We start from the raw sequence: 144,179 nt of genomic DNA, 5'->3' as shown, positions 1-144,179 counted from the left end.
AGAAAATAAAAATAAATAAATAAAATGAAAATGCGTGCATTCACTGCAAGGTTAAGTCTTATTTTTATACTTGATTCGTGTGGAAATCCCAGCCTACCCCACAAACATCATAGAAGTATCTGATGGGACTTCCCTGGTGGTGCAGTGGATAAGAATCCGCCTGCCAATGCAGGGGACATGGGTTCAATCCCTGGTCCGGGAAGATCCCACATGCCACAGAGCAACTAAGCCCGTGTGCCACAACTACTGAGCCTGTGCTCTAGAGCCCGCGAACTGCAAATACTGAGCCCGCGGGCCTAGAACCCATGCTCCGCAACAAGAGAAGCCACCACAGGGAGAAGGCCGCGCACCGCAACAAAGTAGCCCCCGCTCGCCACAGCTAGAGAAAGCCCACATGCAGCAACAAAGACCCGCCGCACCCAAAAATAAATGAATGAATAAATTTTTTTTAAAAAGTCTCTGATAACAGCATATAAGATCACCCATGTGCTTTCCTTATCTAACACAGATGGAGGAAGAGTAGGCAAAGATTGACATATCTTTACAATATTATAATAGTACTGCTATTTTTCAAGTCTTTATATGTTACATCCAGAAATTCTATGGCTTCCTGGTTTCAGTACCATTACTGATATTAAACATGCTGCTGTGGCTCCAGAAAAAATAAAACAGGTATGTTTTTGTGCAAAACAGCTTAGAGGGAAGCAACACTATCTCAGAGCCGCTCAGAGCCCTTAGTTTAAGAAACAGTGAATCCTCCCAATTGTACAGCTTTCAAGCATGTTTTTTTGCTACATGGAAACAAGTCAAAGGCATCAAATGCTGACTCTGACAGCTGTTGTCTCTCATTTTCAACCTGACACAATGAGTTTCAAGACTTCAAGGCTGCTGCCCAGAAGTGGTGGTGAGGCCTGAGTAATTGGTTTGGAAGAGTGAAGAAACTGAACAAAAGGAAGGAAGGAACAAACATGGTCTCATTCTTATTCTTGAGCTATCAGTCTGGAATTTATTTACTCCTGGTGGAATTCTACAAGTCAAACCATGATTCTTCATAGTGCAAAATATGCAAGGATATATTCATCCTGTATTATACATGCCCAGCCTATCGACACAAAGAGATGAGGTGGACACACGAGGGTGGCTGATCAGAAGAATCTTGCTCACCACCTGTTGAGGGTGTGATACTATTTCTTGCTTCCTCATAAAATTAAGAACATTCTCATTATACTGAATGATATTTATTTAAAGCTACATTATCTACTTACAGAATGCAAACTAAAATTCATTGCTTTTGAATCCTGTGCTGTCATTCCAGTAAGAGGAACTGGTAATTTGCGCATTAAAATTCCGCTTGCCAATACTGAGATCCACCATATTCGATTAGAAACTAGATTCCAGGGATGAGCGAGGGAGTGATAACTGTAACCTAGTATGATAGAAAATATGCCATTGGTACTAAGTGAAACAAAGGGTTGGCAAACAACGGCCCACAGGTCAAATCGAGCTAGCCACCATGAGCTAAGAGACATTTTATCATCTTTAAATGGTTGAAAAAAAAATCTAAAAATAACATTTCATAACTCATGAAAGTTATGTGAAATTCAAATTTCAGTGCCCATAAATAAAGTTTTATTGGACTGTATACATATTGTCTATGGCTGTTTTGATGTGACAACAGCAGAGACAGTATAGCCTATGAAGCCTAAAATACTTACCACCTGCTCTTGATAGAAAAAAATTTGCCCATGCTTGAGTTAAACAAAGAGCAAAAGTGGAGATGGGTCTACTGGTTCTATCTTTCACTGTTATACTTTCTTGCCAATTGCAAAGAAACATGCACTCTTGAGAAAGTGTAATAATTACAAGAACAGGAACAGCCACATTGACTCAATGCTTCCAGTGTTCTGGGGAAATGAAACACGCATTATCTCACTGAATCCTCACATCAGTCTTGTGATGTCATTATTATTATTCCCACTTTACAGAGGAGGAAACTGGAGCTTAAAAAGCTTAAACTTGCCTGGTTAATGATTAAGGCTTATTTTTTACCCCCTGCAAACATCATTTAACCTTCAAAATATCACTAACTCCATTTCTTATAATTTTGAGTATCTACCTTTCTTTTTGGACAATAAAAAATTGGGAAGGACAATATGATGGAGACTGAAATATAAAGTCAGTTTGACCAATGAAGGAGAAAAGCATACATGCTACGGTTGGCACTATTAGTTGTCTATCTATTACCTAGCTCCCTCTTTTCTGTTAAAAGACCCTGACCCCATTCAAGGTGAATCTGTACTTATTCCTTTCCAAATCTCCCTGACAGCCAGAGTGACCCTAGGACATGGTTTGGGCCAAGGAGATGCAGATGGAAGTCTGTTGGGGGCTCTTGGAAAATATTTTGTTCTAATAAAAGGAAAATTTACGATTGGAACCACTCCTGTTTTCTTCTTCTCTATGCTTTAAAAGTGGATGTGGTGTCTTGAATTACAGCAGTCATCTTGTGATCATGAGGCAACATGCACAGAAGTAAAACCAAGAACTGTAGTGATGCTGCTTCTGAACCAATGACAGCAGTTGCCATCTCCAGATTTCTTTAGGTCATTTAGGTCATTACCTGCAGCCATTCCTAACTGACAGAGCTACACAACAAAGCATACAAATCTAACTCATCTCTATATTCAGTCCTTCCTGTTTGCTGGATGAACTGTCCCCAACACAATATATTTCGAACTCTTATGATATTTCTAAATAAACAAACAAACACTCTATACTTAACCCAGCTAGGCCTTTATTAAAACACAACATTCATTCATTTGATCTTTCATTCTCTCACTCAAAAAATACCTTTTAAGCATCTATTACTACATTTTTTTCCTCTGAGAGTTTTAGAGTATCTGTCCTTACATTTAGGTCTTTAATCCATTTTGAGTTTGTGTATGGTGTTAGGGAGTGTCAGAACACTCTCTGACATAAACTGCAACAATGCCTTTTTTGATCCACCTCCTAGAGTAATGAAAATAAAAACAAATGGCACCTAATTAAACTTAAAAGCTTCTGCACAAATGGCTCATGCAGCTCAATACCAAAAAAACTAACAACCCAATCAAAAAAATGGGTGGAAGATCTAAATAGACGTTTCTGCAAAGAAGGCATAGGGATGGCCAAAAAGCACATGAAAAGATGCTTAACATCACTAATTATTAATGAGAAATGCAAATCAAAACTACAGTGAGGTATCACCTCACACCGCTCAGAGTGGCCATCATCAAAAAATCTACAAACAATAAATGCTGGAGAAGGTGTGGAAAAAAGGGAACCCTCCTACACTGTTGGTGGGAATGCAAATTGGTACAACCATTATGGAGAACAGTGTGGAAGTTCCATAAAAACTAAAAACAGAACTACCATATAATCTAGCAATCCCACTCCTGGGCATATATTCAAAGAAAACCATGATTCGAAAAGATACATGCACCCCAATGTTCACAGCAGCACTATTTACAATAGCCAAGACACGGAAGCAACCTAAATGTCCATCGACAGGGGAATGGATAAAGAAGATGTGGTACATATATACAATGGAATATTACTCAGCCATAAAAAGGAATGAAATTGGGTCATTTGTAGAGACGTGGATGGACCTGGAGATTATCATACTAAGTGAAGTAAGTCAGAAAGAGAAAGACAAATATCATATGATATCACATATATGTGGAATCTAATAAAAAATGATACAAATGAACTTATTTACAAAACAGAAACTGACACACAGATTTCTAAATCAAACTTAGGGCTACCAAAGGGGAAATGTTGGGGGGATGGCATAAATTGGGAGAATGGGATTAACATATACACACTATTATATACCAAATAGATAATTAATAAGGACCTACTGTACAGCACAGGGAACTCTACTCAATATTCTGCAATAATCTACATGGGAAGAGAGTCTGAAAAAGAACGGAGATTATCTATTTATCTATCTATCTGATTCACTTTGCTGTATACCTGAAACTAACGCAACATATTACTACAGATCAGGCACAGTTATTTATAGACACTAAGGAAAAGAAGGCCTCAGAACTCATAGAAAAGGAGAAAGCCTTTGGTACCAAAAAGTCTAATTGCCAGGGATCATTTCTGTTACTGTACTCTGGATAGCCATGTGAAGCAACCATAAACAATCCAGTCTCTTGAGTCAAAAAGATCCAGGTTTGAACTCATATGCTGCCACTTACAAGCTGGGGAACTTATAAGAGTCACTTAACTTGCTCCTGAGCCTGTCTCTTCACCTCTAATGTGGGAATCATAATCTCCACTCATAAGGTCGGTGGGCGATTAAGTGAGACTGTGCAGTTGTGGTACCCAGCACAGCCTGACACAGAGTCAGTTAATGGAAGTTGCCATTATTACTGTTAGCAGCATACCAGGATCTGAACAACATATATTTAAGTGTTGATGAGGAAAAGGGCTGGGATGGGAGAAGGCAGATATGAACCAGAGAAGGCAGTCTGGAGAGAGGGACATTTCAGCTGGAAATGGAAAGATGAATAGGAGTTGGCTGGAGAGAAGTAAGAGGGAGAGTGGAATATTTTGAGCACGGATAACCGCCTTAGGGGGACAGTGTTTGGCAGAGAGGGCAGATGGAGGAAAGTCTGGCACGAGCCCTGAGAACTGGCAGGCAATGACACTGAAAGGCCAGGTTGCAGCCAGATGGTGAGAGGCCTTATAAATACCAGGCTGAGTCTGGTGCTTTATCCCATAAGCAAGGAGCAACCTCTGAAGGGCTGTAAGCAAAAAAGTGACATAATCGGATCTCTGTTCTAGATGGATAATTGGCAGCAGAATGGGAGGTGGGCTGGAGTGGGCAGAAACCTGAGTAGCAAGAACCATTAGAAGGTTATTTGTACAAACCAGCCAAAGGGTGATGAGGGACCAAACTAGGACAGTGATACTGGAGCAGGTGGAAGAGGATGGGTTTTAGAAATATTTGGGGGGTAGAAAGATAAAATTTAGAGACCAGTGCGTTTTAGAAGGTTAAGAAAGTTAAAGACTCAAAACTGACTCTGCGTTGTCTTGATTGTGGGGTTGAGGGGCTCTTAAATGCTATTAGCTAAGACAGGAATGTTCAGGAAGGATATTAATAAATGAAAGGTCAAATTATAAGAATATGGTCTTTTTTGGAAGTTAGCTATTTCTGTCAAGTCCTCACTCAAGAGTCAACCCAATTCTTCTTGAATGCCACTCAAGCCTGCTTTGTCTTGTGACATCAGTGCATGGGAATAAGGACTGGCCACATTCTGTTCTTCACAAACCGTTATGAACACTTGTGAAGGCGCCTTAATGAGAAAGATGATTTCCAGCTCCTCTACTGATAATTTTAAAAGGATTTCGCAGTCAAGAAACATAACTCATATACCCTATTATCCGCCGTGCTGCTGCCATGCCTAGTGCGGGGACTTGCAAATGGTAAGTGCTCAAAAAAGGGTTGTTGCTTTGATTTGATGGAAAATCACACTTCTTAAGTGTCAACTTTAAAGTCTTCAGTGATCACAGTGCAAACTCTGAAGAGACAACTGTGGAAGCAGGTCTCAGAAGGAAAGAACATGGAGCTATTTGCATGCATCTAGGCTCTCAGTGATCTGTCTACTCCTCCAGAGACAAAATACGGCATTCTGTGGCCTGAGGTCCAAACTTTTCCCTGTGCTTCTATGCATGATCAGTTCTCAACCTTTGACCCAGCTTTGCATGCTCTTCTCAATTTGCATCCCTCCCACCGTTCAAAATGGTGCCTTAGAGTCACAAGCTGTTCCAGTGCACATGTTCCCTGCATTAATCCTGGCAAGCTTGATGCCATGCTCATCACAGGCCATGGGAGTCTTCTTGTACTTTTTTGCATCCCTAACTTCTCTTGTTCTGTGTTCTCACTCACCATTTCCCGTGAGCTCTCTAGAACCCTGGTTCCACGCACATTAATCACATAGGCTGGGGGAATATGGGCACAGTGAAATAAGTTTGGTATATAATGGATCCTTTTAATATGCTAATATGCACTGGAAATGTTCAGAAACAGAAAACCCTTCATAATATTTCCCACACTGACCTGATAATGGATGTTTTAAGTGAGTGTACATCTCCAGGATGGATAAACGAAAAGGTAAACTGACCTAAGCACAATTACCAAAGAGTATTTTTAAATCTTTGCTCATGGACTTCCCTGGTGGTGCAGTGGTTAAGAATCCGCCTGCCAAGGCAGGGGACATGGGCTCGATCCCTGGTCCGGGAAGATCCCACATGCTGCAGAGCAACTAAGACCGGGCGCCACAACTACTGAGCCTGTGCTCTAGAGCCCACAAGCCATAAGGCTGAGCCCACGTGCCACAACTACTGAAGCCCGCGCACCTAGAGCCCATGCTCTGTAACAAGAGAAGCCACCACAATGAGAAGCCCGCACACCACAACGAAGAGTAGCCCCTGCTCGCCGCATCTAGAGGAAGCCTGAGCGCAGCAACGAAGTCCCTCAATGCAGGCAAAAATAAATAAATAAATAATAATTTTTAAAAAAATCTTTGGTCATAAGATACAGGGAATGAGTGAATGAATGAGAAAGAAAGAGACAGAGGGAAGGAAGGAAGGAGGGAAGGGAGGAAGGGAGGGAGGGAAAAAAGGAAGAAAGGTAAGTCAATGGAATGATTGAAAAACTCACCTATATATTTTTTTCTCTGAAATAATTATCTCCCCTCCATTCCTGACTGCATCAAGAGAAGAGGAAGAACATCAGGGGTCTGAAAACACAGGAGGAAATTCTGAAGTGTCCAAATTTAGGAAACTCCCCTTTAGAGAAAGACTATTACCTTGGGCAAACACCCAAGAGGAGGCATTGCTGTGAAAGAGGAAAAGCATTCACAAGTCAGTGAGGGCTAACTCCAAAGGGACAGCCATCTATTGAAGCTGGCAGCTGTCTGCCACGAAACACACTTCTCTGCTTTGTCCGTTTGGTGAACCTGATTCAGTCAGCACTCCTGCTCCGTAAAGAACCGGTGCACTAATGTGAACTGCTACCACTCGAAAGTAATGGACTGAGAATGCCATTATTTTAGATTGTTTGAGGCCATGCAGCCCCAACTTCATTAGCTCCATTTCTAGGAAACCTATCTACCAAATTCTGTGGCATCTGCAGAAGTGGAAGAAATCCACGCAAATGCCATTCTATCACAAATGCCATTCTCTTCATTAAGATAAGTCACACACAAACGTGTAGGTATTTGTCTTACGGTAGGCAGGAAAATGGTCCCCCAAATATGCCCATGTCCTAATCCCTAGGATACATCAATATGATGAGATTATGCTAGAGTGTCCTGATAGGCTACTGAAGAGCCTGAAAAGCAGAAGAAATAGGAAAACCAGGAATCAGAGAGATGAGGCAGAAGGGGGAGGCAAAAGATTATAAGCACAAAGAGAATTCATGACCATGGGCTGAGAGATGTTGGTTCCAGGAGCTAAGAGTAGCCCCTGGCCCACAGCCAGGAACCACACAGAATTCTACCAACAACCTGAATAAGCTTAAAAGCAGATTGTCCCCCAGATAACAGCCCAGGCCTATCAACACCTTCACTTTGACCTTGTGAGACCCTAATGCAGAGAATCTAACTGAGCCACCCCATGCCTAGGCTTCTGACCCATGGAAAGCGCAAGACAGTAAATAGGTACTGTTGTAAGTCATCAAATTTTGGGTAATTTGTCACCGCAGCAATAGAAAACTAATACAGGACTTGCGTGCGAGTAACCCAGGAACATTAACGATCCAACACTGGATCCGTACAACTTGGGATCCACCCAACAGTGGATCCATCCAACTATCTATTTTTGGAGTGTCTCACCTACTCTGGTCAGGCACCTGGTGGTAACCTGTACGTGAATGAAGCTCACAGTGATGCACAAAAGCAGGCATCTCCTCCACTGCTTTCGGTCCATTTGGGGACAGAAATATTAAATAAACAACATTTACATAAATACATATGCAATGGTAGACTGTGATCAGTCAAATGGAGGGGAGGTGCTTGGCGCTAAGAGTCTCTATCAGAGGCTCTGGTAGGCGCGTGTCAGCTAAGACTTCCCTGACAAACTGACAAGCTGAGACGGGCAGTATATGTAGGAAGGATGTGAAGGTGCAGAGATCTGGGGGGAGAAAGACCAGGGAAGACTTTGAAGCAAGAGGGAACAGAAGGAGTGCGAGAAAGTGAAAATGCTGGGGTCGCAGGATTAGGCTGAAGAGGGATGCAGTGGCTAGATCAGGAGGGTGTTATAAGCCATTCTAAGGATCTTCCATAAAGAAAATATAAACATGCACCATGCTTCAAAAGGAAAGGGACTGTTTACTGATTAATGCAAAGGGATTCTTTGTTGATTAACAATTCTAGAAAGTGTTGTATTCATGAAATGATACTCAGGCTGTCCCCTGTGAGCTGCAGGCTTACAAAATTTTAATCCACAGCTTAGGAAATGAAAAATGAAGTACAGAGCCTGCCCTTCAAACATCAGCCCACCCAGAGGTTTAGAGAAAGCCCCAAATTTGGCATTCTAAGACTGAGAGATGCATAGAAGGTGATTTAATCTCTCTGAGATTCAGTTTACTCATCTGCAAAATGGGAATGATACTTTCATGCAAATAGAAGACACACCACAAACTTGCTGAGGAAATAAGTGAATGAATTCCTGCCCTGCCTGACTCAGGATCAAATGAAAACCAAGTATGTGAACGTGCTTTGTAAAGCAGAATATATTTTACAAATATGAACAATAATTATCATTAAGCGACAAGGTCTTCATAAAAGAGACTGCTTAATGTTTCTAAAGAGAGAAATAAGAGTTGTGTTAATGACACTGACAAATGCGCTGGAACAGGTCAGTGGAAGAGGTCATGGAATTTTCACCCACTTATGCCCGGAACAGCAGTCATCTGCCATGGACAGATTAGGAGGGTGTCAGCAGAGGGACAAAGAGTTATTCTAGATAAGGCCCTAGGTTTCTATGTAAACTTGCTCTAACTAGAACAATACAAATGCCCCAGTAACCCTGGGGGTTATTAATGTAACACACGGTTATCATTAAAGTAAAAATCTGCCAAAAATTGCCATCAGTACAAGTCTGACATTCTTTTAAAACATAATGTTTGTAGGTTCGCCTAAACCCTTCCTTGGAAACGTGAGAAAATGTTGTTTCTATGGGGGCTCTCTTTCTGAAATCTTCATTCCGGCCAAGACTTTCAGCCTAAGTAGTTTCACATCACAGAGAGGAAATAGTACTGCTAAAAGCACGAGCTGTGGAGTCCAAGACAACTGTGTTTGAGTCACAGCTCTGCCAGCTAGTAGGAAAGTTACTTAATTGCTAAGACAGTTTCCTCATCAGTAAAACAGGAGGAGTAAGAGGACCTAACACACATGGCTGTGCTTTGTGCAGTGGCTAGCACAGAAAAATACTTGGCAAATACTATATATTATCATCATTGCTATTACTGATCCACATCACCTGTGAGAACCTTAAAGCGTGAATTCTTTTAAGACAGAAAAAAAATGTTGAAAAAACAAGCTGTATCTCGCTAATTATTCAGCAGCCTATTTCTTTTGTCCCTACTACTAATAAAGAAAAAGAAAATACTGGAACCTGCCTACAAAAGATTTCCTAGCTGAGCTATTTGTCTTCACTGGGGGTTGTCTGTTCAAGGCAGAAATGAAAACTGCAAAAAATCAAGGTTGTGTCAAGTACAGAAACCAGCACATCCTTATTTCAGAGCCCAATCTCAATTGCTGGCATTTGAAATACTTTGGAGATAGGAGTCGTCATAATTTCAAAAAAGCCTTCCCCCCAGAAAGCAGCCAGACCAAGTCATTCATCTGCAGTATCACAGCTGAGGGCTCAAAGCAAGCCCTGAGTTCAGGCATGTGGTAATTAGGTCTCTAAATTTACTCCACTGGCTGGGAAACCTGTCAAAGGAACTCTTATCACGGGCAGAGTTAATTACACATAAAATGACAGAGCAGACACGCTGGGAGACAAATGGTAACCTGGAGAGAGAGATGGCCAGAGGAAGGGCAGCAAGAGGCCATGTTCATATGGCCTCTATGAATATGAAACCCTACCAGCCCCACAAGTACAAACGAGTCTACTGGGATTGGAAAACAGTGTTTTCAGGGTCCAAACAGATTTATGTTGGGTTCATTCCCAGAAAGCTGAAATATACTACAAAACCAATAACTTGGAACTTTCTAGTGTTTGATTTACTTCCTCACCAGTGCAAAAAGTTCTTTACATTCTTCTTTCATTTCATTCATTTGTTCAAACAATATTTACTAAGAATGGGCATGCATCAGACACAAAGCTTGATGTGGAAAGACAGACAAAGCCCTCCCCTCGTGCCACTGACAGTCTGAGGGGAAATGGGAATCAAACAGCAAAACACAATAAACAGATGGATAGGTGCCTCAGAGGAAAAGAACAGGGTACTATGAAAGGTAGGTTTGGGGCAGAGTGCATAATCTGAATTGGGAAAGAAAGTGGAAGGGGGTGATATTTACATTTCAGATTGGAAGCAAAATAGGCATTCAGTACACTAAGAACGAGCAGAGCAGTGTTCCAGGAGAACAGAGGGTTTCAGGGTCCTCTATTTCCTTTAGGTCTCTTCTTTCTATTCTTCCTTCCTTCCTTCCTTCTTTCCAGCCAGACCTCAGAGTGTTGGTTTAGAATAGCCCATGTACTCTTAGAAATAAAAGGAGGATATAAAAGAAGGGAAATGTTGTCCTCGCCTTTTAAGAGTTTTTATCTCGTTGGGGGCAGCAAAGCTTCTGTGTATGTGAAACAAATGGTAAACAGTGCCAAGGAGTGCATGGGAGAGACCCAAACCAAGCAGCCTGGGGCTCGGTCTCCAGGCCACACAGCCCCTCCTTGGCTGTTGTCAATCTCCTTACTGACACCCCACCCTCTCGCCACTGGGCTGGAGGGCTTTTCCCAGCTGGGTTCCCTCTCCTCCATCCCCTGGACCACGGAGACCACGTCCGCCTGCTGTCACACACCTCTTACGAGCCAGATGGAATCCTTCAAAAGGGAACAAGGATCCAGACTGAGCCTGAGTTTGCTGTGTCCCTTTGGATTTTGTGAATTGGACCACTGGATTTTCACATGGTGCCATCCGTAACTGCTGGGTCCCTGCCACTGACCATTCTTTCTCAGTTTAGAAGCCGTCTGTATCCCAGTATGCACAGCACATGGTACTGATATCTTCTGAAGCAATGATTTTGTTTGCTTGTGTATTTTGGGGGGTGAATTATCTTTGTATCCTCCTACCACATATGAATGCTTTCTTTTCAAATATGAATAAGTTCAATATTTTTTTATTATACACAAAAAAGGAGTTATGGAACTAGTGATCACATCTGCAGTCCATGCACTAAGTGACCTTTGACAGGTGTCTGTGCAGCTGATAAGAAATCTTCAGTAGTCCAAATCAGTCATCATCACCAGGAGTCCACGTCATGGTCATATAACTCTCATCTGAGTCAGCCCCAATGGGCACCCCAAGCACCAGTGCATGGAATACCAGGATGGGCATTACCCAGAGCCCATTACAGCCCTCAACTGTAAACCCTCTCTGAGAATTGCCCTTGTGAGCCTTCCTACATCCAATGACTGGTCCAAGCAGGGGCATCAGGGCTCAGTTTCCTCACCTCACCTAGGGACAACGGCAGAGAGCCATCACAGCTTCAGAACTCCCCATGGGGTTGGCAGAGGCTTCTTTGAAACTGTATCGCATTCTAACTTCTCCATCTGCTCAATCTTTCTTTCCCTTTCCTTCCACAAGTATTGAACACAACAGCCCTCTTTAATTAAAGTAATACATATTAATCTCAGAGTCCAGTTCCTGGGGACCTAATCTACCCCAACCAGACAATGGAGAAACAGTCGTGTGGATTCTCCCAGTGAATTCATCTTACACCTCCAACATTTACTGAACACTGCCATGTGCCAGGTATTGTGTTCCCTTAAGAAGCTTATAGCTCTTGCAATCCCTATCAAATTACCAAGGGCATTTTTCACAGAACTGGAACAAAAAAAAATTTAATTTGTATGGAGACACAAAAGATCCCAAATAATCAAAGCAATCTTGAGAAAGAAAAATGGAGCTGGAGGAATCAGCTCCCTGACTTCGGACTATACTACAAAGCTATACTGTCATCAAAACAGTATGGTACTGGCACAAAAACAGAAATATAGATCAATGGAACAAGACAGAAAGCCCAGAAATTAACCCACGCACCTATGGTCAATTAATCTACAACAAAGGAGGCAAGGCTGTACAATGGAGAAAAGATGATCTCTTCAGTAATTGGCACTGGGAAAACTGGACAGCTACATGTAAAAGAATTAGAACATTCTTTAACATCATACATAAAAATAAACTCAAAATGGATTAAAGAATTAAATGTAAGACCTGATACAATAAAACTCTTAGAGAAAAACATAGGAAGAACACTCTCTGACATAAATTGCAGCAATATCTTTTTTGATCCATCTCCTAGAATAATGGAAATAAAAACAAAAATAAACAAATGGGACCTAATTAAACTCAAAAGCTTTTGCATAGCAAAGGAAACCATAAACAAAACAAAAAGACAACCCACAGAATGAGACAAAATATTTGCAAATGATGCAACCGACAAGGGTTCAATCTCCAAAATATACAAACAGCTCAAGCAGCTCAATATCAAAAAAAAAAAAAAAACCCAATCAAAAAATGGGCAGCACCCCAATATTCACTGCAGCACTGTTTACAGTAGCTGAGACATGGAAGCAACATAAATGTCCATCGACAGACGAACAGATAAAGACAATGTGGTACACGTATACAATAGAATACTACTCAACCATTAAAAAGAATGAAATAATGCTATTTGCATCAACATGGATGGACCTGGAGATTGTCATACTGAGTGAAGTAAGTCAGACAAAGAGAAATATTGTATGATATTGCTTATATTGTGGAATTGAAAAAGAAATGAACTTATTTACAAAACAGAAACAGACTCACAGACTTAGAGAACGAACTTATGGTTACCAGGGGGTAAGGGTGGGGGGTAGGGATAGTTAGGGAGTTTGGGACTGACATGTACACACTGCTATAAGAGGGAGGGGATATATGTATATATATAGCTGATTCACTTCACTGTACAGCAGAAACTAACACAACATTGTAAAGCAATTATACTCCAATAAAAAAATTAAATTAAATTAAAATAAAAAAATTAAATAAGACACAACATAAATAAAATGGATAACCAACAAAGACCTACTGTATAGCACAGTGAACTCTACTCAATATTATGTAATAACCTAAATGGGAAAAGAATTTGAAAAAGAACAGATACATGTATATGTATAAACGAATCACTTTGCTGTATGCCTGAAACTATCACAACATTCCTAATCAACTATACTCCAATATAAAATAAAAAGTTTAAAAAAAAAGGGCAAATATTTCCTCCCATTCTGAGGGTTGTCTTTTCATCTTGCTTATAGTTTTCTTTGCTGTGCAAAAGCTTTTAAGTTTCATTAGGTCCCATTTATTTATTTTTGTTTTTATTTCCATTTCTCTAGTATGTGGGTCAAAAAAGATCTTGTGATTTATGTCAAAGAGTGTTCTTCCTATATTTTTCTCTAAGAGTTTTATAGTGTCCAGTCTTACGTTTAGGTCTTTAATCGATTTTGACTTTATTTTTGTGTATGGTGTCAGGGAGTGTTCTAATTTCAGAAAATATTTGCAAACAAATCAACGGACCAAAGGATTACTCTCCAAAATATATAAACAGCTCATGCAGCTCAATATCAAAAAAACAAACAACCCAATCGAAAAATGAGCAGAAGACCTAAAAAGACATTTCTCCAAAGGAGACATATAGATGGCCAAGAGGCACATGAAAAGATGCTCAACGTTGCTAATTATTAGAGAAATGCAAATCAAAACTACAATGAGGTATCATCTCGCACCAGTCAGAATGGCCATCATCAAAAAGTCTACAAACAGTAAATGCTGGAGAGAGTGCAAAGAAAAGGGAAGAACCCTCCTACACTGTTGGTGGGAATGTAAATTGGTATAGCGACTATGGAGAACAGTATGGAGGTTCCTTAAAAAACTAAAAATAGAGCTACCATATGATCCAGCAATCCCACTTCTGGGCATATATCCAGAGAGAACCATGGTTCGAAAGGATACATGCACCCCAATGTTCACTGCAGTGCTGTTTAGAATAGCCAAGATATGGAAGGAACCTAAATGTCCACTGACAGATGAATGGATAAAGAAGATGTGGTTACATATATACAATGGAATATTACTCAGCCATTAAAAAGAATGAAATAATACCATTTGCAGTAACATGGATGGACCTGGAGATTATCATACTAAGTGAAGTAAGTCAGACAGAGAAAGACAAATATCATATGATATCACTTAAATGTGGAATCTAAAAAAAAGGATACAAATGAACTCATTTACAAAACAGAAACAGACTCACAGACTTAGAAAACAAACTTATGGTTACCAAAGGGGAAAGGTGGGGGGTAGGGATAAATTGGGAGTGGGACTGACATATACACACTACTATACATAAAACAGATAACCAACTAGGACCTACTCTATAGCACAGGGAACTCTGCTCAATATCCTGTAATAACCTAAATGGAAAAAGAATTTGAAAAGAATAGATACATGTAGATGTATGACCGAATCACTTTGCTGTACACCTGAAACTAACACACTGTCAATCAACTATACTCCAATATAAAACAAAAATTAAAAAAAAGAAGCTTATAGCTCTACTATAGAACTTGGAGCCTTTTTTTCCCCACAGCTGTACATCCATCCATTAGAAACTTGTCTACAGAACGTAATGCACTAGTTGTTATTCCAAAGAGTTTGACCCTTAATATCCAATGTAGCTGCAATGATCCAATGTGGACCATCTGTTGCTGTCAATCTGCTCAGGCAAGAGAGTTAAAATCCTAGGAGAGCATGGAATCACAAGTTTCCTGCATTCACAAATAATGTAGCAGCATTTTCAGCCCAGCTGTGAAGCGCTGCACGACTAAGAAAATACAAGTCCCCAAGAAGACACACTGTGCTACATGATAATGAAATCAGGACGAGGCCAGCTTTATGATCTAACTGATCATCCAAGAGGCCAATTTTTTAACCAGGTCTTTAAATAGAGATTTCCTTGCTGTAAATACTCTTTTAAACGCAGCTTTGTAGCTCCAACACTTTCCACCTTGACTCTTTTTTTTTTTTTTTTTAACTCCAACGCCCCCTGCCCCATTCTCTCCAAAGAAATAGTTCTGCTCCTGAAGATGAATTTTGTAAAAATAACATGAAATGCTTGTATTTATAGGGTTGAGGACTAACAATGTGTATTGCTTTAGAGCTTAATTAAGAAGGCGTAGGCATGAAACGGCTGGGTTGATATTTATACCTGGTGAAGGCTGAGTCTAGATAAGGGAAGCAAAATCAACACGAATCTTTGTCATGTATAAGTTAAAAGCAGAATCCACCATGTACTACAGATGATTTAGCACATTTCATCAGTGTAATAACTCTGCATCATCCTTCTTGCTTAAAGGGAATCCAGTGACACAGTTGCCATAATGTCATGAAGACATACACCATGACTTGTGTCTTCATTAAATCAAAATGTTGTAATTGGCCAGGGATTTTTAAAACTGTTTTTCCTTTCCTCCAATGTCCCACCTTACCCCCACTCTCTTATTTACTATTTTGATGCAGACACTACAAGATTTTGATGTAGGACACCAGTAGGTGAACCTACTGATTCAGAATTGTTTCCTAGAGATGCTCTGGAATCTGCATTTTTAGGAAGCCCGATGGCATTGTTATGCATAATAGTGTTTTGGAACTAATCTTTTGACAAGTGAAACCACAACTGGAACCCCCAAATACAAATGAACTATGCCATATTCTGGTCCTTTCATAGATGTATGTATTCCGACCACTTATATGGGGCTGCCCCCTCGCCCCATGAAAACATCCACCATGACCTTCAGTTCTTCACTCTTTACTTCCTTGGTTTCCTGGCCTTTTGGCCTCCACACCTTGACTCATAATAGTAACCTGACATTTCCCTTTCTTTCTGGTGGCCACTCTGGGTGAACTTCGCACCCTTCAGATCCATGCAACATGACATAGGGAAGAGACAAAATAAGGCCACAGTTGGTGGACTAGCTGAGTTCTCTTCCTGTTCAATCACCACATCAATAGAGAAAAATGCATTCATTTATCCACTCATTCATTTATTCCTTCATTTATTCAGTAAATATTTATTGAACACCCATTACCCACCAGACACTTTACTACACCCTGAGGATACAGCCATAGAGAAAACAGGCTTGGGAGTCATTATGGTGTTTATATTTCAGCAAGCTTTAAAATAATTAGTTAACTGTTTAATTAAACTTGTGAGCACTATAGAGAATATTATGCTTAGTGAAATAAGTCAGACAGAGCAAGACAAACACTAGATGATATCACTTATATGTGAAATCTAAAAAATAATACAAATGAGTGTATATGCAAAACAGAAACAGACTCACAGATATAGAAAACAAACTTGTGGTTACCAAAAGGGAGAGAGAAGTGGGACAGAGGGAGAGAGGGACAAATTAGGGGTATGGGATTAACAGATACAAACAACTAAGTATAAAAGATATAAGCAACATGGATATAGTGCATGACACAGGGAATTATACCCATTACCTTGTAATAACCTATAATGGAGTACAATCTGCAAAAACACTGAGTCACTATGCTGTATACCCAAAATTAACATAATATTGTAAATCAACTATACTTCAATTTAAAAAAAAAAGAGTGATTATGGAGTTCTATGAGGGGTATACAGCAGTGGATCTACCTAAGTATGGAAGAGACAGGAAAGTCTCTGAGGGAGTAATATTTGATGTAAACACTCCACAGTGGGCAGGAGTCAACAACTTGGCTAAGAGTGTGAGATGTGGGTGAACGTGGGGCTGGGGTGATGCTAAGGTGTTCCCTGCACAGGAAGTAGTGTGTGCCAACACCCCAGGTGCAAAGGTGCTTGGCCAAGTGGCTGGAAAGCTAAGGAGAGACTGGCAAGAAGGCTGATATCCTAGATCATGCCTGATCTTTACACTAAAGATTCTCTTCTTATTTTAAGAACCATGTGAAGCCCTAGGAAGGGGAACTATGGGATGCAATCTGCATGTCAATCTCTCCGCTCAGATGTAGAAGATGAAGGAGTAGGGGCAGCAGGGAGAGCTTTCAAGAGGCCATGGCACGTGGAAGACAAGAGTAACTGAGAGGACGGGGTGGGCAGTGGAGGTGGAGAGAAGCGGGCAGTTTGGGGATTTAGGAGAATTTGGTAATGGACGAAAATATGGGATGAGGAAGAAGGTGGTGTCAAGGGTGATGCCCAGGGAATGGATGCGTTGCTTTTCCCTTGTGAACCCTCACTCATGGTCTCTCCTCTGGGGAGGAGGAGGAGCAGCTGACAGACACTAAGAGAACAGATTCCGAATGACACGTGCTCCACATACCCCTCAATGCCTTCATCTACAACATGAAGAAAACGAGAGTAATTACTGCCTGGCATCACTGGGAAGAGCAAATGAGTTAATACACGTCAGCTGCTGAGGACAGGGTCTGGCACCCCATAAGCTCCCGTCACTATCACCTCTTCCTGCCTTGGCTCGTGCGGGAGAAGTAACAAGGTGTGTTAGTTAAGAGCCTGGGCTCTAGAAGCAGTTATACCTCACTCTGAATCCCAGATCTGGAATTTTAGCTACTATTTACTATTTAGCCATTATATCATTTTAGCTCTATTTTCTTTGTATTGATAATTAATAAAAGAAATTTAAAAATTTCTCTTTAGGCTTACGTTTGTTTTTTTATTTCTTTTTCCAAATCTAAACTTTTTCAAACGTCCAAAAATATGGAAAATAATGTATCAGGCACCCCGTACACACTCTCAAATTTAACAAATGTTTACATTATGCATCACACCTACCTTTAAAGAAATAAAGTGGTGCGAGACCCTGTTAAAGAACTCTCTCTATGGACTTCCATTTCTTCCCTTCACGGAAGTAACTGTTATTCTGAAATTGGTGTGTATCTCTCTCCTACAGATTCTTAAAATACTTTTACTACATATGTATATGTTCATCATAATATATAGTATTGTTTGGTATGCTTAAAATTTTCATATAAATGGTATCCTACTGGGACTAAGCAGATTTTTTTCCCAGGAAGAACGAATGGTTTTAACATTTGAAAATCTATTGCTAGAATTTATCGTAAAACAGATTAATAAGGAAATAACACAATTATCTGAATATAGTACAAGCATTTGACACATATTCAATACCCATTCATGATAAAATGCTCTTCAACTTGCTAATGTATCATGTCACACCAAAATTTCTTAACCTGGGCATTACTGACGTTTTGGTCCAGAAGATTGTTGTGGGGGCTACATGTACATTGTAGGATGTGTAGCCTCCTGTGCATGATGATCAAAAATGTCTCAGGGGCTTCCCCGGTGGCGCAGTGGTTAAGGATCCGCCTGCCAATGCAGGGGACACGGGTCCGAGCCCTGGTCTGGGAAGATCCCACATGCCGCAGAGCAATGAAGCCCGTGTGATACAACTACTGAGCCTGTGCTCTAGAGCCCGCAAGCCACAATTACTGAGCCCAGGTACCTAGAGCCCGTGCGCCACAACTACTGAGCCTGCGCTCTAGAGCCTGCGAGCCACAACTACTGAGCCTGAGCTCTAGAGCCCGCGAGCCACAACTACTGAGCCCACGTGCCACAACTACTGAGCCTGCGCTCTAGAGCCCACGAGCCACAACTACTGAGCCCACGTGCCACAACTACTGAGCCTGCGCTCTAGAGCCCATGAGCCACAACTACTGAGCCTGTGTGCTGCAACTACTGAAGCACGCGCACCTAGAGCCCGTGCTCCGCAACAAGAGAAGCCACTGCCATAAGAAGCCCACGCACCGCAAGGAAGAGTAGCCCCCGCTCGCCGCAACTAGAGAGAGCTTGTGCACAGCAACAAAGACCCAAGGCAGTCAATAAATAAATAATAAATAAGTTAAAAACAAACAAAAATGTCTCCAGACATTGCCAAATGTCCCCTAGGGACAAAATAGCACTTGGTTGAGAACCAAAGTGTTAGGCAATTATTTAATCCCTATGAGACTCAGTTTTCTCACTTACAAAATGGAGAAAATAATAGGACTAACACTATAAGGAATCTGTGCAATAAAATGATAGAATATATTTATGATGTGTGCTGGCAGTTTCCCAATAAGCCGTCAGTAAATGTGCTTGCTTGATGGTGGTCGTGGTGATGGTGATGGTGCTGATGATGATACCCATGTTGACAAGGGCATGATAATATTGTTGAAATATACACAGGCATGTTTTTGGTTTTGTTCTAAGGGTTTCCTTCTCTCTCAGCCTCTCTTCACTCATCACAGAGGCCCTCTGCAGTCATATCCTCCAGGACGGATGATGCAGAGGAGTTAATTACCGGCTTCAGGGAATAAACGTGGTCTCATTGGCAAACAGAATAGATTTTGGGGAAAGATGTGATGAATAAGGTGGAAAAGTTTTATACCTTGGTCTAGAACAAATGTCCTGGGCTGAGGGGAGAAGGAGGGATAAGAGTGCTGCAAAGAGGATTAGAGGTCAGAGGGGTCCCTGAGAGGAGGATCAGACCTGGAGGGCCTGTCAAAGGGAGACAAGGCCGCCTCAGAGAGGCCTCCCATCTTCTGTGGGGCATCCCATCAGGGGCCACTAGCCATCTTCCACGTCCCTGGGAATGAGGCAAGCTCCTACACCCCATCTACTGTGTTTACATGAACAGCGCTTATCATCCCACTGAGGCTGCCAACAGCTGACCCTGCAGGCTCTGTCCAGCAGGGAACTCCACACCTACCACCAGCACACTGTGCCCTTGAAACCAAGCACGACCCTGAGGGGCCCTCCCAAGTACAAAAGCCTTTCTGTGTTCCCCACTTCTTGTCTGTAGGAAAAAGGTTTCAGCCTCCCAGACCTTCCCTGACTTCCAAAGGGCAGATTCAAACAGTTACTAATTAGGGGGGTGAGGGAACACAGAAAGAAACAAGCGTGCAGTGATGTGGGTGGGCCTGGTCCTGGCTCCTCCTCGGGGGATGTGCATAGGTATCTCTGAGCTATTCTGCAGGAACTAACACCCCAGCCCAGGTGGGGGATGGTAACTCCAGGCTGAGCACAAGCAGTGGAGCCCAGACTGGTTGGAACCAGAAGGCTGATGACTGAGATTCCTGAGACACCACCTGGTTACCTTCCCACCAGCCAATCAGAGGAAGGTCTTATACCCTGCAGCCCCACCCCCCAAATGTTGCCTATGAAAACTCTTTCTGGAAGACCATGGAGGAGTTCAGGTCTTTTGAGCATGAACAGCCCCATTCTCCTTGCAATAAGCCTTTCTCTGCTCCAAACTATGACGTTTCAGTCTGTTTGGCACACAAACTGCGTTCGACAACACACTCAGTGCTGCTGTCTGTCCAGGGAGAGCCACACCTATCCATGCCCTGGACACTGATGGATGCCTCATGTCTCACAACCTGGGAAAACAGCCTTCCTGGACATCTAGATGGCCCTTGACGCCCTGGAGAAAGACGGTGTGAGGATGAGAAAGTCCCCTTGCACCCGTACCTCACCCTTACATGGGATACAACAGAACCAGCCCAAGACCCACATTGCTGCATTACAATTTTGTAGTGGTTGCTTTTTATCATGATGACTAATATTTGTTGCTGGGCAAGTAACAAAACTTGCCTAAGGCTCAATTTCCTCCACTATACGTGAGCCTGAAATCCCTCAGCTCTAAAATTTTATGATTTCTCTCTCTCGACTTTTCCACAGATTAACTGTTCTTCATAAATATGTAGTAACTGCTTGAGAAATATTCAGATGTCATCAGTTTTAAGTCATGAAAGACTGAGATGTAAAAAATAAAATGAAAATGAAAAGTTGGGCTACTTTAACAGACAGCATGAATTGACTGCCGGAGAGAACTTGCTTATAAAATGTCAAATTAATGGCAGTTTTACTCAGTTTTTATTCACCTCCCTCACTTTCATCTGCTACGATTTTTAAATGGTGCCCGCACCTGGGGCCAGAGTGTACTGACGTTAAAACAGATCACCCACACTTCAGAATCAACAGTGAAATGAACGTCAGAAATGAGAAAATAAGTGATCTTTAGGTAACGGCAGTTGCAGGCACTACCCCCCTCTTCTACAGGTAAGAAAACTAAGGCTTCGAAAAGTTAAACAACTGGTCTCACATAATTATTAAGTGGAGAAGTCAGAATTCAAGGCCAGGCCGGCAAGATTTCAAACTCCACACTCAAAATCAGAGAATACTCAGGTACAGATTCTGTACATTTTATTCCATGTGTCATTTATATTCATACTGTCTCACTAACTTGCAGATTTAGTCGAATGGCCAAATACCCTGGCTTTTCTTTCTTCTCTCACCTGATCATTTTTATTCAGATCACCTTCATTTGGAAAACCCATCACCATTTACAAGTTTGGGTTGAGCCTACAATTTCACACATTAGAGAGAATATTTGAGCAAAACAAAAGCATGAAACTTTCTAAGAATTTAAGTTACTCCTGTTCTTTTGTAACTGAGCCACTGACTCTCCCCTTCTCAGAGTAGAGCTAAATTCAAAGGGGACTGTATTAAAAAATGAGTCATTCATCTGTCAGAGCTAATTTTAAACGGTTAGAAAATGAGAAAGTCTGTGCAAATATGCTATGGGTTATTAAATTCTGGTTTGGACTATACTGCAAATGGGTGTGGGTAAATATCAGCCATAGAATGATAATTACTCCGGGACTTCCCTGCTGGCGCAGTGCTTAAGAATCCGCCTGCCAGAGCAGGGGACACGGATTTGAGCCCTGGTCTGGGAAGATCCCACATGCCACAGAGCAACTAAGCCCGTGCGCCACAACTACTGAGCCTGTGCTCTAGAGCCCGCAAGCCACAACTACTGAGCCCGCGAGCCACAACTACTGAAGCCCGTGTGCCTAGAGCCCGTGCTCCACAACAAGAGAAGCCCCCACTCGCCACAAGTAGAGAAAGCCCACGCGCAGCAACGAAGACGCAACGCAGCCCAAAATAAATAAATAAATAAATAAATAAATAAATAAATTTATATTAAAAAAAAAAAGAATGATAACTACTCAAGTCCGAGAACTCCCATATTGTCAAAGCTCCACCCTGAGTGGATTTCCAACTTGAACTACTGTATAATCAGTTTCTGACTTTTCTTTTCATTGCAATAAGGTCATAAACTAAGAAAGAAGATTGACTCATTTGAATATATAAAACAGTTTAAGTTGGTATGGCAAAAGATACCATAAACACAAGTTAAAAGTGAGGGAAAAAGGATTGACAACATAGGTAACATACATAGGGTAAATATTTATAAAATCTAAAGAATTTCATCAAAAAACAAAACAACCAAATTAAAAAATGGTCAAAGAGCACAAAGATGTAATGACAAAAGCATTAGTGACAAACAATCATGTGAAAAGATAATTGAGATCACCGTTAATCAAGGAAATGCAAAATAAATGAAAAGTAAAATAGACATGTAATTGTTTTAACTTTCAGATTAACAATGACTGAAAATGCACAATACCTAGGGCTGGTAAGAATGTAGGTAAATAGGCACCTTTTACACTGCTGTGGAGGGTAATTTTGTAATATCTATAAAATCTTAAACACACCTACCTTCTAACAAATCAACATCATTTCTGGGTAGTTTTGCTATGAAAATACTAGATATCTGCTTAAAGACACATATGTATTTTCAATAATGCTTAATAGGATAATAGGATATTAAAATTTGGGGGAAAAAACGAAATGGCTACTATTAGGGGATGCAATAATCATAATTCATCCTTAAATAAACTACTATGCAGCCATTAAAAATAATTAGGTAGATGTAGATACACTGGTATGGAAAGATCATAATATACTGTTCATAATATAGTTTAGGCAACAAAAGTAAAACACTATTATAGTCCATTAGTAGTGATAATAATAATAATTGTTACAAAATAATAACCACTGCAAATGGTTATTGAAAAATGTCTGAAAGGATATAAATTAATCTGCTAATGGTGTTTATTTTAAAGATAAACATAAAGTTGTGACTAAAGAAAAATTTCACTGTGTAGTGTAAACATTTCGTATTTTTGTCCCTTTGACAATTAGCATGTATTATTCTTTCCTTCAGTTAGAAAATGGCCAGGAAATATTTTTTAAAGATTTGACGATTTAATCATTTCACTTTGAAAGGCTTCTAGAATATACTAGAGCAAGTGAATAAACGTGTATTCTAGGAATGATCATTCTGTATCTAACTAATGACAGTTCAGAATTCAAGGCAGTCATCTGTTTGAAGGGGTTTAACTGAATCTACTTTAACAGAGTGGGGTTTTTTTGTAAGACTGAGGAACACATGATGAGAAAATATTATGTTTATTTTAATATTTTAAGTCATTTCGTTTCTTCAAGGTGTCAGTTTAGCCATATAAGAGGGCAATAATGATTCCTGCATCACTTCTTAGGATAGCGGTGTAAAGCCAATGAGTCCGTATAGGTAAAAACAGCTGTAAATTGAAGGACACTCAATGGGTATGATGAATTCTGTAACTTTGGACAACTCCCAAGTAATACTACATCAGTATTTCTTCAAAAGATACATAATTTACTTTAGTATTGTCCCTGTGACCCAGTATCTAAATTGCATCTGCAAACATGCTTGTGGTCTCCGGATTTGCAACATCATCCATCAATCATAGGCAAACTCTTATGAAACAACAGGTTGATCAGAGGAAAAGATGGGCCAGAAAAATTCCAATGTCTGGGAATTACACTTAAAAGAGCAGAGAGTGATATTATCCATATTAGTCATACCTCATTCAAAACTTTGTTGTAACCTCCCATGTTACGGTGCTATAATTTTAGTAGTTGTCACTAACATTAGTCACCTCCTCCAGATCCTGTAAGAGATGATGACTATCCAAAATGAATCCACTAAAGACAGACTAGAAGAGTAGAAGTTTGCTGCCAGATAGACCCAGCTTACATGGGCTGTTGGGTTCATAACTCATGGCAAAGCCAACAGCAAGCCAACACTCATGTCCACTTTCTCCCTTACTTTCTTCCTCTACAGAAAAGGCAAAAACTAAATACCTGCTTCCTCAGTGTTCCTCACAGAAAGGCGTGGCCAGGGGACACTGATCTTCCCAACAAGACTACAGAGGCAATCTGTCGAGGCTACTTTCTTCCCTGATAAGAGATAGATGGGATGGAACAGGTGCCTCTCCTCCTTCCTTGCTCCTACCTGGAATGCAGACATGCCTCCTGTAGAAGCCATGCTAAGTCTAAGAGGAGAAGGCTGAGAATATCATAGAGATGACTGCCTTAACCTCACCTAGTTGCTTAATCAGAGTCAGGAGCTGCCGACTTCCCCAGAGTTCTTTTCACTTTAGAAAAAAATCTTCTATTTGTTTAGGTCACTGTTAGACAGCTGTTCTGTTACTTGCTACTGAAAAGCATTTCTAATGCATACTAAGCCATTTTAATGCATACTTAGTGTCAGTTTACTCATCTGTAAAATGGGGAGAGTAATGATTACATTGCAGTGATATACACACACATACACAACATCTATGTAAACATATATGACAAAATCTGTGATATATTCACACATATTCAAATCATTGCTCAAGTGATAGATCTCAGAGAGGCCCTAGCTGAAAACTCTATGTAATTAGCATCTCTCATCATTATCTGCTTTATTTTTCTTCATACAAAACTGTATGAAGAAAAAAAATATCAGTTTTTGTTTCTCTACTTGTTGTCTGAGACTCTCCACTAAAATGAGTCTCCCATGAGACCAGAAACTGAGTTTACTGCTGTTACTCCAGCACTTAGAATAGTGTTTAGCACATAAATCATATTCAATAAATATTTATCAACTACTGAATGAACAAATTAACGTACGTAAAATGTTTAGCATATAAATGCCTTAATAAATGATAGTGGTTTAGCTGTTGTTAAAACAGCTAAATAGAGAGTAATGGTTATTGCACAAGCAACACCCACTGGGAGAGACAGAGCCTGAGGGCAAGAGGTCATTACATCTACCATGGAGATGTAGCACACACATGTATATAAAGACATATGCACAGATGTTCACAGCAACGCAACTTTTGTAAAAGCAAAACCATGCAATTTAAATATCCACAGGTATGCTAAATAAATTGCGGTACATCCATATCATGGAATGATGTGGTCATCCTGACAGAGGATAAGTCAGTGGGTGGACAGAAGGCAGTGAAGCCCAGGAGAGCAGAATGGGAAGAGGCTCCTTCTGTGGATCAACTCTTGTCTGAGGTAAAGGAGATCTTTCACACCTGGATTGCGCTAGATTGGGACTGACACTCCTTGACTGTTTTAAGGCTCTGCCTTGGAAGAGTCTGTGTCCTGCGGTGTTGTCCACCAAATCTATATACTGTATATATGTGTGTGTGCGTGTGTCCTGTTAACTAAAAGGCTTACAAAGACAATGAACAAAACTTTCATTTTTCAAAAGGAAGAACCACTTGTCGAAATGAAAATACTGCAAAGGATCTCTGAGATTATCATATTTGGCTTCCTCTTTTATGGAACAAATAGCGGGCTTAGTGAGATTATAGGTAAACTTGGTGGTCATAAAGATATTGAATGATACTGTTGAGAGTAATAATACTTTCTAAACAATACACTCTTGATGGCCCACTGGGTGGCAGGTGCTGATCTAGACATCTTACACACACTAGCTCCTTTCATCCTCATGACCACTCCAAGAGATATGTTATGGTCAACCCTGCTGTAAGGAAGCTTAGAAACAGCCCACTACCAGAGATCTCAAAGGCTCCTATGTCAGAAGCCCAGGGTTCCAACCCAGGCTGGTCTGACTCCCAATATCATCCCATACATCATGCGTGCTCTCCTCACCCCACATGTCTTCTGCATAGTACAGTGAAACAATCCAAACTCAATATCCCCTGGCCATTCTTGAACACATTCATTTTCACTTTTATGGGAGATGATCCAAAAGCTGATTACCATGAATTCTTTAATTTACTTTAAAAAAAAAAAATTTCACAGTTCTGTCCATCTGTTGGGAAAATTAATATAGTAGTCTTGTTCAGGCTTCAGAGACAGAAGCAGGCCTCTGACCGACCCGTGACTCTGCCTGGATTGCGTGCCTGCTTGCACACCTAACAACTGCTGCTCGCAAGTGAAGTGGCACTTACGATCAGAAAGGGAGTGGGTCTTGGAATTTCTTGAGCCCTGGGGACCCGGCCAGTCCCCCAAGGTCTGGAAAATCTTGTGATCCACATGGTGAAACCAACAGCATTGTTAAAGTAAATCCAGAGCTGCATTTCGGCACGCAGACTGATGATATCCTTTCGCGGCCTGGAATTATAAACGGAAGCCAGAACTCCAATCTGAAGTCTCACCCGTGGGATGGACTCACCGCCCGGGACCCTTCCCAGATGGGGCTCCAGATTGCTGTCACTTGGGACTTCCCAGCTGCTGTCTGGATCTGGAAGTAGGTGTCGGCCCAATTTGGTGATGTATATACCCTGTTATGTTTCTCTAATATTCTTATTCCTTTCCTTCTAATGACTACATATTAAGATTAAGTTAAATCACCTTTCATTAAAGAATTGATTAAAGCTGTTTATTTGTGTGAAACGAGTGGTTATTTTGACAGCGAATCCAACGAACCTTAAAACCGAAAGGAGGCTTTCAGCAAAACACCATCTTGAAGTATGCACGTTCAGCTCTGCGGGGTTTCTTACAGGCAAACAAACACAAATCACCATTAGGTTTTAATCCTGATTTAACAGTTTTGCCCAACACAACTCCATGGGCCAAAATTCACATGCTCTTGCAAATCTGTATCAGTTAGCAATCTCTACATAAACCACCTTTAGTCCATCATTAGGATGACCAGTCAAGAGGTTCCAATAATGTAATGTTGCAATAAAAACTAGATGTCTATCCTAGAGATCTAGCACATGTATGCATAAAAAGACATTAGAAACAGATGTTCACAGCTACAGCTTTTTCGTAAAAGCAAAATAGTGCAATTCGAATGTCCATCAGTATGTTAAATACGTTGTAGCACATCCATTATCATGGAATACCAATCAGCACTTATAAAGAATGACCTAGATCTACGTGTATTGATGTGGACAATCTACACAATAGAGTGTTAAGTGAAAAAAACAAAAACAAAAACCACAGAAATAATAATAAAATATGATCCCATTTACTTAAAATAATCACAAAGCAAAACATATATATTGTTCTCTGCACCAACTTATACATGTGCATTCATGCCAAAACATCTGCAAGACACACACACCTAACTAGTACTAATGGGGCAAGGAATAGGTTGAAGGGTGGGGATTGAAGTGTAAAATTCCTCTGTTCATTATAGGAATTTTACCAAAAACAATTATTAATTTATATTTGTATAGTAAAAAAATGATTAAAATCATAAGTATGAGGAGTGGAGCCTGAAACTACCAATGTGCCATGTGCAACATATAAGCAAATCTCCCACCTAATTCCAAGTTTCCTTTCATGAGAAATGTCTCAAATAATAGACAGTTATCATTTAGGAAACTAAGCAATTTATTTTTAAATTTAGAACATCCACAGAAAATACACATTTTGATCCTACGCTGCCTTGGCTTGGCTCTGACAAAATGATGATCACTTTAACCCGTTTCACATAAAAACAACGACCACCACCACCATCGCATCCCAACCACAGGCGGAAGCAGCTTATCTGTTTGTGAATAGTCCCAGGGAAAAAAAACCAAAAAACTTTATAATTATTTACACTCCTTCTTGAAAAGAAAACAAGAATGCTCCTTGGAAAGCTACAATACATTGAAGGAAGAAGGTGAGACACAGAAATCACTTCCAACAATGTTCATTTGTAAGGAAGAAACAAGGTGTCTGCGAGCTTTCCTCCTTAAAGCATCTCTGTGACTCCTATTTCCAGAAGCTCCACACCATCTCCACCAAATTAAGAGGAAATAGGTTGAGGAGATCAAGGCAATGAAAGCAAATTGTCCATTCACTCCTGACCACCTCAGAAGTCATTACTGAACATATTCCAGAGGATAATAAATAAAAGTGATTTGGTGTGTGGTTAAGAGCATTAAAGGAACATGGAGCGCCTTTAATAAGCATTGTGCTGAGAAAAGAGTATTAAAAAGTGAGGTATTTCCTCTCTTCACATTTAAATGTGGTGGCTGGGGAGAGAAACTGTACTTGAAATGGATAGGAGTAATTTTCCATCATTATGGAAACCTTAAACCACCTCTGACTGCTTACATCGTCATCTTTTAGCATCCTAGTAAATTGCAGTTATTTGTTCCAAACAAACAGAGAGGCCCATGGTAAAATGGAGCCATTTAAGGCTGCAAGAATACACCTGTAATTCAATTTCATGGCAGCTGGTTTCACACATGCTCCTCTACCTCCGCTTATGACACAGGAAACTTCCCTCCAAGTGTAACAACTCTTCTCTCGCTAAGCCGAGAGCTCAAGGCGATAAGCGGACCTTAAACGGACAGAGACACTCATCACAGCCAAGGGATAACTCAGCTTTGGTTCCCCGGGCAGCTTGACATCCACGAGGCGCTAAGGCTAGCAGGGAATTATTAAACTCTCAACTTCAAGGGTGAAACAAAGAAGGATTCTAGAAGAAGCGCTCCGGAAAAAAAACAAAAAAACAAAAAAAAAAAACCACCAATTATCACAACAAATCTCCACTATGCAAGACAATAAAGAAGGAGCTGCACAAAATATATGTGTGTGTGTTTGTATGTATACATATGTACATATTTAGAAAACCTAAACTATCCTTTGTAAAAGAACTATAAACAAAACACAAGACCGCTAATAGCAACAGCTGGTTAAAATTTGATGGGTGGAATGAAACCTTAAGAGGCTAATCGACATTTGGTGACTGTCTGCTACCCGATGCAAAGCAGTATTAATATTAATACTGAGTGAGCATTTACCCTTGTGCTAACCAACTTCAGTGAATTCTCTGAAACAACTCCAAGAATTTAGGACCACTACTGTCACTCCCATTTTAAAAATGAGAGAAATGAAGCCCAGAGAGGTTTCATACTCACCCAAAGTCACACAGCCTATAAGAGACTAAGCAGGCGATTCAAACCCTGGCAGAGTGATCCACACCTAGACGCATCCCACAGTGTTCTGCAACTTGCTGATGTGGCTGAAGGGAATGTTTTCAAAATGCTGTCATGAAAACTTTTGACTTCTGGCTAGTGTTTGTAAAGTGCTACCCCACACAGTGCCTTACTAATTTCTTGTATTAGTAAGAAAGGGTATGATTATCCTCATTTTACAGTTGAGGACACTGAGACTCAGATAAAGCCAAGGGACTTGCCCAAAGTTTCACAAGTGGTAAGGGAAGACACAGAACTTGATCCCAGAGCTTGATACCAAAATTTGCCTTCTCTGTAGGTCTGAGATTGGAATACATGTTGACGTTCAGGATGCTAAAGTCAAGTTGGTGTGAACTCACAATGTCTGGGTGGGCATTTATTAAAAAGGTGGTGGTTCGATTTGGATTTGATCAGAATATATACAATGCAGGACTTCCAGATACTTCTCTTTGCATCAAGAAGTTTCTCGAGGTTTGTGTTTTAAGGGAGCGTATGCTGTTTTAAAAGGTTTAGCAGATTTGCAAACACTGACCGATGATTAAAAAAGTGGCTTAACTCAAAGAAGCAAAACTATAATTTCAGGAAGAGAGCACTAGGCAGGGAAATTCCATTTTCTTCAAGTCCTCCTACCCATATTTATTAAAATTAGCTGAGAGATGTAGCAATAGAGAGAATCACAGTGAGACATAAGAAAGAACTTCTCTATTTTAATGGCTAGAAATTTATCAATTGTGCATCATTAACCGCAGGCAGGATCTGAGCTATGACAGACATGGAGGTGAAAACCATCCCTAGCAGGGGAGCTCCCTCTTCTGCTGGGAGGGGACCAAGGTCATGAAGCAGATGCTTCTGCTACTGATGAAGTAGACTGAGGGCTAGGATGCATCAGAGGAGAGAGCTCTGAAATGTTGGTACAGCATCATGTACCATGAAAGTCTACTTAAAACAAAGGAAAGGATTCTGCAGCAAGATGTAGCCTCAGGTTCACAGACACCAGGGAAAATATTTAGGATCACTACACTCAACTTCTTTTGTATAGGACAAGACTACATAGACTGTCTGAATATTGCTAAAGTAACCACTGGGGATTCTGACCCCATTCTCTGAAATTTGCCTTTAACAGCCTTCACCATCTTGCACTCAGGCAGCCATGAACAATTCCAGAATCTCCCTGTTTGGCCAGAGAGGGGTGCTACTATGCTCAAGGGTTGGTTGTCCCAGGGCTCAGAAGGAATGCTGAATCTACACTGACATTCATCTGTATGAGTAGCTGGGTTAAGTTAAGCATAGGCAGGAGTTGAATGACCTTTCCTTAGCAGAGCTGGGCAGATATACCAGCTGCTGGCCCATCAGTAGAGATGCAGGAGTTCTGGTCACATGATACAGGGGAATTACATGGCCTTTGGAGTCATAATTTTGGAATCCAATCCTAGCTCTGTCACAGACTGGCTGTGCATTCCTAGTCCCTTCTTAGAGGCCCAGCATCCTTATCTATGCAACAAGGAACCTTAATACAGTGTTTACAGATGAAATTAGCAAGTCTATATTCAGTGCTGAACACAAAAGATAGCCCATCATAGATACCCATGAAAAATGTGTTTCTCTTCTTTCCTTCCCCTCCCACCTTCATGGCAGAAAGGAAAATGATGAAGGATGTTTAAGCCAAAAGGAAATACCCAACTGCCTTAAGGGAAAACACCACCCTGGTCATAAAAACACAGAAAAGCAAAACAGATCTAGTATGTAGTAGAGGGGTTTACTCTGACTATAGCATTAAGTGACTGTAAAAGAAAGTAGTCATTCATATGTGCTGGTATCTTCACAAACAACTTCCATAGAAATCAGTTCAAGTGCAATGAGTGTCATGGGGCTATGAAATAGGAACAAAATCTTAATATCTGCAATGACATGCACCAAAGCATCAATTTTTTGGTGCTTCGATTTCAGGTGATTTTTATTTTTCTGACTTCTTGGGATCACTTTTATTTAATACGAAAAAGATGAATCAGTTGTGAAAAATACAATAAAACACTAAACTTTTATATTTTAACAGAGCACCTACTGGATACCTCATTGCAAGAGCGGAAAGGAGAATAAAGAAGGCTGGGGCTCTTCCTGAGTAACGAGTCACCTTTATCAATCACAGAATTTTGTGATTCCCTGAGTCTCAGTTTTCTTATCTCCAGGATGGAAAGATAAGAATACTGATGTTTTTTTCTTACGGGGAGGTTGTAAGGATTAAATAAGACAACACCCGAAATATAATTAGAACGTTTAAAATGGAGTTAGCTCTCAAGAAATGTCATCATCACCACTGTTATTGTTCTAGATCATTTTGTGAGCCAAGAGGGCAACTCCCAAGCAAAACAAACAAACTCAGGGAAACTGATACGTGGTATGGCAGATTTAATGACTTTTTGACTCATTTCAATCAGACACAGTTATAACTAGATAAGTGTTTCAGGGAGATATCAAATAATTGATTTAGTAAAATTATGAATATAAATTTCAAAGCTTGTTGATGAAGAGTATGGGCCTTAAGATGCTATATTATTCCAGCAATACTGCCAGTGTCTGGAACTTTTGTTTGTGTGTTTGTTTTCCTTTTCAATTAAAGTCAATAAACTTTTATTAAACATCTATGGTGAGCTGGCTGATAAGCTGGTCACTATGGAGGATAAAAAGACAAGCTTAGGAATTGCCTTAATGGTGCGTAACGCACTTCTTTCAATACCCAGGATGACAGAAAACCTTTGTCCTTGAATGTTAGCATTGATTATCGGAAACGGTTCAAATTAGTTCACGGCCAAGAGCAGGCAGGTGACTAAACTGAGTAATAAAACTCTGGCCTGCCCTGGAGTCAGGTTTTCCCATGTGCCTCAAAATAATTCTGAAAGTAATTTTTCAAAGGGCTTTTGCAAACGAGCATTGGCAGCGCTGCTGAAATTAGTGCAGGTACCACTAAGGTGACTACTTTAAAGAGACAGCGTTAAGATTTCAATATTTAAGGGCTGCTGGTTTCATCAGGAACCACTCTCTTAAAAGAGCTGCAGCAGGGCCCAGATTTTCTACTCCCTTTGTGTCTTCCCAGGCCACTTAGTCCTGTTCTGCGCACACAGGGCAAGCCCAATCAAGCACCTATTCTACCATTCTACCAACTGTGAAAGAGGCCCACAGGTGGTGACCCATGCCTTTGCCCCCCTAATTTCTCTAAATGGTTCAGGTCGCTTTCTTATTTCAGTCTTGCCACACTCAAATGCAGCATACATAACCCACTGCCTTCTGCTGCTACCGTATATACTCTTGCTCCTACTTCCACCTCGGAAAGCTTCCTAGCATGCAAGCTCACAGGGCTCCTAGAAGGCCCAGTAGCTGCAAAGAAACTGCTGGAACAGTGTCTAGAGGGTACTGGGAGTCCTTACTATGATCCAGTTGAGTGAAAGGACAGGAAGAGTCCTGTCTGTCAGTGCCATTTGCATGCCAAAGCCCCCATACACCTGAGACCAGTAATTAAGGTGAGGGTTCTGGAGGGAATGACTCAGAACCATTTCCAAAGGTAAATAGACACGTTAAAGGTTCTCACAGACACCTGATAGGACGATTTTCCTAAGTACAGTAAGGCATCATGGGTTTATAATCATTCAAATATAGTGATTAAGAAAATAAGCTCTTAGACAGAGTTGAGTTTAAATTCTGACTCTACCCCTGATTGCTATGTGACCCAGGTACACAGTATGTCACCTCTCAAAGCCTCAGTTTTCTCATCTGTAATATAGGGATTCTAATAGTTCCTACCTCATTAGATATTACAGTGATTAAATGCAATAAAGCATTTGACACATAGTAAGCACTTAACAATTATTTGTAGTTATAATTATTATTATTACTTAGAAAGTCTTCAGACCATAACTATTTGCTTAACCCCTTCTATCAACCTGTCAAAAACTCCATGAGTTTTTCTTCATAAGAAACATGTGCAGGGGCTTCCCTGGTGGCGCAGTGGTTAAGAATCTGCCTGCCAATGCAGAGGATACGGGTTTGAGCCCTGGTCTGGGAAGATCCCACATGCCACGGAGCAACTAAGCCCGTGAGCCACAACTACTGAGCCTGCGCGTCTAGAGCCTGTGCTCCACAACAAGAGAAGCCTGCACACGTGATGAAGAGTAGCCCCCGCTCGCCGCAACTAGAGAAAGCCTGTGCACAGAAACGAAGATCCAACACAGCCAAAAATAAATTAATTAATTAAAAAAAAAAAAAGAAAAAGAAACATGTGCAGAAAGCCTCTACCCTACCAAATACCATTCTGCTTTCGTGTGTTTAAAAAACAGTCCTCTTTTCATTGAGAACCTGCATTATTCTATAAAGGCTTGGATTAAATAAGGATTTTAAAAATTATTCTGCAACAGACAAAAAACCAAAAACAAAAAATTCCCACACTTGGTTTAATAAGTGCCTTACTTTCCTACTTTCTGAAGTAACTGGTAACTCTTGGTCTTAATTTCTCTCCAGTGGAGATTAAACCCTGCCAGGTGATAGTAGGTGAGCAACAGATAACAAGGCTAATTGGATTTTTTTCTTTTAATTAATTAATTAATTTATTTATTTAGTTTTGGCTGTGTTGGGTCTTCGTTTCTGTGTGAGGGCTTTCTCTAGTTGCGGCAAGCGGGGGCCACTCTTCATCGCGGTGCGCGGGCCTCTCACTATCACGGCCTCTCTTGTTGCGGAGCGCAGGCTCAGTAATTGTGGCTCACGGGCCTAGTTGCTCCGCGGCATGTGGGATCTTCCCAGACCAGGGCTCGAACCCGTGTCCCCTGCATTAGCAGGCAGATTCTCAACCACTGCGCCACCAGGGAAGCCCAAGGCTAATTGGATTTTTAATCTTCACTAGTCTTTAGCAACAAATTCCCACAATGTTTATTTGTTGGCTGCAATGTTAAATTGTCAGCCCATTAAATGCCAAAGGGAACAACTGGTTACCTGGATATTTGCAGTGATTCATACTTGGTTTTCAGTGAAACATTTTAAATTATTTCCCGTATAAAGTACAAATTAAAGCTGCAGTTGAATTAAAATGAGAAATGTAAATACTCATCAGCCAAGGAAAATTATCATATAATCACATCCCCATATCACATCATCATATAATCACAATGCTTGAGTTCTCCAAAGTGAAATGTGGAATTTCTGGTTACAGTAATGGAATAACATTACTCAGACTCAGAGTGGATTCAGAGTAGAAACTGAAAACTACTAGCTGTTCTGTGTGTGTCTGTTTCAGCATTCTGGGAGAGAAGCTGGAGCCTTGCATAAGTTATAATTTTGTCCTGTAAGGAGTCTCTTGTATGAGCCCATTTAGACATGCAGATGATAAAGCAAGTGCCTACTGACAATTCTTGTGGAAGTCTTAAATCTATAAAACACCCAAAATGCATGTACTTCTACACGTTAGGCCTTTGGCTTAGCGAGGTAAAAATGGGTTCATCTCTATCAGGACTCTTCCCTTTCAGGTGTATTTAATTTTCTTCTGGAACATGAATTTTAACTACACTATCTTGAAAATTATTGTTTTGGGTGAGATGGGGGGATAATATAGGCTTTTAACTATTTTTGTCCAAGGATGTGCTCAGAGACGATGGAGCTGGAGCCTGCCAGGAGAGAGATGCAGACCTGAACTCTCCACCCCATGCTGGGTAAAAGTCATAAAGCACACCTGGCCTGGGCTTGGTGCTGGGCTGGGGCCAGGATATTGGTGTCCTACCCCTGATATGAGTGAGCAACTCAGATGTGAGTCAGCATTCTGTCAGCTCCTAGAAGTGCCTCCTCTGGGCCCCGGCAGGGGCTGGGCTTCTCATGAAGGAAATGGATGTTATCACTATCAGTTATCACAGAGCAACAAAGGAGAGGTGGAGAAAAAAGGGGAGAGAGGGAGGGAGAGAGAAAAGGAGGGAGAGGGGAAGGAGGAGGAAGAAAGAAGAGGAGGAGAAGGAAAAGAAGAAGAGAGAAGGGGAAGGAAGGAAGGGAAGGGAAGGGAAGGGGAGCATAGATGAGGGAAAGGAAGAAGAGAGGAGAGGAGGGGAGGGGAAGAAGAGGATGGGAGGGGAGAGAAAGCGCAAGTCAAGTCTTTTGTATTATGCCCTGGGAAACTCTATGCACAGCAAAATCTCTGTTTCTGATCCACAATTGGTGACTTTCGTTTGTTTGTTTACTAAAATATGTTTTTCTCTCTCTCTAGCTCTGGGGTTAGGATAAGGGCTTTGGAGTCAAATGTCACAGTTTGAAAGCCCAGATGAGAGCCTTCTAAAACCCAGTACTAGTCTGTGACCTTGAGAAGATCAGTTAATCCCTCTGCATTTCAGTTTCCTCAAATGGAAACAAGTGGGGTAATAAATCCACCTTTCCTGGAGCTGCTGTGAGAGTCAAATAAGTAAATATGTGTGGTGTTCAGTGTACTGCCTGACACATAGGCGGTACATCGTGCAAAATATAAAATATCTCTATCATACGGGTACTACTAACACTTTCAAATCATATTTTTAAAAAATATCTCCTAAAACATTGATTTTAATATAAAATGTTACTTCAGCATTTACTTAAATCCTAGCAACCCAAGGTCACTCTAAAAGCAGCTCAACAAAATAGGCTCAAAAACCAAGGACACAAAACATAAAATCTTTCTAAACCGTGAAGCTGGATGGTCTTAGGACAGTAAAGACTATTCAAAGAGAAAGATTCCACCAAGAAGAGTAAGTATGCAGACCCCTTCTTTTATAAGCTGTATGAAATTGGGGACATATTAAACAATGTCATTTAGCATGCTCTCCAGCCCGGACTCAGGATTAAGACCTGGAGAAACCATAGGGAAGGAACTGAAGAGAGGATGAAAGAGAAGACAGTTCAGCACTGGCCCAGGGCACCTGGTAAAGGGCCTGGCTCATAAATATGAGTGAAATCAACAAATGAATGAAGAAATAGGAAGAAAAACTACAGGTGACTGTGAAAGGCTAATTAACGTGCTCAGCTATGTCACATTAAACTGAGAAATGAGGTAGGTACCCATAAACGACCTCACTGTAGCTAAGTGGTACAGTAAGATTTCCACAGTTGGTAGTGAACTTGTATTTCGGCTGACCTTAGATTATGTTCATGGAAGTTCTACTGTGGAAAATGAGGCACAGAGAGAAGAAAAGGGTGAGGCATGTGGTCTTTGGAGACTAGACTCCCGAATTTGGGGGGCATTGGAGACAACAAGGTCCTGATGCAGGATATGTGAAGAGTTTTGCTTGGGGTTAGGATGAGAAATCCCTCCTACTTCTCAACAAAAAATTTATTTATCAAAATAGCAACTCAAGCTTACTGTGTGCCTTCTTGTGACAGGGACGGGGAAGCCTGCCTATAGGATTTCAAGTCCTCACAGCAAAACTTGGAGGAGTGCATTATTATTTTTTTTTAACATCTTTATTGGAGTATAATTGCTTTACAATGGTGAGGTAGTTTCTGCTGTATAACAAAGTGAATCAGCTATACGCATACATATATCCCCATATCTCCTCCCTCTTGCGTCTCCCTCCCATCCTCCCTATCCCACCCCTCTAGGTGGTCACAAAGCACCGAGCTGATCTCCCTGTGCTATGCGGCTGCTTCCCACTAGTTATCTATTTTACATTTGGTAGTGTATTTAAGTCCATGCCACCCTCTCACTTCGTCCCAGCTTACCCTTCCCCTTCCTGTGTCCTCAAGTTCATTCTCTACGTGTGCATCTTTATTCCTGTCCTGCCCCTCGGTTCTTCAGAACCATTTTTTTTTTCTTTTTTAGATTCCATAGGAGGAGCGCATTATTATCTCTATCTCACAGGTGAAGAAATGGAGGCTTGGACTTGCAAACTGCACAATATTTCTAGTAAATGATTAAACTAGGACTCAAATGGCGCTCTGAGTCAAGATTTATGTTTTCAACTATTTTTTTAATTGTCACCATGCTTAATTCATTCAGAGATATTCACTGTCTGTTTGTATTAGATGCAATAAGTAACACTATTTCCTTTTAAGTAGAAGGCACTGGTCTTGCTCCTCAAGGAACACAAAATCTGGTTGGGAATGCGATGCATGAAGTTAATGGCAGAAGAGAGTAGTGGTGAAGAGTGGCATCCCTGAGTGTGTGCCTGGGTTATTTCCTATCTCTGCCTTTCCCCAGCTGTGGGACCTTGGGCATTTCACCCCTTTAAGGCCTCACTTATTTCATCTGTAACATGGAGATGACAATACGAATAATACCAATTTCCCTGTCTTGTTGTGAGGATTAATTTAGTTCATACATGTCAAATACAAAGAATGGGAACTAGCACAGGATGAGCAACGAATGGAAGTTAACTTTTATTAATATAGTGCGTCAGAGTTTAAAAATCTGCACACACTCATATATATATATATATATAATTATATATATACACATAATTCATCGCAACCCTCACAACAATTCTATGAGGCAGGTAGGAGAGATGAGAGCCTTCAGTATCACCTAGCAATACTATGATGTTGTCCTGGCAAACTCATCCCCCACTCTCTTAGGGGACTTCCATAACTTCTTCTCTCTTCTCAAGCCCTTGGTACCTCTCAGCTGTTGACCTTCCTTCTTACTTCACTGAGAAAAGTGAATTAATCAGAAAAAACAAAAACAAGAAAACCTTCCACAAGTTCCCAACATGGAATCTACCTACCTGTCTGCAACTGTGCTGGTTCTTCCCTTCCAAGTTATGCTGAAGTGTTCACGTTCCCATCTGCGGTTGGCGGAATACTGTCCCCCCACAAAGATGCCCATATCGTAACCCTCAGAACCTAGGAATATGTTACATTATATGACAAAGGGGAAAGAAGGTAGTAGACAGAGTGAAGGTTGTTATTCAGATGAGTAGGGAGATTCATTTGGATTATTTGGGTGGATCCGATGTAATTGCATGGGACCTTAAAGTGGGAAAGAGGGATGCAGAAGAGCCAGGTCAGAGTGATTTGATGGGCGGAGAACTTGACCCACTGTTGCCGTCTGTGAAGGTGAAAGAAGACGGCCGCAAGCAAGCAAATGAGAGTAGCCATTAAAGCTGGAAAAGGAAAAGACATGGATTCTTCCCTAGAGCCTCCAGAAAGGAATGCAGCCCTGCTCACACCTTGATTTTTAGCCCAGTGAATCCCATTTCAGACATCTGACCTCCAGAACTGTAATCTTGCCTTGAGGCAGGGAGCCAGGCTTTATACCACCATACAGAGTGGTCATTAGATACAGTTAGATGCAGGCTGCCCCAAGGGAGAGTGTGACCTTGGAGAAGGTAGCTTTCTTCAGTTGCAAGCAATTTCCAAAGAGCGATTCAGCTGAGTTCCCAGCAGCTGAGGGGATGAATATGTCAGTACTGACGGGGGAATCTGAGCAGCACACCAAAGCATCCACTACAGGGACCTTCCACCTCCTCCTGCCTCCATCTGAAATGCTTTCCCCCCAGATACGGGCAAGCCTCTCTTTTTCAACTCCTTCAGACCTTTATCAAATGTCACTTCTCAGTGATACCTTCCTTGATCACCCTAATCAAAACGGCATTACTTCCCCACCCTCAGCATTCTCTATCCCTTTCCAGATCTATTTTTCCCCCATAGCACTTATCTGATACACGTTAATACTTTATTATTTTGTATTATAGTGTCTCTCCCTACACTAGGCTGAAACCCCTGAAGGTGAGGACTCTGGTCTGTATTGTTCACTGCTTCACATCCAGCACTCAGAACAGCACTGGGCCTCTAGAGATAATCAATAAATATTTGCGGAATGAATAAACAGATGAGAAAGCAGAGAATTAGAGAAAATGAATACTTACCCAAGGTCACATACCAAGTGTGAGAAACTAGTGAGATTATGGATGTAAATCCAAGTTTCTGCCCTCAAAGTTTAGTGCTCCAAAATCTCCTTGAACAATCAGGGTATCCTCCCTGACCACTCTTCATATGTTATAACTAGATGTGAAGAAATGATCAAAATGGCACTATTGATCCCCAAATGAAGAAAAAAATTAGGTGGGCAGGGAGAGACAATATTAGAACATAATCAGTAATAAGTGGCCATATTTTGACTCAAAATACATCATTTAATCCATGTGAAAATATGATCTTTATAGAACATTATTCATTCAGCAAAAGTATTTAGTATCCTTTACCTGACAGGCACTCTACTAGGCTCTGGGAATAAAGTTGTTGAAACAACATAGACATGTCTGTCACCCCCTGGACTTCTGAAAGCCTTATCCTATAAAATATATTCAGGCAATAAGATATATGTGTATCAAAGTGGAAAAATGCTACTCATCTGAAATCAAACTTCCTCTTAAGATTGATATCTAGTGAAAAAAAGTACAGATTTCATAACTCATGTTCTAGATGGTATCTGAAGTAACAAAGAGAGCTAGTTTTGGGCAAGATGCTAGTTAAAAGTAGAAAAAATCACTGAATATCTTGATAAAATGTTAATTTAACAGGAATGATTTGAATTTTAAAGACCAGAAAACACTTTTGCTTCTCATGTTCAGCGTAATCCTCACATGGAGGCTTCCCTAACAATAAAGGAGCAGCTAACATAACACATTTTAAAACAAACTCTGAAAATTACTCTGTCAAGTCACTCGCATTTTATCCCCAATATGTTCTTTAACCTCTGGGTCTTAGCCATGCCGAGCTAGTAATATAACATTGTAGCTCCTCTCTACATCTGAATGGACCAAAAAACAGGGAACGTAAGTGAACCAGGTTGAATTGCAGTGAACCCCTCAAAAGGTGTGCCTAAGTTCTAACCTGTGAATATAACCTTATTTGGAAAAAGGGTCTTTGCAAGATATAATAAAGGGAAGGATCTCGAGATGAGTTCACCTTAGATTAACAAGATGGACCTTAAATCCATGACAAATGTCCTCAAATGAGAAGACAGGAGGAGAAACAGTGACACAAAGACACAGCCATGGGAAGACAGAGGCAGAGACTGGAGTTGCACTACCACAAGCCAAGGAACACTTGGAGCCACCAGAAGCAGAAAGAGACAAGGAATGATTCACCTCTAGAGCCTTTAGAGGGAGCATGGCCTTGTGAACACCTTGATTTTGGACTTCTGGCCTCCAGAACCATGGAGGAATACAGTTCTGTTGTTTTAAACCACCAAGCTTGCAGTAATTTGTTATGGCAGCCCTCAGGAGCTAATACAGCAAGCGTTCCCAGGACGATGAACGTAAACTCCAGCACCTTCATTATCTTTCATGAAAGCTCAAAGTCTGAGCACTAATCATATGTCAGAGAAGAATCTCCATGCATTTGTAGTTTTGATTTCTTCTCCTCAGAGCTGATTAAATCTAGCCTGATTTTGTTTTAAACTCAGTGTTTCATTGGTCACAGACATTCCTAACTTCAAAAATAATCTAGTTTTAAACAAGCCAGCCGCCAAGTCAATAAAATCACCTCCCACAAGCGAGTAATATCTGTGAAAGTTTTACAAGAAACAGCAAGAAGGAAGTAAATCACGCGCGGGAATACTTCAGCCCGTGGCACGTCCACCCCAGAGGCACCAGAGGGAATGTCACAGCTGTGGAAGGTGGGAGAGGCAAAACAGGAAGAGCAAGGAGGCAATTGCAACAGGACGCTGAAAAGAATATTCCAAAATTTTAAAGCGGAAATGCAATTATTTCAATGTTCACCTCCTCCGACTGTTACAAGTAATACTTATTCCTTCTTCTTCTTTGAATTACAAAGGTGCTCAGCGTCAATATTACACATTTTACACTTGATTCCCTATAGTTCTGCAATGCCAGTTAACTCTTACACAACTGTCTTTATAGCTAATTCAGTAAGCCTTCTGAGGGTAGAGATGATCTCCTATTTTCTTCTGTTATATCCCCAGTTTCTTTTCAGAGCCAAGTAAGGAGGAGATCGTAAGAGATAATTATTAATTGATCTATCTTTATAAGATAGATCAATTCCTGTTGTAAGTTTCTGTTCTAATATTATAACTATTTTGACTAATGCATACCAAAACATTGGTATGTCAGTGTATGAGTATATCTAAAAAATAGGCAGCATGTCACCTATGTGTGCCTACACCCCCTCACACACACACACACACACACACACACACACACACACTAACACGCCGCAGAAATATTGGACCCTAAATCTATTCTGGAAAGAACTATCATCACATCTAGGTGTTCTAGTAATAGGTTAGATATTATTTTTCACAAAGCAGAACCAGAAAGATGAAAATATCTCCCATGCAGCCTATAATGGACTGTTTGCATAAATAATATTAGAACTGAAAGGTTCCTGTCAAATGTCCAAATCTGAACTATTACATGTTGCATTGTATATAATTAGCTATAAGTCTACCCTGGTTCAAGAATACTTCAAATACTTTTGGGAAAATTCATACTAATAATGTTAATTTAGCATTTATTCTGGTCTAGCCACTATTCTAAAAACTTAACATTCATTGAATTCGCTTATTTATTAAATCATCAAATACTTATGGAGTGTGTGACAGTTAATTTTATGTGTCAGCTTGAGTGGGCCAAGGGGTGTCTAGACATTTGGTCAAACTTTACTCTGGGTGCTGTGTGAGAGTGTTTCTGGATGAGACTAACATTTGAATTGGTGGCCTGAGGTAAGCAGATGGCCTTCCCTAATGCAGGTGGGTCATCCTATCACTTGAAGACCTGAACAGAACAAAAGGGAGTAAGCAGAAACTCCTCCTGCCTGACTGTTTGAGCGGGGACATTGGTCTTTTTCAGTCTCTGGACTCAGACTAAAACATCAGCTATTCTTAGGTCTCAAGCCTGCTACCTGTTAGACTAGGAAATACACCATCGGCTCTACTCGTTCTCAGGACTTCAGACTCAGAATGAACTACACATAAGCTCTCCTGGTTTTCCAGCTAGCCAACTGCAGATCTTGGTACTTTCAGCTTTCAGAATCATGGAAGTCAATTCCTTACAATAATGTCTTTCTATATTTATACAGAGATTATTATATAGGGATTGTATATGAGTATATATATATACACACACACGCAAACACACATCTCCCATTGTTCTGTTTCTCTGGAGGACCCTGACTAATACAGAGTGCAAACTTGGTAAAGGTAGGTCCTGAGGCTACCACTGTAAACAGAACAGACCGAAAAGCCATGTTTTGGAGGTTTTACATTCTAGTCATTTAATCTGAAGAGAAACCAGTAAGGTACCCCTACTAACAGTTTTGTAGCCCTATTCTACAAATAGGTCCTTAAGAATTGCTTTAACCCTAAGCCTGGGTCACAATCAAATGGATTTCTGTTGCTGTTGCATAGATCTAGTACATCTTACCAGTGTTAATTTTACCTTTGATTTCATTGATTCATGTCTCATCAGTTTAGCTACAACATGCTCCCTGCACATCTATATGTGTATGCACGTGTTGTGTCGTGCCATGTTGTGTTGTGTAAAGTATGCAAACTTCTGCAATTAGTTCAGCTGAAAACTGATTTATGAGGTGGGCAGGAAAAGAGTGCCTTATCATCAGGACTCAAAGTTCAAGAAACAATAAACTTCTTCAAAAACCTGTCCATAATTACTGATGAGACAGATACTTTCAGATACTCTTTGAAATAATGTTTTGTTTTCTTTCCCAAAGAGAATAATGGTACAGGAGGTCTTTAATCAATATGGTAGAGAAGTTGAGGAGTCAACAAACATAGTTTTAAGTCTTCGTTTGACCAGATTTATAACTTTGGCCTATTTGCTTAACCTAACCTCCATTTCTGACCTGTAAAACAAGGATAATAAGAATATCTACCTCTATTGCCGGCGGTGGCGGCAGGGGGTGGGGTTGGGGTGCAGGGGAAGGTTGGATTGGGAGTTTGTGGTTGGCAGATGCAAACTAGTATATAGAGAATGTAAAAACAGCAAGGTCCTACTGTATAGCACAGGGAAATATATTCAATATCCTGTAATAAACCACAATGGAAAAGAATATGAAAAAGAATATATATGTATAACTGAATCACTTTGCTGTACAGCAGAAACTAACACAACATCGTAAGTCAACTATACTTCAATAAAAAATGAAAATAAAAATAAATTTTAAATTAAGGCTTTGTTGCGGGGGGCGGGGGGAAAGAATATCTACCACTGAAGGGCAGCACTAGCTATTTGATGAGGTGACAAACATAAAGCTCTGAGCACAGTTCCTAGGATAGATTAAATGTTCACTAGGTATTAGGTAAAAATAATGAATAGCGATACTGAGGTTAAACTTTACCATCAATTTAGTACTTTAATGCAGATGTGCAAAATTAATACCAAGTCTGGCAGGCAAGAAAAACATGAATTTGTTGGGAGAAATACAAGGTGACCTGGCAGCCAGGTGTGAGAACAGGAGCACAGATGTCTAGGAAATGAGCATTTACTAAGTGCCTAGTTTGTACCAGGCACTTAAAAGACAACACAGCTCCATCAGCCCACTGAATTCTCACAGCCACTATAGGCAGCTGTTATTTTCTAAGCAGCTTCTGTGTGGCAGGCCTGTGTTTGGTGCTAGGAAGACAGCAGTGAGCAAAATTAGGAGTTCCCAGCCTCATGGAGGTTGCAGTCACTAACTAGCTGGTGACAACTGAGTGTATGAAGTGCTTATCCGGGCACAATTTTTCTGGAAAGGGCCAGATAGTAAACATTTTAGGCTTTGTAGGTAGTGGTCTCTTGCAACTATTCTATTTGCCATTTTAACACAAAGGCAGCCCTGAACAATATGCAAATAAATGAGCATTGCTCTATCCTAATAGAAGCAGGAGGCAAGCCGGCTGTAGTCTGCCGATCACTGGATAGCAGAAAAAGCAACTGACTCCCAGTCCGGGGAAATTAAGAAGGGTTTCAATAAAGAAGGGGGCAGGGGGGCTAAGTGAGCTGTGCTTTGAAGAAACACTAGGCTCCCTAAAAAGACAAGAAATGGAAAGAGAACTCCGGGCAGCAGGAACAGACTGTGCAAAGTCATGGAAGCATTAAAGGACACGGTTTATTCAGGAAACGTGAGGAACAATGAGAACTGGGAGACCGGGGTTGGAGAAAAAGGAACAGAAAATTAGAAAAAGCTTTTTTGTACATACAGCTCTGTGGTGGTTAGAAGCAAAGTTCATATTATCTTTCAGCGTTTCTAAAGGTCGAGCTGCGCTTCCCCTCCCAAAGCTAAATGATAACATGATGCAGTTCAAAAGCTGGTCGTATCAAATTGCCATCTAATCATTTAATTAAAGCCCCATGCTGGCACCAGCCATCCTCAGGGCCCATTTTTCATCTGGGCACATTTCATTACACTTTTCAAAGCAAATTTGCCTTTTCGAAGGCAAAAAATGCAAATGACTAGGTTTGAAAGGAAATGCATAACACTCTGCATAATGACAGATTTTCTTGGAAAGCAGTAATGCACAGACAGAGCTATCTTTGGGGGCTGAGGATGGATTATCAGCCCTGTAGGAACTCTACATGATATTTCATTACAGCACCAGGATGCAAACGGAAGTGAAATACCAAATATCAGAAAGCAAACAGCCATCCCGTCTCCTTTTTCAGCATCACTGAAACCACATTTTGAAACAGGATGCATCCTTTGGACCGGTAAGACCAAGGAAGGCATTGATAAATGGAGGACATTTACAGTGTGGCCAAGAAAATGATGAAAAGCTAGGAGGAAGTGACCTGTTCAAAGACAGGAATAGGAACACTTAAAGGCCACTTAACATAAAGCATTAATGGGCAAATTCAAGTACATTCAAAAAAATTATCAGGAGTAAGAAAACACCCACTTTGAGGCAGTATAATGCATGTTGGTGGTATTCACAATAAAGGAATGACAGTGACCTTAACAAATAAATCAGCATCTTCTCCCTCGGTTCTTGGAAGCTCTCAGAAGCAGTGCTCCCAAAATACTGTGTCTTTTACCTTGAAAAACGAAGCTGCAGCACAAATTTTATGAATCCACCAATCCTAAAGTGAGAAGCAATTAGTTCAAAGGAGAGAGAGTGGTAAAAAAAATGAATACCTGTTAATTCATTCTTTACCATCAAGGAGAGAAGGAAAGCTTAACTTCAGGCTGCCAGATAGACCCCTTCATCCCATGAAAGAGCCGCCAGCAGCTGGAACAGCAGCACCCATTGCGAGGTTGAGAGTCTGAACAAAGTTCAAGGATGCAGATTATTGTGCTTCATGACCAGAGTACATGTGGGTATTCCAAACAAGAGCTTCTGACCAGGGAAATTCACTAGTACTTGAATCATGGCTGGTTAGCTCAGCCAAAGCCCCAGTCAAGAGGAAGCTAAAGACCTCATTCTATTCCTTATACAGAAAGGATGCCCATCCCTGGCCAGGCCGCCTACCAATTCAGGCATTCAGTTGAGAGTACCGCCCCACCTTGGAGACATGGGGAAAAACTAGAGCACAGTAGGACTTTTGATATAGCCTGCCTGACATTTTTTATTCCATTTTAATTTCAATTACATTGAAATAGCATATATATGGAAAAGTGTACATATCATAAATGTATACCTTGATGGATTGTCACATGAACACACCTGTGTAGCCAATAATTAGGCAAAAAACATAACATTACCAGCACACAGAAATTACCCTCATACCCTCTTTTAGAATAACCACTGTCCTGACTTCTAACAACATAGGGTAGTTTTTCATGGTTTGTATTTTGTATAAATGGAATCATATAGTAGATTCTACTATGTCTGGATTATTTGGGCCCACATTAAATATGTGAGAGGGGCTTCCCTGGTGGCGCAGTGGTTGAGAATCTGCCTGCCAATGCAGGGGACACGGGTTCGAGCCCTGGTCTGGGAAGATCCCACATGCCGCGGAGCAGCTGGGCCCGTGAGCCACAATTACTGAGCCTGCGCGTCTGGAGCCTGTGCTCCGCAACAAGAGAGGCCACGACAGCGAGAGGCTTGCGCACTGCGATGAAGAGTGGCCCCCGCTTGCCACAGCTAGAGAAAGCCCTAGCACAGAAACGAAGACCCAACACAGCCATAAATAAAGAAATAAAATAAATAAATAAAGCATGACACAAATTAAGCAATGTGAATACCATCAAGCTTTAAAAAAAAAAAATGAAATAAATATGTGAGATTCATTCATATCATGAGGTCTAGTTGTAGCCTGTTGATTCTCATCGCTGTAGAGATTTCCATTATATGAATATACTACAACTTATATATCTATTTCACTATCGATGGTTGCTTACATTATTTCCTGTTTTTGGCTATCAAGAACAATGCGTCCATGAAGACTCCACACATTTGTTTTGGTGAGCATGGCAGATTTTGATCTCCCCACTCTGGTGTGAAAGAAAATGGTGGTGTGGCATTTTGCCATGGCTGTGTCAAATTTGTCACGTTAAAACGTGAAATCCCCATCTTTCGCCTGGAGCCATGAATGAAGGAGACATTCCTGATTCACATCCTGTCTCTGACCCTTCCACCAACCTCTTCAACTCTGCCCCTGTCCCTCACCATCCTATCTAGTTCAAGAGGCTGAGATTGGGGAGATATAAACAGAAATGAACATTCAAGGAGCCCAAAAGCTCACGTGCAATATTCATCACCCTCCTAAAAGAGACAACAAAATATGCTTTTAAAACCACATGAGGGGCTTCCCTGGTGGCGCAGTGGTTGAGAATCTGCCTGCCAATGCAGGGGACACGGGTTCGAGCCATGGTCTGGGAAGATCCCACATGCCGCGGAGCAACTGGGTCCGTGAGCCACAACTACTGAGCCTGTGCGTCTGGAGCCTGTGCTCCGCAACAAGAGAGGCCGCGATAGTGAGAGGCCCGCGCACCGCGATGAAGAGTGGCCCCCACTTGCCACAACTGGAGAAAGCCCTCGCACAGAGACGAAGACCCAACACAGCCATAAATAAATTAATTAATTAAAACCACATAAGGATTCCTTAAAGAAAAATTTTTAGTTGAGAGGTCTTCTTGTCTCCAGCACAGGAATCAATCATTATAACAGACTCTATTTGAAGAGTATCAAATAGCAGCAATTGTGGAGTGAGAGAGAGAAAGAGAGAGAGAGAGAGAGAATATATAAAACTCACTATAATTCAAGCTTCAGATGGGAAAGGCTATGAGAGTAGAAAGGAAAGAAAAATTCTGTGTGCCAGGTGTGGAAGGCTTTGGGGCAGGGAGATGTAGTGGGCATTTGGGGAGGCCTTCCTAGGAATGATTTTCCCATTGCTTCTTCTTAATCGTATCCCAAATTTCTCATCTATGGGACTGCAGTGGTGCTGAACCAACCCCTGGGTTTAGAGGTAGACACTGATTGATTTAATCCAAGCAAAGTGGTCCTTTTTTTTTTTTTTTCCTTTAAGCCACAGTGATCGGTTCAGGGATAGTTTTAATCCACTTCTGAGCCAATCAGTATAATTCCTTCTTTTGGTCTCAGACATTAGGTTGAGGACACTAGGATATATGACCTAAGACAGTTCAATCATTGTGAGAATCAGTCTTTTTTGAGAAGGCTGTAACACAGACTTTATTAACTTGTCCATTCTGGACTAGGTGGTGTGAAAAAGGAGGTTTGGAGAAAAAAGCAGGATATGGCCGGAGGGGCATGAATTATGTAGACCTCAAGGACTGGGTTAATTCATAGGACACATAGTAGAGAGACAGGTTCTGATAATATCATTTTTGTCCTAGATGAAACTGTACCTAAAGTGAGACAAATTTCTCAATGTTTCTTATATAAGCTAATGGATTCTCTTTTTAAAACATCCAATTTGAATTGGGTTTTCTAGTGCTCCAAGCAAAACTTTCAAAAGTGAAATAAGTGATCTTTGATCTGGACCTGAAAATATATGAGGCATTCAACAGGTAGAGGTGACATTAAATTCTGTTCCCAGAGCGAGCACAGTAGGAATGAAGGAAGTCAAGGAGCATCTGTGGTCAAGCACTCAGACTAGAAGAGCATCACAGCAGACTGAGAGGCAGGATTATGCAGGGCTTAAGACAGATCAGGGATCAACAAACTTTTTCTGTAAAGAACCAGACAGTAAATATTTTCAGTTTTGCAAGCCAGATGATTTCTGTCACAACTACTCAGCTCTGCTGCTGTAACATGAAATCAGCCATAGAAAATACATAGACAATTAAGCATGGCTATGTTCCAATAAAGCTTCATTTATGGACACGGAGATTTGAATTTCATATAACTGCCATGTACCACAAAGTACTGTACTCATTTTGATTTTCTCAATCATTTAAAGTGGAAAAAAGCATTCTTGGCTCATGTGCCATAATTTGCTGAGCCCTGAGGTAGAGCGTACACAAAATATCTACGTTCATACTCTTCCTCCACCATGTGCTAACTACAAACCATTGGACACATTACTACTTCATCTCTCTAAACACCAATTACTCCACTGAGAGACTAAGGATCATTATAGTGCCTAACTCACAATTTTGTTCCAAGAATTAAATAATCTAATCCATATAGAAATGTTTAGCAAAGTGTCTGATACACAGCACCCAATAAAGACTAGCCATCTTTCTTATGATTGATTAGGAAGGTCCTTGGATATTAGGCTTCATATCTTAATAAGAGGAAGCCATCAATGTTTTCTGAGCAGAAAATTTATACAGAGCTGTGCCTTTGGAACTGAACAAAGGCATCTGTCGCAAGGATAGATCCGAAAAAGGAGTACCTATTTAAATTGACCTAATGTGTACCATCTACCTAGCTCAGGACACTCAGTTGTTTATTAGCGTCTTGCTTTTCATTTCAGTGCAGCACTCAGTGTTTTAAAAAAAAAAGGAGTCGGGTATTTTTGTTGTTGTTTTTGGGAAATCATGTTCCCAGTCCCATGTAATGAATTTCTTTAGAAATGAATTTTTTTCAGAGACTCAGTTGAGCTAATAAAAATTTTAAAACCCATGGTCACTTCTGGTTTGAACTGCATTTGTCAGTTTTGATAATTTATTCACTGACTAATTAGTTCAACCAAATCTTATAGACTGTGTCTCTTTCTACAAGCCCAGATGGTATCCCATCACACAGATGATGGGGAATAAGACCCCATACTGTATTTGTCAGACACCCCACTGGGTAACTGATAACCAAAAAAAAAAAAATGGTTCAGTAAAGATTTGCATTTAAGGTCTCTTAAGCTTCTCTGATTCTCTCCCCCACTCCTCTCTCCAACACATACTAGAGATCCTAACCCCATTTAAGATCATTAGCAAATCCCAGGCTTCATAAATATCACAGGGGAGCTAATGAGATGACTTACAGAAGGTTTGTAGCTCATTGTATATGACGGCACCAAGCCAGTTTGATTTCTCTGGTCCATGCTACAGGAAAACCAATTAGAGTTTGCTTTTGCTTGAATGATGCAAACAAAAAGCATTATAATTTGGTTGAATAGATCTGTTAAGGTGAGAGATTGGGAACCATATTCATAGCAATAAACATGGTCAATAGATGTGTATTTTTCTCTGCTCCTGCCTCTGACTTGGGCAGTCACTTAATAAGCAACGTGTATTTATTGAGTAGCTACTGTATGTCAGGCACTGCACTAAGATCTTTAAAGGTATTATCTTATGAAATCTTTACAATGACCCATTTTTGCAGTTTTACAGATGAGAAAAGTGAGGCTTAGAGAAATCATGCTCTCACCCAAGTTCACAGAGCTTGAAGGCCTGTACTCTCAACACCCCCTCTTTCTTCAGTCTCTCTCTTTGCCCATCACTGAGTCACAGTGAACAAAGCACCGCTCTTTGCTCAGCACCAACCTGCATACACCTGCTGGGGGGCAGTGGGTGAAGAGTCAAACATGGGTCCTTCGTGCTCTTTCCCATCTCTCATCTCTGCTGTGCTGGTTCTTTAACTTAATCGTGATTGCATTCATTTTCAAAAGTAAATCTTCAGGATATTTCTCTCACTCTGGAAGATTAATACTTTTATACCCATTTTACAGATAAAGAAACTGAGCCTGGGGGAAGTAAAGTAACTTGCTCAAGATCCAAAACTAGTGGATATGTGAGTCCTATTCTTATCCAGATCTGGGTCCAAACATCACAGTGTTTCTAAGACTGTAAGACTTTGACGATAGTCGTTAAGGTTCCTTCCCTAGTCCCATTTCTTATACAGAAAGTTCCATCTTTTCTTGAGACAACTGTATAAAATAAACACAAATTATCAGTAATTTCCAAGATCCTTAAAACCTGTATACATATATAATCTACATATACAACTTAGGCATTAATGCTAATATTAAGCTAATAATTCAAGTCTCAGTTTCTTCATCTGCTAAGTGGGGGTAATAATACTATATCACTACACTTTTTATAAGAATAAAAATTTTTTTTAAATGCAAGTAAAGCATCAGCACTCTAGCAACTATAAAGGGAAGACATTCCTACCTGTCTATCTTTCTATATCGATCCATCCATCCCTCCACATATCCACCTCTCCATCTCTCCTTCTCTCCACCACATGTTTGCTGATAGAATGAGAGTAATGGGCTGGAAAGTTGGGTTCCTGGCCCAACTCTGCTACCAGCTCTGCTGCTCTAGTTATCTTCTCTGCCAGGTTCTGTGACCCCCATCTGAAAAATGAGGGGCTTTACTGGATCACCCCTAAAATGCCCAATATTCTCAGAATCCATACAAGCGCATCATCGTAGAGTACACCGCTACCCTACGTGACGACTACATTCAGTTTCCCAGAGCAATAGGCCAGAGGATGAAATTATGTGCAGTTCTGTCTTAACGATCCAGCTGGTTTGGCTAGCCACACGTTTTGGAGAAAGCTATTACTAGTCTGTGTAGTGGCTGATGAATTTCACAAGATGATTTTTATCGTGGTTATATAAACAGTATCTCTCAAACTACTGGCACTCTAGGTTGTTTTGGCATGAAGACCTGCTTGGATTAAGCTAAAAGTAGCAATCTCTGACTATTTAAATCTCTAGAAAGATTGAGAAAGAAGAAATCAGGAAGGGCATATCCCTATTTGCAATAAAACAGGGTTTTTTAAGGTTTCAAAATACCATTAGAGAAAGGGTCTTTATATTTATCAACAATATAACTATTTGGCAAACATTTGACTAAACTCTCAGCTAGAAAAATGGAGTAGAAATAGCAGAGACTTGGAAGTTGGCTAGATCTGGCTTCAAATCCAGGCTCTGCCCTAATTAGCTATATAACTTTAAGCTATTAATCTAATTTTAGTACTTTTATATCTTCAACTAGAACATGCGTAAAATAATATCTAACTTGTAAGATGATTAAGAGAATTAATGAAATAAAATATGTAAAGCATCTAGCAGTGCCTTATGACTCAAAGTACCTGAAAAGGAACATACCCTCAACAGGAATCGGGATTTTTTTTTCCTAAAAACCTGTTGCTTGCAATCCGGTGCTTCCTGCCTTTATGGACACCACCACTCCCCCACCTGCACTAGCAAGAAACCTAAGAGTTATCCTTGTCACCCTCCTACTGCTTATAACTTCCCCTTCTCATTCCCTTCAACAGCATGCCCTGCCCACTGTGTCTCTTAAATCTCTCCAATCCACCCGCCTCACTTCACTCCCCTGTCCCCATCTCCCTTCGTGCTCCCACGCTCTCATGTCTGAACTATACTATCCCCACCTGAACTGGCCTCTCCACATCTCCCCGTTCCCCTCAACATGATTCTCCACAAAGCAGCTGATGTGATTTTTTTAAAAAGACAGTCTCAGCACATCCCTCCTTGCCTTTAAGCCCTTCTGGCTTCCCTGATACTCCTAGGATGAGACCAAACTCTTCAACATGGCCTTCAAGGCTCTCCCCAAACTTGGCTCCTGGCCACTTCTCCAGCCCCATCTGATCAAACCACCCACATCACTCTCTGGGTTTCACTAACACTGGCCTTTATGGTATGCCTGAGGGCTCCCAGCACTCTCCAGCCACATGATCTGTACCTATACTTGAACACTCCATTTATCAGCTCCCACATACACCTCAAATCTTAAGAGAAGTCATCCCTGATAGCTCGGGCTAGTTCAGCCCTCTGCACACGCTTTCATAACTTCATGGCTTCTCTTTCAGAACCTGCAATGGCTGGTAGTTAGATGTTTGTGTAATTCTCTGCTTACCGTTTGTGTCCCTCCCTACACTGTAAATTCAATGAGCAGGAGGGATCATGTCTGTTGTTCTTGCTACTATTTCCTGGTAACTAACACAGAGCCAGGCCTAGAGTAGGTGGTCAATAGATATTCTTGAACAAATGAATAGAAGTTCTCTCCCTGTCCTCTCGTCCCTCCTCTCTCTCTCTCTTCCACAGATATTTATTGGATGTCTACCTTATGCCAGTTACTCCATTTGAGAGTATTAACATTCCTTCCCAACCTCTGCTTGAACATTTTTAATAACATGGAACTCATTACTTCCACAAATCTTCATTTGCAGATAGTTCTGATACTAATTCTTTTTCAAAACAAGAACTTGAACTTTATGAAATTTATCTCTCTGTAACTTCTATCCCTTTGTATATGTGGCTTATATTTTGCTCTCAAAATCACAGAGAATAAACCCAATGATAGTTACAAAAACTCGTGATACGTCTTTGTTACCTGAGCTTCCATCAATATGGTGAGATTCATATTCAGCTTGCATGGTTCCTACAATAGCATGTTTAAGGGCAGATAAAATGAACTCTGTCTAAAAATGTATCTAACTTCAAAAAGATACGTTACATATCAGTTTACAAAGACAGAAGAAAAGGAGAGGCAAATGTAACAGAAATTTAGGGACAAATTCAGTGCAATCATAGATTCATCACACTCCCTTGTAATTTTTTTGTCAGATTAGCTATGTTTGCCACGAGACCACAAGTTTCTTGAGGGTAAGTTCACATCTTCACAGTGTAGTCTTTATCCCAGCACTTAGCACAGTAGGCTTTCAATACAAATTTATTGAACAAATGAGACAATGATGATTACCACGATAGCCCTGACTCTAAGTTAAATAATAAAAACTCTGTGTCCTATTCTGGACTCTCACTTTTGATGTCATTTGGTAGAATGAGGTAATCAATAGTTTTAGAGAGAACAATGTCTATAACAGATTCACTTTTTTAAAGTTGTAAAACAGTACACATGTGATTCTATTTGAGTAAGAAAAAAATGAAACATGTATGTGTCTACAGATAAATGTACAGCCCATGCCTAGATACCATCTCGTAAGGCATCCACAGACTCTTAACAGTCGTTTGTAGGAATGTAATTTGCCTAAGGGGGTATATAGACACACTTTTTTATTTCATACAAAACTGTGTAGTTTTGGGTTTGTTTGGGTTTTGATTTGGTATTACCAAAATTTACAGTAAGTATATGTCCCTTTTGTGATTAAAGGAAACAACTTACAGAGCTATCGCACAGTTAGAGGAAAGTAACAGGCGGATAAAGGGACTGGATTCCATGAGAAATGAATAACCACTGAAAGAATGGAGACATTCAGCCTACAGAAGGCCAAGGCAGAACACAATAACTGTCTTCAAACACTTACAGAGCTGTGGTCATGCAGAAGGGAGCAGGCTGCCCTCTGCAGGGCAGAAAGAGGACCACTGAACGATGGAAGGCTCAAGGATGTAAATTGCAGGTCAAAGTTCTTTCCCTCCTTTGAGCTTCTCAACAGTAAAATGGGCTGCTTTGAAGCAGCCAGTGTTACACCCCTAGAAGCAGAGATCTCTGCAACAGAGAATCTGTGAATAGATTTCAGGGCTCAATAGGCCCCTAAGATTAGGTTCAAAATTTGTTGGTGTGTATGTTTTTTTGGAGAAGTGGATCCATAACCTGCTTCAACTTCCTGTAGGACTCAGTGACCCCCAAATAAAGGGGAACCAGTAGGGACTGAATGACTATTTACCATCATTGACATCAAGGGGATTCATACACTCTTGAAATTTTAATACTCTCCTCTATACCAAAGATCAAAAATTAGGGAAAAAAATGCAGTTCTGGAGTTTTTTGGGTCCCCCTCTATGCAAAATATTTACTTTTCAAAATTAGGTATTACAGTTCATGGAGGGCAAACACTATGTCTTATATGGCTATATTTCCTCTGTATCAAGCACAGCTTCTTGTACAAAGTAGGTGCTTAATAAATGTTGAATAAGTATATGGAGCAATACATGAGCAAAATCCTATGGTAGATTTTTCCCTTTTCTCTGCTCGATATAGCGATTACAACAGAAAAGTAGAATTCCATATAGGACTTGGTGGTGGCACAGTGATAATCATAATGATGATGATGATAATGATGATAATGAAAATGTTATTAAGCACTTACTGTGTGTCAAGCACTTTAAGCATTTTATTTGTAATAGCATGAGTAATGCTTACAGCAACTATTTAAAGAAAATGAGGCTTAGATTAATCAAATAACTTATCAAGGTTATGTAGCTAATAAGTGATTCAAATCAACTATAGCATGTGAGCTCTTAACTTCAATGTTAAATTCTACTGAGCAAGTATATAGTCACCTGGACTCTGGTCTTAACACTGTCATAACTGTGTGAAGAATTTAGGCAAGGTGCTTCTCTGTCCTTTATTTTTCAAATCTGTTATGTGGGAAACAGTATACTAAGCAAAATCTGGAAGGTAACATATTATGATGACGAAGGGCATGGATTGTGCTTATTCATCATGAGCAAATTTTACTCGACACTCTGAACAGAACTGTAAGACTTATTTTAAAATCCTTGTCTGCTAATGGAGTGATCTCTGTTTATTGACTTGTATATGCTCACATGTTTTTATTTATATAAATCTAGTAATGTGGGATAGAATCCTGGATATTGTACATGACAGTTTGTGGCTGCATTCTGTTATGTTCCTCTGAATAGGTGTGTTTGTTGTTGTCACTGGCTTATTTTAGCAGACATTTAACTTGACTTAAAGTCCAAATTCTGCCTCTACTGCAGTGGGTATCAGTGGAAATCTCAGTTAATTCTCTTAGCTTTCACATTTGTATAGTTTGGGGGTCATTTAGAGATTTGGGCAGAGTTTATATGAAAAATTAGGGGCTTCCCTTTATGGTGCTCTCCTTTCTAGAATTTTCTACTTCACTTTCCAGCCTCTCAAGTAGCCCCAAATTCTTTCTTCGAATTCCTCATGCCTGTAAGATTACAGGTTTGAGCTCTCATAGCAGTAAAAAAACATAAATAATTAGGAAACTCACCCAGTGCCATTCCCTTCTTTCAAGTATCAACTCCCCTCCAATTTTCTGTCTGCTTTATGTTACTTTCCACTGTTTCCATTATATATCTATATAGAGAGACACACACACACACACACACGTCCCCATAATTTCTAATGATCTGTAGGAGGGTGACCCAATGGGAACCAGTCCACCAACAGCATGGACTTTGCGGTCAGGCAGATTTGAGTCCCTGCCCTGACTCTCCCCTAGACCAGAGCATTCTAGCTATTGTGTTAATTACAGGTTACAAGTGACTTCTCAGCCCTTAAGGTCTTTTACCTCCACCACAGTTTACCCCAATGTACAGTATTTTCATTTTCTAAGTGTGCTGGAACATAAAAAAAGATTGAGAAACACTGTCTTAAACAAAGCTATTTCACCTCTTAGAGTCTGACTTGTTCTGTAAGTCAAAAGGGTTAATAATTATATCTATCCCAAAGAGTTACTGTAAGGATTAAAGAACGCAATACAGGTAATGTGTGAGACACTGAACATACAGGCATTCAGAAAAATCTTATTATTATATTAATATTGTTGACAAAAATTATCAACAATTATTAATGCCAATGTAACTATAATTTTTATTGACTTACATAATATCAATGATTATTACTGGTAACATAACTGTGACAGGAGCCCCACCCCCAAACTACATGAGAATATTCATAGTTTCCCCTCCCCTCCACCTTGTAAGGATACTGCGCCTCCTTGCTGGGTTCCTGTACTTGACTCCTCATCAACTTATCAAGCAATAAGAATTAAAGTAGCACTAGTTAATTTTTTAGTGCTTATCAGGTACTGCTCTAAGTGGTTTATGTGCATAAACTTATTTAATCTTCAAATCAGTCCAGTAACACAGATATTATCACACCTTCTTTACCAAAGAGAAAACTGAGATTCAGCTTGGTAAAATCACTTACCCAAGATTAGACACCTAGGAAGGGCTGGAGCCAAGGTCTAAGTCCAAGTAATCTGTTACCAAGGTCTGGTTTCTCAACAACTATAATTTGGAAGGTAAAGAAACAGATCTGGGAAAGTAAACAGGTTAAATGGATTTACACTAAAAGAGGTGGGAGGGGGATACGTGATGGAGAAAAAGCGGGATCTGGAAAAGAAGAGGAGAGAGAAAGTAAAGTCCAGAAAGGGATGAATTCGGGGGGAAGATCTTTGGGGAGTATGGAGCACTTAAGATGAGACATTTGGGGAGGAGCAAACTTGGGGAAGATGGATAGAAAAACACATCTCTTTAGATTGGTTGTTACACAACATGCTTTGTATTCCTTCCAGGCAAGTTTCAAGACCTGAGATAAAGATGTAAATTGCTTTTAAATTCTTTGTGGTTGGAGAGGAGGAGAGAAGATGGCGGAAGAGTAAGAAGCGGAGATCACCTTCCTTCCCACAGATACAGTAGAAATACATCTACACGTGGAACTGCTCCTACAGAACACCCACTGAACGCTGGCAGAAAACGTCAGACCTCCCAAAAGGCAAGAAACTCCCCCCGTACTTGGGTAGGGCAAAAGAAAAAAGAAATAACAGAGACAAAAGAATAGGGACGGCACCTGCACCAGTGGGAGGGAGCTGTGAAGGAGGAAAGATTTCCACGCACTAGAAAGCCCCTTCGCGGGCAGAGACTGCAGGTGGCAGAGGGGGGAAGCTTCGGAGCCACGGAGGAGAGCGCAGCCACAGGGGTGTGGAGGGCAAAGCGGAGAGATTCCCGCACTTCCTGCACGGAGGAGCGGTGCCGACCAGCACTCACCAGCCCGAGAGGCTTGTCTGCTCCCCCGCCGGGGCGGGCGGGGCTGGGAGCGGAGGCTCGGGCTTCGGTGGGATCGCAGGGAGAGGACTGGGGTTGGCGGCGTGAACACAGCCTGAAGGGGTTGGCGCACCACAGCTGGCTGGGAGGGAGACCGGGAAAAAGTCTGCAGCTGCCGAAGAGGCAAGAGACTTTTTCTTGCCTCTGTTTCGCGGCGCGCAAGGAGAGGGGATTCAGAGCGCCGCCTAAACAAGCTACACAGACGGGCGCGAGCCGCGGCTATCAGCGCGGACCCCAGAGACGGGCGTGAGACGCTAGGGCTGCTGCTGCCGCCTCCAAAAAGCCTGTGTGCGAGCACAGGTCACTCTCCACACCGCCCCTCCCGGGAGCCCGTGCAGCCCGCCACTGCCAGCGTCCCGTGATCCAGGGACAACTTCCCCGGGAGAACGCACTGCGCACCTCAGGCTGGTGCAACGTCACGCCGGCCTCTGACGCCGCAGGCTCGCCCCGCCTCCTCCGTACCCCTCCCTCCCCGCGGCCTGGGTGAGCCAGAGCCCCCGAAGCAGCTGCTCCTTTAACCCAGTCCTGTCTGGGCGGGGAACAGACGCCCTCAGGCGACCTACACGCAGAGGCGGGTCCAAATCCAAAGCTGATCCCCAGGAGCTGTGCGAACAGAGACAAGGAGGGGAAATCTCTCCCAGCAGCCTCAGAAGCAGCGGATTAAAACTCCACAAACAACTTGATGTGCCTGCATCTGTTGAATACCTGAATAGACAACGAATCATCCCAAATTCAGGAGGTGGACTTTGGGAGCAGGATATATTAATTTTTCCCCTTTTCCTTTTTTTTTGTGAGTGTATATGTATATGCTTCTGGGGGAGATTTTGTCTGTATAGCTTTGCTTTATAATAGCTTTATTTTACTTCACTATATTATAGCCTCTTTCTTTCTTTCTTTCTATTTTTTCTCCCTTTTACTCTGAGCCGTGTGGACGAAAGGCTCTTGGTGCTCCAGCCAGGCATCAGGGCCATACCTCGGAGGTGGGAGAGCCAACTTCAGGACACTGGTCCACAAGAGACCTCCCAGCTCCACGTAATAACAAACGGCAAAAATCTCTCAGAGATCTCCATCTCAACATCAAGACCCAGCTTCACTCAACGACCAGCACGCTACAGTGCTGAACACCCTATGCCAAACAACTAGCAAGACAGGAACACAGCCCCATCCATTAGCAGAGAGGCTGCCTAAAATCATAATAAGGCCACAGACACCCCAAAATACACCACCAGACGTGGACGTGCCCACCAGAAAGATAAGATCCAGCCTCATCCACCAGAGCTCAGGCACTAGTTCCCTCCACCAGGAAGCCTACACAACCCACTGAACCAACCTTAGCCACTGGGGACAGATACCAAAAACAACGGGAACTACGAACCTGCAACTGGTGATAAGGAGACCCCAAACACAGTAAGATAAGCAAAATGAGACGACAGAAAAACACACAGCAGATGAAGGAGCAGGGTCAAAACACACTAGACTTAACAAATGAAGAGGAAATAGGTAGTCTACCTGAAAAAGAATTCAGAATAATGATAGTAAGGATGATCCAAAATCTTGGAAACAGAATAGACAAAATGCAAGAAACATTTAAAAAGGACATAGAAGAACTAAAGAGGAACCAAGCAACGATGAAAAACACAATAAATGAAATTAAAAATACTCTAGATGGGATCAATAGCAGAATAACTGAGGCAGAAGAAAGGATAAGTGACCTGGAAGATAAAATGGTGGAAATAACTACTGCAGAGCAGGATAAAGAAAAAAGAATGAAAAGAACTGAGGACAGTCTCAGAGACCTCTGGGACAACATTAAACGCACCAACATTCGAATTATAGGGGTCCCAGAAGAAGAAGAGAAAAAGAAAGGGACTGAGAAAATATTCGAAGAGATTATAGTTGAAAACTTCCCTAATATGGGAAAGGAAATAGTTAATCAAGTCCTGGAAGCACAGAGAGTCCCATACAGGATAAACCCAAGGAGAAACACGCCAAGACACATATTAATCAAACTGTCAAAAATTAAATATAAGGAAAACATATTAAAGGCAGCAAGGGAAAAACAACAAATAACACACAAGGGAATCCCCATAAGGTTAACATCTGATCTTTCAGCAGAAACTCTGCAAGCCAGAAGGGAGTGGCAGGATATATTTAAAGTGATGAAGGAGAAAAACCTACAACCAAGATTACTCTACCCAGCAAGGATCTCATTCAGATGTGATGGAGAAATTAAAACCTTTACAGACAAGCAAAAGCTGAGAGAGTTCAGCACCACCAAACCAGCTTTACAACAAATGCTAAAGGAACTTCTCTAGGCAAGAAACACAAGAGAAGGAAAACACCTACAATAACAAACCCAAAACATTTAAGAAAATGGGAATAGCAACATACATATCGATAATTACCTTGAATGTAAATGGATTAAATGCTCCCACCAAAAGACACAGGCTGGCTGAATGGATACAAAAACAAGACCCATATATATGCTGTCTACAAGAGACCCACTTCAGACCTAGAGACACATACAGACTGAAAGTGAGGGTATGGAAAAAGATATTCCATGCAAATGGAAATCAAAAGAAAGCTGGAGTAGCAATTCTCATATCAGACAAAATAGACTTTAAAATAAAGACTATTACAAGAGACAAAGAAGGACACTATATAATGATCAAGGGATCGATCCAAGAGGAAGGTATAACAACTGTAAATATTTATGCACCCAACATAGGAGCACCTCAATACATAAGGCAAATACTAACAGCCATAAAAGGGGAAATCGACAGCAACACAGTCATAGTAGGGGACTTTAACACCCCACTTTCACCAATGGACAGATCATCCAAAATGAAAATAAATAAGGAAACACAAGCTTTAAATGATACATTAAACAAGATGGACTTAATTGATATTTATAGGACATTCCACCCAAAAACAACAGAATACACATTTTTCTCAAGTGCTCATGGAACATTCTCCAGGATAGATCATATCTTGGGTCACAAATCAAGCCTTGGTAAATTTAAGAAAATTGAAATCGTATCAAGTATCTTTTCCGACCACAACGCTATGAGACTAGATATCAATTACAGGAAAAGATCTGTAAAAAATACAAACACATGGAGGCTACACAATACACTACTTAATAATGAAGTGATCACTGAAGAAATCAAAGGGGAAATCAAAAAATACCTAGAAACAAATGACAATGGAGATACGACGACCCAAAACCTATGGGACGCGGCAAAAGCAGTGCTAAGAGGGAAGTTTATAGCAATACAAGCCTACCGCAAGAAACAGGAAACATCTCGAATAAACAACCTAACCTTGCACCTAAAGCAATTAGAGAAAGAAGAACAAAAAAACCCCAAAGCCAGCAGAAGGAAAGAAATTATAAAGATCAGGTCAGAAATAAATGAAAAAGAAATGAAGGAAACAATAGCAAAAATCAATGAAACTAAAAGCTGGTTCTTTGAGAAGATAAACAAAATTGATAAACCATTAGCCAGACTCATCAAGAGAAAAAGGGAGAAGACTCAAATCAATAGAATTAGAAATGAAAAAGGAGAGGTAACTACTGACACTGCAGAAATACAAAAGATCATGAGAGATTACTACAAGCAACTCTATGCCAATAAAATGGACAACCTGGAAGAAATGGACAGATTCTTAGAAATGCACAAACTGCTGAGACTGAACCAGGAAGAAAGAGAAAATATGAACAGACCAATCACAAGCACTGAAATTGAAACTGTGATTAAAAACCTTCCAACAAACAAAAGCCCAGGACCAGATGGCTTCACAGGTGAATTCTATCTAACATTTAGAGAAGAGCTAACACCTATCCTTCTCAAACTCTTCCAAAATATTGCAGAGGGAGGAACACTCCCAAACTCATTCTACGAGGCCACCATCACCCTGATACCAAAACCAGACAAAGATGTCACAAGAAAAGAAAACTACAGGCCAATATCACTGATGAACATAGATGCAAAAATCCTCAACAAAATACTAGCAAACAGAATCCAACAGCACATTAAAAGGATCATACACCATGATCAAGTGGGGTTTATCCCAGGAATGCAAGGATTCTTCAATATACGCAAATCAATCAATGTGATACACCATATTAACAAATTGAAGGAGAAAAACCATATGATCATCTCAATAGATGCAGAGAAAGCTTTCGACAAAATTCAACACCCATTTATGATAAAAGCCCTGCAGAAAGTAGGCATAGAGGGAACTTTCCTCAACATAATAAAGGCCATATATGACAAACCCACAGCCAACATTGTCCTCAATGGTGAAAAACTGAAACCATTTCCACTAAGATCAGGAACAAGACAAGGTTGCCCACTCTCACCACTGTTATTCAACATAGTTTTGGAAGTGTTAGCCACAGCAATCAGAGAAGACAAAGAAATAAAAGGAATCCAAATCGGAAAAGAAGAAGTAAAGCTGTCACTATTTGCAGATGACATGATACTATACATAGAGAATCCTAAAGATGCTACCAGAAAACTCCTAGAGCTAATCAATGAATTTGGTAAAGTAGCAGGATACAAAATTAATGCACAGAAATCTCTTGCATGCCTATACACTAATGATGAAAAAATCTGAAAGAGAAATTAAGGAAACACTCCCATTTACCATTGCAACAAAAAGAATAAAATACCAAGGAATAAACCTACCTAAGGAGACAAAAGACCTGTATGCAGAAAACTATAAGACAGTGATGAAAGAAATTAAAGATGATACAAACAGATGGAGAGATATACCATGTTCTTGGATTGGAAGAATCAACATTGTGAAAATGACTATACTACTCAAAGCAATCTACAGATTCCATGCAATCCCTATCAAACTACCAACGGCATTTTTCACAGAACTAGAACAAAAAATTTCACAATTTGTATGGAAACACAAAAGACCCCAAATAGCCAAAGCAATCTTGAGAAAGAAAAACGGAGCTGGAGGAATCAGGTTCCCGGACTTCAGACTATACTACAAAGCTACAGTAATCAAGACAGTATGGTACTGGCACAAAAACAGAAGTATAGATCAATGGAACAGGATAGAAAGCCCAGAGATAAACCCACGCACCTATGGTCACCTTATCCTTAATAAAGGAGGCAAGAATATACAATGGAGAAAAGACAGCCTCTTCAATAAGTAGTGCTGGGAAAGCTGGACAGCTACGTGTCAAAAAATGAAATTAGAACACTCCTTAACACCATACACAAAAATAAGCTCAAAATGGATTAAAGACCTAAATGTAAGGCCAGACACTATAAAACTCTTAGAGGAAAACATAGGAAGAACACTCTATTACATAAATCACAGCAAGATGCTTTTTGACCCATCTCCTAAAGAAATGGAAATAAAAACAAAATAAAGAAATGGGACCTAATGAAACTTAAAAGCTTTTGCACAGCAAAGGAAACCATAAACATGACAAAAAGACGACCCTCAGAATGGGAGAAAATATTTGCAAAGGAAGCAACTGACAAAGGATTAATCTCCAAAATTTAGAAGCAGCTCATGCAATTCAATATCAAAAAAACAAACAACCCAATCCAAAAATGGGCAGAAAACCTAAATAGTCATTTCTCCAAAGAAGATATACAGATTGCCTACAGACACATGAAAGGATGCTCCACATCACTAGTCATTAGAGAAATGCAAATCAAAACTACAATGAGGTATCACCTCACACCAGTCAGAATGGCAATCATCAAAAAATCCACAGACAATAAACGTTGGAGAAGGTGTGGAGAAAAGGGAACCCTCTTGCACTGTTGGTGGGAATGTAAGTTGATACAGCCACTATGGGGAACAGTATGGAGGTTCCTTAAAAAACTAAAAATAAAACTAGAATATGACCCAGCAATCCCACTACTGGGCATATACCCTGAGAAAACCATAATTCAAAAAGAGTCATGTACCACAACATTTATTGCAGCTCTATTTACAATAGCCAGGACATGGTAGCAACCTAAGTGTCCATCGACAGATGAATGGATAAAGAAGATGTGGAACATATATACAATGGAATATTACTCAGCCATAAAAAGAAACGAAATTGAGTTATTTGTAGTGACGTGGATGGACCTAGAGACTGTCATACAGAGTGAAGTAGGTCAGAAAGAGAAAAACAAATATCGTATGCTAACACATATATATGGAATCTACAAAAAAAAAAAAATGTTTCTGAAGAACCTAGGGGCAGGACAGGAATAAAGACGCAGATGTAGAGAATGGACTTGAGGACACAGGGAGTGGGAAGGGCAAGCTGGGACAAAGTGAGAGAGCGGCATGGACATATATACACTACCAAACGTAAAATAGATAGTGGGAAGCAGCCACATAGCACAGGGAGATCAGCTCGGTGCTTTGTGACCACCTAGAGGGGTGGGGATATGGGGATATATGTGTATGTATAGCTGATTCACTTTGTCATACAGCAGAAACTAAAACACCACTGTAAAGCAATTATACTCCAATAAAGATGTTAAAAAAAAAAAAGAATTGGAAGATCACTCGGGGATTAGAATTAGAAAAGAAAAAATATTTTACCGTTCATTTTATACCCTGCTGTATTGTTTGAAATTATTATAATGAGGAAATATTATTTTTAACTTTTAAAAATTGAATAAAGATTTAAAAACAACTAAAAATCCATTCAAACTTCAAAAGATGCCCCCCAAACCCAATCTCAAAATGATTCAGAATATAAAGAGAATTGATGTATATTTTAAAGATGTCCTTGAAGATGCTTGGTTTAAGTTGTTGCATAAGATACATTTGTCCTGAACATTAGTAGCAAATCTGAAGGAGAGAAAATCTAATCTTTTGTTATTTTCTTTGCTTGTTATTGAATTTGAGATCCTGAAGACATTCATATTTTCTTTCACATGCACCGTATTTTTTTTTCTTTTCTTTTAAACAGTACAGACAAACCACACTTTGTTTTCTATTAATCAAGATCCATTTGATTGATACATAATGCCATCCAAACTTGATATCCTCCTGTGAAGAAGGAGGATATCAACTCAATTTCTGTATGTGTAATTCATTTAAAAAGCCATTACCACAAAGAACATTTCCCTACAACTTCCATCTTAAAGAGAATCACCTAGGGAGTGGGGGATAAAAAAATAGCTACATTCCTTCTTTTTCTTCCCCAAGCTACTCAATAGCAGGGGTCATGAAATATTACTGGGGCGAGTGCAAATTATTCACAATTGTCTCCTTATGCGTATTTTACAGACTTGAGATTTTATTCTAGAATATTGCAGACCTGACTCCTTTTTTCATGAGCATGCCTTTTATTACTTCGTAATTAACAGGTATTTGTCCTAGTTACAAAAGTAATGTAAGCTGAAAGTAGAAAGGTTAGAAAATATCTTTAAAGTGTGATGAAAATGTTAAGTACTAAGGAAGGAAGGAAGGAGGGAGGCAAGGAGGAAGAAAAAGTAGCCTGTGACACTCAGAAACTGACCTGCCACTCACTGCTGGCCATGTTATTCTCCTTTGGGATATAAACCATCTTACAAAAGACCAACCTCAGACAAGACCACTCTGAGATCATAATAAAATGAGATAAAGCAAGGCCACTTCATCGTTTTGCCCCAGCATAGATGATTACAAGGTCACTGTGCCTCCCACAAAATGTCAAACACTCCCTCCCAGCCAAAATGTATGCCTGCTACTTCTTTACCAATTACACGTCTATCCTCACTCTCGTCTGCCCTCCCTACAGATAAGATTTATTAAGATGCTCAGTCATAGTACTGCCCGCACTTTCTGACAGCACCTTTGCTTCCTTAGAATCTCCCACAAGTCACCCAACCAAAACCCAAACTCTACAATAATCCTTTCTAAAACACTCTTGCTAAGACACCCCATGATTCTCCATGGTGTCTGTCCTCCTTGGCTGTGACTTGTTCCGCTACCGATGTGATCCCAATGGTCTTTGATTGACAGCACCTGTAATGTTATCACTGCAATATTCTGGTATATTTCCTCTCTTTCTTTGCACTGTGACAGATAATAGCTAACAATAAGTAACACTTACTGCATGATTAACCATGCTCCAGTCACTGTTCTAAGTGTTTTACTTATATTACCTAACTTAATTCTTACCACAACCCTATGAAGTAGTAGGTATTATTATTTCTCTTTTAAAGAAGAGGGACAGAAAGGCAAAGGTAAGGCAGTTATATAGTTTAAATCAAGGATTATCAACCATGGCAATATTGACATTTTGGGCTGGATAATTTTTTGTTGTTTTGGGGAGTTGTCATGTGCATTACAGAATGTTTAGCACCATCCCTGACCTCTGTCCACTAGATGCCAGAAGCAGGCCCTCCTCTCCCCAGTGGTAATAACAAAAGTGTCTCCAGACACCACACGTGTGCACTGGAGACAAAATCACCCTTGGTTGAGAACCTCTGCCTTAAATGATTGGGACTTAATTCTAGGTTTCTAGGTTTTTTATTTAAAATTTTATTGTAAATATTTCTGACTGTTAACTTGCTTTTTAAAAACAAAATTTTAAAGGCATAAATTTTAATGGGTACAGAAATGTATACACTCCTATTTATTTAAACATTACCTACCATGGACTATTTCCTTTGTTTTCCATTTTTTGTTATTGAAAATAATTCCCTACAGAACACCTTAGCACACACATTATTTTCTATTTCTCTGACTTTTCTCCTTAGACTCATTTATTAGGAAAAGGAATTATGAGGCCTCAGGGTATCTTTATTTTCTTCAGGAAAAAAAGGTATATCCTTTACTTTCATTTTACTCACCAATTTGTTCCACTAAAATAATTAAACAAAATACACGTCTCTCTTCCAACTCCCTGAACAACATTAAGTTTCAAGACTATTCTTTTGCTGAAATATGTGTTATCTCAATATTTGCTGTATTCAGAGAATACTTCATTTGGAACCAGGTCTAGCTTCCATCCTGAAGCAGCGACAGGTGGCAAAAATATATGATGAATCAGATGAAGTGGCTGGAAGATGAGGCCTAGGAGACTATGCACAAACTCGCGAAGAATCTTTCATGCCAGATACACTGGGTTGAATAATGTTCCTCACAATTCAGGTCTACCCAGCACTTTGAAACGTGAACTTATTCGAAAATAGTATCTCTGCAGACGTAACTAGTTCAGATAAGCTCATACTGGATGGGGGGATGGGCATAATCCAATGACCGGTATCCTTATAAGAAGAGAGAAATTTGGACACAGAGGGAAAATGACAATGAAGACACAGATACACACACACAAGGCCACGTGAAAACGGAGGCAGAGATTGAGTGCTGCTTCCACAAGCCAAAGCTTGCCAAAGACTGTCAGCAACCACCAGAGGTTAGGAAGAAGGAAGGAAGGATCCTCCCCTAGAGCCTTGGGAGACAGCATGGCCCTGCTGACTCCTTGATTTCAGTCTTCCTGCCTCCAGAACTGTGAGGGAATAAATTTCTACTGTTTTAAGCCACTTCAGTTTGTGATACTTTGTTACAGCAGCTTAAGGAAACTTATACACTACATGAGGGTTTGGCCTTTACTTTGTCAACGAAAACCCACTGAAGTGAATTCAGTAGGAAGCTGTTAGTAGCCCAAGGGAGCTCAGTAATCTGAAGGTGGGGGAGGGGGAACTGATTCCTCTTTTATTTTCTAGGAAATAATGCTTATATGTGTGTTGTGTGTGTGTGTGTGTTTTATTACTCTCACCATCATTTTATAAAGGAAAGAATATTTTAGCACCAGTGTAGGTTGGAAATAAACTTAGAATATGATTAAAATTCAAATATAATTTTTATACTTTCTTAATTTCTTCATTTTGCTAAGTACTGGTAAAAATTCAGTCGGGGATCATTACAACTTTACCCCCGCTTCATTAAATCCTTGCTAACTCTAGCCTATTCGCAAGTTTAACCATCCTCAAAGTCTTCCTTACAGAGGGTCATTGCCACATACATAGGAAGGGACCCACAAAACATACCAGCATTTTAAAACCTTCTAGCAATCAAACGTACTCTCTTGCATTTTCTCAATATTTTTACATGTACAATTGATTTAGGTTTATTGAAGAATAAATCATGAACATTTGGAACTAAAATAAATTCTGGAGAGCCCAATTCAATTTGTTCCTTAACCTAAAGAGAGGCTCAGTTACTCAGAAGGACGTAGGCCCAGCTACTCAACTAGTGCTTAACATAGCTAGTACTGTTTGAAACCATATATTTTAACTCCAAACTTATGGTTCTTTCCTCTACTACTCTACTTTGACTTTGTTGGTTTTCTGCCTACTTCACATTTCTCATGTTTTATCTCCCCAACTCAATGTCCTTCTGTTGAAAGTCTAAGACCTCTTCTTGGATATCCCTCCATGCGCCTCTTTCTCGCTAAGCACTCAGTACCTGTTTTAAAAGACGTGGAAGAGAAGAAACAGATATAAAGGCCGATGATCAGCTGTGATCAAAGTTCTTCTGCCACAAGTAGTAAGTCCTTTCCTTCATCTTTCCAAAACTCTCTTTAGCTAAATCAGGTCCTTTTCTCACACCCCAGGCTCTTGTCCTCTGTCAGCACCTCACTCTTGTTTTATCTTCCTTTGTGCATCAGTGATTCATATTTCCTCCCAGGTGTGCTATGGCTATATATGATTGGGTTGGATAAAAATGGTAAAGTTTTTCCAGACTGCTTTAATCTATCATGTTTTCTTTCTATATCCAAAGGAAGACAATCTACAAGAAGAGCAAGGGAAAGAGAAGGAATGGACTATGGGATAAAAGCTGAGGGTTTTGTTGGGGTTTTTTTTTGTCTCACCAGAGAATACTTTTTTTTTTTTTAATAAATTTATTTATTTTATTTTATTTATTTTATTTTTGTCTGTGTTGGGTCTCTGTTGCTGCAGGCGGGCTTTCTCTAGTTGTGGCGAGCAGGGGCTACTCTTCGTTGCGGTGCGCAGGCTTCTCATTGCGGTGGCTTCTCTTGTTGGGAGCACGGGCTCTAGGCGCGCCGGCTTCAGTAGTTGTGGCTCGCAGGCTCTAGAGCGCAGGCTCAGTAGTTGTGGCACATGGGCTTAGTTGCTCTGCGGCATGTGGGATCTTCCCGGACCAGGGCTCGAACCTGTGTCTCCTGCATTGGCAGGCGGATTCTTAACCACTGTGCCACCAGGGAAACCACGAGAATACTTTCTTAATCATCTAACCTGCACTGCTCTTTCACTGTGTGTGATACACTGGGAAACACCCCAGTCAAGGGCTCTAAGGACTTAGGTTTAAATTTAAATGAGGCCCTTAATTTCTCTAAGACTCAGTTTCCACAGCCGCAGTGATGGGATTCTAAATTGATCCTATTTATCTAAAAGGGTGTTTGTGAGTATCAAATATCATAAAATTGTTCTATAACCTATAAGGTGCTGCATAAAGAAAATAATGATCAGCTTACTAGTTAAAACAGGTAAATAACTCTCTACTAGGGGGGGAAAAAAAGCAAATTGCTAAAATAAAAGGCACTAAACAAATACTAAGTGCTCCTGGTAAAGAAATATTGCTTGCATTAGCCAAATCTGTTTGTCCAATTTCCTTGATGCCTTTTCTTGCTTCTCTGGAACTTTCATTGAAAAAGCAATGACATTCCTCAGTTTGCAAGGCCTGTCACGTTAACATATCAATCCAGCGATGGTTTTTCCAAGGGCCTTGTGTGGAAATGTCCATTCACAAGGAGCCTATTACGTAAAGAGCATGAAATAAATAAATATGAATGGTCATCTTTGCCATTCTCCAGCCCTGTTTGCTGAAGTAAGGAATCAGTTTTTGTCGTTCAAATTCCAACAACTTCTGATCTTAACCATTAGTACTGGACAGAAGATTGAGGCTCCGCTGATTTACTGTCAAAGCCCAGAAAGGTATTTCAGAGATTTGTCTTTAAACCTTTTGGATAATGCACCCTGTTAATAAAATAAATTTGAGTATATACCCCTAATATACACACTTCGTGGTAAATTACACATGTACTATTATATTTGTATATTATGCACTTTAGAAAACATACAAGGGACTTCCCTGATGGTCCAGCGCGTAAGACTCTGCACTCCCAGTGCAGGGGGCCCAGGTTCGATCCCTGGCCGGGGAACTAGATCTCGCATGCGTGCCGTAACTAAGAGTTTGCACACCGCAGCTAAGAGTCCACATGCCGCAACTAAGACCCAGCACAGCCATAAATAAATAAATAAATACATGTATACATACATACATACAAAAAGTTTAGAGGATGAAATAAAAGTATGTAAATACAAAGCCCTTACTGAAGAGCACCTGAATAGTCTTACCTCCATGCAGTGTGAGAACCCACATTAGAGTTGTCTTATCACCTGCTCGTGCCCTGTCTTGTCCCAAATAATAACTATGTTTCATGCTGTATGCTTATGCTAATAGGAATCATCAAGAAATCGATCTCGTCACCACTGTACACATTTGTTCATTACCCACTGGAGCACTGGGGCATTGTCTCATGTCCAGATTTCTCAGTGGGCATTGATTGGGCTGCAGCCTCTGGTGACTTATCAGTCTTTCCAGATGAAATAGTCAACCTCGCATGCCCTCCTTGTCTACAACTTACTTTTCTTTGGGGGCTGAAAATACTGCAGTTTGGTTGAGAGTACTTGCAAGCTTTTGCAGCAAAATATTTTCACTAGCAAGGGAGAAAGAAGTAGACCCAGAGTCTGGGATTGTAACCCGAAAGGCAGTGCTGAAAAATACCCACGTACCTATAAACTTTAGAAAGTACTTACCAAATGTAATAATTTTGTAAACTACCAAATTCCTTGCCAACTTTATTTTTACTTGAATTTTATATTCTGTTCTTTATTAAGCCATTTTAAATTTTAATAGGAAAATAATGTTTTAAAATCATGAACACCACATAAATGAATTCCCCTTAGGGAGATAGTCCATGCTTACTCTATTGCTGTGGGTATTCTCAGCATTCCCAGGATTTTGCTCACCTAGGTACAGAAACTTGAGAATAATGGATAAGGACTCAAATGGGAGATGGGAATTCAGCCAAGTTCCTGCTATGTCGCTCAAGGTCCAACGGTGGGACCTTTGCAGGTCACTTAACTTCTGTAAACCTCATCAAATGGTATCAATTCATGTAATGAGAAGTGGGGACAATTCATGTCTACCAACAGTCTTCTTTCCAGGTCATACCTCAAAGACCCCCTCTTGTAAATTGAAAGCATGAGAACTCAAAGGAGGCCTAGCAATCATCAAACAACATATTAAAGATAAGGAAATAGAGGACCAGAAAGGTTGACTACTTGCCAAACTCATCGAGCTAGTATTTTCAAACACTAGAAATGATAGTTTTGATTTAAGGAGGAAAACTGTTTCACAAAAGAAATTAATTTATTGAGGACTTTCAGAGAAAATTAGGAAGTGTACCTCGTGTCCCAACTACAAGTCCACTGATCTTTCCACAGTATATGTCTTTGTCTCTAGTCTTTACACATGCTAGGTGCTCAAAGCATACGTGTTAAAATGAGCTCAGTCGTTCTAGCTGAAGGGCGACTGAGAAGCTACTATAGGTTGCATTCTCATCCCTGCCCCTTTAAGCTTAGTGCATTTTCTCAGTATTTTCCAGTGGCTTCAGAGAAGGTTTATACATGTGTGGATATTTTTCAGCAATGCCTCTGATTATGGGGAGTTTGAATCAAATTCCATCTGTTGATATAACCAAAATTTATTATCTTTCGCAAAAGGGCTGCTCTCTCTGTGAGTTTTCTTTCTAACTTAAGCAGCTAAAATACTCTGAGGTTTCACACTCCATTTGTGTTCTGAGTCTGACCCCCGCCTGTTCTTCAGCCTCCTCATCTTGCCTCCATCTCTTTTCAGATTCTCAGCCCACTAGCCCCCTACTGCTACTCCCCAATCAACACTCACACATGCTCAAATCTTTCCCTTCCTAAAATAAAGTAAAACAAGGTGAAACATTTTCCCTCCTGTGCACTCCCTCTGCTGCACCCCACCCTCCTTCCTTAAGAGATAAACTCCTTAATAAAGTTGTCTGCACGTACTGCATCACTCATTCTCAGTTTCTGCTCTTACCTTCACCTACTACAATCTGGCTTCCGCCTCCAGGACTCCAGAGAAACTGCTTTCCCTCAAATCACAACCTGTCCTTAGTTGTTAAATCCACCTGACATTTTCAAGGCCTTCCTGCAACACTGTATTTTTTTTTAGTCGATATTTGTTTTATTGAAGTATAGTTGATTTGCAATGTTTTGTTAATTTCTGCTGTACAGCAAAGTGATTCAGTTTTATATATATATGATGTGTGTATATATATATATATATATATATATATGTATACATATATATACACGTTCTTTTTTTATATTTCTTCATTAGGGTTTATCATAGGATATTGAATATAGTTCCCTGTGCTATACAGTAGGACCTTCCTGCTTATCTTATTTATATTCCATATAAAAGCCTGTATCTGCTAATCTCAACCTCTCACTCCATCCCTCCCCCAAGCCCCTCCCCAGTGGCAACCACCAGTCTGTTCTCTATGTCCATGATTCTGTTTCTGTTTCATAGATAGGTTCATTTGCAATACTGTATACTGTGGATGTGCCTTTTTTTCCCTGGCTCCAATGACCAATATCCCTTGAGTTTCCAACCTCCTCAGACATTCTTTCTTCATGTCCTGGGCTCCCTTTTTCAACTTACCCATTAAGTTTTGGTATTGCCCAAGGTTCTGTTCTAATTCTTCTTTTTACACTGTTACCATACACATGACCTCAACTATCTTCTCCACAGTAGTGAATGCCAAGTTCACCTATCCAATCCAGACTTCTCTTCTTACCTTCAGACCCATATATAGAGATTGCATCCCAGAAAGTTTCCCTTACCAGAGTGGTGGATACGCCAGGGCTCCACCCAGATCCCTTCATAAGAGCTGGCCTAGCTATCCCACTCTTTTTTTTTTTTTTTTCACACACACACATTGTATTTTATTTTTACAAGAGATAAATCGACTGACACCAAGCATTGTAAATGGATGACCACAACAAAAGCAACAATGATTGCAATTACCAAACACGAAACACACTCATACTATGTCATAATATTGACATTCAGTCCAGTAATCCTCCACTGTAACAGCTCCTTTACTTTGCAGTGAAAATTGATTTGTATATTTTTTGCCTCTGAGCCCTTGTGGGATTTTTTTTTTTTATCCCACTCTCCTTAGCTACTTGGAATACCAGCTGCTGACGGCTCACAGCTGCGTTCCTCACTGGACATTGCTCTCCTGCTCAGAGAACTGCATCATTCAAGGTTATGCCCTCTTCCAGAAGGCAGCCACAGAAAAGGACTGGTTAATGTGCGGATAAAAAGACCAGGCCCTCCTGCCTCAATGTTCAGTATTACGAAGTGCCATCCAGAGCTCCTGACTGAATTGGCTGACTTCTCATTTCACATCTGCTTTTCCCTTTGTCCATTCTTCCTCTCATCACTTCTCTACAGGATTATCTCCTATGGGAACTCCCAATAAATCTTCTGCATTCAACTCTCCATCTCAGAGTCTCTATCTCAAGGAACCATCAAAAGAAAACTCACCATAACCTCCTATAAACTTATAAAAACTATTTTTTCGTTATTTAAAACTTTACTCTTCAATTAGAAACCATATAAAAAATAGTCATGTCAGGACTCAGAGGCAAAGGCAGAGACTCCAAAATAGCTGTTTTTTCCTTAACTTGTCAGGCTTGAGCAGAGTTTACACCAGGCCAGACTCCTCCCAGCTCCGGCTACAGCCTACTCTCTACGTCCCGGTCCCAGTCACGTTGACTGGAACCTGGCTGCACTTCATCCAAGGGCCTAATTCAAGGCTCTCCATGGCTTCTTCCTTCTCCTTTTCCACCTCCTGCAATATTCACCATCTCAGTATATGGCACCATCATACACCCAGGTGATCAGGTCAGATACTTAGGAATCATCCTTGACTTCTTCCCCATATCTCAGCCACTCACCAAGTCATGTCAATTCTACTTCCCAAATATCTTTCAGGTTAATCTTTTTTCCTCCATTTTTACTATAACTTCCTCAGTTCAGGAAAACAACTCCTCTCCCGAGACTGCTGAAGTGCATCCCAACCAGCAAGCCAGAGCTGGGAGTTGATCATCTCACCCCTGGGCTGGCCTGAGGCAGCCAGGACATACCACTCATTTGTATCTATCCAAGAATAACTCCTCCAGGCTTCCAAATCACCAACAGGGTCCTGCCATGTGTCATACAATATTATCATTTTCTGTGTATGTCACGCCATGAAAAAGACAGGAAACTGCTACTGCTACTTGGTCCTAGTTGGTCCCTTTGCCTTGGGTCTCCCCTTCCCTATGCTAGATGATAAGTCCCTTAAAGACAGGAACTCAGTATTTTCTCTCTGTTTCCCAGAGTTCAGCCTAAGACCAGCACATAGTAGTCACTCACCAAATATTTGTTGAATAAATCAGTAACCTAGTCAATCCATCCTTCGAAAGAAGTAACGAAGCAGAGTTTGAAAGGGTAAGGAGGTAATAATGAAAAGAAGAAAGGGAAAGGAAAAGAAAGCAGTTTGTCCTTCCAACAGTCTTGTTCCTGGTGTTGAACTGATTGCCACAATGAATGATCTATTTTAGAAGGAAAGAGGAATGTTGGTAAAGTTCTGGAAAACAAGGTTTTAAATTATAGCCACATTTTGTCATTTTGCCCTTTTTAGTGTGTAATCTCTAAGAGGGCTTATAATACCAGCCTGTGCAGTGAAACAGTTTACCCAACAGAGGAATCAATAAATACAAATTAATGACAATAATTAAGGAGGACAGACTAGAATTGCTAAGTAAACTTCATCTGAGGAAAATCCCTCTCTGGAATGGAAGTTTTATACACTTGGTCCTGCCTGTTGCATTATAATTCTTTTTGACAGTGGAAAAACACTGGTCAACAAGTGGAAAAATAGGTGTTCATGTCCCAGCTCAACCATATACTAGTGATGTGACCTTGAGGGAGGTACTTAACTTCTTTGAACTTACATGTCTTTGCCTGCAGTAAGAAAGGATTAGATTGGATGATGTTTAGGTCCACTTCCAGCTCCAAAATTCTATTCTGATCTGTGCTATGTTCTTTTTAGCTCTCTCAATGTCTGCCAACCCAGTGGTTTTTTTTGCAAAGTGGAAAATGAATTCAAATTGGCTAGTGTTTTATTAACATTATCTAAAAATAAACTTCAAAACGGTGACCAGGAAACTACTCTGTGGAAGCAATGCAGGTCAGCAAGCTAGAAGCTTTTTACAGGAACCAATTTCAGTCTTATTCTTCTTCACCTTTTAAAGCATGTGCTTCAAACAGGAAAGATAATGAGAGAACATATATACTTATTAACCAAGCCAATCTATGGAAGAGAAGGGAGAAAATGAAACGTGGAAATTTCGGCAACTGTTGACTCTAGGGATCACACATAAGGGAAGTCTGAGAAAGAAACTAGATCAGAAATGGAAATCCAATGGTTATTGGCAGGCACTAACTGGATCTAACCAAGGATTAATTCACCTCTCTTCCACTACTTTCTTCCTATTAGGTAGAGATGAGGTAGGAAAGGCGAGTTTGATGTTCTAGAAGTATGTGGCCTCACAATTTCCTGGATATACTATATCATATCACTTCATCCACTTTTAAACTCTATTCTGGTCATCTATATTTATTGGTGAGTTTTCAGAAGACCATTATTACTGTTTTCTTTCTTTTGTTTAAAAGAGAGGCACATTCATATTAGAATGTGCATCTCCTGAGCTAATATATTTTTGATTCTTTTGAGGGGGGTGAAATATGAAAGAGAATCACCTGAATAAAAATTTGGACAATTTGTAACATGTGGCCAGCTGGCAAATGCCCCCGAGGCATTAGAGATCAAGAGAAAGGTAGACAAAAAATATAACGCAAACATATGATATTCCTAACAAAGTAAATAACACCATTAATTCCTACTTCAAGAGAATTCTCCTCTGCAACCAGAGACACTGAAAAAAGCCCATGAGCTCTTTGAAAAAGTCTTATTAGTGGTGACATTAGAACAGCTTGACCCTTTAAGAAGAATAGGCCCTCCTTTGGGAATAGACGCATCTCACAGCCAGCCTTCATAGAGGCACACACTTTTGGCCATCTTTCCACCAGAGCAGGCTCTCTGCTGGGTGAGAAGGGCGAGTCCTCTCCTGAGGTTCTATCTTTCAGCCTGCTATCTCAGTATTTCTAGGAGCAAAGTTCCCAGGGACATTTTATTTGCTATCTAGAAAAGTTTACTTTCCACTTGCCTAGGCAGCAGGTGATGTTTCCATTAAAAATACATCCCTTAATTCTCAAATCTCAATCCTCAACTTCGCTTGATAACATTATTATAAGTACCAATAACGTCTAATGAGAAGAGTTAGCATTAAATCATTTACTTACTATGGGCAAGACCCTACGTTCAATGTTTCACATGCAACCAACTTCCATTCTCTCACCAGTCCTGCGAGGTGGGTCTATACCACCAGCAACTTCATTTAACAACAGGGGACGACAAAGGCAGCCCCTCACGTGGCACTATTCCCCGAAGGAAGACAAGGCAATCCCTCTCAAGTAGTAATGGGTAAGAAGTTCTCCAATTGGACATGATCAAATGGAGTTTAGAGGTGATATGTGTAACCAAAGATCACTGCAAATAAGAGGGGTGCATGTCTAGGGGTTAGAAGAGAAAGTTATGGCCAAAATGTCAAATTCAAATGAAAGCAGCCTTTTATTTATAATGACTGATTTTACTTTCATTATATGAGAATTGAAACTGCTCAAAATATCTGTACTTTCTTAATTTTTTCACATATTTATTGGAGTATAATTGCTTTACAATGGTGTGTTAGTTTCTGCTGTATAACAAACTGAATCAGCTATACGTATACATATATATCCCCAAATCCCCTCCTGCTTGCATCTCCCTCCCACCCTCCCTATCCCACCCCTCTACGTGGTCACAAAGCACTGAGCTGTGCTATGCGGCTGCTTCCCACTAGCTATCTATCTTACATTTGGTAGTGTATATATGTCAGTGCAACTCTTATCACTTCATCCCAGCTTACCCTTCTACCTCCCCGTGTCCTCAGGTCCATTCTCTACGTCTGCATCTTTATTCCTGTCCTGCCCCTAGGTTCACCAGAACCCTTTTTTTCTTTTTATTAGACTCCATATATATGTGTTAGCATACGGTATTTGTTTTTCTTTCTGACTTACTTCACTCTGTATGACAGACTCTAGGTTCATCCACCTCACTACAAATAACTCAATTTCATTTCTTTTTATGGCTGAGTAATATTCCATTGTATATATGTGCCACATCTTCTTTATCCATTCATCTGTCGATGGACACTTAGGTTGCTTCCATGTTGGGGCTATTGTAAATGGTGCTGCAATAAACATGGTGGTACATGTTTCTTTTTGAATTTCGGTTTTCTCAGGGTATATGCCCAGTAGTGGGATTGCTGGGTTGTATGGTAGTTCTATTTTTAGTTTTTTAAGGAACCTCCATACTGTTCTCCATAGTGGCTGTATCAATTTACACTCCCACCAACAGTGCAAAAGGGTTCCCTTTTCTCCACACCCTCTCCAGCATTTATTGTTTGTAGATGTTTGGATGATGGCCATTCTGACAGGTGTGAGGTGATACCTCATTGTAGTTCTGATTTGCATTTCTCTAATGATTAGTGATGTTGAGCATCCTTTCATGTGTTTGTTGGCAATCTCTGTATCTTCTTTGGAGAAATGTCTATTTAGCTCTGCTGCCCATTTTTGGATTGGGTTGTTTGTTTTTTTTGATATCAAGCTGCATGAGCTGCTTGTATATTTTGGAGATTAATCCTTTGTCAGTTGCTTCCTTTGCAAATATTTTCTCCCATTCTGGGTGTTGTCTTTCCATTTTGTTTATGGTTTCCTTTGCTGTGCAAAAGCTTTTAAGTTTCATTAGGTCCCATTTGTTTATTTGTGTTTTTATTTCCATTTCTCTAGGAGGTGGGTCAAAAAGGATCTTGCTGTGATTTATGTCATAGAGTGTTCTGCCTATGTTTTCCTCTAAGAGTTTGATAGTGTCTGGCCTTACATTTAGGTCTTTAATCCATTTTGAGCTTATTTTTGTGTATGGTGTTAGGAAATGCTCTAATTTCATTTTTTTACACGTAGCTGTCCAGTTTTCCCAGCACCACTTATTGAAGAGGCTGTCTTTTCTCCATTGTATATTCTTGCCTCCTTTATCAAAGATAAGGTGACCATATGTGTATGGGTTTATCTCTGGGCTTTCTATCCTGTTCCATTGATCTATACTTCTGTTTTTGTGCCAGTACCATACTGTCTTGATTACTGTAGCTTTGTAGTATAGTCTGAAGTCCGGGAACCTGATTCCTCCAGCTCCGTTTTTCTTTCTCAAGATTGCCTTGGCTATTTGGCGTCTTTTGTGTTTCCATACAAATTGTGAAATTTTTTGTTCTAGTTCTGTGAAAAATGCCATTGGTAGTTTGATAGGGATTGCATGGAATCTGTAGATTGCTTTGGGTAGTATAGTCATTTTCACAATGTTGATTCTTCCAATCCAAGAACATGGTATACCTCTCCATATGTTTGTATCATCTTTAGTTTCTTTCATCAGGTCTTACAGCTTTCTGCATACAGGTCTTTTGTCTCCTTAGGTAGGTTTATTCCTAGGTATTTTATTCCTTTTTGTTGCAATGGTAAATGGGAGTGTTTCCTTAATTTCTCTTTCAGATTTTTCATCATTAGTGTATAGGCATGCAAGAGATTTCTGTGCATTAATTTTGTATCCTGCTGCTTTTCCAAATTCATTGATTAGCTCTAGTAGTTTTCTGGTAGCATCTTTAGGATTTTCTATGTATAGTATCATGTTATCTGCAAACAGTGACAGTTTTACTTCTTCTTTTCTGATTTGGATTCCTTTTATTTCTTTTTCTTCTCTGATTGCTGTGGCTAAAACTTCCAAAACTATGTTGAATAATAGTGGTGAAAGTGGGTAACCTTGTCTTGTTCCTGATCTTAGCGGAAATGGCTTCAGTTTTTCACCACTGAGAACGCTGTTGGCTGTGGGTTTGTCATATATGGCCTTTATTATGTTGAGGTAGGTTCCCTCGATGCCTACTTTCTGGAGACTTTTTATCATAAATGGGTGTTGAATTTTGTTGAAAGCTTTTCCTGCATCTATCGAGATTATCATATGGTTTTTATCCTTCAGTTTGTTAATATGGTGTATCACATTGATTGATTTGTGTATACTGAAGAATCCTTGCATTCCTGGGATTAACCCCCCTTGATCATGGTGCATGATCCTTTTATTGTGCTGCTAGATTCTGTTTGCTAGTATTTCTTTGAGGATTTTTGCTTCTATATTCATCGGTGATATTGGCCTGTAGTTTTCTTTTTTTGTGCCATCTTTGTCTGGTTTTGGTATCAGGGTGATGGTGGCCTCGTAGAATGAGTTTGGGAGTGTTCCTCCCTCTGCTGTGTTTTGGAAGAGTTTGAGAAGGATAGGTGTTAGCTCTTCCCTAAATGCTTGATAGAATTTGCCTGTGAAGCCATCTGGTCCTGGGCTTTTGTTTGTTGGAAGATTTTTTTTTTTTTTTTTTAAACGTGTTTGAACATTCCTGAGAACTGCCTTCAGGGCTTATAGCACATTCTTTTTTTTTTTTTTTTAATTGACATCTATTTATTTTTATTTATTTATTTTTTTAATATTTATTTTTGGCTGTGTTGGGTCTTTGTTTCTGTGCGAGGGCTTCCTCTAGTTGTGGCAAGCGGGGGCCACTCTTCATTGCGGTGCGCGGGCCTCTCACTATCGCGGCCTCTCTTGTTGCGGAGCACAGGCTCCAGACGCGCAGGCTCAGTAGTTGTGGCTCACGGGCCTAGTTGCTCCACGGCATGTGGGATCTTCCCAGACCAGGGCTCAAACCCATATCCCCTGCATTAGCAGGCAGATTCCCAACCACTGCGCCACCAGGGAAGCCCCTGATGGAAGATTTTTAATCACAGTCTCAGTTTCAGTGCTTGTGATTGGTCTGTTTATATTTTCTATTTCTTCCTGGTTCAGTCTTGGAAGGTTGTGCTTTTCTAAGAATTTGTCCATTTCTTCCAGGTTGTCCATTTCATTGGTATATAGTTGCTTGTAGTAATCTCCCATGATCCTTTGTATTTCTGCAGTGTCAGTTGTTACTTCTCCTTTTTCATTTCTAATTCTATTGATTTGAGTCTTCTCCCTTTTTTTCTTGATGAGTCTGGCTAATGGTTTATCAGTTTTGTTTATCTTCGCAAAGAACCAGCTTTTAGTTTTATTGATCTTTGCTACTGTTTCCTTCATTTCTTTTTCATTTATTTCTGATCTGACCTTCATGATTTCTTTCCTTCTGCTAACTTTCGGGGTTTTTTGTTCTTCCTTTTCTAATTGCTTTAGGTGTACAGTTAGGTTGTTTATTTGACATGTTTCTTGTTTCTTGAAGTAGGATTGTATTGCTATAAACTTCCCTCTTAGAACTGCTTTTCCTGCATCCCATAGGTTTTGGGTCGTCGTGTTTTCATTGTCATTTGTTTCTAGGTATTTTTTGGTTTCCTCTTTGATTTCTTCAGTGATCTCTCGGTTATTTAGTAGCGTATTGTTTAGCCTCCATGTGTTTGTATTTTTTACAGTTTTTTTTTTCCCATAATTGATATCTAGTCTCATAGCATTGTGGTCGGAAAAGATACTTGATATGATTTCAATTTTCTTAAATTTACCAAGGCTTGATTTGTGTCCCAAGATATATATAGATGTACTTTTTAAAAAGACAAGGAGAAAAGTAAAAAGTAAATAAACTAATTAATTAAATTAAATTAAATAACAACAATGCCCCCCTTTCCCTCTAGAAAGAAGCACTAAGAGAAGTTATAAAAGAGCAGATCACAGTTTAAGCAAAAGAAAACAGAAGGAAGCCAAGTGATAGGCTAGCTAGGTAATTGTAGGCAAGTCATTTCACTTTCCTGCTTACCTTTCAATGATTCTAGAACGCACAAATTACTCCTGTGGACATTTGTAAGAAGTCTATGAGGTGACAACACTGAAATCTGAGAACGTCTGAATGTCCCATAAGTGCAAGGTGTTATTGTACCAACATTCTAATTCAGTTTAACTTCCTTTCCCTGAAATTCTGTGAACGTAAACTTGAAACATAACCATAGTAAACTTTCCAGACTTTTATCAACAACAATGCATCCTTTGTACATTAGCTCTAATATTACAGATCTCCCAGAGGCAACTTGAAATAAGAAATGAGGTTGGAAAAATGAAGATCAATACAGACCTGATATTCATAATAAAACCAAGTTCAACTTGGGACAACTCCAACACTCCATCTGTCAAAAAGAAGATTATCACCACCCATGATAACCAGGGAACTGGGGCAACCTACGGTTAAAACTGAAGATCAGAGACCTCATTTTAAGCTATACTAAAAATCATAACTTAAGATTTTCGGAACTTTAAAACAAACACTAATCTACTAAAACATAAGCAGAATAAACCCAAGAGTTATTTCTGAAAGAAATTATATCACACTCAATTTCTGTTTTATCTTTTGTTATCGATCATAAGATTTTTTACTTCTTCCCAAAACTCCCTTAATTAAAAATATCCTTAAACAAGGGCTCAAGGGAAGTAACAGGATGCTGTCGGGAAACAGCAAAAGATGGTACTTATTTTCTTTGCTTCCAGGGTGGGTCCGTGTGTGCATCTCTGTATGTTTCACACTTGCTAAGAACTCAGTTTATACAATGAACATATGGCCTTTGGGACTTTGTAAAAAGGGCTACTTAACTGAAGATAATTAATTCTGTCAAGTATTTTTCTTTAACATATATAAAAAGATACCAACCACTTATGCCCAAGCGGAGCTGTCTACTCTTTGCTTTTTCTCCTGTTTCTCTCTCTCTTCCATGTACCAATTTTGGTGCATCGTACCCACAGCGCAGTAAAGGTGTGACTCAGCTTTCACTCTCATCAGGAAGCCTTCCCAAGCCTATTTTTAGAAGTGCCACCCGACATTATGTCACACATATTAAATGTACCCATGTCCCATTTTAAATAATATATATATATATTTTGCTATGAAATTTTTGCAATGGTTTAAATAATTCAGCTTTTGAACTTTGGTTATGAGTAACTCATTTGATACATGATTGACTCATTGCTTGAGAATCTGATTCAGGCTCAGGGATTATTAAGAAGTGAGTGAGAAAATCTAACTTACAAATTGTTTTCAAATGTAATCCAATTTTTCAGAGCTTAACATGGAACAACACATGAAATTGGTATAATATTGTTTCATGGATATTTAATTAAATATTTGTTAATTTTGATTTTGCAGATTTCATCTGTAGCCACTGATTTATATATTTTCGTCCAGGCCCTATGTCTACTACTTTGATCTTTCAGGGCCTTATATGTAGTTAATCCCTGTTTTATTTTATTACCATATATTTAGACATGTATTATTTTAAATCATGCATTCTCAATGGGGGAAATAATACCCCTAAGGGGATGAAAACTGGTTCTTACGGAATGAAAAATCTTACTCTAATTGTGTATGAAGCACAGATACACAGACAGTACATAGACAGATATACAGTAGATCTGTGGTATAAAATTTCCATGGAGTGGGGGGCAATTAGAAAAAATTTCTAAAAAAGCTCTTGGGGAGAATAATGGCAAAAAGGCTGACACTGCTTTGGACTGTACTCATGTGCTTTATATGCATCTGTTTGATTTTCCTAACAGAGTTGAAGCTGTTTAAGAACAAGGATTACATCTTCTGCTTTTCCTGAATGTTTACACCACCTGCTCAAAGGTTCCAACTTTTTTTGTGTTTTCCACCCTCCTGAGAAAACATTGTAGTCTAATTTTATGGAACTTTGAATTATGCAAATTTGAAAGAATGTCATAATAAATACCCAGGGTTCAAAATGTGAAATAATGCACATTCCTACAAACTAAAAATGTGCCAAGAATTGCCTGGGTTTCAAAGCCGGTAAGCCACATGAATAGTTAATTGAATTTACGGCCAGGTGGTAGCACTGTAGGCATAGAAATTCCTTCCATCTTTTGTAGGCAACAAATTATGTGAAGGAGAGGAACACTTCTCTCCAATAAAATGAACTGTCATATCAGAATCTATTGAAGAATACTTGCAAGAACTCAATATATAACTGTAATGATTATATATGTATATATAATTATATATAATTTACAACTATATAAAGTTATACATATATAAAAAGTAAGTCTGGAGATGTTTGAAAAAATCTGTGTAACTATTACACATAAAGTTATACAGCAGAGTCTATTTTGGTCATTAAATTATCATCTTCATTTTTCTTTCTTGCCTGTAATCAAGGATACGGCTATCACTGTGGCAGAGCTACCTGTCACGTGGGATACTGATTTGACTAAACTTCATGATACATGTAACACTGGGAACAATCAGAAGTAAGAGCCAAGAAGCACGCCTTAATGCCATCGAGAACACTGGGCTCTCAGTACCTGGCCTAGTGCTTGGCACATAGAAGAAATGAAAATGAATTATCTGTTAAATGGATATAAAATCTTGGTCACAGCAGTGCAATAACACTGGATGCTGAAAGGCAACCAAATACCTATTGTAATGACAGTATATACCCCCATTTATTACAGACATACATTTACAGCTTCACCAAAATGTGATGCCAAGCCTGTGACGGGCTCCCAGGTGTGAAAACCACAACAGTAATACAAGGCACAACTCTGGGAAAGGCATGAGAAGATCCAAGTTCAGGTTTCCTTCCACTCACTATCACTGAGACTTGGGGCAAGCTGCTTATGTCTCTGGACCTTGATTTCCTAATAAAATGAGGGCACTGGATAAGTGATCCCAAAGGACCAACATTTTAACTGTGAAATTTTGTGAGGTTTATGCTCATTAAAAGCTTATCAGCAATTTCTCAGGATCTGTCCTGGGTTTGAATTTCCAACCTATATTCCTGAGCCCAATAAAGATTAGCCCCAAGGAAACTGTTTCAATGGTCCTAGTATCTTTGCTTCTGAATTTTGCATGGTGAACAGAGACTATGCAAAAATTGTCCACTCATGGCACGTGTGCTAACCACATTTTACAATATTATGGCCTTAGATCTTAAAAAAAAAAAAAGGAATCTTACTTCAAATGTAATGCAATGTAACAAGTACAAATTTTGCCTAAAGAAAGGAATGACAATTTCCTGACTTTCAAGGTGCTTGTAATTATTGAAGAAACAAATACTAGGCATAAAAAACAATCAAATACCAAGAAGGTATAATATGTATTAAAATTTTTAATTGAATGTGCTCAACGGCAAAGATATAAGGTACTAATTAGTGCGAAGAGTGGTCAAACTGGGAAGAGGTCAATGTTAACAGAATTCCTGAAAGGTTCAGTGAAGGAGGTGGTGCCTCGGAATGATAGCATCCTGGACTAACGCAACTAAGTTACCTTAGAGGTAACTTAAACCATTCTTCCTGTAGCATTTCGTCTCCTTTTACCATCTAGCTGCTAGATAAATGTTCCTACTGATGGAGCAGCCAACATTTCATTAGACAGTCCATTTATTTTTCAATCAACCCTTAATATACAAAGTTTGCCTTATGTTGACCGCAAGTTGACTCTTCTTCATTTTCTTCTAATCTCCTGTTCCATATCCTGCTCTCTAGAGTTCCACAGATTAGGCGGAATCCGTCTTCCAAATGAAATCTCTTCAGTCCTTTACAGACAGGGCTCATACTGGACTAGTCCCTCCACCTGGGTAATCATTCCCAGTTCCTTCTACCATTTCTCTTACATGAACCAGTCTGGTCTGGACCCATCCCATCTCTCTTCACCACCCTTATCCCTGTTCAAAACAGGCCAGTCAAGACTAAGATGAATTGGATATCATACTCCCTTCCAAAGGAAATTAGTGTGAACAAATGAAGGCCGTGTAATGAGATAAAATATATTCAGCACAACAATCTGGCTTCCAAGTTGTGCTTTAAATACAGCCACATAAGCCATGTGAGTTGGAAGAAAATGACTCACTGTGTGATTACTGTGCACCGAGCAGGCTGTACACTTCATCCTGGCACTGTTTGAAGAAACTTGTCCTAAACACCATTGGGACAGAACCCAAGGTGTTCATGCCCCCAATGAGAAGCACAAATCGTTAAAAGAAAAACGTGGAAAGCAGTTTCCACGTTGGTGTGTAATCTCTCCATGTTATTGTCAGCACGGAGAAATGCTTTGAAGGTGAACAAAAGCTAATAGGAAGCACTGCACTAAACACCAGTGGTACTTGTTACTACCTTTCTGAAGCTTCCCAAGTTAATTCTAATTCCTCTAAACCCCTCTGTAGAGATAACACGATGCTTGAACACACCTGGGGCTTCACCCAAGTACGGTGTCTTTCATCCCTCTAATATGGTGAGCTCAAGAGCCCTCAAATCACATATTTGTGAAATTCTGGAACCAAGGAGGGTATCTGTTCTGTCAAAGCTGAGAATAAGTGAAGTCACTGATCACAGTTTCCATCTAAGTCCAGTTATGGAGAGGACAGGCACTTGGAAAGAGGAAGGTTTTATGCACAAAATCCTTGGGCCAGAGACTGAGTGGCTACTGTGGGGAAGGCTACCCACCTTCCAAAACTGGGGCCACGCCTTCAGAGAAGAGGCTGCAGGAAGCAGCAGAAGAGGCTGATCTCATATGAGACCCTGTGAGATGCAGAGCACAACAGAGCTGCAGCCTACGAGACAAAAGTGACACCGACTGGAGAGCAGGGCCATCCTCTCTATTTGTTCACGTCACACATCTCTGATCGAATCCCTGGACAAGATACTTTCCGAGTTTCAGGACATACAACTTTTTTAACATTTAGTGTTCTCATGGTGGGTGCTGGCAGCAGTGGAGCGGGGAGGCACTAACAAATGAATTCATAAGCAGAAGACATCAACAATGGAGTAAGAGCAAGAGAAGAAAAACATGGTGGTTACTACATCGTGAATGTGGCTGGCAGAGAAGCCCCTTCCACACTTTCAGCACTCTCTGCAAGACTGTCCAGTGGGTGGGATGCTGGACACCAGCGGGTCTGAGCAAGAATCAGAGTGTGGGAAATACAAATACCACTGGGAACTTATCTGTACCCAGAGGCTACTGAAGTCAAGAGGCTGTTTAGATTCATTCCACTTATCTTTGCTTATGATTTGGTCATCTCAGGCAGGCCCTGGTAAAGGACTCTTCTGGGGGAATATATTTAGCATACTCATAAAAGATTACCTTCTATAAACTTAAAGAATAAAATAGAGATATAAAGCTGGTGGAAAAGATTTTTAAATTCACATGCAATAAGCAATATTTGAAAATCGCGGTCAAAATTCAAGAACCTGGACTTTCTGAGACCCTAGAAATCCTGGATTTCGTAGATTGATATGGGGCATGGCCCTTCTAAAAATGGCAACATCACGTTTGCGATCATACAGGTATGGCATATAATGCATCGCTATTCAGCTGACATTCATCCTACTCATCTTTGATATGAGAGCCACTGAAGTCAGCTCTGCGATGGAATAAGCAGCTAAATGCCAAATTAGAGCCTCGAATCATCCTCTCACGGTTTTCATGCAGAAGATGTACAGCTCCCCTTTCCGAGCAACAAAGACCAAATATCTATACAGCAGGTTATAAGGCAACTGAAGAAACAGAACGCAAATGAATCATCAGGTTGAGGAGGTATCTTCCATTTTGACAGCACACTCCCCTAAAACTGGGAAATTTTTTGTGTACATGATTCATTTTCTCTTTCCCTGCAAAGTGACGTATTAGCTACCATTTATTCCTTTTTCCCTCAAGGAGGAAAAATCATTCTATCCATAGGCAAGAGTATAGTCTGTCTTTTAGTCAGTTCTTTTGCACTGACTCAATCAAATCTGTCATCCTGGTGTTGTGCTTTTTCATGGCCCTTTGTGGATATTTTTTACTATCAGAATTGACACGATATGCAACCACCAAGCTACTATCGTGGCTAAAAGTCCCTGAGCTGGGAGATCTAATGACCTTCTTGGGACCAAAGCCCAAGACTGGCTTTCTTCCCTAATTCCACTTGGCTGTCATCTAACTTCTGTCTGCTGGATTTCTTACACTGCTTCTTTTACTAAAATCTGTCACTAGAATTCTGCAATCCTATTATTTTAAAAGAGAGAAAGAAAGAAGATTTAAGTCTTTTGCATTTTTCTCTCAATCACTAATTCTTAAACTTCCTTATTGAGTAGAGGAACCTTTTAATAAAATGGCATATTAGGCAGAACCTCAATCTAAAAATGGGTAAAAAGGGACACTATGTTAGCTGAGGATACTGGAGAGAGAGGCTGGGCAGCTAAAGAGTTTGGAGCTAGACCACCATCCACAGTTATTTCCCATCTTCACCCAACTACCCCCTCTGTATCTTCTAGTATACAAAATTTGAAAATGACTAATTCATAATATGGAGATTTCTATTTTAAAGAATGGTTAGACATTTTCCATTAAAAAAAATGAACATACATGATATCATCAACCTATTCTAAATATGGCTATCACTTACCTTTGACTCCCAGACTATTAAAACATTATATTGTGATTTAATCCTAAAAACACTCATTCTCTAGTAATAATTTGTAAATTCTAAGATTTTATCTTGAATTCCCGGAAAAAATTCAAAAATTTGCCTTCATCTGCTAAACTGTTTGGAGAACTTTGTATGTCCAGTACTGGTAAGAATGTTAATATTTTTGGCTAAGGTCTACCATGAAAGATTCAAGGCAAAGTTCAAGTGCCTCTCACTTTGTTAAGGGTCTGGAGAAACCTGGAAGAATTGTGCAGCGATTCTCGGAAGCTGAAGCATCTGTGATCTCTCTAAAAAGAGACACTCTTTTCTTGCCCTTGGAAGTAACTGCTATTATTTATTCATCCCACTCAAAAAGGCTCTATAATCTCTGCTTTGGTTCTTATAATCTCATTTTTCAAATGCATGCCATCCTAGAAGTGGCATTCTTGTGATCTGCAGACAGACACTTAGCCACCAGATAAAGCTCTCCCTCAATAACATGAGAATGTTCTCTGCATAAAGACATTGTGAAAGAGCAGGTGAATAAAGGAGAAAATGATGGTTATTTATACTTACAGCACTGTTCCATCAGGACCCCACTTATCTTCAAGTATTAAAGAAGATCCCTTTGGAAAACGCACACTTTCTATCTTCTGAATGTTTGCTAAGCAAACCAACTGTTTTTAAGGTTCACTGGAATAAAATAGCTGTGGGTATTACTGGCACTTAATGATTCACAGCCTGAAACTATACTTCCTTTAAGAAAGGAGAGCAGAAAATGCACTTTGTTCCTTTAAAGGGTTCAGCAGGGGACCTGTGTAGAGCATCTGGAGGAGATTTGCAGACCACTGGAGACAGATTATACCCCACCTTCTTAGAGCCTAACATTCACTAGATGATTCGCCTCAAGCTAATCAATGATTTAAAAACTGAAATCATGCTTCCTGTGTCCCTCATGAATGAAGAGGCTACTAATAACTTATCATCAGTAGGGCATGTGTTCTAACACATGTAGAAAGTCAGTTATCTAGCCTTTCCTTCCTTCATTTCACAAGTATTTATGGCGCACCTACTATGTTGTAAGGCAGACTGCATCTTTAGAAGTTTGTAGACAGAGAGCTGCCATCTGACAATGTAGGCAGACACCAATAAGATGATCAGTTTGGTGAATCTGTCACAGTATAGAATTTGTGGCTCTCAGCCCAAAGGAGTTCATAAACGATGCTTCCTAATTCCTAGGTTTATCTGCACTTGTCCATGCTGAGTTACAGAAACAAAGCTCATAAGAAACTGATGGCTAAACCAGTGAGAAAAATAATTGCAATGCCGACCAGGGATCTACACAGTGTATCCCAACCAATACATTCTTTAGAATTACGTAGAAATAAGTTCAAACTCTGTCACTTGCTGTCTGACTTTATACAAGTTTAGTAAACTCTTTAGACCCTCAGTGTCCCCATCTATAAAATGGCAATCATACCTTATTCCACAAAATTGTTGCTATTAAGTTAATAACCTTTATGCAGTACCTATCACACATTAATTCAAAAAATATTTTCTGAGCACCTACTATGTACCAGACATCATACCAAACACTGTGAACACAGCAGTGAGTGAATCAAACAACGGCTCCAAGGGCTTTTGAGGGCAAAAGAGTGTAATGAAGAGAAGGTTGATGTCCATCAGTACAGGGAGACTTAGCCACATGCTTTAGCGCCAGGTGTAGTCAGAGTGGGCATTACCTGTCAGGTGAGCAGGTTGGGTTCTGCCTAGGTTCCCTCTATGATCCTTTTTCTAGGCTTCCTTGGTTGTCCAAAGTCCCTTATGATTGACAGCTGCACTAAACATACAGCTCCAGAAAGCTAATACTAACTAATAATAACTGAGCACATACTATGTGCTTAAAATTATTTTTACTCTGGCTAGGGATCTGGTCCTCTCCCTAACATGATTTTTACATCTGTTCTATTTTAATCCAGTTAGTATGTGTACTATATTTGTTAATGTGCCACGTTAGCTAAACAGGAACTATGCTTTCCAGAATTCCCATCCCTGCAGCATTGGCTACATGAGACATCTCGCCTGAGAGCTGGAAGACAAAAGTGAAATAGTTGCCATCTTTTTAAACTTGAAAGGTAGGTGCACGGGCACAAGGCAGTGTTACAGCTCCTGTGTTTAGTTGCTGGATGAAGGTCACCAGCTTCTCCTGCAGGTTACTGCTAACACTGAAGTTGGAAGCTTAAAAGCAGTGAGACACCTGTGTGGGTTCATCTGTCCCCAAGGACTCGGGCCCATTCTTGCAGGTTCCAGCTTGCCCTTTCTTCCTCCACTTCACATCCATTTTTCCTTCCTAACACTACACGCTTGGCTGACTTCAAACTCCAGCTCAAGACACCAAAGCTACAGCCCCCACTATTGTGAAAGTTGAATCTCTCTATATATCCTAGATATGTCATCTAGAGCTTCTGCTTCTCTGACTGATACAATGTTCATTTCAAACCTTATTTCTCTAAGGGCAGTTGTCCTCCTTTCAAAGTTCCTGGGACTAAGGAAAAAGCCACTTTGATGAATCTCTATCCTTTAATGTTTTTGAAAAAATACTTTATTGAGATATAATTCACACATCATAAAATTACCTTTAAAGTATACAATTCGGTGGTATTTAACATATTCACAAAGTTATAAAATCATCACCACAATCTAACCCCAGAATATTTTCATCACCCCCCAAAACCCCACCCCCATTAGCAGAACTCCCCATTTCTCCGTCCCCTCAGCCCATGGCTACCACCAATCTGCTTTCTGTCTCTATAAATTTGCCTATTCTGGATATTTCATATAAATGAAATAACACGGTATATGGCCTTTTCTGTCTGGCTTCTTTCATTCAGTATAATATTTTCAAAGTTCATCCATGTTGTAGCACGTATCAGCAGTCACTTCTTTTTATTACCGAATAACATTCCATTGTATAAATGTACATTTTATTTATTCATTCCTCAACTGATAGACATCTGGACTACTTCTAATTTTGGCTATCATGAATAATGCTGCTGTGAACATTCATGTACAAATTTTTATGTGAACGTATGTTTTTAATTCTTTTGAGTACATATACTCAGGAGTGAAACTGCTGGGTTTTATGGTAACACTATGCTTAACACGTTGAGGAATTACCAAAATGTTTTGCAAAGTGGTTGCACCATTTTACATTCTCACCAGCAGTGCCTGAGAGTTCCCATATTTCCACATCTTCACCAACCCTTGTGATTACCTGTCTTTTTGATTATAGCCACCCAAGTGGGTGCGACAGTCATCTGATTATGTCTATCTTCTCTTTTAATATGACTCTAGGTGGCCAGACTGAAGAGTGTCATCTGTATTGTCTTAGGGCAAAGTTTTTTGTTGTTATTTTTTTCTTTTTTACCTTGAAACTTACAGAGGTAATAATAATGATGATCAGTATAGTTTGTATTGACACGATGCTATATTATGAAGAAATTCATTCATTATAATATACTATTTTCTCCATGATCCTTCAAGAAAGACAATGAAGATGCTGTTATTTTCACAGTATCTCCAGTATATGACAATGCCAAGCACACAACAGGATCCCCGTTGAATGGCTAAATCCCATTCATTTTATACATGAGGAGACTGAAACTCAGAGAAGGAAACTTTCATGTTCAAGGTTGTCCAATTAGTAAGCGACAGAGTTTCCTAACCTGTGAGTGGGTGCTCTTTGCACAAGATTAAACATAATTTATAACTAATTAAAATGAAGAATGGTGTTCAACACATAAGTGTTGCACATTAGATCAAAAGATAAGATGCTATTCATGCTATTTCTTTGAGAGTATAGCTTTATTTAAAAACTATACTAAAAATCACAATTCAAAAAGTGAGGCCGGGACTACCCTGGTGGCACAGTGGTTAAGAATCCACCTCTCAGTGCAGGGGACCCGGGTTTGATCCCTGGTCCGGGAAGATCCCACATGCCGTGCAGCAACTAACCCCATGCACCACAACTACTGAGCCTGCACGCCACAACTACTGAAGCTCGTATGCCACAACTACCGAAGCCCATGCACCTAGAGCCCGTGTTCCACAACAAGAGAAGCCACTGCAATGAGAAGCCCGCGCACCGCAAGGAAGAGTAGCCCCCACTACCGCAACTAGAGAAAGCCCGCGTGCAGCAACGAAGACCCAACGCAGCCAAAAAAAATTAAAAAAAAAAAAAGTGAGGCCATAGTCAACAGCTCTTCACTCTCTCTCTCCCTCCCTCTCCCTCTCTCTCCCTCTCTCTCTCTCTCTCTCTCTCTCTCGGCTTAGTTGATCATGAGTACAATCTTTTACATTAAAACATTGTCTAGAAAATTCCTTCATCTATGTTCTATATAAGCATTTAAGAGGTAACACTCTGTTTAAAAAATTCCATTAAACATATAAGATAACATATGAGCAAATAAAAAATGATAGGAAAATAAAGTATGGCTACTTTAACCATTGATGGTTGTATAACATTTTGAGTTTACTAAATGTTACTGAACTGTCCACTTTTCAAAGGTCAAATGGCTAATTTTATGTTATGTGAATTTTACCACAATAAAGGGGCGGTTGAAATTCTGAAAAGAAGCCTATTTCACGTCTTAGTGATGAGTTCTATTCTATCAAGATTGGGCAAGGCCATGAGGGAGTGACTTACAATATGGTTTTCAGAGAAATAGGCTCCTCATTGAAGAAGACATCCAACAGCTGTAGAAATGTATCATGCACACTTCCCAGAATCCTTCCTTCTTGTGATTTAAGCCAAGTCATGAGAGCCAAAGAAAGAGATTCTTTCCAAAGGCACATACATATACACATTTTCACACCTTCTTACACATGTGCACGGTCACACATTTAGCATGCACATGAGGCAGAGTGAGATTCACCGAGATCGCTCAGGACACCTTCTCTCTGATAGCTGATGAGTCAAGGCTGGCATGAAGTCAACTGCAAAAAACCTCCTGACACAAAGCTGAAGCTCTGAAGCTCTGCTGGGGTCTTTGTGCTCTCAGACTTTGCCTTTGATTCTAAGAGAATATCCACAGTGAGTCGAAAGTTGTTTTCTATGCAAGCCAGGGAGAAACTAGATATTTAACTGAAGCTGAATTAAGTAAGAGAAACAAACACACTGTGCCCAGGATTTACATTTCTCCACACCTTCTTTGTAGCCCTGAAGCTCATACTAGTAGGTGTTTTATCAGCTACCTATTAAATTTTACTCTACCATGACCGATAATTAGAAATGAATTTATAATCCATTGCCCAGTCCAAAAGTTTTGTTTTTAACTTGTAAGTATGTAACCCATGCCCATCAGAGGCCCTGCATTATTCCTTGTCCCTGGGGTGGGAAGCTGCTGCACCCAGAGGCTCCTGCTTAGTGAAGAAGCACTCAGGCTTCTCCTTGAGCAATGCTGGACCGTGGACGAACCAATGGAGTTTAACCCACTTCACACAAGGTCAACCAGCGGACAGGTAGTTTAGAGACCTATGAGGAGAACTTGCTGAAAACAAAACAAAACAAACAAACAACAACAAAAACTCTGTCCCATGAAAACAATGGTAATTAGCTGGTCCAAAAAGATTTTCGCCTTTGGAGTCTGTATAAAAATATATGGCAGGAACCAGCCAGCTGATAATAAAAGGAGAAACTAAAGAAATTAAAGGAGAGAGAGAAAGAAAGAGAGAGAGAGTGAGGGAGTGAGTGTCTGGCTAAGAACGCAGCAAAGCCCAGGGAAAGCACAGAGAAACACAGCTTGCAGCTTGCTTGGGAAGAGTTGGCATGACATCCTTATAGAAACCCCTTTTCTGTTTCTTGCAACACAGAACACAGGAACTCACATAATAAACAAAATTAGACTGTGAGAAAAATTCTAATCTTCATGTTTCATGTTCTAGTAATGCTTAGCTAGTCCAACTACATACATAACCATAGTCCAAAGACTTGGTTGAAAATACCTGAACTATAGACATAGGGCTGGGGAGAAACGAAATTGTCTGTATATTAACTCCTTTCTACAAAATGCTAGCAAATAGCCCAGCATTAAGGGAAGCTTTCTTATGCATTAGGTATGTAGAACAAAGCAGACTTGAGCACCTACCTGGAGAATTCTACTGCTACATGAACGACTGTAATATGTTTAATTTTGAGAAAACAAAGGTATAGCAGAAAAACAGTAAATGCTTATGGAGCACATACTGTATACCAAGAACTATGCTAAATTGCCAAATTTAATCTTGATAATAATCCCACTGGGTATCATTCTCATCTCCAAATCGCAGATAAGTATACTGAGGGTCAAGAGGTAAAGCCAGCAGCCCAGGTCACAGAGCAACTAAGAAGCCAATGTGGGGATCCTGACCTGGTTTGTACATCTATAAGGACTGTATTTTAATGGTTACATTCATCTGCCAATAATTTACTGTATGACCCTGAGAAACCAATTAACTACCCTGTGCTTCCTCACCTGTAAAATAAGAATATTATGTGCTGAATTGGGCGATTGGGATTGACATGTATACACTGATGTGTATAAAATTGATGACTAATAAGAACCTGCTGTATAAAAAAATAAATAAAATAAAATTCAAAAATTAAAAAAAAGAAGACAGCAATAAAGGTGTAAGATTGAAATTTTTAAAAAAAGAATATTGGCATAGATAACGACCATAATTACATTTGAAAATACCAAAAGTATGGATAAGTAACTTTTGAGTTTAAAGAGGGAACAATTATTACCAACACCAACCAACATTTATATGAGTCCTCACTATGAGCAAAGTCTGACACATAGTAGGTGTCCAATAAAGACTAGCTGAATGAATAAGAAACATATACTAGCCTTATTAAACATATTATTATATCTTCACATCTTTAAGACTGAGTTACCACTACTATTCCTTTCTTACAAATGCAGGAGTTGAGCCTTAGAGAGGAAAAAGTGACTTGCTTACAAGGCACACAGTAAGTGATATAAAATAGCTTCAACACAAGAAGCCTCAAATCAAAATGTTGGAACTTGACTGAAAAGATAAAAACTGCAGAAGTCTACAATTTCAAGTTGGTTTAATCTTTAGTATAGGATTGTTTAAAATTTTTTATACCAACCCATGAACAAATAGAGAGACAGGATAGATTTCAGAAAATCTACAGTTATGAATAGGAAATCTGTTATTCAGGGTAAAATTCCACTAAGTCATTACTGTCTCATTTCTGGTCCTGATCCATAAAGTAGGGACAGACTCTCAGCATACAGGTAGGTAAAAAGGTTCCTAAGTAAAAAGGTTAAATGTAAAGTAGAGATGGAAGCTATTTGAGAGTCATAGTGCAATACAAACGCAAAGGTATCTTTGTGAATGTTTTAAGAGGTTCATCATCTTCGATAGCTGCCAAATAAGAGACTCCTGAAGCTTTCAGACTTGTGAGGTTAGGACTGTTTTAAAAACGAAATGGGAATGTATTCCCTTACCAGGTGGTTTTACAAAACGAGCAAAGGACTTAGTTAACTTTCTCAGGAAATTCAGACTTGCTTGGTCCTTGATCCAGATCTGCACGTACTACTCAAGGAACTGAGGCAAACCACTGACCTTCTCAAGGCACTACTTTCCCAGGTCAGAGCTGAGCGTCTAGTCTCCTCCCAGCCCAAAGAGTTTCTGATTCCACTTCTGAATCTCAATTTCAGGGGCTCCAGAAACCCAGTACTTTAATTCACATTGTCACTTTTTCATTAGCATATCTAGCTAGATGTAAAAAACTAACTCAATTTTTGTGTTTCCTTTGTATTTTATACCAACTTTTGAAACATGGGATGTATCCCGAAACTCCAGCATTAGATGATAAAGTACAATTATAAATACGTCATTAAATCCTTTACTGAATAGAGAAAACATAATTTACCTACTATTCACATTTTCAAAGGGTTTTGTATACTCTTATAAAATGCCCTATCAAAAACCTTATTTTTTATACTTTGAACTGAAATTTTTACTAGGACAGGTTCCAACATCTACTGAAAGACTACTTGCAAAAAGATAAAAAATGTGTGTGGGGTTGGTGGTGGGGAAGCAATTGTTATCTTCTTGCTGCTATTGTTTCTAATCAGCTTTCTCTGTACTCTATTTTATGGTGTTTTTATAAATTGATATGGAAAGGGAGTGTCCACAAGGCCTCAATTGCAAGAATCTTGTAGAAAAATTTAATTACTGGCTTTCAAAGATTGGGGAAGTTAGATTATTCTGGAATACTAATACCAAATGAAAATCTCTAATATCATGGAAGACCCAAATGAACAATGCAAATTTACTTTTAGCAGATTACATGTGGGTAACCACAGAAACATAGTTTTTGTTGAGTTAGGGAAGAGCAGCCTAAATTAGTAAAAGATAAATCATAAATTTTATAAAGAGGCATCATTTCATCAATTCAAGTATGAATAGCAGTTTTACCATGCTGTGCTTTCCTTGTTAGAGTTCTTTTTTGGATAATCCTGATTTAGTGAATAATTAAGAATTTCTTCTAAGTTCCATGTGAACTGCCTGCAAAAGGGAATTTCCAAAGTGTTTAAACTTTACTTTCCTTAGCATTTGTAATAGTTCTCCTTCAGTCTTCATGTACCATTTAATTGGTCATCAAATTATTTTCGGAAGATCCTGCAAAGGTAAGTTTCAACCTCATTGCCCTTCATAAAGCATATCATAAATTCTAACTAGTTGTGATCTGAAAAAAAGTCTAAACAGGAAATTACTCACAGCAAAAAGCAGTTTTAAATCATCCTTATTTATTTTTCTCAAGGATTCTAATGCTACTAAAATGTCATTCCCAGTGCATGGGAAGAAACACATTCTTTTAGGGTGGAAGTGTCAATTAATGTGCATGACATAGAACAAGAAAAAGGTTAGAGCTGATGTTTCTGCTAATAGCATTTCTAAAAATAGAGGGTTTTTGAAACAATGCTTTGTCATGTTACTTTCTCAAAGCCCTAGGATTAGTGCTACGATACATTGATTGGTTAAAATAAAATCACCTGTTACACAGATATTATTTACGTGTACTTCTGTATCAACTAGTTCAATCATTTATTTCTCATCAAAATTGATTTCTTAGTAGGCAAGCTGTGATGGGTTTTCTCCTTCACATAATTTCCCCCAAAGATTTTCTAGGGTTATCAACAGGAACAGATTTCCCTCTGAAGTTATAATCAAAATGGTGTATACAATCGTTAGCATAACATACAAATCTACCTATATCTCTTTTTTCAGTGTTGTCTAACGCCATGTTCCCATGACAACTTCTCCCATAAGCACACTAAGCTTTAGTCTGGTCCTCAAACGCAAGGAGCTTTTCCATAACCCCATGTCCTTGCTTGTCTCTCCATGTTTCTCTGCCTAGAATGTCCCTCAATTCTCCTTCAGGCAAGCTCTAGCAAGTCATTCAAAGCATAGATAAAATATCACCTTTCCTGGTAATATCTTTCCTGACTCTCCTAATTTGGTTGTCTCCTAAACAGCCATTTCCAATCTCTCTCTTCCCTGCCAGCCTCCCATTTCAGAAGCTAAAAATTAGATACTCATCTTCGCAGTTTCCTCTGCAGCTTGAGGTAGTCATGTGACGCAGTTCTAGCCAATGAGACATGAACAGTATCTGCGTAGAGGCATCTAGGGGCAATTTTCCATCCTAAGAAAAAGTGTGTTAAGGGAACTCCTTCACTGACCACCCTGGTTGCTTGTCTTCTCTGAAAGCAACCTTACAAGCCTGTGATTTCTGAGCCCGAGGAGCCATTCTGCAACTCTGAGAAGAGATTGCTGAAATGGTGAGGGTGGCAGAGAGGAAGTATGGGAAGAATGCATCTTTATGATACCATGTTGAATACAGTACCAACCCTGAGATCACCTATCAAAAAGGCCTGAATTATCTAAGCATTATTGGTTCTCTGCTTTTGAGAGAATCTAATGGATATCCTAACCAGGGGAAATACTCCCTGGTGTAGCTCTCAAAGCATTCTTATGATCTCTCTCTCAGGGCATCTATGCATATTGTGTTGGTATAACATCTTTTCAAATGTGTGCCTCATTTAAAAGACTGTAAAGAGATAACAAGCACTGGCAAGAATGTAGAGGTAAAAGAAACCTTGTGAACTGTTTTTGGGAATGTAAATTTGCTCATTCACTCTGGAAAACAGTATGGAGTTTCCTCAAAAAATTAAAACTAGATCTACCATATGATCCAGCAATTTCACTTATGGATATACATCCACAGGAAATAAAAACAGACTATTGAAGAGATATCTGCACTCCCACGTTCATTGCAACATTATTCACAATAGATTAGAAATAGAAACAACCTAAGTGTCCATCAACAAATATATGTAATATACATATATGCGTAATGGAATATTATTCAGCCACAAGAAAGAAGGAAAGCCTGCTATTTGTGACAACATGGATGGACTTTGAGGGCATTATGTTAAGTGAAGTAAGTCAGACAGAGAAAGTCAAATATTGTATGATATCACTTTTACATGGAATCTTAAAAAGCTGAACTCATAAAAACAGAGAGTAGAATAATGGTTACCAGAGGCTGGGGGCTGGGCAGGGGGTGGTGGGAGAATTGGGAAGACAGTGTTCAAGGGTAGAAACTTGCAGCTAGTAGATATGTAAGTCCTGGAGATATAATGCACAGCATAGTGATCACAGACAACAATAATGTACTATATTTGTATTATAAATATCAAAATTGCCAGGAGACCAGATCTTAATTGTTCACACCACAAAAGAAAAAAAAAAAAAGGAAAAGATAATTATGTGGAGAGATAGAGGTGATAGCTACACTACAGTGGTAATCAAATTGTAATATATGGATCAAATCAACATACTGTACACCTTAAACTTATATTGGATTGGCCAAAAAGTTCGTTCGAGTTTTTCCACAACATCCTATGGAAAACCCCGAAGAGACTTTTTGGCCAACCCAATACAATGTTATATGTCAATTATATCTCAATAAAAATAAATTAAAAAATAAAGACTGTAAACTTCCCATCCCCTAGCATCATCAGATCAAGCAGAGAGCAGAAAATAAAAGTCTGTTGAATAAATAAATGGATGAATAAACAAATAGATGGATCAATAAGCAAATGTAGAGGCATAAGAAAAGAACCAGGTGCTGTTCATATCACTTTTACTACTCTATTCTTTTTTTTTTTTTTTTTTTTTTTCAGATTTTCTATTAAAGAAAAGTGTTCTCCAAGGTGTAGCTTACAGTGGTTCCGGCATCTTCTGATATTCACCTGGAACATCAGGGACAACTCACCCACAAGTTAACTGCTCAAAAGTATCCCTGGCACAAATTTCTTAAACATTAGCAACTGAGAAGAGAACAGGAGGAAAAGGTGCTGATATAAAGTTTCAATGGAACAGGCTTCAGAATTGAATTTTAAGAGTCCAAAGCACAAGTATCAAGATGGGATTTGTGTTCTTTTATCGACCTACCCATTCATCTATCGAGAATTTATTGAGCATCTGCTATGTACTATGTTATGGACTACCTGCTAGTGATTCTGCACGATTCAGATAGATATGAACCTTGCCCTCACAGAACTAGGAAATGCACCATACATCATTATCAGCATTTTGCTCAAATACATATTTGAATAACAATATGTAGTTTTGCTGAAAATTGCTTTCAAGAGGAAACAAAGAGTCACACATGTGATAGGATATTGAACCCAGAAAAAAAAATTCTTCTAGATTATCAAAAATACTGATACTGATACTGTCTGCATCCCACATGTTAGGTTTGGGGGTTATTTTTTTTCCCCAAACATGAATTTATGTGATGGATGGGAGGAAAGATCCTGCCTCCTAGGCTGGCAAACCCCACAGTGACCCTTGAGGCATCTCCAAAGACCCTGGGACTCAAAGGACCATAGGTTGAAAATGACAAATTTATTCCAATTCCGTAACTTAAAAAGCAGGACAGGAAAGTCCCAAAGTCTAGAATGTTCAAGTGAACACCCCTAACCGGCGACAGAGCTGGAACTAGAACCCAGATGCTTTGCCTCTCCTTTCCAGCACATTCTCTTCTATCCCATGATCAACGGATCTATACTGAAAGCCGAGAGAAATTTGGTAAAGGACTAAGGATCTAGATGTTTTTCTGGAACATATTAATGTATCACAGGAAAAAAGGAGTGGAATGTAGGAAAACCCATCAGCTTGGGGAAAATAGAGGGTTCATGATTTTGTCTCACCAGCTAAGGCAAAGTGTGAGAGAAACAGTGTGTTTAGGTCAAAGGCCATACCTCTCAGACAATGGCTGCAGGTCAGTTCTCTCATGGAAGTAGGGAAGTTTAACTAGAGCAATGTCAACGTTTTTCATTTTCTGGGCTCTGTGAGGCTTCACGCTGCTTATTACTCCCTGAGATATACCACTTTATACTTGCTTCCTTGCAACGTGCTCCTGCTTTGCTGTATAAAAGCCGAAAGGGGAAGTAATCTCTAAATGCGTCTGCATCCCACAGAGCATTCACTTAGATGACATTCAAATCTGTTTTTCAGGTTTTTTTGGTGCCATTACAAGAAATCATATAGTCATTACACTTCAAATTTGACAGTTCTTTCACAGCATGAAAGGCAGAAATTAGGTCCAAATGTATTTATATAAATGCAAGGTTTCACTTACCACCAGGACATTTGTGAAGACTGAAAGATGACAGCAGATTTGGATGTCTGCACTATTGTTATTTCATGAACCCCCAACCACGGATCACCAAGCTTAAATACTTTAAATACAAACAATAAGCCCATTAAAGAGAACTTTCAAATACTATCTCTCCCTCCAGTTATTCAAAGAACTCCATTTAATTCACTTAGTAATCACATTTCAGAATGAAAGAGAAACTTTTGCTAAGAACAGGTTTTGAAATGTATTTGAAGACAAAGGACCCAATCAGGCGGCACTTAATTAATCAGATCTCAAAACTTCCCTCAGAGCGTTGCTACCTGTGAACTGAACACAGAATGTCAATCCTACTTGGGAAAAGTGTCCACTCATGTGGACACTGCTCTTGCACCTGATTTTGTAGGGGTAGGAAGACTATGTTCCTGTAAAGCATCAAAGGTCCTGTAGCCCCTTTATGCCTCCAATGGCAGTGGACAGGAGGGGATCCATGAGCTTGGATAAGACTCGGCTTCCTCTGACTCTTGCCTCTATCTAGTGACCTCAGCACCTGAGATCATACCTCCCCAAGCCCTTTATATCCTGAATAGGAGGCAGGAGGGAAGCCCTTTATTCTCAAAGTGCCCTGACTCAGGCTGCCTTGCCTCCATCTTTAGGGTTCAAAAGGGCAACCAAATCCTCAAGCTCCTAATACTCATACTTTCATCTACTTCCATCTGACCCAAGTCCAGCAGCATGAATCTCTGTTTACATCTCATTATGCCTTTATCCCTGTTTACGTCTGTCACCATAAGAAGCCCCCTATTCTCAAGTCCTCCCTTCGTCTCCTAATTAATCCCCAGAAGTAGTGTGGACATATGTCCCAGGTTGTCATGGATGGAGAAAAGCATACAACCATGATCTCAGTAAATTCTACTGTAGAAATCTCAAGGACCCTCAGCACAGCAAGGCAAACATTCTGTATTTCCCTTCATGATAACTCGCTAACCCTCCTGGACAGAGATTTATTTCTCAACATGTCTCACTCTTAAAACCGTCAACACTTCCTTTTCCATCCTCACTCGTAGCTGATAGACCTTGCCTACTATTTCCCTGAAAAACCAAACAAAAAAAAAACCTGAAACAACTGGAACAATTGGAAGAGAATTTCCGCAGAAAGCCACCTCACTTTTCCCTCAAATTCTATCCTCATACTACAAGGACATAATCATATCCTTTACCTCCCCTCCTGCTGCAAGAGAAAAACTGCTTGTATTTCCAAGGTCAATGCATGACACTTGTGTACTAGATCCAATCTCCTCCCACCTACTCAAGGACACAACTCCAGCAATTCTTCCTTCTGACTTCAATTTCTTCCTCTCTGTTGGATCAATTCCATCAGCATACAAAAACATGCTGTTATATCAGTAATGTTTTTTTTTTAATCACTTAAGCCCACTTCCCTTTCCAGCTACCACTTCCCTTTCCAGCTACTACTTCCCTTTCCAGCAAAACTCTTAAAAGTTGTCTCTACTGTTGTCTCCAATTCTTCCCCTCCCATTTTCTCTTAAATTCCATCAAGCTTTCAATTCTTTCCCTATTGGTTAATGCCTCCCACATTCAGGAATCCTAAAGTCAATTCTCAGTCATCATAAAACTTGACCCATTAGCAGCATTTGACACTAATTGACATCCTGTCTTACTGAAACACTGGAAGGGTTTTGTGTGAAAGATCAGAAGTTCAGTTCAGTTTTGGACAAGTAACATTTCAGATGTATACGATTAGACATCCAAGGGGAGACATTACGTAAGCAGTCTGGAGTTCAGGGGATGGGTCCAGGCTGGAGATCAGAACTAGGGAGTCATCAGCATGTAGACCTGTGATAAAAACCATGAAACTGATGAGAGCACTAAGGAAGTGAGCAAAAATCCAAGCATGGCTCAGGGGAAAAGGGAGTAGTCAGACAACCTAGTAATCCACAGCTCAAAGACATGTGGACATAATGGGAAACGAGACTATACAGAGCCTTGTAGGAATGGTGAGAACTTTGGGAAGTCAATCAAGGGTCAGATGGAGAAACGTTTTACTCACCAGAGATCCACAGGGGCCTGGGGAAGGCAGGCTGGCCAAGTGAGGCCCCTCGTGTATAAGAAATAGAAGGGAAGAGAGCATCATACTTCCCAGGATTTGCACATGGTGGGGTGAATCAAGGGTAAGGAGCAAGTCTTAGGGAGGTGGATGAGATGGAGAGTAAGGGAGAGACAGAGGAATAGGGAAATATGTGTGATCCCTGGCCTGCAACCTCTAAGAATCTATATCAAACTTATCAGTATACAGAATGTTCCGTATGAATGGACTTTTTAATGGAAATTGTAGAAATAACAGATTCTGTCTGGCCATAATATATGTCTAAGAGGGAAAAGGCCATAAGGACGCAGAACTATTGGAATAAAAGAAGCACAAGTGAAGTTTGACAATCCCAGGTGGAGCTGGGTTGGGGATAGGGTTTGAGCTGGCCCAGGCCTTGAAATGGAGTCAGGCCAAGGGCAAGGAGGCTCACACGGTATACAAGTTCCACGTACAGTATCTTATTTAATACTCACCTGTGTCTATGATGTTTGAACTAGTGTCCCATTTTACAGATAAAGAAAAAATTAATGAAGTCATGTTAAACTGCGCTTATTCCTCTGGCTAATGTGTGGGCTGCTGGGACTCAAATCCAAGCTTTCTGAACCACAGAGACCAATCTATGCCTTTCTTTCCCTATTCCTCTCTCTGATAAATGATCCTAGTAATCAAATGCAAAAATAAAAAATGTAGTCAACTGTTCTTATAATTCAACACCATCATGCTGAGTAGCCAGAGAATCATAGAGTTAAGGTTTCAGCATCATTTATCTCAACATCTGGAAGACTGAATATTTTTTTCATTGTTTTATTCCATATGTTAGGGGCACTTTAGTTTACAGTTGGTGACATCCAGACCATAAATACATATTATTTGACCTAAATATTTTCCTTTTTCAAAGTGAACTAGTTGCTAAGACTTAAAAAGTCAAAAGAATTTATACAAATATCCCACATTCTAGGCCATCTTGACAAATCAGAAGGTGGGGCTATACAAAACCTGCATTCCCAAAGGGCAACGATTGCCTGGAGCTGAATCTCTAGTCTTTACACGGAACAGGTGTGCTCCACCCACCTGCCCACTCCCTGGAACACCAACTCCTTCACTCTCTCCTGTCCTGCCTAGCCCCTGTAAGCATCCAAGTTTGTCATTCCTGCCTAGATCCAAGACAGATTCTACGTCTACCTCATTCTTCCAATAAACTCAAAATACAATTCAAAATAAGCAATGACCCATATTCAAACGTAAGTGAGCTGACTAATCTTAGAGTCCCCTAAGCAAAGGTACCTCCTACAGGGGATATAATACACACTAGGGTATTATCTCTTTTCATAGATTACTTCTATGATTCTCAAGAGAAACACAAGAAGCAGATGTAGGTCCCAATTCTGTCACCACAGTTTCTCAGTTATTAAAAGCAGGGGAAAACATGTTTGAGGAGTTTTCTCTTGTTAACTAGAAAAACACAGGTGGGCCTTGCATGAAGCGGATCATGCCTTACCACTGGGGTGACTACCAGGGGTTATAGTTCCTAGCACTTCTCCAATATGGGAATTCTGTGGGCATCAGCAGTCAACCAAAACATCATTTATCTGCCAGACATGGAGCATGTAGGCCAAAGAACCTAAGGTTAGCTAGGAGCATTGTCATATTGCTTTCATTTCTATTTTGTTGGACAAAATAAGAGGGTGACCAGATAAGAGCTCAGCAAACTAATACTGAAAACAAAACACCCTTAAAATTATTTTCTTCTGGAATTTGGCAACTCCTTTACTGCATTTATAGTTATCACCACTAGCAGGATGAAAAAAAGGGGGGACATGAGTACTATTTTTGCAGAAATTGGAGTATAGGCAGTTTAATAAGCCCACCCCCTCATTTTACAAAGAAGAAAAACTGAGGCCCAAGGAGATGGACCGAGATGGACTGGCCAAGACCACTCAGCTCTGTAAGACAGAGCTCAAAAGTTCTATTTGACTTTTAGCCACAAGGAACAGAAAGGACAGACTTGGGCTGAGTGAGTGGTCACCAGACTGAGATGCATACATGAGAAATCAAGAAAAACTGAGCTGGGCTTCCAGAACAGAAGCCTCCAAGAACTGGTTTTATATCCAGAGTCCATCTAGGGCCAGCAGCAGTAAGGGTTTGAAGACCTCTGCTCATCAATATTATTCCCCACATACTAACCTTTCTCTTTTCTCTTCCAACATGAGTCTTAATCCTCCACAGGATATTTGTTGTTTGGGGGGATATCTAGCAACCTTTTTCTCATGCTTTTGGGACACCCTAGTCTTTTGGGAATTCCCCTCCTGCACGGTGAGCAGACATATGAGGCTGATAATCATGTTGTTCTGCCAATGGTATGGGTATATGACCTAAGCTAGGCCAACTGGACTCTTTCTCTACCATCAGCATCACCCCAGATGATAAATCTTGACCTGAGTGATGCAAAGATGGGAAACCATAGGTTGGGGCTCATTCCTATCCACAGTGAAGACAGCCTTGGTAAGACCATTAGTTCTTGCTATCCCATGGCTACTCCAGAGTTTCCCTGTGTCCTTTCCTCTTTTGAGCCTGGTTCTCTATCCTTCTATTTTGTGAACTTTTACATCTCTCCAACAAATCACTCGTCTCTTTAAGCTTGGTCACATCAGGTTTCCCAAACCCAAAGAACCTACACCAGTAAATTGTGTTGGATGTTTGTCTGTCTCCACAGAGCTTTTGCTCATTCATGGCGCTTGTTCTCTGATAGCTTTAGCTTGCCCATGGCTCATCGCTGTTTTCCAAGCCTCACTACATAGCCATGATTAGGAAATCTTAATGTAAGTAAGAAGGAGTGTTTCTTAAACATGCCTTTCCATCTGTGTCATCCATGAATCTGAAATAAGGAGATGGGGCCCAAGAATCTGCATTTTAATAAGAATTCCAACTGATTCTGATGTCGGTTGTCCCTAAAATATGCTGTTCTATAGCAAAAACTCTCAACATTTGCTCCCACTTGGATGACTACCTTCTTCTCTCAGTATTTCGTAGCTCACATTTGTGAGAGAAAAAGTCTGTTTGGCCCCAGTCCTCTTCACGTGCCAGGTCCAACCAGTCTGTGGAATGGTTCAGGTGACCACTCTCTGTGCACTGGCCATGAGATTTTGGGGGGAGTGAGGAACAGAGTCAAGCAGTTCACACCAAGCTGTCCCTGAAGGAGGGTCTGTGGTGCAGTTTTCCTCACCAGAGGCTATGAGTGACAGGCAATGCATTTGATTCTACAAGATCCCTGAGCAAGAAAGCAGGTTCCTGACTACCTTTCCAGTACTCCTTCCTCCAGCCACCCACCATTTACAAGGCCTTTCTGACTTGATTCATCCTTTGAAAATAAGATCCAAGGTTTAATGAAATGTGTTTAAATGAACAATTCACCTACCTAGGAGGTACAGACCTCTAATGAATAATTGGAAGGCTGATTCCTTAAACACCCATATTCTCTTGTTACTCACTTTAATTACCACCTTCTGAATCTTCTATGCAGCAAAAACTCAAAGAACCCTACCTCTCCAGAGAATGGTAACGCTTTCCTGTGGAGCCCTAAACTTCTTTATAGAAAACTAGGTCTTAGCGTACTAGAGTAGGTCTCATTTTTAAGGAAACATATGACCAAAAATGCCCAAACTTCCAAAAATTACATATGAGAAAGGAATCATTCTCATTTTAAGAAATTAAGACCAAAAAATATCTACTTTGAGGATTTATTTAAACAGTCTCTAGGTAGGTGAGCTCATTTACTAGCTTCTTTCTGCATCTAATGGACCAGGTACTCAGCTAGGAACACAACATGCCTAAGATAAGTTAAGTTCCTTGCCTTTCAGGAACCGACAGCTTAGTGGTGGAGACAGATATAAAAAAAGGATAAATAATACACAAGGAGAATTAATGAACCAATGTATGAATACAGTGTTATGAGAGTGTATTATAAAGAAACCAGTCGTTCTGTGATTAGAGGAGCTGGGAAAGAGAAAAGACAGGAGTCTGAACAGGGTTTGAGAGGATCAGCAAGGTCACCAGATGAGGAGAGTGGAGGCTGATTAAGATAGACTCAAGAGTCTGTGCAAAGGTACAGAAATGAAGGAGAGAATCCAGGGTAAGACTGGACGACAAGGGTGGAATTGGGAAGATTTGTTGTGAAGGACCGATATGTTTCATAAATGGAGAACCACTGAAAGCTTGTAATCTACTGAAAGTTTTAGAGAAATAACTTTGAGAGGAGGAGAGCGGATGGGGTGAGTAGGGAGAAGCTGGGGGCAGGAGGGCCAGAGAGAAAATTGCCTTAGGATCACAAGAGAGATCTGCAGGAACGGGGATGGAGAGGAGGGAACTATTCCAGAGCTATTTCAGAGCTTACACAATGGACTGAATTTGCTTACAGAGTTTCACAGCTGTTAGCAGCATAAGCTTTGGCGTCAGATGAACCTGAATATAAACTTGGGCTCGGCCAGCCACTAACTGTATAACGTTAACCAGTGATCTCATCTCTCCTCGCTTCACTTTCCTCATCTTTAAAATGAAGATCCTGTTACTGAGAGGATTAAACAAGCTAATGGTGTAAAGCACTTGGTATAAATTAAAGCCTAGCATAGAATAAATGCTTAACATTCACTGAATGCTGGTACTATTACTATCATTATTATAACAAATATTCTAATGAATAACTGATTGAGAGAGATAGCAGAGAAGGGCATCAGAAATCACTGTCGCGCCTGGAAGTCTGGTAAATAATAACGTCATTAACATAGCTAGGCAATAACTATAAGAGCAAGCATTTACTGAGAGTTTAACGTAAGAGGTTAACATAAGAGGTTGACATACACAAATCTTCAATCCTTACAAGAATTCCAGCTATTATTATCTGCCCACCCTTTACAGAGGCAAAAACTGAAGCACAGAGAAGTTTAGTAGCTGGAGTCACACAGCTAATAAGTTAGTAAAGGAACATAGACACTGATTCAAGAGCCTGAATGTGCCCAGAGAAGGCAAGGGAAGTTCTGGGATGGGGTAAAGGGACCTTGGTGAAGAGAGAGAGGTAGTATTAGCTAGCTGGAGTTTTTAACATGCTCAGAGACACTGAAATGGAATAATGTAGTAGTAAAGTTGGAAATGCAGGTGTGTTCATAAATCATTTTTCTACTCAAAAGAAAGACCAAGGAACAGAGAACTTGAGATAGTAAAGCATGAAGAGCTACTGCTAGCAGAAGATTAATCAGAAAGGCAGAAGTGCCTGAAAAACGACTTTGCAAGGCAGACAGAAAATACGACTGGAATAATACAAGCTTGATTTCCGTGCACACTTCTCAGGAAGCGATCCATGTGTGAAGGAGAGAGGTATATGTGTTACGCCATTCTCCCAGCATTTACATCCCCAATGTCAGCTGTGACATTCACATGGCTTGCGTGGTTCCTTGAACAGTGCTGTCTCAATGAAATAAAAGGGAAACCAGGACTTCTCCTGTTGAGGCTGCCCATCAGGAGATCTCAGATGGCAGAGAAAGGAAGAATGTGGCTTCCCCACCAAGGGCTTCAGGGAAATCTACAGCCAGCATGCCCTGTCTGGTTCTGAATGAGAGCGCTCACTTGACAGTCGCTTCTGAGGGGAAGAGCCTGAACCAGGGAGCCCTTCTAATGAACACTCCCTGACAGAAGGCTGCAGGGAAGGTGGAATCAGCTGCTGGTGCCTGAAGCTTGCCTTATAAATCCCTCCCCATCCTAAATGTGCCACTATTCTTGAATGCCCAAGCACTTTCCTTCCATCCTGGGCATGAGAGCATCCTTTTCTAAGTACCCTGGCTTCCTGGAATGTTTTCCTCTAGAGAAGATAACCTCTGGGTAATCTGCCTGACCCCTTCTGAGGCTGCATGCTAGTGCACACACGCCCCTCTCTAGTCTAGTTCGTGCCAAATCAACCCAATTCTCTGGTTCTGATTGGACAAGGGATAGACATGTGACCCAAGGTCTATCAATCAGCTTCTCTCATCTGGGAATTTAGAATCTGTGAATGGTTTGAGCTAATATTGTCTGGGAGCTAAGGACACCCTTTGGGGGAGCCTCTGTTTGCTGTAGAATGATTGATGCAGAAAGCAGACACACAGAGGGCTCCAGATCCTCCTTCCAAGGCCTAGCTGAGCTTCCTCCTTTAAAATTTTATGAAATAACCCTGTATTTTTCCAATAAATTACTTTTTTTGGATTAAATTAGTTAGAATCAGTATCTGTTACTTGTAACCTAAACAGCCTCCACTAAGATATGCAATAAAGAAATTTATATAAATGCAATATTGCTGGAAATTTCACTCTCCAGAAGCCCACGATAAGGCAGAAATGAGCCCTCTCTCTCTGCAACAAATTTTCAGGCAAAAATAACAATGATGATGAAAACCAGAATTCTTTATACTTTTCTAAGTGTGTGTACTAGTTTATGTTATTTAATCAGGACTGTTGGTATGGCATTTCAGACTCTGCTAGTAGATGGTGAAACTGAAGCACAGAAAAATACCCTCATTCACCCAAATTTTTTTGCATTCCTGGATCTTCCATGTAGTCATGTTTGGAATAATTGGTTTGAAACTTTATAGTGTTATTTGAGATCGATATTTGAGAAGGACGGATCACTGATTATGAAAGGCTCATCACCACTTGATCTTTTCTTTTTTAAAAGTAATATAGCTAAATTCCTCTGAACCTACTTACAGTGAAAATAACATATTCAACTTTACCTTTTGGAGAGTGGCTGTTCATACTGTTAAACACCAGAGTTGGTATTTAATATGCGAGATTACTGGCTGTACAAAGTTCAAAGTATGAAAAATAAGCATTCTGTTCATAACATACCTGCAAGAGCACAAGAATGTATGCATCGTGTTATCACTATTATTTTTTACTTTGATCATATCTAGACACAATACTGCACCTCCTAACTCAAAAATCTGTTATGTTTTCAAGTAGTTTCTCTCCATCTACCAACTGCCCTTCCCCTCTCCCCACTCACTTCTCTGGACTTTTGTAACACCTGATTTTTTAAAAAAATATTTATTTATTTATTTGGGCTGTGCCAGGTCTTAGTTGTGGCATGCAGGATCTTCACTGAGGCGTGCATGCGGGATCTAGTTCCCTGACCAGGGATTGAACCCGGGCCCCCTGAACTGGGACTGCAGAGTCTTACCCAGTGGACCACCAGGGAAGTCCCTGTAACACCTGATTTTTGATGCTTGCTTATATTGCAACAAATATCATATTGCATTAACATCCATTCAGCTCTACTAGGCTGGGAACTTGTTGAGGGTAGGGAATTTATCCTTTGTCTCTGTATTCTCAGCCCCTAGTACAACGTCTAGTTCATGAGCAATTATTAACTATCTGCTGGATGTTAAGTGAGCATATATCTCAAGGACAAAGAGTATGTCATTTTAGACTCTGTGGGTATCAATTCATGTTTATTAACAAAGTATATACTCTTTCCCTCATGACATGCATTTATGCTAAATGCTATGGGGAGGAGAAAGCTGAGGAAAAAGCATACAACATTATTCTTACTGTGATGAAGGTTACAGAGAAAGTACTTACACAAAACGTCATGACTATTTTTTCCAGCTCTACTGAGCTATGACTGACAAATAAAAAATGTATATACTTCAGGAGTACAATGTGATATTCTGATAAAGATATACACTGTGAAATGATTACCACCATCAAGCTAGTCAACATATCTATCACTTCACACAATTACTCTTGTGTGTACGTGTATGTGGTGAGAACATTTGCGATTTACTGTCTTAGCAAATTCCAAGTACACATTACTATTCACAATAGTCCCCATGCTGCACATTAGGTCTCCAGAACGTATTCATCTTATAAATGAAAGCCTGTACCCTTTGAAACATGTCATGACTACTGTCATCATCATCGTCATCATCACCTTCTTTGTTGATCATTTATTATATATCAGGCATTCTGTTAAGTTCTTTACATGCATTATTTCATTTAATTCTCACAAGCCCTTATACAAGAAGTGCTATTACCAAGCCCACTATACAGATTAAGAAACTGAGGCTCACAAAGTTTTAAGTTATTTGCTCAAGATCACAACTAATACGTGACAGAATAGAATTGTGAACTCAAGTCTGCCTATCTTTAGAGTTAATACCTAACTAGATGCCAGAAAGAACTACACCAACTCTCAGGGTATAAAGAGTACAGAGAAGGGAGAGTGGGATGAAGCAGGATTTTAAAAAAACAACTCTTGATAGATCTCAGAATATTTCAACCTGAGCATCCTTATTTGGACTTAGGCGTATTGTAAAACTGCAGAACTTCTAAGTAATCTCTCTTAAGAAAAGCCCTTAAGTAATGGTACAAAACAGTTTCTACAGAAGTTGAAAGCTTGATGACGAGCCAAATTTACTGCCAAAGGTTAAATTGGAAGGCTCCCAGGCATCATGGCAGAGAATGGGGCAGGCCTTGTGTGGGATTTATTGTTCCTGCGGAGAGCAGAAGCCCTTGCACCACTAATCAGATCATACATCAGCGGAGTGATTACTGTTGACTCTTCTAGACACACAGAAGGACAAACAAGTGGCTTGAAAGTAAACGAAAGCAGAGTCTCTCAAGCTCCCTCATCCTGCACAGGAGAGCTATGAATCACCTTGGTAAAGGATTCATCATCTTTAGGTGTCACCTGGGTCATAACAGAGGTGTTAAGTTGTTTGCAAGATGGCTTATATCAGAGATACAAAAGGAAGAAGCCAAGAAGAATAGGGCAATAACAACATCCAAAAAGGATTAGTGAGAGTGAATTCCCTTTATGGGCACGTTTACATCATGTGATTGGAGAGAGTGCTGAATCGAGAGCCGAGAAATCTGAATTCTACTCTCAGTTCTGCCATTAATTATCCCATAGGATTTTGTTGAAATGCTCTGAGCCTTCAGTTCCCTATTTATTAAATAAGTGGTTGGCTGATGAACGCTTTAGTTCTTAATTTTTTTAACTGGTATTGATTACAGGTGGAAATGTCATTTATGGAAATTGTGTAGGTTGAAAATCAGTGAAGTAAGTCAGACAAAGACAAATATTGATATCATATGATATTGCTTATATGTGAAATCTAAAAAATGGTACAAATGAACCTATTGACAAAACAGAAATAGAGTCACAGATGTAAAAAAAAAAAATTTATGGTTCCCATGGGTAAGGGGGAAGAGGGATAAATTGGGAGATTGGGATTGACATATACACACTACTATATATAAAATAGATAACTAATAAGAACCTACTGTATAGCACAGGGAACTCTACTTAATACTCTGTAATGACCTATATGGGAATAGAATCTAAAAAAGAGTGGATATATGTATAACTGATTCACTTTGCTGTACAGCAGAAACTAACACAACATTGTAAATCAACTATACTCTGATAAAAATTAATTTTAAAAAAGTCAGGACACTTGGGTTCTAGGCTGACTGCCCAGTTGAAAAATTCACTTCCCCTCTCTGAGCCTCAGTTTCCCCATCTCTAAAACATTTGATTAAATGGCCTCCAAAGCTTCTTTTAGCTATAGAGGTCTTTGAATCTGTATTTTTTTAATCTCACAATACTAACTTTAGGAAATAACAAAGGTGATCATTTTGCCTCTAACAGGAAGGAGTATTTTCTGCTCACCCAGGAGTCAAATACAAGTAAAATTCTGAAATAAAAACAGTAGAAGGATAGATCAGGCTCTGACAACACTAACAAATCTATGTCCTTAACCACAGGAGAAACGTATGGGCTAGATTTTTACAGGCAGAATCAGAAAGAACATTTCCAAAACTTTCCTGGTGAGAATACAAATGCAAATGCAGGTTTGCTAGCTGGAGTTCAGCTGTGTAGTCACAAGGTCAGAACTGCTGGTACAATTGTGTGGGTGCAAACTCAGGCATAATGACAATGTAAATCATAACATATCTTTATCCTACCATCTCCTCTCCCATAACACGGTGCCTTGAAATAGCGTGTGTGTGTATTAATGTGTTTAAAACATACCTAGATATCTCTGACCGACGGGTTTTGGCAGTGCCCTGTGACACATGCCAAGGGAGATACACGTGTTAAAGGATCGAAGTGAATTTTCAAACAGCCTATGAAATAGCAAAATTCAAGATTGATGCACATACCACCATCTCCACATCTGTGGGAAACTCCATCCACTCAATACTGAAGTCAGAGTACAAGCTACTAAGACAATTCTGATTTCAAGAACATTCTTTCTAAGAATTTTGAAAGCAATGGTATCACTGGAAACTTTAGCGGTACTAGCATTTATAGATATTTCTACGGGCCAGCCAGGCAAGATGCTAAGCACTTTTTAGGCATGTTCTCATTAAATCCTCACAACCACCTACAGGGTAAATATGAACTTGCTCCCATTTTAAAGGTAAGAAAACTGAAACGCAGAGGTTAACTTCTTTGCCTCAGGTCACACATATATTCAGCAGCAGGGCTGGCTTCTGAACTGAGGTGCAGCTAACTTCAGAGCTCTTAGATCTTGCATAGCTGCTGGTCTCTCAGAGCTCCTGTAGTTCTGCTATTTACTTGCTATACAAACATGAATGTGTTATGCAAAACTCCCCAATTCAGCTTTTCCAGCTAGAAAATGGAAACAAATACAATAATAAAATCTCTGTGTTTCTTACTCTAAAGGACAACATAAAATATAAAAATATAAATTAAACCAAACTCTGCAATGCCTATGAGAGTAGAGGCAAGCCAGTTTCCATTTTCATGCCTGAGTTTTCCAATCCATCAATTTGTTAAAACAACTGCCTGATTTTACAGAGATGTGTTGAGGGTGACTTTTTTAAATGTAAAAATTCCCTGGAAAATCGCAAAGGTATATACAATTTGTTTGCACTATTTTCATCATCATTGGAACATAATAAGATAAAATGTAGTAGTTAGAAAAGAAAAAAAAAATCCTTTACTCCCTATATTTTATTTTAAAAATATCTTCCTTTAAAACTATCTCATATGATGAGGGACTTTAGAAGCCTGAAAGATTACTTTGCCAGAAGGGACATTTGCATCCAAAGGAAATTTTATGATTACTCAGTTGTTCTAATCACCCATCTTGGAGGGGACAACACTATCAACAGAAGTTGTCAAGAATGTTTTTAATCAGCATCATTTTGACCCTGTCAATGGTACAATCAGCAATGCCTAATTCACAAAGCAGTGAGCATTAGCACCCATTAGCACCCACCTCCCAGATGGGAAGCATAAAGAATCTGGCTACACGAAAAGAGAAATCACTCTGGTGTACAAAATAAGCAGTTGACACTTTTAGAAATACAGTTTGCTGTTTGACATATTTCACTAAATACGTGTGATGAGTTTTAACTTTGAAGTTTATACATAATAGGAAAGTTGATCCTTAGAATGAAAAAAAAAGTCTAGATTTTGTCTAAAACCTGGGTAATTTCTAGAGCAGGTAGGAAAAGATTGGTCAATTCAATCTGGCTAGCCTCCAGTACCAAATACTTAGAAAAAGTATTCGGTTGTTTCTAAGTTTTACAGATGTGGTACATGATCATAGTTATTTCCTTTTGAGTACTGACTGTGTTTTGGCTTTGTTGTGTGAAATGCAAAATTTACCATTCTTAAAAACTTAGCTATAAAAATGCAAACTCAATTACATTTGTTAGTGGTCACAAACCAAAGCCAAGTCGAACTTGCTAGAAGTAACAAAAATTAACATGTTCTTCAGCTTAAGATATAAAATAAGGCTGAGTTTTGAACTTGCTTCTTGCCTCTCCAAATGTAACAGGGTCCAGTTTTATATATATATATTTTTTTTTATATATAAATTTATTTATTTTATTTATTTTTGTCTGCATTGGGTCTTCGTTGCTGCGTGTGGGCTTTCTCTAGTTGCGGTGAGCGGGGGCTACTCTTCGTTGCAGCGCTTGGGGTTCTCATGGCGGTGGCTTCTCTTGTTGCAGAACAAGGGCTCTAGGTGCGCGGGCTTCAGCAGTTGTGGCATGCGGGCTCAGTAGTTGTGGCTCCCAGGCTCTAGAGCGCAGGCTCAGTAGTTGTGGCGCACGGGCTTAGTTGCTCTGTGGCATGTGGGATCTTCCCGGACCAGGGCTTGAACCCGTGTCCCCTGCATTGGCAGGCAGGTTCTTAACCACTGCACCACCAGGGAAGTCCTATATATATTTTTCTTTTATGTGACCATTTTAATTGTATTTGATCTGAAAATAGCACCCACAATGTTATATGGGTTAACAAGAATCTGAGTCCTATGCAACATGTGACAGACACCATTGGTTGGCAAATTTAACAGCCATTTCTCCCTTTCTTTCTTGCTAAGAGAATCCCAATTTGTTTACCCTCCACCAGGTGGAAACATCCTTCAGCGATGCTGGATTACTCCCTAGCTGCAGGGGGAAATCTTGATTACTCTAATCCAGGCAGAGTGGTTTTATTTTCCTTGCAAAAAATTGCTTCAGGCATGGACTTGTGATGTAATGTTGACCAGTGAACTATAAAGCAACATCTGTTTGGGGACTTCCAGAAATATATTCCCATTCTGAATAAAGGAAAAAAACTGGATGTTCCAATTTTCTAACTGGTCACTGTTTTGTGGTTGTGATGCTTTGAACTGCTTTGAACTTGGCAGCCCACATAAGAGGACAGGAAGATGGGAAAAAGTCTGGGTCCATGACAAGTCACTAAACTGCTGAATCAACCAACTTTGGAATCTATCTCTAGATTTCTTATAGAATGAGACAACAAATATTCTTGCAGCTGTCATTTTCAATTGTTTTTCCTGTTACTTGCCGCCCAAAGCACTCAAACTACTATAAAAGTCCACCCCCAACACTAAAAATTCCAGTTCTGCCATAAGCCCACTGATGAACATATACAGTCTTAAAATAATTCAGTCACCCACACTAACAGCTTCCTCTGTGTCATATGGTTAGAGAAACATTTTTGTATCATAAGAGATATAGTGTTTGGGGGAATTTTACTTTGTCTGCTAAACAAAAGGTGATTTTTACTTTATTAAGATATCAGGAAAGACAAATGGTATCAGAAAGAGTTTGCTCTTAACATGTAAGTTCTACATAATAACCCTTTTGTATAGTCATAATGCATATTCTGAGAAGTCTTTAAGCAATAAAACCACATTAACTTTATAGTACTTAATCACGGGTTTGTTTCCCAACCTTATCTAATTGTAGAATCCCCTTCTCTTTACATTAAACATATTAAGTGATCCAGCAGAATGAATGCTTCTCAAAACAACCTCGAGAAGCATTAATTTACACTAAGAATTTTTACTTCAATACAACGGAACAAAATATATTGAAAAACTTCACCATTTAAGCTTCCCTAGCTGTAGTAAAATGTTTTTAAATGAGAATAACTAACAACTATTGAATGCTTACTCTGGATGGGGCACTGTCAGAGCCACTTTAACTCATGAATTGCAGACACTCGGTTGCAGAACCTCATTTAACCCATGAAGAAAAAGAGGCACAGAAAGACAAGAGGCCCTATTATCCTTTGACTTATGTCACTCACACTCTTCACAGTTCCAGAAAAGGATGAACTTTATCTTACACTTAACACTTGTGAGCAAAATCCTATTGCTAGAAATGTGTTCCTTGCACTGATTGACATTGGCTACCGGTAACTTGGTAAACCCTCTTAGAATCCCGTGTGGGAATTCAGTGTCAACTAGCATCTGAAAACCTGGGCTGATGGCTCCAGGATGTGGCAGTGTTGATATGATCTGAAGACACTTCTAATTAAAAACACAGTTGTAGTTAATTAATCCTGACACAAACAGCTACAGTCTTCCTCTTAACAGCATTTGCATTTGTAGAAATCCTTTGGTATTGTTTAGGTTTTAATTCATCTTTCATGAATAAAAGAAAAGATAGTTGAAGTTTAAAAGGTTTCTAAGCATCTCAACACAGTGTGTTTCTTGAAGATTCGGAAGTATTCCAAAATGCTGAGTACACAGTGGGCATAAAAATAGACATTTGTCAGCTGGCTTCTACTGCTCCATATTTTTCAATAGTCTTTCTAACCAGTAAATCCATTGCCTCAGAAATACATCTTAGTTAAGTACAGTGAAGATCATCAAATAAAGGTAGAATATCTATGTCCTTATAATGCCTTAAAGTATTTTACTAGCCTCTTGTCATTTGACTAGCAATCAAGTGATGAAATGTCTTTTAATACCCGAAGTAAACCTACACAGCCAAACACCATGATGGAGTTTGATGGAGCTATAAGTACATTTCTCCATGTACTTATATTAACATAAATAGACATCGTCAAGGAAGAAAGACAGTTAAGTTTTAGATGAAGAAACTATAATTGTAACTCGAAAACAAATATATAAATTTTCTTCTAAGGTCAAAAGGCTTGGCTTAAGAGTGTATTATGTTTCAAGTTAAATTCTAATGTTCTCCTTCACACAAAGTATTGTATTAAGGTACTTTAAGAGGCAGGTAAATAGCACATAAATATAACAATCACCTCCATTTATGCCTTTTTCTTTTCAATGTGTTTTGCATATTTTTTATTTTTAAAAAGTATGATACTGTTGCTAAAATGGGAAGACATACAGATGTTCTTGTACTGATGTCATTCTAAATATAGAGGGAGATGTTTTGGAAAGCTTCAAAACATCTTTCAGAATTAAGCTGGAGGCTGGGGAAAGGGGTAGAGGTTATCAGATCCAATCTGCAGATGATATCTGATATGTCTTCAATTTTTATTTGCTTATCAATCCTCAAAACATTAAAATGATGTGCATTCCTTCATAGCTACATCTCTACAATCCTAGCAGGCCCCCTGAAGTATCATCAATGTATAAGACAAGTATCATCAACGTATAACGCAAGTGTTGCTCACAGAAGTGGGTGTTAGGAGATTTTGCCCACTCCTCAGAAGGCTATGACAGAACTGTCACTGGACCTCCAGACATCCTTGCCTCTGGGCTGGACAGCTGCCATTACAGCTTTGAAAAGTAAAAAAGCCATACAACTTAAAAAAAAAAAAGTCAAGCCATCTTGAAAATCCAAATTCTGCTTAAAAATAATATACTGGTTTCTGAGAAACAGAAACACCTTTAAGGTGTTGCAGCTTGACGGTAGGCAGTTGGAGACCTAGAGAAATATCACAAGTTTTGCAAGAGCCCTTAAAAGCAAATGTACCAGGTTAAGTTTGAGATAAGTTTCCCAAGACAAATGCTCTGCAAACTGCTCATTTCTATCAACCTTATTTATATTATTTTCTTTGTTTAAAGATCTGTGGAGTTATAATCGACATACATTAAACAGCATATATTTCAAGGGTATGGTTTGATAACTTTCGACATATGTTCACACCTACAGAACTATCTCCACAATGAGGACGATGAATAAATCCATCAGACCCAATAGTTTCCTTATATCCCTCTGTAATCTCTTTCTCCTATGCCTCTCCAATCACCCTCTTCTAACCCAGACACCACTGACATGAACTATACACTGCTAGAAAGTTAACTTGTATCTTCTGGGATTTTACGTACATGAAAATGAGTACATATGGTATGTACTCATTTTCTGTCTGGCTTCCTTCACTCAGCATAACCATTTCGAGATTCACCCATGATGCTACATGCATCGGCTGTTTTATTGTCAAGTAGTTTTCCACTGTATGGATATATCACAATTTGTTTATCCATTTATCTGTTGCTAGGCATCTTCGTTGTTTCCAGTTTGGGGCTATTACAAATAAAGCTCCAGGGAACATTCATGTATAGTTCTTCTGTGTGGACATATGCTTTCTTCATTCTTGGGTAAACACCTAGAAATACAATGGCTGGGCCATATGTTAAGGAATGTATGTTTAATTTCTTAGGAAACTATTAAACTGTTTTCCAAAGCAGCAGTACCATTTTGCATTCCCACCAGTTATACGTGAGACCCAGTTGTGCCATATACGCAAAAACACTTGGCATAGTTGCCCGTGCACCCCAACTACTGAGCCTGCGAGCCTAGAGCCCATGCTCGGCAACAAGAGAAGCCACTGCAATGAGAAGCCTGCGCACTGCAACGAAGACCCACCACAGCCAAAATAAATAAATAAATTTTAAAAAAAAACTTGGTATTTTCAAGTTTTTTAATTTAACTTTAAGTTTTCTAGGGGTGTGCCATGATACGTCCTTGTGGTTTAAATACACATTTCCCCAATGAAAATGATGTTGAGCATTTTTTCATGTGCTTATCTTCCATTTGTGTATGTTCTTTGGTGGAACATCTGTTTAAATCTGTACCCCATTTCCACTGGGTTACTTTTCTTATTATTGAGCTACATAAGTTATTTACATAGTCTAGATACAGTCCTTTGTTTGATATCTGTTTGGCAAGTATTTTATCCCAGTCTGCATCCCGCATTTTCGGTTTTTTTAACTGTGCTTCTAAAAGAATAAAGACAATTTTTTCCTTTATAGTTTTTTTGCTATTTGTGTCTTGTTAAAAATCTTTGACAAAACCAAAATCACTAAGCTTTTTCTCCTATTCTTCAAGAAGTTTCTACAAATCCAATAGTTTTTGTTGTTGCTGCTGTTATTTTTAATATATATCTGTCCTCGCACTACGGTAAAAACTGCTCTTTCCTTTCTTTCATATCTTCATGAACACCCATTTCCTACAACTGAGTAAGGCCAGAAGGTGTTGCTCATTTTTTATTAGATGAGGAGTGCGCTTATCCCCTTCTTTTGAAAAACTAATTCAGAATAAGAAAGAAATGTGCAACATTGTATAAAGCGTGTACGGTCATAAAAATTACTGTTGAATTCCAAGAAACCTCCTGCTGATATAAGCGATGGTGTAAATGTTCAAAGAAGTCTAGGGTATAGTGCATTGTTTCCTTAAAGTGTGTTGGGACTATACAAAAATTGACCCTGGCTGAAAAGAAAGAAGATTTTAAAGATTAAAAATAGATGCCATGTTCAATCTTCTGAGACGGTATTTAAAACTGAAGACTAAATACTTTAAAATTTTGGATAAGTTGCTTCCTGCCTTCCTTTAAGAAGTATTTTCCCCCTGGGGAGTCATGACATTATAACTGCAAAGTGGTGTGCTTTCTTAACTTTTTAAGAGGTATGTACTTACTGAAATATAAATATTATGTGTTTATTCTTTTCATAATAATTTTTCAAAGCGAAATGGAGGCAAATGATTTAAAATAGGAAAGAATAGTATTTCAATTAAATTCAACAAAATGTTGGTTTCCTACTATGTGTATAACCAAACAAAGCACCAGTGTTGGCCATGAAGAGACAGAAAGTGGAATAATAAATGAAATCTGTTGTTTAAAATATTAACTACTTACGGGTGTCCTATTAGTTGAAAAGACGTATAACCTCATGTAATCCACACCTAATGAAGAGGTCAGGATATGTAGAGATGATTTGTGCCTGGAGGGAACAGAAAAAAATCATTTACATCAAGAAGTGGTAGAGAATAAGGATTAACAGAGCATGGTTAGTTTAGGGATTATCTCAAAAGAAACTATAAGAAGACAAGGAGGCCAAATAAAGAGTTCTTTTATCAGATGCAAAGTGTCAATGACAAGTAAGCATGTCAACTCCATGAGTCATTGTGCTAGAGCCTGGATTGACAAGGATGGAGGAATACAATTAAAAACTGTCCTTAGAAGATTAGCCAAACGATAGTAAGAAGAATGGCTCAGAGAGAAGAAGGAATAAAGAAAAAAATACATTTGCATGTATATTTTGCATGGAGGGTGACCAGGCTAGGTAGGAAGGTCCAGCGGAAATTTAAAAAAAAAAAAAAAAAAAAAGGGCGAATCAGAGCTATTTTAAGGAATGATGCACTCTGCTTCACTATATGTTCCATGATTATTAGGAGCCACATTTTCCTTATTCGTCCTTACATTCCCAGAAGTTAGCACGATGAAGTAATGAATAAATGAATATTATCTCTACCTTAAGAACACTATTGTTCTTAATCCACAATTACAGTCATAGAGTTCAACCTTCCCCTCTTAATAATTGATAGAACAGGTAGACAGAAAATTGGTAATGCTACAGAAGACATGAATAACACTATCAACCAACTTGACCTAATTGATATTTATAGAATACGCCACACAACGATAGCAGAATACATACTCTCAAGCGCACACAAAATATGTACCAAGATTGACTATATATGGGCCATAAAAAAGTCTGAATGAAGTTAAAGGTATTTAAATGATACAAAGGTTATTTTCTGACCAAGACAGAATTCGATTAGAAAGCAATAACAGAAAGATAACTGAAAATTCCTTCAAATATTTGGAAACTAAATAACATACTTCGAAATAACTTTTGGTTAAAAAAGAAATCAAAAAAGAAATTTAAAAAGTAGTTTTAACTGGATGAAAATGAAAACATATATCAAAATTTGTGGGATGCATCTAAAATAATACTGAGAGGGAAATCTAACACTAAACACCTATATTAGCAAACAAGAAAGGTCTTAAATCAATGACCTCAGATTTCATCATAATAAACTAGAGAAAATAAGAGCAAATAATACCCAAAGTCAGCAGAAGAAGGGAACTAATACGAAAATAAATTTTAAAAGGGCAGAAATTAATAAAGCAGAAAAAAGAAAGAAATAGAGATAAGAAAATCAAAACTGCTTTGTTAAGAACATGAGTAAAATTGAAAAATCCCTAACTAGACTGATGAAGAAAAAAAAGGGATGACAGATAGTTTATTATCTTGATTGTGGTGATGGTTTCATGAGTGCATATAGATATATGTCAGACCTTAACAAATCATACACTTTAAACACATGTATCTTATTGTGTCAATTATACGCCTCAATAAAGCTTTAAAAAAGAAAGTATTGTCTTAATAAAGGTCTCAAATGGCTTATATTTCATATAATGTCTTAGTACCAACTAAAAATGTTAAATCCACATATAGCCTTTTTCTTTTCTAGAGAATTCATGTGATCATGTGAAACAGTTGTGGCTAGTGAGATGTGAGTAGAAGTATCTTGGGTTCTGGGGAAAGCCCTTACTTTACAAATAAAACTGAAATATATCCAACTAGGACAGTCCCTCACTCCAACTCTTGCTTCTACTTTGAAGCTACACATGGTGTCTGGAAGTGTAGCGACCATCCTCTGACTCTGACAAGCAACTAAATCAATGCCAGGCACCACCTCTCTATACGATGCTTCTAACATGAGAACAACACAGCTCAAATGTTAATTTCACTGTTTGTCAGGCTGTATTTGCAGGAAGATACTTACAGATACACTTCCCATATTCTTATGGAGAAGAACATAGCCCTTGCCCATCCTTCTTGACTTATCAGTGTGCTAATAACACTCTTCTACATCTCTACCAGAATTTTACTCCCCTGATTCTCTTTCTGAATCTTTCTGGTCATTTTTTCAGTAAGTCTTAACAAACTACAAAGGTATTCTTGAGAACCCTTGGTATTCTTTCACCAAGCTCTGAAAGTTTAAAAGTAATTCAATGGTCAATAAACACATAAAATATGCTCAACAACATTAGCCACTGGGGAAATGCAAACAAAACCACAACGAGATCCCACTTCACATGCACTAGGATGGCTATAATCCAAAAGACAGATAATAATAAGTGTTGACAAGGATATGGAGAATGGGACCCTATATTGCTGGCAAGAATATTAAACGGTGCAGCCACTTTGGAAAACAGTGTTGAACACAGAGTTATCATTTGACTCTGCAACTAAACTCCTAGGAAACAAAAACATACGTCCTCACAAAAGCTTGTATACAAATGTTCATAACAGTATTATTCACAGTAGGCAAAGCGAGAAACAACTCAAATGTCAATCAACTCATGAATGTACATATAAAAAGTGTTCTATCCACACAATGGAGTATTATTCAGCCATGAAGATGAATGCAGTACTGATATCTGTTAAAACACATTTGAACCTTGAAAACATCATGCTAAGTGGAAGAAGCTAGTTACAAGAGACCTCACATTGTAGGACTCCATTTATACAAAATATCTAGAACAGGCAAATCTACAGAGATATAAAGTAGATTAGTGGTTGTCAGAGGCTGAGAGGAGGAGGGTAATGGGGAGTGATTGCTAATGGATTTGGGGTTTCTTTTTTGGGGTAATGAAAATGTTCTAAAATTGATTGTGGCAATGGTTGTACAATAGTGAATATACTGGAAAACCATTGAAATGCATGCTTTTTAAATGAGTGAATTGTATTAGGTATATGAGTTATATCTTAATCTGCTATACTTTTTTCAAAGTAATCAAACATTCTTAGCAGGAAGAATTTGGTTTTTACTCCCTGCATAGGGACTTACACTTTAGGTAGGTTTGCATGTTTTCACTCATCTCCTAGTGACAAGTTTTGCAAAAGAACTGCTACCAGGAAATGCCCAAGGAACAGAGCTCAGAAACAAGTGTAGATCTCTGCATGTCTCAGTGAGCCCTGGCTAAAAGCCATTTACCACTTACTATTTTAATTTGCAAATATGTAAAAGTATGGCCATGTCATATTGATGAAGATAATTAAGAGTACCTCACATCTGTATCATGCTTACAGTATAGAACCAAAAGGTCTCTTTCAGCTCTAAAATTTTATGAGTTTGCAATGTCATCTGATCTCACAAATCCAAGGAGAAATCAGGCTTAAATTATCATATAATTGTTGTCATTTAACATGTTTGTTTGAACAATGTTTTTCTGAAGCTCAAAATCTTGGATGTTATATTTAGTCAATGAATATACGGAAATCATGCATTTACACTGCAAGCTGATTTCTGGACAATCCTATGGTTAAAAATATGTAATGTGGCAGCCAAAACAATGGTCAAGATACGGAAGTACTTTTCAAAGATACAGAGAAATAAATAGACATAGAAAGAAAGATTCACTTAGCTGATTACCTAGAATGCTGTCTTAAGAATTGATTTTAAAGAGTCAGAAATCACTCACGGGCAGATTATTTTGAGTACGCGTTAGAATCCAAAACATGAATTCACATTTTCCTTTAATCATCTCTTCATTTACAAGTCCAGGCTTTACAATCATTGAGTCCCCAAACCACAGCTTTATCACCTCACCACTCTTCCATTTTTTTCCCCTGATAATTTCATCATGTCATAAAATAAGGCAGTCTTAACTCATCTTCTATTGTCTCAGTTTGTCTCTGTCTTTTTCTCCTTCCTTTGTTATTATAAATTCATAACACCTTAGGCCTGACCTGCCTTAATAGATTCTCAAATGCGTCTCTCCAAAAGAATATAAAGTCCATTGCAGAGAGTCTGACAGGAGGCAGTGCTTTATAAAATTCCAGTATACAGTAGGAAAAAAATACATCCTTTTAAAGTTGAAAGACTTTTTTCCCCTCTACAAAAAAAAAGATACTCAAAGAAAAAAAGCTCCTTTTTAAAATGCCTTGCCCTGTCACTTCATTAATATTTACGTTTTCTCTTATGCTTGTGGCTACTTACTGGCTATCTAAGCGTGTTTCTACCGTAAGGGGCAATTTTTTCCCTAGCTTTTCATGGGCCTTTCAAAAAGTAGATCAATATTCACTCAGTGGGTTTTTGAAGACACCTAATTGCCTTTGATTCTTCTTTCCTAAATATCTTGTTTGATCATGACCTTCCTTTGAACTCCACTTGCTAAGGAATGGGTCTGTGCTTCCTCTCTGACATCCTTCCCTCCCACCCCTTGTGGTTCTTTTGTGCTGATGGAGTGCTGGCAGGCCTGGCTGTGAAATGAAGGTGGCCTGGGCTGCTGTCGGCCCATACGGTGCCAGCACCTTTCCCAGCAGCAGCCACAACCCTGCAGGTGCCCAGCCTAGTGGGCAGAGTGACGGCAGGACTCAATACCTCTCACCCCCCCTCAACTAAGGGCCCCTCGGCACAGCAAATGCTCAACCTCCATGAAGGTCTTAGGGGGTGATCGCCAACCTAATCTGTCTTCCATTCAGCCATCCTTCACAAACCCTTTAAAAGCATCTGGCTCCATTCAGCTGCTACCCTGACCCTGCTAGCATCTATAACCTAACAGGCTGAAATCCCAGGCTGAGCATCCCCTATCCTATGGATATGTCTCTCCACAGCTGTGGATACGAGGCAAAGGCTCAACAGGTAGAAAAGGATCACACACACTGACGTGCAAGTCTTACTTTCGTTATCTGTATCACTTTGAATAATTTACTCAGCCTCTCTGAGCCTCAGGTTCCTTCTCTGCAAAACTGGGAGAGGAAAACCCATCTCACGGTGTTGCAGAGAGGAACAAGTGACAAGTAGTATGTAAAGAGTTTAGCACGGTGCCTGGAGCAGAAAAGCCTCTCAAAAATGGCAGTTGCTATGACTCTTGTGCATGTTATTTTCAAGTACTTTTATTGACGGATAAACTGCCAAAAATCAGCAAGGTATTTCCACTACTGAATTTGTTGCCATAAAAGGCATTTTTGCCTCACTAGCATGGCATTTTGCAAAGTGAAAATTCTTGAGGCCCAAAGGACAACTGTGAATGAATATTTAGAAGTCTCCAACTCAAATGATGCGTTAACTCTGAATTTAGCCTTCTTTCGAAAGAAATCTACATTCATCACACAGAAGACTCGGAACAGATTTTCACCTTGATTCTATAACATGCAAATCCTTTGATAAGAATTTTTAACTCTCTGTGGATCAACATTTCTTGAGCAACTACATGTACCAGGATTTTTCTACAAGCTCCTATATACAGTAATCTCATTTAAATTTCCCAACAACCTTGAGTACTTGGCATCATTATCCACATTGTAGAGGTAATAAAACTGAGACTCAGAGGGGTTTGCCTTGCCAAGGTCACACAGCTAATGAGTCTCATTAGAATTCACGTTTTAGGGGGTTTCCCTGGTGGTGCAGTGGTTAAGAATCTGTCTGCCAATGCAGGGCACACGGGTTCGAGCCCTGGTCTGGGAAGATCCCACATGCCGCGGAGCAACTAAGCCCGTGAGCCACAACTACTGAGCCTGCGCGTCTGGAGTCTGCATGTCTGGAGCCTGTGCTCCGCAACGGGAGAGGCTGCGACAGTGAGAGGCCCGCGCACCGCGATTTAGAGTGGCCCCCGCTCGCCGCAACTGGAGAAAGCCCTCGCACAGAAACGAAGACCCAACACAGCCAAAAATAAATATAAATAAATAAATAAATTTATTAAAAAAAAAAGAATTCACGTTTTATGACTCTTAAAGAATTTTTTGCCATTATACTACTCTAATTTTCATTTCGACAAAATCCTGAATACCCAGGCAATATGGGGTGCCGAGAGAGAAGTCCCAAGGGAAGAGAGGGTAGGCATTAACATTCCTGCGTGGCGAAGCAAGGTTGCTAATGGAAATTTTGGCTAACTGAGGTCTGCTCGAATGGTGGTAACTCTCTTGGACAGCTACCAAGTGAGGCTTCAACTTCTCCTGCAGAAGGAGAACTCAGCCTCCAATGGCTGAAACCACAGAAAATGCCCTAGAGGCACCACAGCCTTTGCTCAGGCACCTGAAGGAGTATTCAGGGCATCATCATCGTCACTTTGTCCTGGATAATGACAGGCTCTGATGAAGCTGCAAGCTCTTGGAGATCTTCCCAGAGTCTGGCTTCTGTGAAGGGGGTATCTGCTTGGTTTGGAAAAAGATGTCCAAGCTCTTTTCAGGACAGATTTTTTTTACCTGTAAAGTTTTGATATAGATTTGTTGCTCCAATTATAAGAACATTTCAAATAACAACAAGTGCTGGATATCAACACTTTCCTAGACTACATTATAAACCTAAATCTTGCCCATACCAGACCAGCCATGTTTTCAATGTTAATGGTGGTCTACTAACAGACCAGGAAAAGTATTTCACAGTTATGGCAGTTAATTCTCCCAGTATAGCATCTGGCATTACACAGTACTCAGAGAAGTACTTAATAAAAAATTTAGGACAAACAGGAAGATAGCCAAACTACTCAATAGTTGGCAAAAGAAATGTACACGATGTACATTACCATTTCCTTACAAACGCATAGCATCCTTTAACATTCATCTACAATTCTGGGAAAGAATTCTATTCAAAGACTTTTCTCTGTTGGCTGCCTCTCTATTTTAACCGCAGAGTTACTGGACTTTTAAAATTATGCTCCTAGCATTAAAAATATGATTAAATGTGAGCCAGGATTTTAAAGATGTCAATAGGCTATAGAGTTTTCTGTGGTGTGTGTGTGTGTGTGTGGGGGGGGGGGGGGGGGGGGGATGTCCTGGGCATTGTGCTGGAGTTTCATATAAATTATCTCATTCAACCTCACTGGAGATGTTCTCATTCTTCTTATACAGATGGAAACTAAGGCTGCAGGTACCTACTCCCCCCGGGGAAATAGTAACTCATTAACTTCCCTTCTCCTTCCCCAGACTCATCTTTCATAAGCAGCTGCATCATCACATGCACAAAGTTATGGGTGCCAGAGAAGGCAGACTGCCCTCAGCCTTCCTCAGGGACTATCAACTCCCATCGCTTCAATCAACTGTCCAGTTGCCTCTTCTCTCCTCTAACACAACTGTCCAGCTCTTAATATTACTTTCTTTGGCAACTGTCATTTTCTCCTAACTGGATTTTCTAACTCTCCTGATTCCCCTCTCCAACTCACCCTTCATGCTACCCTCAGAGTTTCAACATGGCAAATCTAATGATCTACTTCTTCTGTGGTTGAGACTTGGGTGGTTCCCACTTACAGGCACCACAATGACCAAACTCTTCAGCTTCCTTTCCATCCTTTGCTACCATTCCTCCCTTGACAGTCTACGCCCTGATCAGCCATTCTTTAAACATGTTCACTTCCAGGTATGAAATTTTTATCATAACCCATCTACCTACCAAAGGCGCAATTCTCTACTTTCCTATTTTCCCCTCAGTCCCCCACTCCACAACACAATGCCTGGCTCACAGTAGATGCTCAAAATATAGCAATTCCTCTTCTTTTCATCTTCCCTGCTTGTGGTCCTGCAGCATTTGTTTATGGCACTGACATTCCTTTTAACCACCGTTAGTTCTCTCACCCAGCTCCCCGGGCAGAGATCCCCATCCACGCATTTCTTGTTATCTCATTGCCTGGCATAAGGTCTGGCATATAACAGTCCCCAGTGAAGGTCTTCTGAATAAATAAGGACTTTGGCAGAGAGGCAGCACATCCTAAAGACGTAGGAGCAGGCTCTAGATCTCTTGGACCACATTCTGGAAGTACTTGCGGAGCCCTGCAATTTCATCAACGGTCTTTAACAATGGACATCTCATCAATACAGGGGGGAACCATTACATTAAAATAGTTTTACTCCGAAATGTTATAAATCTGTAAGCTAGGGCCTCAAATATCAAGAGGGATGTCACGCTGATTAGCACAAAAAGCCCCTCACACTTTATAGTGGGAGTTGACAGCAAATGCCTCTGTTGGGTTCTCTCCCTAACTCCAAAACTTTTCCTTACAAGTCTCTCTGCAGAAGTAGAAAGCTAAACCAACTGTGCAATACCCACCATCCCCACCTTTACCCCGGCTGAGAATACTTATCTATTTTCTGAGCCTGCAAAGATTTTCATCCCAAGTAATTTGCTTTGAAAGCAACAATTGTGAAAATGGACTCTCTTCATTCTGCTGATAGTGATAAGCTAGAATAATAATCAAGTTCAGTGACCTCTTAGCAGAACCAGCAGAGATGGAACAAGGGTCACCTGCAAAAAGACATCGTCTTGAGAGCATTTCAAGAGGACATTTTCACATGGCTACTCTGAAATCACTTTTGTTTTTTGTTTTTGACATGGGAGCAGTATACCTCCATGGTAGATTTCTTAGCATTAAGAATTCGGGGCAGGTGGAGAAGGAGTCTAATGAAATGGTATTTAAGGGAAAGCTTCATTTTAAGGTATCCTTTATAAGGATAGCGCAGATGGTACCATCATCAGAATATTAAGATCCTTGATTCTTCTCCTTTTCTGCCCCTCACTAGACATTTGGGGTTTCTTCTGGCAAACAAAGAAGAAACGAGAGAAAGGGACATGAAAGTCATGTTTATTAATTAACAGATCTCTCTTTAAAGTATTTGGTGAGGGATGAGGCAAAAACTGATCATGTAAATAAGATTTGGGGAGTTAACTGGTGATTCACCAATGATGGTCAAGAAGAAATTAGCAGCCCATTCAGTGATACTGTCACCCTAATAATTGTAACAGATATCAAAAAAAGATAAAGCAGAATTACCACCAACCCTTTAAAAAAATATAACAGACAACATTTATTAACAAACACTTATAGCACTTACATTTGCCAGGCACTGTTCTAAGCATTTTACAGTTATTAACTCACTGAATCTTTATAACAACCATGAGTTTTTAGTGAGTTAGGTGGTGTTATTATTACCCACATTTTACAGATGAGGAAATTGAGACACACAAAGTATAGGTAATTGTCCAAGGTCTCACAGCAGCAAGCAGAAGAGCTAAGGTTCAAACCCAGGCTGTTCAGATCCAGAGTAGGTGCTCTAACATGTGAAAATGTCCTTCTGAAACACTGTCTCCCCAAGATCATATGCTGTGCCCAGTTTTGTGTTACACAGTTTATAGCCATTATGTTATTTGATTCTTTCAATCACTGTGCAAGATAGTTTTAAGTCCCCTTTTTATACATGAGAACACTAAGCCAGGGTGGGTAAAGAAACCCACCAAAGGAACAAAGCTTATAATTGGCAGAGCTAATGCTTAGACCGGGTCTATCTGACTCCAGAGTTCAGGCTCTAAACAACTACTCTGTGCTATAAACTTAAGTTAGAGAGTCAGTACCCACATCTATATAATGGGTACAATAACACTGTTCCTGAGTCACAGTATCATTAGAATGATTAAAAAAATTTAAATCATTTTATAAATTGCAAAGCTTTACACAAATGTAAGGAGATAGTGGAGTAACCAAGGGAAAGTAAGCATCCGATGACTAAGATAGACTAAATCCATTCATTCATGCAACAATTATTTTTGAGCCCTTGCTATGTATCAAGTATAATAGCCTAGGTGCTGGGCACCCAAAAGTTCTCAGAAACAATTAGGAGGGTCCTTGCCTTCAAGTAGGGCTCCTGGCAAACAAAGAAAAGACAAGAAAGCAAAGGACATGAAAGTCACGTTCATTAATTAGCAGATCTTTTCAAAGTATATGATGAAATAATTCATTACAATATAGTGGGATAATCTAAAGTGTTGAAATCCAAAGACCCCTTCAACCCTGAGAGTCAACAACTTAAAAGTTTTTAGCTTCATAACAAGAGATCACCTCTATTTTTCCTTAATTCACTGAGACCACCAGCCTAGGATTACCAGCCACTTTGCTATCCATCTTAGCAAAGTTCAATCTCTATAATAATTATTCTTCACGTTCCCTGCTGTTTCAGAAAGATCACTCTTTTGCGCTCAAGCTGCTCCTCTACCAAATTCTGAATCCTGTTTGCCCTTGCCTGTTTCTCTGATATCCATCACCCAACACATCCACATGGAAATGCTTTCCTTTCTGTCACCTGACACACCACTCTTAACCACCTTCAACTAACTAAAGCCTCCTTTCACCTAAATTCTAAACCAATTCAGTTAATAATCCATGCTAACTTAAAGTTATTTTAGGTTCTTCTTCCCCCTTTTATTCACAAATCTCTCCCACAAGCAGTCCTTTTGCTAAGCCCCTTCATGGCCTTCGACACAGTTACCACTTTTTGCCTCCTGCTTCCAACACTATCTCTGCTGAGTCTTCACATGAAGCCCTATTAAGACAGTCTTCCTCTGTTCCCAGAACCCCCAACTTCACTTGTGAATTTGACATCGCACATTCTGAACACACTCAACTCCTTGATTTTCCTAAGACTGCACTAAGATGGAGGAGTGGTGTTGAAGTCAGAGAGACTGGGGACCCAGGACTGGCTCAGTCAACGTGCTAGCGGAATGACCCTGGATGAATTATTTAATGTTTCTAAATTGTGTTTTCTTCACTTCAAAAACTGGGACTCAAACCTGTTCTCATCCATAAAATTGTTCTGAGAATTCAATGACCTACTGCATTTCAAGCCAGGCACATAATAAGATCTCAGTAAGGGCCAGTCATTATCATGATTACTATTCCTACCACTATGAGGATGACTACAATTACAACTGCTGCTGCTGTTACTAAAGTGCATCCACCTCCTAAGCCACTCCTCTTTCTCCTAAATTGGTTCTTCTTCTTCATTCTATCCTAACAGTAGGCACCTTCCACGATAAGCCCTCAGCCACCCGCTCTTGGGGAATCGATCTTTACATCTACTATAACCTTAATACAACGCCTCATGTTAACTGTGTTCAGAACATCTTCAGTGGGCTGCACTGACATCAGAACATCTTGCTGCACCGACATCACCACCAGTTCACCACACCCATCAGCATTTTCTCCCCCGAGTACCACCAACCTCTGAGAAATACCGTGTCTTCCTTGGAGCCTCACACTTGAAAGCTAGTAATCCAGTGGATCATTTTCCTTTGCATCCCTCATTACCAATTACCATACTCTGGGTGCCTTATCTTTGCTTTATTTTTCTGATTCTTCTCCCCGCTTTTGCTGGGGTTTAAGCCATTACAACATGCTGAATAACCACAATGACCTCCAAGATTTTTTCTGCCCCTATTCTCTTTTCTTTGATGATAAATCCACAACCAATGCCAGTTTAATGCTATTTTTTATCACATGTGCTATGTTTTAGAACTTAAAATTGATTTTTTTAAAAATTAAGGTCAGCGTCCTTACTCTGACATTCAAGTCCTTGATCAGTTCATGCCACCCTCTCTACCCAATGTCGAGTTTAGAAATGGCCAAATGGATGCTCCACTTCAGTCTGTATCTTTTCTTTATCTCCCTGCATAAACTGTGCCCATTTCAGTCCTCACAGTTGAGCTTATTCTATTCTCATCATCCAGATCCCTGCATCCTTTTGAATAATCAAGTTTACACTTCCTTCAAGGTCCTACATAAAGTCTGCCATTTTGTATGTGATTGGAAGGGGAGGGGAGCGGGGGAGACTAACTTTGGGGCTGAGAGTCCAGGTTCGAGTCTTGATGCTGTTTCTGACGAGCCACGTGAACTGAGACAAGGTGCCCAGCCTGTCACAGCCTCAGTTTCTTCATTCCTAAAACACCTGTTGCACAGAGCAGCAATTCTCAAACTGCGGTCTACAGCCCCATGAGGCTAGGGTGGGGGTGAGGGTGTTGGGGGCGGAATGTGCACAGTATCCTCAGATCCTATTAATGCGTTTGCAATGACAAAACTGTTTTGTAATAACGCTAAGAGGTTGTCTGCCTTTGTCATTGTGTTGACATGTGCACCAATGGTGCAAAAGTAAGGGAGGGTAAAAGTGCTGATGCCTTGGCGTGAATCTAGGCAGTGGCCCCAAATTGCCGTTGTAGTCATCGTTTTCTTCCCCACTCAGCGCTGACCGGGAGAAGAAAGAAGAAGAAAAGGTTTGTCTCGCATAAGAATGCCCTGAATGAAGCAGTATGATTGATAATATTAAATCTTGACTCTTCAGTGCTCATCTTTTTAATCTTCTCTGTGACAAAGTGCGTGGTCCACATAAAGCACTTGTGCTGCTCACTGAGGTGCACGGTTGTCTCAGGGAAACATGTTCGTTCAATTGTCTGAGTCGTGTGCCGAACTACAAGTCTACTTCAAGGGGCACCATTTTCACTAGAAATGGCGACAGAGATAAACTCTAGTTACTGGGACTTGGATAGGTGGTAGGCATTTGCCTGAAACTCAAAGAAGCAAGCCTGTTACTTCAAGAAAAACGACTGACAACATTCATTACCAATGATAAAATTTGATCAAGTAAAAGTTAAAATTTTGGAAAACTTGCATCTTCCACTGTGAGCTTGATAGCTTCCTAAGACATAAAGGCTCTTCTAAGGAGACTGGTGATAGAGGAGCACATGTGACATTTAAAAAATATTATGTAGTGAAATGAGTCCACATCTGGAGATCTGCATCATTCATAGATCAATGTTTCCCAAATGACCAATGTATGATGTTACAGTATCATGCATGGGTATGTGAAAGGCAATCAATGGATTTTAAGTTAATACAGTAAAAATGTTAAACAATATACCTCAGATTCCACGTTACAATTAACTTTCTAGACCCCTCCACTTGTTGAGTTTTAGTTTAGCATCAAAGAGCAATATCCACAATTATTTGAAAAGGATATTAAAATATTTCCTCCTTTTCCACTACATATCTGTACAAGGTCAGATTTTCTTCATAAATTTCAACCACAACAATATATTACAACAGATTCAATGTAGAAGCAAATACGAGAATCCAAATATCTTTTGTTAAGCTGGACATTAAAGAGATTGGCAGAAATGTAAATCAGTGCTATTGTTACTGCATTTTAAAATTTTATAAATTATGGTATTTTCATTAAATATATGTTATTTGTTAACCTGATGAGTTTATTATTTTAAATGAATTAATAATTTTTAAGTGTTTTATTTTAATTCTGAATATAGTAAATATCTATATATCTATATCTACCTACCTATCTATACATGTATATATAGATACATATACACACACATATATATATACATAACCCACACAAACAAAAGCTTTTTGGGATCCTCAAGGAATTTGAAAAGTCTCAAGGGGTCCTGAAACCAAGAATTTTGAAAACTGCTGTCACAGAACTGTTTTGAAGGTTAAGTGTGTTTCCTTATATAAAACGTCCAGCACAAACTCTGGTAGCTAATGGATGCTTCATAAATATTAGGTTTCTTACAAACATTTAAGCATAATGTGTTCCAGAATATATGTTCATATGTTTCTGTAGCTCATCCAATGAGATTAAAATAACTTGTTCAGGAGAAGATCTCCTAGCGTCCAACCATTTAGCTGGGTATTTAATAGGTGCTTAATTAATGATTTATGCAGTTAAATATATACACAAATTCCATTTTTAAAAGCTTCAGTTGTCAAGATGCAACAGTAAATTTCAAATACAGAGACATTTGCACTTAACTTTAAAGATAATACTTTAAATCACTCCAATAACCCAGCCCTGGAAACCACTTTTTCATTTTATTCATCCAAACCAATACCATCTCTTGCCTGGATTATTTCAACCATCTCCTAAACAACCTCCCTGCCACCACCCTTGCCACTCTTCAGCACTCAACACAGCAGCCAGAGTCACTGTGTTAAATAATGATGGAGATCATGTCTCTACCCTGCTCGGAACCTTCCTATCGCTTTGTACCTAGCTCCGAGCAGAGCCAGCATCCTTGCCATGACCACCGCATCTTGCTCCCATCACCCCTCTGAACTCACCTCCCACTGTTCTCCCTCCCGATCAGGCCACTCTGCGCTACCCACCCTGGTCTCCGAGCTATTCTCCTGACACACTAGACCTTTCGCACTTATTATTTTCGTCTCTGGAAAATGTTGCTCCAGAGAGCCCTCATTTCTTTCAGGAGGGAAACTTTCCCTGGAAACCCATTTAAAATTTCTAGCAGCCAGCAGTCCAGATACCCACACACGCAGATGCCACCTGACTTCCCCCTCCCCCCACTCCCTCTGTGCGTATTCTCTTTAGCAGTTACCAATATCTAACATACTTCTTGTTTTATTATTTCTTTGTGGTCTGTCTGCCCTACTGACGCTGCAATTTCAGTGAGGATAGGATTTTTGTCTCTTTGTTCTATTATGTGCCTGACCCATAGTAGATGCTCAATATATATTTGTTGAATGGATAAGTGAATGAATAAAACAAATAACTATTAAGACCTTACCGATCCTAATCCCTTCTCAAGAGCTTAAGGGAAGAAGGTATTTTTCTGAGCAGATCACTGGGAAACATTTACAGGGGATCTTGACCTCATCTCCAACTCTCCTATGGGGAGTGTATTTCAGTATCCATGGAAAACGCAATCACTTCAAAAAGATTGGCAATTTTGTTGAAGGCTAGTATGAATTTTTTTGTTCCAAGAATGAAGACTAACAACATCTCAGGGAGCGGCTGGTAATTGACTTAGGCCATCCCCGCAGGGAAAGCAAAATCACTTGGGGAAATAAAGACTGTGATTGGTCAAAATGCAGCATCTTTGACTTAAACTTGAAGAAAATAATACACTGTTTTCTCATTAGATTGGATCCCTCATTTTACCCTGAGAACCTTTGCACTGTGGCTGAAGAGCTTGGAGAAAACCCACCAGGAAGTCATTTAAAAATCAACACGCACCACGAAGGAAGCAAATTTAATTCAATTTCGAGAACACATTAAAAAAGAGAGAGAGCGAGTAAAAAGCATAATGAGAACCTGCCGTCTCAAACTGCAGCCAGGTGGGAGGCCAGTCTGCAGGGAGTGGCCTTGACAACAGCTTTGTGTCTGATGGAGCCTCGGTGCCCTGGGGGAATGACTCGGACTTAATATTGTTACATTTTATCTGGCTCCTGGCTTCAGCTGGCAAAGCCCTCCTTCAGTCAAGCCAGAGTATTCCGATCGTCCGCTCCAAGATACGTGCAGATCTCTCCAAGGTTCTTTCAAAGCTTCTCTACAACAGAGACAGAGCTCATTGCTTCCCTGATAACATTTCCTAAAAGGGTACCAAAGGGCACCTCCCCTGTGGATTTTCTCTCTCCATTAGTTGAAAAGCAGTATTAGCTAGGGTTCCAACCAAAAATCTCTGGGCTCCTTAACAAATTGCTGACAGCAAGAAGGTAGTATCACATGGAGCAAACCCTGGACATCTGTGGGGTATATTTCTTCCCTCTGCCACTTACTAGGTATACGGACAAGTTCTTTAACCTCTCTGCCACAGTACCGTTGCCCCTTAAAAGAGAGATCATAACATGTCTCCATCTTAGAGAAATGCTGGAAGAATTAACAGAAATAAGGCAAGTATGTGGGGTGTGAACAACAAGGGCTATGTTCAAAAGTTAGTTAATAAAGTGAAAACTTGCATAAGCTCAAAATGTCATTTGCACCCTAGAAACCACACACGGTTCTCAGCAAGATGCTTAAACTTTGCAAGTGCCAGGGGAATTGTGTCAAGCCTCCTAAGACACGTCTCTCTGGGGCCAAGACTCACCGAGAGGAACTGCTAGCAGCATCACCCATGAGGCTTACTTTTTTATTTCTCTCTGTCTCCTTTTCTTGAGAGGGGCTGAGGGAGAGCAGCAAGTACATACAGTGAAACGCATACACCATGGTACTCTTCTGTAAAGCACACAGCATAGCGGCTGGTATAAAGCAAACATCCCATATGTTAGCCATTGTTATTAATTACTGTTTCTGGTTATTTAACTACTTAACATAAGGCTGGGGTGGGGGTGACGGGGTGCCACATAAGGACTCACGGAATCTGTGGGAGCCTGGAAGTGACTCTCTGGCTAGTGGAAAAACAGTCAGCCGGAGGCATCCAGGAGAAAAGAGGAAATCATGCATTCCATCCGGGAACTTAAGAAACCCCCATCTGCGGGTAAAATCTTCTGGTTCTCAGATCTTTTTCCCATGGAATTCAAAGTCAGGCAGAAAGACCCTGACAAAAAAGAGAGAGGGCTTGGGACTTCCACATGGCCTACAGACCCCACAGGAGCAGGAAATGGGAGCCCTGAACTACCCTCCCCATTGCCCCCCAAAAGGTTGAACATTAAATAAAATGAATATATTATGCAGGAATAATATATTTAAACATCATTTCTTCAGAGAGGTCTTCATTGACCCCCCTAAACTCTTTCCTCCTGATATATATTCCTGTACTAGCAGGTACCACTGCGATCATAATACTTAGCAAACTTGTTTTAGTTACTTGCTTATTATAGGTCTTGCCCACTACACTGTAATTTCAATAAGGGCAATGACTATCTATCTATCTATCTATCTATCTATCTATCTATCTATTTTTGCATGTGTAGTTATATGTGTATACCCAAAAAATGTATACATATATTAGCTATTCCACACCTTCAGATTCTCTGCTCTTTTCCTCAGCTTAAGTTTTCACATTAAACCACTTCTAGACTCAGAACTGATTTTTTAATTGCCAAAGAGTAACCTACAACTTGGAGTTTATAAAAACCTTGAATTATACTTCAGGGCTGTAGTTGCTTTGTCTGTGCTAATCATCAAATTGTTTTTGTTTCAGACTTCCCACTTTTGAAGATATATTTCCTGGATTTTATGTTACTCTTTAAAAACATCTAATGCAGAAATCTTGAAAATCTTAAGTGAATCTCTTGAGAGCCTCTCAGTACACCCAAATACATGGAAAAGAATGATTCCCATGAAGCAGTCATTTCATCAAGAATACTTTGCAAAGTACCTAGTGAAATGAGATTTCAACGACTTACAGAAAAGGGAACCTTTCAAAGACACACCTGAAATTCAGTATCCTAATTGTTTGCAAATCCTCGGATTACTTTTATCTTTCTTGATTTGGGACTGAACTGCTAGTTCTGATATGGTTGTCCAGTGGCTAATTATAATCACTACAAGAGAGGGTTTAGGAAAAGTAACTATAAATAAGAACGTATTCAGACTTGAAGTGAGGTTTGGCTAATTTTCTCAACTAAAAATCAGGAAGAAACCAAGACGCAACCTTTCTAAAATGATGAAATGTACCAATAGGTTAAAAAAGTTTAAAGGTTGGGAGTGTCAGTTAAATGCAAGAAATAACCATTTGGAGTTTTCAGATAACCTTCTAAAATAAATTTTATTAGAAGCAAATTGGTCCAAAATTTACATTGTGTGACAGGATTCCTTAGGAAATGTCACATCTTTGTCTTCCTACTGATTGGTCTGATCCTTCTCACATACATCTACACACAGGGTACCAGGGAGAAGGAAAACCATTGGTTTTGCCCCCTGTAATAATATTTAAAGAACTTTAGGTAAATATTCAGCATTACAAGTAAACTGTTCTGTCTCTCCCTCCTCATATTCCTCTCCAAAGACCACTGTATGTATGGTGGGGGGCCTCAAGTGATCTCATAGTGGCCAGGAGTATGGGGATTTTGACAACTTCAGGGAACCTTCTGGATTCTCAGGGCCCTGGGATAAGTGGATGATCTGGTCAGCTCCCTCTTGTAAGGTGTGACTAGCACCTGGATTTGGGGGGTAGGGGCAAATGTTTATAACCACCACCAGGATCCATGTTCCTAACTTCGGGGACCATTTTTAAGGTCAGAACCATGGTAGCCTCTGTAGCCACATAGGGTGTCACGGTGATCTACGGATCCCCTAAACACTAGGCTCAGGCTTGCCTCCTACCACCAGTTCTAAGGTACATCCACACAATGGGAAATTACTCAGCAATAAAAGGCACAAACTACTGATCCAGCAGCATGAATAAATCTCAAAAGCACATGCTAAGTGAAAAAATACAAAACACCATATACAAGGTATAATAATTCCATTTATATGAAATTCTAGAGAAAGCAAAACTATAGTGGTAGAAAGCAGATCAGTGATTGCAAAGGCCAAAGAGTAGGGGAAAGGGACTGACTTCAAAGGGGCACAAGGGGACATTATGAAGGGATGGAAATATTCTACATCCTGACTGTGGAAACGGCAGTTACAGGACTATATATGTATTTCAAAACTCATTAACTTGTTCACATAAAACTGGTGACTATTAATAAATGTGAATTATACCTTAATAAGGCCTGATCTGAAAAAAATATTATAACAGTAGAAAATAAGTGAATCACTTTCTATTTAAACTAATACTTGGAATTAAAACCCTCCATTTCAATGAGAAAAATAATGTATCACCAGATGGCCATAACATGTTGAATTCTCAAAGCTAACAGGTTACACTTAAATGCAACACTTCCCACACTTCCATGCGTACAGGAATCACCTAAGAAATCTGATTCAGTCTGGGGTCGGGCCTGGGATTCTGCATCTCTAAAAAGTCCCAGGGGATGCTAATGTTCCTGGTCCATAGACAGACACTCTGAACAAGGCTCTAATGGACCCACAGCCTTTCCTGCTATCAGAAGCTTTGATTGCTTCCCATGTATTGATTGTGTTTGTTCTCAACATAGATTATGCCAGTTTTGCTAGCGTATCTTAAATTTTGCTTGCTATCTTAATTAGGTAATGTAACTAACTACTGCATGAAACAATGTATTTGGAGCGTGAAAAGAGTTGATTTGCCAAAAACTAAGTTGAATATTTCGTAAAGACTCAATCAAGGTGAGTTTTAAAAATGGTACTCTTGAATTAGATGTAGACAACTATAAAAGACTATAAATTTAGGAGGCTACAGCAGACAGATTGCTTCAAAATCGTGTTTTTAAAAACAGGTTTACTGAAGTGTAATTGACATAAGACAAATTACAGATATTTAAACAGTGCAATTTGATAAGTTAGACATATGTATCAATGCATGACCATCACCAGAAGCAACACAATGAACCTATCCATCACACTCCAAAATTTCCTTGTGTCCCTTTGTTTTTTTTTGTTTTTTTTTTAACATCTTTATTGGAGTATAATTGCTTTACAATGGTGTGTTAGTTTCTGCTTTATAACAAAGTGAATCAGTTATATATATACATATGTTCCCATATCTCTTCCCTCTTGCGTCTCCCTCCCTCCCACCCTCCCTATCCCCCCCTCCCTATCCCCCCCTCTAAGTGGTCACAAAGCACTGAGCTGATCTCCCTGTGCTATGTGGCTGCTTCCCACTAGCTATCTATTTTACGTTTGGTAGTGTATATATGTCCATGCCACTCTCTCACTTTGTCACAGCTTACCCTTCCCCCTCCTCATATCCTCAAGTCCATTCTCTAGTAAGTCAGTGTCTTTATTCCCGTCTTGCCCCTAGGTTCTTCATGGCCTTTTTTTTTTTTTCTTAGATTCCATATATACGTGTTAGCATATGGTATTTGTTTTTCTCTTTCTGACTTCACTCTGTATGACAGACTATAGGTCCATTCACCTCACTACAAATAACTCAATTTTGTTTCTTTTTATGGCTGAGTAATATTCCATTGTATATATGTGCCACATCTTCTTTATCCATTCATCTGTTGATGGACACTTAGGTTGCTTCCATGTCCTGGCTATCCTTGTGTCCCCTTGTAATCTCTCCCTCCCTCCTCCACCTCCCAGGACCCCTCCCCATCTCTTCCATTTCCTCGCAATCCAGTGGGTTGCTTTCAGTCACTACAGATTGCATCTTCTAGGGTTTTTTTTTTTTAATAAATGGAATCATAAAATATATACTTATTTTTGGACTGCTTCTTTCATTCAGCATAATCATTCTGCAATTCATCTATGTTTTTCTGTGTAATAATTCATTTCCTTTATTGCTAATTAGTATTCCATTTTAAGGATATACCACGCTTTTTTTATTTACGCACCTACTGCTGGGCATTTGAGTTCTTTTTCAATTTTTGTCTGTAACAAATAAAGGTGGCATGAACATTTGTGTACAACTCTTTGTCTGAGCATATATCTTGATTCCCTTTGAGTAAACAATGACAGAGTCATAAGTTCTTTCAAAACTGCCAAACTGTTTTCCAAAGTTTGGACCATTTTACATTTTCAATATATCAGAGTTCTATTGTGAGTTCTACTCCTATAGGTCATTGCCGGTAACTGGTATGATCATTCTTTAAATTTTAGTCACTCTAATAGGTGTGTAGTGGTATCTCTTAATTTGTGATTCTCTAATGACTAAATTAAAATTTTTTCACATCCTTATTTGTCTTCTTTATATGTTTTTTGGTGAATCATCTGTTCAAATCTTTTGCCCATTTTTTAACTGAGTGTTTTGTTTTCTTAGTATTAAGATTTAAGAACTTTTTATAAATTCTGGATATAGGACCTTTATTACATATATGATCTACAAATATTTTCTCTCTCTCAGGCTTGTTTTACAATCTCTTAATGGTGTCTTTCAAAGAGCAGAGTTCCTAATTTTGATAAAGCTTAGTTTATCATTTTTTTTCTTTTTTGCATTGCCCTTTTGTGTATTTATATTTAAAGTGGTTTTCCTGTAGGCAACACGAAGCTGGATCTTTTTAAATTCAAATTAGTCTCTGGATTTTTTAGACAACTTACATTTAATGTGACTATTAATCTGGGTGAGTTTAAATCTAACATCTTACTGTTTGTGCCATCTGTTCTTTATTATTCTTTTCCTTTTTTTGGCTTTCTTTTTGGATTGAAAACTTTTTATGATTCCAGTTTATCTCTTGTATTGCCTATTAACTCTAACTCTTTGATATTTTAGTGGTTTCTTTAGAATGTATAGTATATGTATATGTGTGCATGTATTTTGATTTCTTAGTATATTTCTCTGTATTTCATTTTTGATAGATTTAATTTTTATTGCTATATTTTTAAGTTCATTAATATTTTCTTCTGCAATGTGTAAGTTAATTGCATCCATTATATTTTTTACTATCACCATTTCAATTTCTATGTCTACAAGTTTTGGATATATTTTACATATGTATATTATAATCTTTTCCATGTCTTAACATGATCAATCTTTTCACTTGTTTCTTGAAAATATAAAGTACAGTTACAACTGTTTTAATACACCTCATGGTCTACTGAAAATCCCTGGAGATTTTCCCTCTCTATGCAGCTCTCTTCTGTCCAGTGCTCTACCCTACAAATTCTAGCTACCATGGCCTCACTGGACACCCTGTTCTATCTCCTCAAATCTGGTAGACCGCTGACTCTACCTGGTTTCTCCCTCCCTGAACTTCAGCCTGGAAACACTCCAGATAGTACGTTGGGACAAGTGGAACAATGGTAGGGCTTGCTAACTTGTTTCCTGTTTCTTAGGAATCATCATCATTCATTGCCTAATATCCAGTGTATTGAAAACCCCTGTTTCATATATTTCATATGTTTCTTAGCTGTCTCAAGTATGAGAGTAAATCCCAGTCCTATTACCCCACCTTGGCTGGTAGTACAACTCTTTGTAATTGTCTTAATTTCTTGCTCCACTTTAAGAAACCAAAGCCGAACATCACAGATGATTCATTTTGGATATGGTAGATGCAAGAAAGAACACTGTGTCCCGATAAGCAGATACATCCTCAAAGAAAAGGCTTTAATTGTATAACTAAAGAATGGTAACTGTTTGTACATGTATATGGTTTAAGTTAAATTAAATGCTTATTTATCAATATAGCATGTTTGATTATTTAATTCATCAATCTGATTATATCAGATAAAACGGGGGTCCCCAACACCTGGGCCGCAGACCAGTACTGGTCCATGGCCTGTTAGGAACCGGGCCGCACAGCAGAAGGTGAGCAGTGGACGAGTGAGCGAAGTTTCATCTGCCGCTCCCCATCGCTCCCCATCACCTGCATTACCACCTGAACCATCCCCCCACTCCCATCCATGAAAAAATTGTCTTCCATGAAACCGGTCCCTGGTGCCAAAAAGGTTGGGGACCACTGAGATAAAAGATTTTAAACGAAAATATTTCAAGATTTTTCCAAAGATTATATCTAATTCATATAAAAAGCGTCTAACACAGAGCCTAGCTCAATGGTTCTAGGTGCATATTAGTGTCCCCAGGAGAACTTAAAAAAAAAGTTTCAATGCCTGAGCCCTACCTCAAACCACATGAATCATAATCTCGATGGCTGGGCCTGGGGTTTGTACTTTTTAAAGGTCCCCAGGTGATTTAGCCACACCTTGAAAATCAAGATTCATAGATCTAGATTTTAGTAGGTGCTCAGTGAATGAGAGCTGTTCCTATTTGTATCATTTACACTTAAAAGAAGACTGTCAAGTAGAGAAATTACTTGAGTAGAGTGTCACATAGAGAAACTACCTGACATAGGGAAAGAGTACTGGTGGGCTCTAATCCACCATTTACAATCAAGAAATAGTGTGGCCTTGGCCAAGTCCCTTGACATTATTGGATCTGAATGTGTAAGACAGCAAAACAATAATAATAATTTTTCTGCCTATAGCTCAAGACAGTCAGGAGAAATAAGAAAAAAAGTCTCTGAGCTGGAAACTCTAACCATGTCTCTTCTTTTACAGATGAGGAAACTGAGGCCCAGAGAGGCTAATGGATCTGCCCAAGACAATCTGTGGCCAGTTAAAAACAAACATAGAACCACAAACCAGGTATTATAGGTTGAATTGTGTCCCCCGCAAAAGAAGAGAGAGGTTGAAGTCCTAACCCCCAGTACTTCAAAGAGTGACCTTACTGAGAAAAGTGTTGCAGATGTAATTAGTTAAGATGGTATCTATGGAGTAGGATGAGTCTCTACTCCAATACAACTAGTGTCCATATAAGAGGGTCAGGGGAAGACAGGGACACAAGGAGAAGACCATATGAAGATTAAAGATGGGAGTGCTGCATCTACAAGCCAAGGAACACCAAGGATTACTGGCAAACCACCAGCAGTAGGAAGAAGCAGGAAAGGATCCTCCCTTTGAGGCTTCAGAGAGAAGGTAGCCCTGCCAACACCTTGATTTTGGACTTCTAGCCTCCAAAACTGTGAGACAATACATTTCTGTTGTTTCAAACCACCCAATTTGTGGTATTTTGTCATCACAGCCCTAGGAAACTAACAGATCAGGTTTCCTGCCTAAGAATCTTTCCATTATACTGTCAGTTTCGCTAACACAATATATGAATAAGCTTTGTAAATTGTAAAACTTTGAAAAATCACATTATTATTATTTATATTGTTCTTCAATTTGCTTCAAGAGTACACATTTTGTTTCCTGTAATTGGTTTTAATCATCTCAAGAGTAAGGAGCCCATGACATCCAGCAGAGTCCTTTAAGGAAGTAACAATAGAAGAAAATATAGTATCTATTCAGATACTATGGACTGAAAGAATATACAAACAAAGCTCCATTAAAAAATGTCAAAGTCACCAAAGACCTTCTGGAATTTGAGGAACTGACTGTTAACAAGACTGAGTCTCCATATGGCTTTTTATTTAGGTTAAACATATGGCCATACACTTTCGTAGATTATGTTTCAATGTAATATATAAATATATCACAACAATAGAAACATATTGCAATATATTAGCTGAAAATATCTGAACTACTGTTCCACCGCCCTATGTAAATGTAAAATTTTAAGGTTTTAAACAACCCAATCCAAAAATGGGCAGAAGACCTAAATAGACATTTCTCCAAAAAGATATACAGAATGCCAACAAACACATGAAAGAATGCTGCTCAACATCATTAATCATTAGAGAAATGCAAATCAAAACTACAATGTGATATCATCTCACACCTGTCAGAATGGCCATCATCAAAAAAACCTACAAACAATAAATGCTGGAGAGGGTGTGGAGAAAAGGGAACCCTCATACAATGTTGGTGGGAATGTAAATTGATACAGCCACTATGGAGAACAGTATGGAGGTTCCTTAAAAAACTAAAAATAGAACTACCATACGACCCAGCAATCCCACTACTAGGCATATACCCTGAGAAAACCATAATTCAAAAAGAGCCATGTACCACAAAATTCACTGCAGCTCTATTTACAATAGCCAGGACATGGAAGTAACCTAAGTGTCCATCGACAGATGAATGGATAAAGAAGATGTGGCACATATATACAATGAAATATTACTCAGCCATAAAAAGAAACGAAATTGAATTATTGGTAGTGAGGTGGATGGACTCTAGTCTGTCATACAGAGTGAAGTAAGTCAGAAGGAGAAAAACAAATACCGTATGCTAACACATATATATGGAATCTAAAAAAAAAAAAAAAAAAGGTCATGAAGAACCTAGAGGCAAGACGGGAATAAAGACGCAGACCTACTAGAGAATGGACTTGAGAACACAGGGAGGGGAAAGGGTAAGCTGGGACAAAGTGAGACAGTGACATGGACATATGTACACTACCAAACGTAAAATAGATAGCTAATGGGAAGCAGTCGCATAGCACAGGG

General features: G+C 39.6%; 1 long non-coding RNA gene across 1 annotated transcript; it reads right to left on the bottom strand.

Annotated features, from left to right (window-relative positions):
- Nucleotides 1–33,890: 33,890 nt before the first annotated feature.
- On the bottom strand, nt 33,891–138,834 carry LOC309622903. Its single transcript, XR_014241207.1, has 2 exons — nt 128,562–138,834; nt 33,891–34,311 (listed from the first exon to the last, which is right to left on the bottom strand). It is a non-coding gene; the product is annotated as an uncharacterized lncRNA (long non-coding RNA).
- Between the last annotated feature and the right edge of the window lie 5,345 nt (nt 138,835–144,179).

This window comes from Balaenoptera borealis (genome assembly GCF_965194805.1).
Source record: "Balaenoptera borealis genome assembly, chromosome: 2".
NCBI lineage: Eukaryota > Metazoa > Chordata > Mammalia > Artiodactyla > Balaenopteridae > Balaenoptera > Balaenoptera borealis.
The sequence above is the reverse complement of the archived record's forward strand: the minus strand, read 5'-3'. Positions and strand labels throughout refer to the sequence as shown.